This window comes from Vigna umbellata, chromosome 11, assembly GCF_029865625.1.
Source record: "Vigna umbellata cultivar VRB3 chromosome 11, Vumbellata_1.0, whole genome shotgun sequence".
NCBI lineage: Eukaryota > Viridiplantae > Streptophyta > Magnoliopsida > Fabales > Fabaceae > Vigna > Vigna umbellata.
This window is the reverse complement of record NC_142175.1, coordinates 10,074,071-10,188,648: the sequence shown is the minus strand read 5'-3', so window position 1 is coordinate 10,188,648 and position 114,578 is coordinate 10,074,071. Positions and strand designations below refer to the sequence as shown.

General features: G+C 35.4%; 1 protein-coding gene and 3 pseudogenes across 1 annotated transcript; 1 reads left to right on the top strand and 3 right to left on the bottom strand.

Annotated features, from left to right (window-relative positions):
* Window positions 1–23,582: 23,582 nt before the first annotated feature.
* On the bottom strand, window positions 23,583–24,899 carry LOC148190951 (uncharacterized; annotated as a pseudogene).
* An 87-nt stretch (window positions 24,900–24,986) lies between these two features.
* Window positions 24,987–86,195, bottom strand: LOC148190948 (uncharacterized; annotated as a pseudogene).
* Window positions 74,073–75,038, top strand: LOC148190950 (uncharacterized). The gene is made up of 2 exons (XM_088102411.1): window positions 74,073–74,520; window positions 74,749–75,038. The coding sequence occupies exons 1-2, from the start codon at window positions 74,115–74,117 to the stop codon at window positions 74,823–74,825; spliced, it is 483 nt and encodes a 160-aa protein (XP_087958537.1). The 5' UTR covers window positions 74,073–74,114; the 3' UTR covers window positions 74,826–75,038.
* Window positions 79,359–82,483, bottom strand: LOC148190949 (uncharacterized; annotated as a pseudogene).
* Window positions 86,196–114,578: the final 28,383 nt, after the last annotated feature.

Here is a 114,578-nt window from a genome sequence, read left to right as displayed (position 1 = left end):
TCATGTTAACTTATTTTAACTAAACTTCTTATTTATTAAAACTATTATTTCACAGGTCATAAGATTATTCATATAAAACTAATCTTATATTTGATGTATGTAATATTGAAGATTCCATGTATAGGAGAAATAAAACTAAATTATAATATATAAATAAATAAATAAATAAAAACTTTACTTTACAATAATAGACATATATGAATAGATCCGATACCTTGCTTTGAGAAGTAGTGAGAGCATTTTGTCCATACCACCCAGTTCATGAAAAAGTTAAGGCAAACACATAATATAAAAGAAAAACACAGCCTTTAAGCCTCCAATGCCACACACATTTTGACGTATAAAGCCAAAACCTAAAGAAAAATGATTCTGCAGCAACAGTTTCAGAAGCAACGAGCAATGGATGAAGTGGCAAAGATTCGGAAGAGGTTTGGCGATGAACAAAGCACTCTCTTGGACCAATTTGAGAGGCTCTCATTCGAGTCTCACCTGACCAAGGCCATGCTGCATAGGAGCCTATCAGAGCCAGGCTTTCCAAGGTCTGTTTCACAGCCAAGGCACGTTAGTGTGACCCCCACAATACCTCTCCTGAATCATGGGAAACAAAGACGTTGTCGAGGCTCAGGGCTGCATAGGGCTCTGAAGAAATTTCTGAGACCCATCTTTGGCAGAAAGAACAGTGGCGGTGGAGAAAGGAAACATGTTCCTGATCCTCGGAATCCACTCTCCTGGAAGGCTTTTAGCAGATCACTAAGGTTCTAACTAAGTTCTTTCGGCTTTTCTTACATTCTTCTATTTTTTTTTTCTCTTTCCTTTATGATTAAACATAGTCTCGTAAGTTGTATCTGACTTTGCTATACAAGTATCGCATGATTGTAATCACCAGAGACATGTTTTGTCTTGAAAATGATTAAGCACAATCTTAAAGGTTTGTTTTATCTTTTAATTGAGACAAAATTTGTAAAACTAGGGTAGTTTGACCCGTAACTTACAAAAATGAGATAGAATGATTTTTCTTTTACTTATTTAGGGTAAATTGACGTTTTTTTTTCGTAAAATTGGGAAAATTCGTGACAACTTATTTGTAAAAGTGTTGAATTAAAGCTGTGAAGATTTATGACGGTTTTCAATTTTCATTTAGGATAAATAGTCATGAGTTAATGAATTATGGCGTTTTCTTTGTAAAATTGTGAAAAACTGAAATTGTAAGAACTCGTGACAATTTTCTTTTGTAAAACTGTTGAACCAAAGTCGTCGACTTATGACAATTTTTAATTTCCATTGAACAAAATCGTCAGGATTTATGAATACTTCATTTGTAGTTGTCGACTTATGACGACTTTTAATTCTCATTGAACTAAAATTGTAAGGATTCATAACAACTTCATTTGTAATCGTTAACTTACGACGATTTTCAATTTTTATTGAACTAAAATCTTCAGAATTCATGACAACTTCATTCGTATTATAATAGTTTAATAAAAATACAATACAATCAAAGTCTTCATGATTCACAACGACTTTAATTTAATATAAATGATTCTTGACGACTTAAGTTCAACACATTTACAAATAAATAACCATAGTTTCTGAAAACTTTATTTTTTTTCATAATTTTATAAAATTGTCGACTCATCATGATTTCTATTTAAGAGTGGTTGAGACTCTTAATGACTTATCCTATCAGTAAAAAAAAGTCAAACTATCTATTTTTTAAAATTATGGATCAAATTGCTATAGTTTTGAAAATTTAAAAATAAGATTTATTTTTATAATTTAAAAATAAGATTTATTTTTATCTCAGAATTGAGTCTTCATTTAGAATATTATTATTATTACTATTATTATTATTAAATAGATTAAAAAGATAAAACTTCCATTTTCAATGGTCTTTTACTTTGTAATGGCTTAGAATTTTTATGACTGTGATAGGTTTTTTTGGCAGTTCTTCAATTCTACCTTCTTTCATTAATGCTATTTTCAAACACTGGGTTTGTTCATTTCCTTACGCTACGTACCAAAATCAAATATACATTGATTTTTGTTTTTCATTTCCTTCAACACGTTAACTAGCTAAAAGCCTTAAAGGGGCCTACGGGCATTTATTGGTAGAAATTGCATTAAGCTCGCAATATATTCTAATGATATCCATTAATTAAAGAAACACTTTAAATATGTTTTTTAATTTTATTTTTTATAAGAATTTGTTTTACCATACATCAGTGTTGATTATATATAGTTTTTTTTCTTCTTCTGAAGGTGCATTTTGTGATAAATTTTTTGAAAGAAAAATCACAATCTTACGAAGATAAAATTCAAAATTTTAATACATAGATTGAAATTTAAATAGAAATTAATTGATTAAAAAACGGTTTAATGTCTCAATAGGTCCCTAATTTTGTTCAGAATTTGAAATAGGTCCTTTATTTTTTGACGTGTCAATTGGGTCCTTATTTTTGTTAATTTAATGCAAATAAATCCTTTCCGTCAATTTCATCAAACGACGTTAATGAATGTGTGACGTGGCCTGAGGACAGTATTGACACGTGTAAGGCCACGTCACACATTCATTAATGACGATTGATGAAATTGACGGAAAAGATTTATTTGCATCAAATTAACAAAAATAAGGACCCAATTGAGACGCCAAAAAATAAAGGAACCTATTTCAAATTCTGAACAAAAATAGGGACCTATTGAGACATTAAACCTTAAAAAACACTGTAAGTGATCTTTAAATATAGATTGAGAAATAAATATAAATTGTTTTTAAGATAAGTTTAATATTTTTCTCCGATAGATTTTAATTAATACCATTAGAATTTAATTTAGAGTAAAAAAATTATATTTTTGTGTGTTTATACATGGTTCACCAATATCTCTGTTTTTTACTTAGCTTAGCCGGAAACTTGCCGCCTGCGTTGAAGAAACTGATCCCCAAATCAATATAATTTTTTCTAATATTTAACTGTTGCATAATATTATTTGTTTATCAAAAGCTTTTAACTATTTCTATTTATAATTTTATTAATATTACGTAACATTCCAAAAATATTCCAGAAATACAGTATAAAATCATACTATAAAATATTCACAATTAACAATATTACAGTTTAGTTCTGAAAGAGAATAAGTACGTTTATAACCGAACGATCTTACAACAATACTTCAGAATTTTAAGCTTTACAAAATCTACCGTCTAGACCGAACGGTTTCCAAAACTATGCTTATACCGAACGATTATATAAAAAGAAAGTCTTTAATTGTCGAACGGTCTTAAGGTTCAGCCTTAACCTCCACTTCTTCGAAGGCTTCTTCCAGCAAGCACTCTTCCTTTCTGCTCACATCCACAGGATGATCATTGCAACAAGAATAACGACCGAACGGACAATACAAACAAGACAAGAAATAGGGTAAGCTTATGTAATTTAATTAATTCAGTGAAACATATATTTCGCATAATTCTAACTGTTATGTAGTAAGGATATTTATGTAATAACATAAATATCTTAGATATTTTAGACAGTTAAAATATCAGTCAAAGCCACTAACCACACTTTTAGGTAAGGTGGTTATTTTTATTCTTTATAAATACAGTGACAGGACCCAAGTCCAGGTACGTTCTCTTTATGTTCTAGAGATCCTGAATAATATTTCAGAGCAGTATCCAATTACTCTCTTCTGAGCTTCAGCTCCATAATTCACATCTGACTTGAGCGTCGGAGTATCTTTGCAGGTACCTCCCCCTCCTTTGGCGAGTATGAAGGACAACAATTGAAGAAGTACAAGCATCCCAGACAGACAAGAGCAACAGAGACACACAGGAAGAAACACACAGGAAAATGTATACTGAAACATTTTGGCGCCCACCGTGGGGCCGAGTGCCAACCCAAAGAAGCCACAAGAGGAGCCTCGGCCTCAATGAATCAAACTGCAGCATCGCCACAAGGAATCTCCTCCGCGAGCCGTTAACGCCACCGTGAACACCTCTGCGAAGATCAAAGCCACAAATCTGTACCTGAACCACTGAAACGCAATAATTCAAGACACAAAGATCAAACCCAACCTCTAAAAACTCGATTCGCATATCCTAGTTCAATCTTCGAACAACGCCGTCGTGAAATCGTGCCTTCTTCATGGCAATCTGCACCCAAATTGTGATTAGGAACAACCATTTTCTCAATCCAACAGAACTCCAAATCGTGCAGCCATGGAACCCTCAGACGCGAGTTCTTCATCACGCATCTTCACAGCACATCACCATCGTCAATCTTCCTACACATGCAGTCCAAAACGCGCAATCAACATCAACCCCAATCCGAGAACTTCACAATCTCTACTCGCAAAAACAAAACAAGATCGAAATCACAATTCCAATCAATTCCAGTCAATGAAAAACCGCAAACCGAAAGCCCTAAAATTCCCAAATCGCGGCCCAAAGATCACGCCCACTTCTTACAGGGCTGGAGCCACCAAAACAGGGCCACAGCCATTCGTCAAGGTCGTCACCGGCCCCGGAATCAGGCTCCCCTTTTTTCTTCTCGTTGCGCGCGAGGGGGATAGTCTTCTCCTCCATGACGCTCTCCCTCAACCAACCCCAATTCGTAAGAACAGGAACAATCTTCTGCAGTTGGTAAAGAAGACCACCACTACCGTCACTCACGCTCTGATCACAAGGTCATGGTTCATCCCCAAAATCGAAGAACAGAAACCCTAATTTCCCAATTTCCACAAACCGCAATCCCCAAAATCGAAGAACAGAAACCCTAAATTCCCAGTTCAGAGACAAGCCCTTTCGGTGCCTCCAAAAACGCCGCATTGTCAGACCCATTATCCACGTCTTCCGCAACATTCGCGCCACCACGTGTCATACGGTTCTGCCTCCACGTCATCCAACCCAATTCCTATTCCCCAAACTTTAAACGCCAGCCGTCCATTCAAAATCTGTACGAGCGTGCCACTTGTCTCGCGTTCGGCAAGGACGTGCGTCCTGAAACGTCCCGCCATGGCCTCGTGTACGTTCGGCCTCACAGCTACGAGGACGCTCAAACATTCGACCACATGTACCACACGAACGTTCAAGGAATCAGACGTTCGGTTTCAAAAGCGTTCGCCATATAGTTTAACCAGCCCGCCTAGCGTACGCCAATAACGTTCGTCCTGGAGCGTCCCCAAGCTTAGCCAACCGTACGCCAATTACGTTCGTCCTAGAACGTCCCCAATTACGTTCGTCCTGGAACGTACGCCAACTACGTTCGTCCTGAAACGTCTTGTACTCAGCCTACGTCACTGACGTTCGTCCACGCACTCATTTTGGAACGCTCGACAACGCCATTGGACAAGCGTTCCAAAATGGGACGAACGTTCAAACCATCCCCAACGACGTTCGTCCACTCCGCTCTCAATAATCAGCAACGTTCGTCCCTCACGACGTTCGTCCTTGAACGTTCCTCTCGACGTTCGCCCTTGAACGTTCCTCTCGACGTTCGCCCTTGAACGTCCCTCACGACGTTCGTCCTTGAACGTGGCTCACGACGTTCGTCCTTGAACGTTCCTCTCGACGTTCGCCCTTGAACGTTCCTCTCGACGTTCGCCCTTGAACGTCCCTCACGACGTTCGTCCTTGAACGTTCCTCACGACGTTCGTCCTTGAACGTTCCTCTCGACGTTCGCCCTTGAACGTTCCTCTCGACGTTCGCCCTTGAACGTTGCTCACGACGTTCGTCCTTGAACGTTGCTCACGACGTTCGTCCTTGAACATTCCTCACGCCGTTCGTCCTTGAACGTCCCTCATGACGTTCGTCCTTGAACGTCCCTAATGACGTTCGTCCTCGAACGTCCCTCATGACGTTCTTCCTTGGAACGTTCGTCCTTTCTGATCCCAAGCGCTCGACCACACGCATAACTTTCGCTTAGTAACGTTCGCTCAATAACGTTCGACCTAGAATTTTCGGACATCATTCACGTTCGGTTCCAAGCGTTCGGCCCAAGCCGTTCGTCACTTCGTTCGGCCACGTTCTTATTCGGCCTCTTTAATTAACGGTCATCCTCGCGCATCCCGCAAACAGCCTTACGTGCGTCAATAACGTTCGTCCTGGAACGTCCCAAGTTCAGCTTCGCGTACGTCAACGACGTTCGTTTTTGAGGCGTCCCAAGCTCAAACGTCCCTTAATAAGTCCGACACATGCATGGACTCAACGTCCCTCCAAGGTCGACCATCAAGAATAAGCCGCCATCAAGGTCGTCCACCTTTGTCGACAGACAAGTCCGAGTGTCGATCATGACCGATCGACACGACCTTCCTTATTGTCGTTCGACAATTCCCAGGTCGACCATCACAGGCGCGCCACCTTCCCTATTGTCGTTCGACAATTTTCAAGGTCGTCCATCTAAGTCGACCATAACCGATCGACAAAAACTTCCTCCAACAATCGACAGTCTCCAAGGTCGTCCGCCTAGGTCGACCATGACCGATCAGCAGGATCTTCCTCATTGTCGTTCGACAATGTCCAGCTCGACCATCAAGAATGAGCCACCACCAAGGTCGTCCTCCTTGGTCGACGACAAGAACGAGTGGCCTCAACGTTCATCCCTGGCGATCAACCATTCCGCCTCACTCATCTTCGGCCACCCTTCTCCATTACCTTCGTCCACTGGATCCCCAAGGTTCGACAATCCTTGGCCTCGACCATTCAGCCACCCGCCTTAGTAACGTTCGTCCAATCGAATCCGCAAGCGTTCGCTCATTCGACTACATCTGATGCTCGCACATTGGTCCTCAGTGACGTTCGGCGTGTTGGTTTCAACCGCTCGGCTTAGGCCGTTCGTCACTTCATTCGGCCATGCTCTTGTTCGGCCTCTTTGCGTTCGGTCACTCGATCTCTCTAACGTTTGTCCCCGCCTGTGGATTCGTACGCCAATGACGTTCGTCCTGGAACGTCCCTAACTCAGCCTCGCGTACGCAATGACGTTCGTCCTCGCTCGACCTCACGTGCTACTCGACCGCTCGACAACTCACGTGTACGAGCGTCCAATCATTCAGCCGTTCGTCCTCGACCTTTGGATACGAACGCTCCACAATCACTGTGAACGAGCGTTCAAGCAATCGCCTTCAACCGCTCGTCCTCACGTTCAGTCTCTACCGCTCGACCATTCTTCAATACGAGCACTGCCGCATTCGGCCTCGTTAGCGTTCGGCATCTTGGCTGCAACCGTTCGGCCAATCACTTCATTAGCGTTCGCCAATTTCCGCAGGAAGCATTCGGTCACTTCATCTCTTTGACGCTCGGCCTCAAGCGTCCAGCCACCAGGTTTGCAACTTGACCAAACGGTCTCACCTATATGCTTAATATTATTTCTTACAATGCAGATAAACATATCTTGTACATAAAAGCGGACACTTGAAAGCCGATCATCCTGAAGCACTTCTAAACCCAGCAGATGTTCGCCCTAGAACACCCAGGTGCATCGAACAACACATGCATAAAGGGATACACTCCCGCTGGCCGATGTTCGCCCTAGAACACCCAGGTGCATCGAACAACACATGCATAAAGGGATACACTCCCGCTGGCCGATGTTCGCCCTAGAACACCCAGGTGCATCGAACAACACATGCATACAGGGATACACTCCCGCTGGCCGATGTTCGCCCTAGAACACCCAGGTGCATCGAACAACACATGCATACAGGGATACACTCCCGCTGGCCGATGTTCGCCCTAGAACACCCAGGTGCATCGAACAACGCGTGCATAAAGGGATACACTCCCGCTGGTCGATGTTCGCCCTAGAACACCCAGGTGCATCGCCCAAGAACATCTACTTTCAAAGAATCTGTCGTTCAACATCAATTGTCAGCGAGCGTCCACTCGGTCAGTCGTTCGGCCTCAACGCTCGACATTCGATTATCAACGAACGTCCACTCAGTCAGTCGTTCGGCTTCAACGCTCGACATTCAATTGCCAGCGAGCGTCCACTCAGTCAGTCGTTCGGCCTCAACGATCAACATTCAATTGTCAAAGAGCGTCCTCATGATCGGCCTCACATGCCACTCGGCCTCTACCGCTCGGTCATACGTATCCTCACGTTCGGCCTCACTTGCTCCAGCTTTTTGCCGTTTGGCTTCGCCTCCTTTTGGTCCATCAAATTCAACCACTCGGTCACGTTCAATCCACACATGAGCAATGACCAGGAACACGCTCTCTAATTACAGCAAAGACAGCCTCCCTCAAACTCATAAGTCCTATAGTTACCACGCCAACGGTTAACTCGGACTTGGGGGGCATGTTATGTAGTAAGGATATTTATGTAATAACATAAATATCTTTGATATTTTAGACAGTTAAAATATCAGTCAAAGCCACTAACCACACTTTTAGGTAAGGTGGTTATTTTTATTCTTTATAAATACAGTGACAGGACCCAAGTCCAGGTACGTTCTCTTTATGTTCTAGAGATCCTGAATAATATTTCAGAGCAGTATCCAATTACTCTCTTCTGAGCTTCAGCTCCATAATTCACATCTGACTTGAGCGTCGGAGTATCTTTGCAGGTACCTCCCCCTCCTTTGGCGAGTATGAAGGACAACAATTGAAGAAGTACAAGCATCCCAGACAGACAAGAGCAACAGAGACACACAGGAAGAAACACACAGGAAAATGTATACTGAAACACTAACATAATTCAATAGTCAATCATGCAACAACCAATCATGCAACAACCAATCATGCATTTCCAACCATAACCATACATCAATGCATGCACTGACCGACCACTTTACTCTGATTGTCCAGACTGTATGAATTTTGTGTAGCTACGACGTTTTTGCACCCGGGTGATGTAATAGCTGGGATGCCCTCAACAGTTGCCACCCGAGGTTAGTCCGTTCCATCCAAGTTCACCTTATGGACTAGGACCTCCTACCATTCTCACACATGACTTACTCCTCTCTACTTGAGAATGAGTAATAGACAGAACTCCTAATAATGTATCGAATACTAAAGAATACATATAATTTAAACTTAACCGAAAATCATAATGACTTGTGATGGAACCTGAGAACTTAAACCGAACCCTACAAGCTTTAACCGAATACTATTGACTTGGACCGAACACTCTTAGTTCAAATATAGTACACAATGGAGTATACTAACAATACCGAGCGCTTGGTTCAAGATCGAGCACTATTGAACTTATATCAAAATGAAGGAATATATGTATATATATATAATTACACAACACTTATTTTCAATGAAGAATAAAGATAACATCTATGACTTTAAGTATTATAGAATACATTAACTAAATTGATTAGGAAGCATAAAGAGGAAACTATACTTAGACCGAACGCTTACTTACAAGTATACTAAGAGAAAACTGATCGGTCATTAACTGAAATTTTCCACAGAAGAAGAATCCAGTCCAGACCGAATACCCAAGGATAAATCGAACGGTCAATAATGACTCTCGGTGACAACACAAAATTATGCAGAATATTGCAGACTTAAAATCAAAACCCTATATCTATCCAGTTTCTCATCATTTATAACTCATACACTCATACAACCAAACATGCAGTAACAAAAATATTTCATATTCATCCAACGATCAACAAACATGCAACCATTCAAAACAAGAATCATAATCAAATTATATAAGCTTCCCTTACCTCGAAACCCAAAAAACTGCTATGCTTCTACAATATTGCTTACACCGTCAGAACCTTTATACCCTCCTACAAACCTCTGATCGGTAAAGAGGAACCCATCATAGAATCAAAGAAAAAACTAGATTCAGAGGAGAGTTTGATGAATACATGCAAGCTGAACAGTACTTGCATGTAACAGAAAAATATATAAATCCTAAAAGGACAAAGGGTTTAACTTACTAATTCCCAAACAACCAATTGATCGGTTCAAAGGAGAGAGTTTGGCACCAAGATTATTTAGGTGCTGCCTTAATGATGATCGAAGAAAAGGAAAGGTAAGAATTTGTAGATAGAAGAAGAAAATTGTAGAGAGAAGAAGGAGAAAATGAAAACTCAGAAGGTTGAAGATGAAGGGTGCATGCAGAAAAAGTGGCACGAAGTTTGAAATTTTGCTTTAAATACTACTGTCACTAAACCGATCAACCACTCAGCGCTACACACCTGTCTTCCACTTTCTGAATTTCAGAAACCCTTGCACCTACACCTGTCTTCCACTACATGAAATTTTAAGGATCGTGACATATTATATATTTATAATTATAAATTTATATATTTTTATTTAATTTCAATATTTTTTGTAATGTTTATTTATTTATTTGTTGTAATTAATTAATATTTATTTTTTAAAATAATTGTATTTGGAATAAAGCCTTATTTTTGTAAAATACTTATATTTATGATTAAAAAATTTTAAAAAAGACTTTTATTCAATTTTTTAAATTTACCTTAGCATATTTATTGGTCTGCAAAGTGGTAGTTATGTGGATCTGGCAAAACTTATTAATATGTAACTCTAATACAAGTTAGTCAATTCTAACTCGTTTTTATGGGTCAAAATTAGATGAAATAATCTACATTATTGTTGTTTTTTTGTATCCAGTTAATTGAGCAGCTTTGCGAGGGTAAAAAAAGTAAGTGGGGAGATTGAGCAGCAACTTCGCTGAAAGGAGAAGATTGGGCACGAAAGACAACTTATATTTATGCATTTACTGTTTACCCTTGTCTTATATATTTACACAATATATATAATATAATAATATCATATAATAATAATTAAAAATAAAAATAAAAATATATAAATTAAGTATTAATAAAAATATATTAAAAAATAATTATAATAAAATATATTATTAGTTATATTAATAATAAAAAATTAAATAATAATAATAATAATAATAACTTTATTACAGGCAAATTTTATCATTTTACAATTTAGTTATTAAAAATAATTTTTTATTTACGTTAATCAAATCACTCACAAATTTTTCAAGTTTGTCTATCATTTTTTCTACATTTCTCGTAATTGTTTTAAGGTTGAATAACCTCTTTGGTCTTCACTTTCGTTGTCTAATCTCAATTTTGTCCCCATTTTTAAAAGTGTTTGGAATATGTCCATAATTAGATAAATTTGCGTCTAATTTGTCCTTTCCGTTAAGTATCACCAAACAGAGTTAATGCATTAATGATGTAGCACTAGTTATGTGCAACGTGTCACTATATTGATTTTGTGAATGATGACGTGTAAGTGAGTAACAAAGAATATGAACCCTATATTAAGTTAGGGTTTTATAATTTGGGAGAAATCTGATTTTGGGCATAGATAAAACCAATTAGGGTCTTCTTCTTTCTATTGCGAACACGGTACAATGGGTGTTCTTCTTGAAATTTGTCTTGTTCTCTTTCTTTTGTTGTTCTTTAGCATTTGGATGTTAGTGTTGTTTGTTGGCAGTAGGGTGGTAGTTCGTGTTTCGCGAGTTGGTGTTCCCTCGTTTGTAGTTGGTTGGCGAAGTGGTTTGTGGTTCGTGGTTGTCTCGTTTTGGGGTTCCTTCTTGTGTCAATGTCTTTGAATCAAGGATGTTCGTCTTGCTCATAGGGGAGCTCTCATGGTGGTACATCTAGAGGATTCGTTGGAAGCCAAATATGTCATTGTGGGGAGGTTGCTGTGTTGAGAGTGGATAAAATAGTTAAGAATGAGGGGAAGCAATTCTGGGGCTGCCCTAATTACAAGGATTGTTGTTTAATTTTTGTGATAAATTGTTCTAGTGATTAATGAAATGCTAATGAAGTGAATACTTTGAACAACGGACAAGAAATGAAGAACTTAAATGATGCAATTTCTTTAAATGCTGTATTGAAGATAATGTAGATGATGGTGGCAGTACTATTGCTAGGCAAAGGAGGAAGATTAATAGCTTGGAGAAATCTGTGATGGGTTTTCAGAGAAGGGAGAAGATGTTGATTTGGATGCTATGTTTTATGGGGTTGATTAACATCATCCTTCTTTGTATTTTGTTTAAAAGTCCATGATGTGTTGTAGTAGTCAATTGTTGTGAAGAGAACTTTGCCCTTATTGTAATATGATGTTTTGAAATCAATGAGAAATCTGAATTTGTGCATCTGAATTTATTGTTTGAATATACATTTTGTTTGATACAAGATAAGCTAATTGAACTTTAGATTGAAATGACAGTAAAATGAGAAAGTGGTGTGTCATCCTCATTGAACGTCCACTAAATTTATGGCTTGTGAATGTGCTCTGGACCAAAGCACACTAGTACAATATTTGCTTTTAAACTCGCACAATATGCCTCATTTTACACCAAACCGATGCCTATAACAAAGCCGTGGCAAATCAGTAATTAAGGCGACCTTATAGGCCTCGATTGCACGTAGAACCGAAGCATAACAGAGCTACCACCTTGGCTGCATGCAGAACCGGTGTCTCAAAACCCCCTACCCGCCAGACTTTTGGGCTGACAACTTTATGAAAAGGTAATACTACCTCAGTTTCATGAAGAATCGAGGGATAAAGCCTCTGCCACACCTGCATCACTGAATCCACCAGACTTTTGGACTGACAAAAGGGGATACTACCTCGGTTTCCCACAGAACCGAGGCAAAAAGCCTCTACCACCTCTGCACCGTATGACTTTTTGAAGATTTTTTTAAGCTTCTATTCGTTTTTTCCAAGAGCTACGACCTCGATTTCTTTGGGCCCGGTGTCAAAAGCGTGTTCAGCTTCGGTTGTGTTTCTAACCGAGGCATATATGGTGCTATTGCTTCGGGTGTTTTAGACAATCGAGGTAGAATCGTTTATTAAGTTCAAACAATTTCAGCTCATTTCATTTCTTCTCACGATGTTGCTTCTGCTTCTTCTTCTTTCTCTTCGCATGATATAACCTTCTTCTTCGTTGCTTCTTCATTGCTTCTTCGTGCTGTTGGTTCATCTTTGTCGCCACCACTGTTGTTCTCCCCAAGAGCTGCCTCCATCATCGTCGCCGCCGCGAGCCGCCTTCGTCGTGGCTGATTTGTTCAGTTTTTGGTGTTGTCGTTGCTGTCGTTGCCATTCTCACCTTCGTAGCTGTCGTTCTCACCTTCGTAGTCGTTGTTGCCGTTGCCCCCACTGTCATCGTCGTTGGTCCTGCCCATCACGGTAAATTTTTTAAACCCTCTTTATCTTGTCTTTGATATTTGAGTTGGTATATTGGTTGAAACTATTGTAGTGTCTCTGCTCTCTGCGTTTTGCTTCATATTTTATTTTGTGTGTGATTGTAAAGTCTTGAAGCTGGGTTCCTATTTCTGAACTCAAGTAGGTGACCGTGGCGTATCTCTACTCTCTGCGTTTGAGTTTTATTTAAATTCTTAAGTGATATAAAGGTTAAAAAATAAATTTTGATATAATGATAAAATAAAAATTTAGAAATTAAATTGAGTATTAGAAGGAAGGTTGTCAACGTGGCGAGAGTAGAAAGGTGGAGAGGGGCGGTGCATGGCTGTAGCTTCGTGACGACATTAAAACAAGTGTTGAAAGGAAGAGGATTGCAAAATGAAAAGCAATGATTAGACCAGAGATCAATGACAACTATTCAAGCAATGGCTAAACTTCTTTATGTTCTTATCCTTATAAATAATTTTTATTGACTATAAACAAGTTGACGTAGTCCAATGAAATATATAATCTAAAAGCATGTTCTTATTGCACAGTTTTACAAGGAAAATTAATCCACTAACAGTAGTAGAATCATATACATATTACAGTCATTATATGTAAACAATAAGGACCAGAAACAGATGTTTTTTCTAATAGCATCCGAGAAAGAGATGTATACTTGAATGCTTAATGATCAATTTGCAGAACACTACTCTCTCACCTAACATCTTAGATTTAGAAAGTTTGGTAACCTTGTGAAAATTTATCCAATATATAAATTTAAAAATTGATAATCATTCATGTTGTCTTTTACCAAATTTAAAACATTATAAGTGAACTTAGATCTTACTTTCTTTATTAATGTAAGACCTGTTACTTTAGATTTAAATCCTACGCAAAATACTAAAACATAAAAAATACAAAGATAGAGATAATACTAAGAGTTCTTTTCATAGATCCTACTATCGATTTAGGAGTAATATATACAACACCCATGGCGGACTCAATGATTCAAAACACAGTGCTTAGAATTTTTCAAAAAAACACCACTTAAAAAATTTACTAAACCAGTCAACTTTTCTTTCACATATTTATCCTTGTCAAAAATTAAAAATAAAAATATCAAATATATGACTATATTACAAAAACGCAATAGATTGATATATTTATTGGGACAATTTATGTAAAGGAAATTTATTTTATTTTATAGTTTCTGAAAAATTATGTTGGAAGTCCCACATCGACTAGAGAAAAGGCCAATTTATAGTTTATAAGTGGGTGCAAACCTCACCCTACAAGTTGGTTTTGTGGGGTTGAGTTAGGCTTAAAGGCTTAAAGTTTGATTAGAAATTGTTTGTTTGAATATATTGCATGTTGTATATGTAGTTATTTGTTTGCTTGAATATATATTGTTGTTGACAATTAGCCTTAATTTCCCGTTTGAGATTCAATAAAAATATTATTTACTATCTCCAGATTTTTTGAACAAACGTAATTTTTACAAATGAAAATAAATGAAATGGTAATAATAATTTACAAGTATTGAATCTTCAATTGTCCAGTTGGACAATTTAAGAAGAGTAATAACTTTTTCATAGTTTATTATAACATATCAATTTTAATATACATGTCTTAAATTTCATGAAAATGTGCCGTTGTGTTTTGTATTGATCTTCGGGTGCATATTTGATTGTGATTTATAATCATTTTCATTTCGTGTAACCTAAAGACCAATGCGAAATACTGGAAAAATTTCGTGAAATTTAAGATATGTTGTTTAAAATTGATATGTTTAATAAACTAAAAAAAGTGAATCTTCTTAAATGGGATATGGTCACACCTTGAATACAAACACGATCAAAGTGATCATTCAAGGTTATTGAAATTGTGTAAACAATTTCAATAAACATGCGTACGGATCGAGGGTGTATTAATTTACTACGTATCAGCACTGAGTACGAGAGAGGGGTAGAAGAATTTATAGAGTTTGCGCAACGTAATGCGAGTACAAGTGGTGATGATGAAGTCAAGTTCAAATGTCCCTATGTAAACTGTTTGGATGGGAGGAAGTTGAACACAACTGATATTAGGGAACATCTTATATGTGATGGTTTCATACGAAGTTATACAACATGGATATGGCACGACAAATTAACAGACTTTCCAACTGCTTCTCGAACTGAAAATGTATATGATTCCACCATGGATATGGAAGATCGACCAGAAGAAGACAACTTAGAGCATGTGTATGATGTCCACTGATGCAGAGACTCCTTTGTATGCCGGTTCAACTAAGTTCACACGGTTGTCAACGATGCTAAGGCTCATGAATTTAAAGGCGACCAATGGATGGAGTGATAAGAGTTTTACAGAATTGTTGTCGTTATTGAATGAAATGCTGTGAGATGGAAATACGTTACGCACTCGTAATTATGATGCAAAAAAAAATTCTTTGTCCGATGAGTATGGAGTATAAATGGATACATGCATGTCTGAATGATTGCATATTATATAGGAATGAGAATGAAGTTTTGATAAAGTGTCCAAAATGTGGGTTATCACGATACAAGTCAAAAAACAACGGTGAAGATAGTGGTCACACAGAAAAGAATGGTTCTGCTTTGAAAGTAGTTTGGTACCTTCCACTCGTGGCGAAACTTAAGCGTTTGTTCGCAAATCCCAAAGACTCTAAAAGTCTAAGATGGCATGCAGATGAGAGAACAACTGATGGACTGCTTCGTCATCCAGCTGATTCAAAGCAATGGAAAAATATTGATCAAGAATTCCCCCAATTTGGTAAAGAATGTAGAAATCTTAGGTTTGGCTTAGCTACTGATGGAATGAACCCATTTGGTAATTTAAGTACATGATGTTGTCAATGTTGATATCTGGTCCAAAGCAGCCTGGAAATGACATTGATGTTTATCTCACGCCACTAGTTGAAGACTTGAAGCTGTTGTGGGTTGATGGGGTTGAAATATTTGATGTCTTTGCTTCAGAAACTTTCATGATGCATGCCATGTTATTTTGCACCATTAATGACTTCCCAGCTTACGGTAATTTGTCGGGGTACAGTGTGAAGGGTCATAAAGCATGTCCTATATGTGAAGAAAACACTACAGCTCATCAATTAATCATTCATAATTTTTTTATGACAATTGTTTCATTTTGTCACAGGAAAAAAAGGTCAAAAGCATAGAGAATAAGTGCTCAAAATAAAAATCCACATCTACTGTCTCGTGGTGGATATAGGAAGCTCGAGGAAAAAATAATGAAGCAGAAGTCAAATAGTAGACTTCCACTTTTTGAGGGTGGTGACCCTCCTCCTCCTCCACCACCATCTCGGCACGAGAAGTGGAAGTTAACCCGTATAAGAACATCGGGCTCCTACACTTCCGACTTTGCCAGAGAGATATATGAAAGAATTGTAAGATGTCATTTCTCATATTTTTACAACATTTTTATTATATATATTACATAGATCTTTCAAATGATTTTGAAGTTTTGTTATGTGACAGGACTCCTTGGTTGAGCAGAGCTCCCAAGGTCAATTCAAAGAAGAAGGTCGTCAGGATATTCTTGCCACAACTATTGGACGACCTGAGCACCTAGGACGGGTGCGTGGTGCTGGGACTGGCATAGGCATACGACAATTCTTTGGGTCTTCCTCGCGTCCATATTCATACGAAAAGATGGAGGAGGACATAAGAAAAGAGACGATGCAAGAGATCACAAAGAAGGTTCGGGCAAAGTTGTATGGTGAAGTTGCTTAAATGGTTACGCGTAAGTTCCAGCAGTGTTATGAGGATTATGGCAATCGTCCTCCGCTATCTCTTGTAGCAGAACATGTTGTGCCCCCTACAGGTAAACTTAATGATTTTTGTTTATTAATTTACTTTTTGTATAACCTAACATTTAATTTGACAGGTAGAAGCGATAAAGGAAATTGCTCAGCTGCCGGTGCCCTAGGTGACGACATGGATGACACTCGTCCATGTCAATTATATATTCTCTCTGATACCGGGACCATGCTAGTGGCTCATGGTGCAGTTTATGAGACAACCAATGTAGTGCATGGTGTACAACTTGCAGAAGATGAGGTCAAGATCATGGTGCATGAAGTTGTCATACCAGATGTCGTTCTTCTTGTGCCTATAGATGAGTTCTTCACTGTGGAAGAGGCATTTAAGTCCTTTGTCGCCGGGCCTAGACATTTGGTTGGTGATGTATCTGATCCCCCGGTAAACACTCATACTATATACTTCTCAATTTTAATATTTACTTTTAATTGACGTTATAACATAAATTTGATGATATCCAAATATATATGGGTTCATTGACCCCTCTATGACTCATGAAAGAAATAAATTTGATGATATCCAAATATACATCACCACCTGCTTTGGAACGGGGAAGGAGATATATTTTCTCCCTTATATACTTGGGTAAGTGAAGTTTGTTAACTTTAAAGTTTCATTTATTAATTTTGGTATATGACAATTAAGTTATTACCAATTTTATGTGTCATTGGCAACTACTTGTGATCTCCATACCGGAGAACACTGTTGTCTGGTTTTGTTCATTGCACAAGTCTCCTCCCAACCCTCTTAGACATGTAGTAGATTGGTAAGAACCTCAATGTTTTAACTTTCTTTGTTATATAAATGTATGCTAAAGCAATTTTGTTTAATAGTTCCCTTGAAGTACATATGATGTTATCTGGGAGATCTACTACTACAGCTAAAAAGCTTGCATGGGTTGCCCTTAAGGTTTGGTATTTTAGTCCATAATTTGTTACATTTGATTTCATTCAAATGATGTTACTTAACATTTTATAATTATGATGATATATTATAGTGTAATAGACAAGCGGGGTCATATGAATGTGGTTACTACGTCATGTTTTGGATGATGACCATTATTCGTGCACATTACACCAATGGATGGCAAACGGTAATATTTAGGTTTGAATTTTATTTTCTCTATAGTTTTGATTTCATATACACTAATTGAAATAATTGTGTTTTATGTAGAGATTCAATAGGACTGCTCCAATTCCAGAGAAGTCGCTTCAACTCGTGAGGAAAACACTGGCTAAATATGTAATTCAATTATATAATAGTATGTAGAAGATATTAGGATATAGTAAGTTTTAAGTTTATGTTTCTAAGTTGTTTTATGCTTTTCTATATTATTATTAGTTTAGCTTTGTACATTGCATTAATTTAAGCTTCAAACTTGATTTATGATTACATTGGATTGATTTATGCTTCTAAGAAGTTGATTTATGATTCCATTGAATGTATTTATGTTTTAACATAATTTTCATTAAAAATATATGTTTCTGGATTATTTTGGACTGTTCTAGCTATAAATATATATATGCAGGTCTGTTTCTGTAGTTGGAAATATAGCAAAGGTCATAACCTAGGTAGAAAAGCCCCTTGTGGCTTCGGTTGAGGTCATAACCGAGGTAGAAAAGCCCCTTGTGGCCTCGGTTAACCTCACACCCGATGTAGAAAGGCTGTCGGATGAAAAAAAAAAAAAAATGGACTATACTACCTCGGTTAAGGTTACAACTGAGGAAGTAGAGGGGGACATACTGCCTTGGTTCCTGAACCGAGGCATAAAGTCCTACGAAAAAAAAAAAAATCAAAACATGTGCTGCTTTAGTTAAGGATGAACCGAGGTAGTATCTTACCCTTTTATGCCTCGGTTCGCACCCGAGGCCAAAAGTAGTAGACTTTTTGCCTCGCCTAGATATGTCTCGGTTCGAGAACCGCTACCTATGGGCAAATATAACTGTTGTCGTTTTCCCTGACTCCACTAGTGGCAACACCAAATCAAAAACTTTATTGTAATCACATAATCTTTAGGTAAGTTACATTTAGTCCTCACTGACAAAGATCAAGGTAAGTTACATTTAGTCCTCACTGTCAAAGATGAGTACCTGTAACATGAGTATACATCTCAACAAAGAATCATATCCTTATAATCACAACATATATGTGATTGTTGAAGAAAGCTCTTGACCACCAAGATCATCAATAAACAATTCTAAAAACCACTGCCAACTATCCTTATTCTCCACCTCAGCAGCCCTAATTAACAACTCACCTTCATATTTTCCTTTTAAGAAACAACCATCTAAACCTATAATAGGCCTACAAGACACGAAGTTGTCCTTACAGGCCTTCAAACACACATTCATGCTCTTGAAAATTCGATTGTCCTCATTAGGTTCAACCTTAAGTTTGAGATTTGGAACAGGATTAGACCGAAGCAACTCATTTGCATAGTCATAGAGTCTTCTATATTTTTCTTTAAAATCACCTTCTATTTGTTTAAAAGCCATTGCTTTTGCCCTACACGTTGTAGACCGAGAAACACCAATGTTCCACTTCTTAGAAACTTTGTTTTGGAGGTTATATAGATTAATATTGGGATTCTCTTTTATACTCTTCTCTAACCTCCTACTCAACCATTTTGAAGTCATTAAACGAATGTTAAATTCCCTACTACATGTGTGCTTGTCTATAATCTTCCTTAGCTACCATGTATTTTCATATGCCTTATATGCATAGTATGCATACCATGGACATTTTCCTTTTGCACCAGAACATCTGACACACACCCTGACTAGTACAAAAATAACGTATAACGTCGATTATTTTTGGGTTTTAACGATGATTTCTTAACCGACGTCATAGCGGGTGATGTAAATTTTACATCGAATATCACTAGGTGACGTTAATAGGACAATTTCATGTCGAGTAGGTCGAGTAAGGACGTAAACCTAACGTCAATTTTTTTACATCGACGTGAGGTTACATCCGGTAATAAAGAAAATGAGGTCCATTAATTGAATAAATATTTATATTTATAGGAAGATTTGTCGTCTTATCTATGTGGGAAGGACGTAAAGTTAACGTCATTTGGGGAATAACTGACGTAATGTTCTCGTCGCAGTTGAAAGGGGACGTCAACTTTTGAGTAATATTGGAATAAATATTTTATATTTAATGGAATATTGGATGTCAAGTATAAGGGGAAGGACGTAACGTTATCGTCCAACTTGTCGATATTGGATGTTACTGTGGATGTTTGAACGTCGAACGGTATATGGTTGACGTTACATTTAATGTTTTTTTTTATATTTGATTCGGTTTAGCTCATGCAACCAAACCTGAAATACAGAAACCAGTTTTCCAATTCATATATATATATATATATATATATATATATATATATATATATTCACAGAATTAATTAATTTGAACAATGTTATCATAAATTCCAATTAAATATTAAAAATAAAAGAAGCTAATGCTATCATCAAAACTTAAAAGAATCCATTTTTCCATTCATCTATTCACAATATTCATCTATTCACAGTATTCATGTATTGACAGTATTCATGTATTCACAATAATCTATTAACAGTTTAAAAGGTGCACAAGTAAGCAAATGCTACTATCATGAAAGGAAAAACCTAAGGCTATAGCTATTTAAAATGTTTATTCAAATATGCTGTCCAATGCTCTCTTATCGTCGTTATTGTTGAATTGGAGAATGGAGAGGTAGTGTTGAACCGCTGCATAATCAAGGAAACTTTACTATTATATTCATTTCAATGTCAAAAGTTTATTGATATTTGTAAGATTTTCAAATGTAAATTTGTACCTCAGTCCATTCCCCTCTGATTTCTGCTCGGATTATTGTCTTCATCCATGACATGATGTAGTAGCCACATGCTCAGGAATCATTCTGCTTATTACATTAAACATGTGAAAGAACTTAGTCAAATGTAATGGTTTAAATTTGACTACGAAAATTAAAGGTTAAAGATCAACGAATTCCAACCTTAGGTTAAAGATCCTCTGGTGCTAGTCACAACTCTAATGTGTGGCGCGATATATATTTGATAAAAGTTGACAATATTGGGAAACACATACGCATCAATGTATGGCGCGATATATATCTCTCTGTTGGACTCAGTCATCCATGTTTGAATATATGATTTTCTGGAATCTAATGTGTTTCTAGATGGTTGAATGGTCCGAGGTTCAAGAAAGCCATAAACTGACGCTCGACCTGTTTCAACTACGACGGTGTCCATGTACGTATAAGAATAAAGTTAAGTATATTTATTAAAAATTAATAATACTAATATACAAATTGGAAAATAACAAATAAAAAACTTACATGCACCATAGATGAATGCATGAAATGTTGAGCATTTTTTCTCCACCAATGATCTCTTATGCATCATCGAAATTAATATACAATGGAACATGGCACTCAAGGCCAAATGTTCTTAACTCTCACAACATCTCTACCGGTCCTTTTCTCAGCTTATTTAATCTGGAGGTCAATATGGATATAGCATCATGGTCTTCTGATTCCTCATGAGCCTTGTTTAAGAGTTGAGCAATTGGTTGTTTCTTAGGACGGTAGGCTTGTAACTCACATGTACAAAAGTTAGGAATCGTTTAATTACAACTTGAACATTTAAGATAATAAAAAAAGAATATAATACCGTTGGTGGGCCAAAATATGGCATGATCATAGCCTTAGGCCAAGCTATAAATGTGCCTAAGGCCTCCCCCACGAATTGGATTTCAGATGTAGGCACTGACACTCGAGCCTGAGGGTCTCTTATATCATCAATCATTACCCGCGCGTGAGTGGGCAATAAAGGAGCACCATGAATGGCCTGGCCTCCTGCAATATGTCGTTCCACAGCCACTACGCGCGGAGGATCCTCATCAACCAAAAACTCATACTGAATATTGTAATCAGTACGATCTGCAGTAGAGCATGAGCCTTTGGTGCTCACATGAGGTGCAGTAGGATCATCTGTAGGCGCCCCCTCCTGCTATGACTATTGTTCTTGCTCTTGTTGTTGTTGTTGTTGTTGTTGCTATTGTTGTTGTTGTTGCTGTTGTTGATGTTGTTGGGTGATCATCGCAAGTTTTTCTTCGAGCATTCTGAAACGTTCACCCATGCTTTCCTCTAATTCGACTTGCACCTATTGCCTGATGCTACTAACCATTTCCTGAGTCACGGCTTCTGTGCTTCTTGGTTTAGGGCCAAAGTAGTCCCTCAATCCAATAGCTCCTCTAACAGCACGCACACGACCTGGACGGTCTAGCCGACTTGTGGCTGCTACTAGGAGGTCCTCCCTACCTTGTGCCACAAATGTGCCTTGACTCTGTTGTTCAACCAAGTCATCCTGCATACACATTAAAAAGTTTGTTACATAATTATTTTATGAACTATGGTAATTAATGCTGCATAATTCAAGTTTGGTGTAAAAACAGGTTACCGTTTTTTCTGTTATTGTACTGTGTGCATGTATATAAACCTTACGTCTCTGTGAATAAAGTTAATGATGCTATCTTTCTTCATTTTCAGTCTTTGTTATTATGCTAAGAATAAACTCTTCCTTAAATTCATTGCTTCCAGGTTCAATAGCAATCAGTTAAAAGTTTCCACTTACTATTCTCTAGGATATCTCCTAAGCAGACTGCGATGTAAACTGGCCATTGGACTTTGTCCGTGTACCCTTCCACAATTCATGTCTCGCTGGTGGAGGTACTAGATCAGGTGACTCAAGACCTAACTCCTCAGCGTGACGTTTTCTTATCTTTTTCTCTAATAACGCATAACCACCATGTGACAGTACGTGTGGTGTATCATTAAGCTTCTGCCTCTGCTGGGCGGCTATCCTTTTCACCTATGAAAAAATGAAAATCATTAAGCATAAATCATAAATTAACATTTTGTGTGACTAGAGAAAAATATTAAAAAACATACCTGCCACTCAGGAGTAAGTCTAGATTCTTTAAACTGCACGCACTCCTGCTCAGTTATTTTATATTTTGTACAGGGAGTGTTGTTCTGTTTGGAGCCAAAGACGTATTGATGTGTCATACTCGTCTTGAAGTCCCTCAACCGGACTGCAATGTGGGATAAAATCTTCTTCCTTATCCTCTCATCATTAGAGATATCCCAATTTTCCTGTTAAGAACAAACTTAATGTTAAAGAATGATCAACAAAAATAAGTCAATGATGGAAGTAAAACATCTTAAACATACCAAAATATCATGCCATAGTAGATTTTTGTCAACCTCTGGGACATCATCCCAACAGGTAGCGACAATAGGGACATGTGCTTTTGCCATCATGCCTAAGTAACTTTTGAACAATGTTGCATGTGCCCCAATAGGCACAAATGTTCGGGGATCAAACTCCACCGTCACTGGTTTCTCATTAACCCGACAGGATGTGACATCAGGAATCTGAGTCACAAATCTACCCCCTCCTCTCGTCGGACCTGATCCAGAGCTCGTCATACCTGTTTACAAAGTGGTAGTACATTATAGTTAGAACAGACAAAACAAATAAATTGTACAAGTAATTAAAACAATGTTAAGACACCTATTTATCCCATATGCCTTCCTTGTGATCACATCGAGTTGTATGTATTTCATCGGGTACATCATCAACCTTATTTTCAATGGTTCTTGATGAGAAGGAGCTTGTCTCAAGTATATCTAGAGAGTCTTCATCATGAGTTGTGTGCATGACTCTGCCTTCTAATACCACTGACCATTTATGATTCACTAGGTCAGTGACATAGAATATTTGTCTTTCTTGACTAGCCATAATAAATGGTTCATCCGTGTAACTCATTTTGTTAAGATCCACCAAAGTGAATCCGAGGTCTTTTGTCACTACACCAGAATTATTGTCAACACATTTACACTTGAAAATTGGATCTCTAAAAGTGACATAATCGATTTCTCAAATTTCTTGAATTTTTCCAAAATAATTGATTGGTGTTGTAATTGGATTCTTATCCTTGGAACTGGAAAAGTGTAAGGCCTCAGCTTGTAGGGTAACTCCATTGTTTTGAACTCCACTTTTATCGTCTTCCTCCTTTGAATAGAACAAGTAATTGTTTATGTAATAGCCGCCGAAAGCGATCACATCAGTGTTAGGTCCACGAGCTAGTCTCAATAGATTTTCAGAAACATTCGGAGTCGCATAAATCTTTTTCTTAAACCAAGCTAAAAAGAATTTGTTATGTTTATTAAGTGTCCACTTTTCACTCATACGTGGATGTGCTGACTTAATTTCATCAATGTGTTGTGAAATGTAAGGAATAGCATCCTCTGTGTTGTTTAAAATGTACAAATGTTCTTGATTAACTTCTCTTCCACTAACACTTTCAATCCTTACTCCTCGAACTCCCTTTCCTTCATGTCTACTCTCATGTATTTTCTTTGGAAGTCCTATTGGGTCACAACTTGGCATATAACTTGAGCATAATTCATTGGCTTCCTCTGCAATGTAGCGCTCTATAATCGAAGCTTCCGGTCTCAATTGATTCTTAACATATCCCTTTAAGATCTTCATGTATCTTTCAACCAGGTACATCCACCTCAAGAAAACCGGCCCACGTATTCGAATCTCTCTCACTAGATGGACAATCAAATGAACCATGATATCAAAAAATGAGGGTGGGAAATACATTTCCAATTGGCACAATAGTCTGATGGCCTTATTTTGCAAATCATCTAACTGTAGAGGATCAACAACTTTCTTGCATATGGCATTAAAAAACAAACTGAAACGTGTTAGAATACCTCTAACAGAGGCAGGTAATATGGCTCGAATAGCTACTGGTAAAAGTTGTCGCATTAAGACATGACAATCGTGAGACTTTAAACCAACCAACTTCAAATCTTTCATAGAAACAAGGCTACTAATATTCGACGAATAACCTTGTGGAACATTCACACTATGTAAACATTGACAAAAAATTGTTTTTCTTTTTTTTGAAAGAGTGTGATAAGCTGGAGGAAGATAGGTGCGTCGTCCTGTGGGTTGCGGATGTAACTCAGAACGGATTCCCATGTCAACCAGGTCTTGTCATGCTTTCACTCCATCTCTTGCATTTGCTTTAACGTTTAGTAAAGTCCCAACAACACTATCACATACATTTTTTTCAACATGCATCACGTCTATGCAGTGTCGCACATCAAGTTTACACCAATATGGAAGATTAAATAATATTGATCGCTTTTTCCAAATGTTTTTGTCAACGATGTTTTTTTTATGTTTTCCGAAGACAACATCAATGTTCCGCACTTGGGCGTATACTTCTTCCCCATTACGTGGTGTGCACACTACATCATCCTCAAGACTTCCATTAAACGCTTTTTTCAATCTACAATAAGGGTGATTTTGAGGAAGGAATCTTCGGTGTCTTGTGTACACAGTTTTCTGCCCATGCTTTAGTTGAAGATAGCTAGTATTTTCTTCACAAATCGGACATGCAAATGACCTTTAACATTGTAACCACTCAAGTTCTCATATGCTGGGAAATCATTTATGGTGCAAAACAACATTGCACGCAGACGAAAGTTTTCTTCTGCATATGAATCGAAGACCTGGACGCTCTCTTCCCACAACATTTTTATATCGTCAATTAATGGTTTTAGATAAACATCAATGTCATTTCCAGGTTGTCTAGGACCCGATATGATCATAGACAACATCATGTATTTTCTCTTCATGCACAACATAGGAGATAGATTGTAAATCATCAAAATAACTGGCCATGAACTATGTTTTCTACTTAAGTTTCCATAAGGATTCATACCATCTGTAGCAAGTGCAAGTCTTAAGTTTCTTGGCTCTGCACTAAATTCGGGAAATGTGCCGTCAATGTTCTTCCATTGTGGGGAATCAACTGGGTGTCGAAGAAGATTATCACATTTTCTTCCATCAACGTGCCACATAAGATTAAGACAGAAAGGGTTTGGTCGAATATTAAGGCAACTTAAGTTTGACGGCGGAGACCTTGACCCAAAATGAATGTTCAGAGAGTAAGACTTAAGGTCCAGACAAACTAACATAAGTTGAAGGTTGAAACGGGGTCGGCCTGAGCCAAAGGTATGGATGGACTGACCCGAGCCAAAGGAGGATATAGGACTATCTCCTGAATAATAATTAGTATAGGAAATAAAATAAATTGTATTTTTCTTTTTAAAGATTAACATCTTTGTGGCGAATCTTTCTCTTAGGGTTTTTTAGGTGCCTTAAACATTTATACCTATATTTATACATAGGGACACCAAATACATATGTAGACATTTTGGAAGTCATAAATATGCATTTGCAACGTTGAGGGAGGATTCGTTTGGTTCTTGGTCTTCAACTCTTATTCTTATCAAAGATTAACATCTTTGTGATAATTATTTCTTTTACGGTTTATTAGGTTTCCTTAAACATTTATACCTATATATATTGTGATGTTTCCATGTTGGTCTTACGAATCTCGAGAAAAAATATAAAAAAGTCGAGACGGACGGGTCAGGAAATGAAAGAGATGGATTTGTATATTTGAAACGGACCGATCACGACTACCACATAAGCGTTTTTGAAAGACTCAAATTTAAAAAGTCGACGACAATCAAAGATCAAACGAAATTAGAAGAACTTTTATTGGTCACATTGAAATAAATTATTTCGAATAATTTAATAATTATAAATAATTATTAGTATAAATGATTATGATATCAAAAAATATTATGATTAACATTATTAGAAAAACAAATTTGACCCCTCTGATACATTATTTCTTCGTTTTTTAGTATTTTAACAAACATGTGATCAATATCAAGCCACATTGTCATTAATATGACCGTAAATAATAATTATAAAAACTCATTTGCATTTCTTAATTTATAACGCTTTCAATCGATTCTTTATTACGTAGAATCAATTATATTAACTTAGCAATTTTGAGAGTGGAATTATATGAATATAGAGGGGCACATCAAACTTTTTAAGTTCGAGCCCTCCAAATATCCCCTTCTTCGCGGGTGATTCAAAAGTATACAATTTCTGGGGAGCGTGACATCAATTTGTTTTTAAATTAATGCAACGAAATTCATTCATTTTTTGCTGATTGATGTGTGAACATCAAATTCGGTGGGGCCTCGACGTTCATACAAGAAAGTGCAGTGTGACAGTTACTAATCATAATTACACGATGTACGTCCGTTCATCTATAAATATAGCTTGCATTTCACATAATTCCTGCCTCCTCTTTCGGTATTAAACATATTAGGATTCATGTTTTTTTATCTCCTTGGCGTTTTCCTTTCCTTAGAGTTCAAAACATGTGTGTTCTTTAAATTTCAATTTTCTCAGTTGAATTTCAAAGAGGCTCATTCATGTCTTACGAAAAGGAAATCGCTTAGGAAAAAGAAATATGGTTCACAATATGTTTAATGTTGAAACAATTTTGAGATCTAAAATAATTGTATAAAAATGTTGTTCATCTTCATCGTTTAAAATTGTATGATTCTTTTTTAAATTGTCCATAAGTTGCACTCCTCTTTTAGATTTCAGAGCTATCTTTTTTCTAACGAAGGAGACAACTTAAGGACAATTTAAATTTTGAATCTATTTACACAGTTGACGTTGAATGTTGAGTACCACTGATGCAAAGACGTGAAGTTTATTCATTGTTAACATCCATTAAATGCGATAAACGTGAAGGGAATTGCAGTATAATGGGAGCATTATGGTGACCACTTAACTTCACATTAATAGAATGTCTTATAAGATAGGACTTCGACGTTTTTCCTGAAGATTCTTTTTTCTTTAAAATCAGACATGGAATTTTTTCTTTTTACTTCTTCCATAATTTATTCAAATAAGTAGTGTACTGAAATTTGCACTTTTAACCAGTCATCACTTTTTTATCAATATCAAAACAACATAATCTTCTTTCTCAACTAGATTGAGGGTTAGTCCACATACATCACAATCAACATTCACAATTCAAAGATCGTTTACTAAATTAAAATATTCATTTCATTTCAATCTAAAATCGAAAGAAATACAGAAACCATAGTTGGCTTACTATCCTTGATTACAAAATTAAAAACAAAAAACATAGAAAAGTAGGCTCTAAATTAATTATTAAGAAGATTCCATTGAATCTTCATCATCATAATCTTCAGTATGATCTTGATCAAGAGTAGGTGGACGTCCAACAGTTTCCTCATCAAAGAAGAACCATCCATTCATAGTCTTTTTCAGCCCAATAGATGACAGACTTGGTATACCAATTTCTTCTGACCTTTTGCAAACAATTTTTTTTCTCCAGACACATCTACTCCTTAGACTTCCAGCACCTTGCTGATAAATACTCCATATGGCAATTTGCGTGCATAATCATCTCTTGCAGCGATCATGTGGTGTTTGAGTATCACAACCTAGTTGGTTGGGATTCTAGTCTTGATAGCATTCAACATAAATACATCTTCTGTTGACATTCTGTCCTCGTTCAATCTTCCAGGTAGCAGTACCCAAGTCAGGACATAAGCAGTCATTTTCTCCTCCTTGTTTAAGCCATCATGTAGGTATTGTTTATCCACCCTGTACCTTCCTAGGTATCTTTATATGGCTCTCTTTATTAAAAATCTGTTTGACTTAGAATCACGGACATGAGAATCCAAACCTTCAGCTTTCAGTCCACCAATATGTGACCAAACATTATCGTCAGTAGTAATGTTAACACCCTTGACCCTTGAGTGAATGACCCCATTTACAACCCTCAGGTTTATGTAGAAAACCTTTACCAAATCTGGATAGCAATGTCCTTTCATCTTCACAAAATCAGTAAGACCTTGATACGCAATCCATTCTTGAGAAAGGAACCCTTCGTTCTTGAACAATTGCAGGTCCAGATACTTGTGAGGAACTAAATTTTTTATATGTGACGAGTATAAACACTTTGCCCGCATGTCTCGATCACTTATCCATCTAGATGGGCTTGCGTTTCTTGTAACCCGGGCAACCTTCTCTTTTCCTCTTGATGATGACAATGGAGAAGTCATTTCTAAATAGAATTCCAGGAATGTCTTTCACAATGTCGACTTCTTAATTTGATAAGTGTGAGCAGACGTCGAATTATAGAGGGCAACAACTTCATAATTGTCAGCCAGAAGACAAAGAGCTAGGAAAAGACGTCACGATTATGGATATTCGACATTTTCTTTTTCATCCTCCCCCTCCTACTTTTCTTTTTCCTTTATAGAAAACCGCTCATGAACTCCCATTACCATTATATTTCAATATAATATTTACATTTTAAGATAACCTCCCCCATTAGAATTGCAACGTTACCGATATTCGAGGTTTTTTTAATCAGCCTCCAACCCTTTTGTTGGTGAAATTTAAAGAGAATAAAATTGTATTTGTTTAAACGAATCCAACGAAATTTATTCATTTTTTACTGAATGATGTGTGAACGTCAAATTCGGTGGGGCTTCGACGTTCATATGAGAAAGTGTAGTGTAGCAGTTACTAATCATAATTACACGATGTACGTCGTCTGTTCATCTATAAATATAGCTTGCATTTCACATAATCCTTGCCTCCTGTTTCAGTATTCAACATATTAGGATTCATGTATTTTTCCCTTTGCATTTTCTTTTCCTTAGATATCTAAGCATTTTTGTTCTTTACATTGCAATTTGATAACTTGAACTTGAAAGTGGTTCATTCATCGTCATTTCATATGAAGGAGCCCTTTCAAGTTACAAAATGTTTTTGTAGTACATAAATGGTTAACATTTTTACTGAAAGGGAAGTTCTTAGGAAAAAGAAATATGGTTCACAATATGTTTGATGCTGAAACAATTTTGATATCTAAAATAATTAGAAAAAAATGTTGTTCAACTTCATCATTTAAAATTGTATGATTCTTTTTTAAATTTCCATCAGTTACATTCCTCTGTTAGATTTCAGAGCTATCTTTTTTCTAAGAGAGGATTCAACTTATGGAAAATTTTAATTAGGAATCAATTTACACAGTTGACGTCGAATGTTGAGTACCCAAGATGCAAAGACTTGGAGTTTATTCATTGTTCACATCCTGTTTCCGTATTTGACATATTAGGATTCATGTTTTTTATCTCCTGTTCATTTTCTTTTCCTTAGATATCTAAACATGTTTGTTCTTTAAATTACAATTTGCTCGGTTGAATGTCAAAGTGCCTCATTCATATCTCAGTTCATATGAAGGTGGCCTTTGATATTCAAGTGAACAAAATGCTTTTTACAGTAAAGAAATGATTAAGTTATCTTACTGAAAGGAAAGTGCTTGGGAAAAAGAAATATGGTTCACAACATGTTTAATGCTGAAACAGTTTTATGATCTAAAATAATTATATAAAGAAGATGTTCAACTTCAACATTGAACTATGTATGAATCATTTTTTAAATTGTCTTGGAGTTGTCTTCTACCATTAGATTTCAGAGCTATTTGATTTCTTATGGTGGAAACAACTCCAAGACAAATTAAATTTATAAATTTGACATCGAATGGCATGTCTACGTTTAGTCAGCAAGGAGTTCAGAAGAATCTAAAGAGATTTTTTACTTATTCAGTTAATGATGATTAAAGGTCAAATTCGGAGGGGCTTCGACGTTCAGAAAGTTAATGTCAAATATTTGTGCTCGAGGACATCCTATATCATTATTCATCATAGAAATATCTACGTTTAGTACGCAAGGAGTTCTTAAGAATCCAAAGAGATTTTTTACTATTTTAGTTAATGATGTTTGAACGTATTGTGGTCGAGGACATCCAATATCATTATTCATCATACTAATGTCTATATTTGCCAGCAAGAGGTCTTAAGAATCCAAAGAGAATTTTTATTTTTTAAGTGATGTTGGAATGTCGAATTGTGTAGGGTTTCGATGTAAAGGATATTAATCATGTGTAATGCTTTTAAAATGATTTAATTTAGTTACGCGATTCATCTAATTTTTAGTATTTTTTTTCTTTTTAATTTTTAATCATTCAATGGCACATCCTACTCTAGAGCAGTGGGACATTAATGGTGTGCATCTTCCAACCATATTTTTAACGTCTTTTGTTGGGGGCTGGACATCAATTGGTTCTTATGGTGGAAAGAAATGAAATATAAATTAAATTTATACGATTGACATCCAGTATAGACTGCAAAGGATGCAAAGTCTGGAGATTGAGTCAAATATTTGTGATCAATGACGTCCTATATCATTATTTATCATAGAATGTCTTCGATAAGTTAGTAATGAGATAATATCAAATCCAAAGAGATTTCTTACTCTTTTAGTGAATCATGTTTGAACATCGTTTTGTGCGAGGCTTCGACGTTCAGGATATTGATGTCAATTATTTCTACTCGAGGACGTCCTATATCATTATTCATCAGAGTAATGTCTACGTTTAGTATTCAAGGAGTCTTAAGAATCCAAAGAGATCTTTTACTTTTTTAGTGATGTCTGAACGTCAAATTGTGCGGGCTTTGACGTGTAGGGTATTAATCATGTGTAATGCTTTTAAAATGATGTAATTTTGCTACCCGACTCACCTAATTTTTAGTATTTTTTTCTTTTTAATTTTTAATCATTCAGTGGCACGTTCGACTCTGTGGAGCAGTGGGACATTAATGGTGGTCATTTTTCAACGATATTTTTAATGTCTTTTGTTGGGGGCGGGACGTCAATATGTTCTTATGGTGGAAACAACTGAAATATATATTAAATTTATACGATTGACGTCTAGTATAGACTGCAAAGGATGCAAAAGTCTAGAGATTGAGTCAAATATTTGTGATCAATGTCGTCCTATATCATTATTTATCATAGAATGTCTTCGATAAGTTAGTAAGAAGATAATATTGAATCCAAAGATATTTTTTACTTTTTTGGTGAATGATGTTTGAACGTCCCATAATGCGGGGCTTGGACGTGCATACGATGTGGCAGTTTCTAGTCATAATTACACGATGTACTGTTTTTATAATGATTTAATATTCGTTAGCAGATCATCTAATTTTTAATATTTTTCTCTTTTTAACTTTTAATCATTCAATAGCATGTCTGACTCTGTGGTGGAGTAGTGGGATCATGTTTCCAACGATGTTTTTCACGTCCGACTCCTTGATGTCGTCATTTCATCTATAAATATAACTTAAATTTCTTGTAATCCCTGTCATCCTGTTTTTATGTTGAACATATTAGGATTCATGGTTTTTATATCCTTTGCGTTTTCTTTTCCTTAGATTTCGAAGCATTTTTGTTCCTCAAATTGCAATCTGCTCACTTGAATTTCATAGTGCCGCATTCAGGTCTCAGTTCATATGAAGGTGACCTTTGAAATTCAAGTCAACAAAATGCTTTTTATAGTACAAAAATGATTAAGTTATCTTACTGAAAGGGAAACGCTTAGGAAAAAGAATAATGGTTCACAATATGTTTAATGCTGAAACAATTTTACGATCTAAAATAATTATATAAAGAAGATGTTCAACTTCATCATTCAACAATGTATGAATCGTTTTTTAAATTGTCTTGGAGTTGTCACTTAATCTAAAATGAAGATCAAAGATGATGGAAGACATTACAACCAAAACTAGGAAGTTAAAAAAAATCAAGGGAAAAAGATAACTTGAATTTGGTTGCGGAAGTAATTTAGGATAGGTTTTGAAAGGGTCTACTTCAAATTCATAAGTGTTAACTTTTTTTGTGTTTACCCCATGCCTTCATGGTTAACAAAGAAATGTGTTCGTTCAATGAAGGAAAAGAACTGAAAAAGTTGAAAAAAGTTAACAGGAATTTGATTACCGAAGTTATGTAGGATAGGTTTTCAAAGGGTCTACTTGAAATTCATAAGTGTTAACATTTTCCACTATTTTATCCCTTTGCCTTCATGGTTAACAAAGAAATGTCTTCGTTTAGTGAAGGAAAAGAACTAAAACAGTTGAAGAAAGTTAACATGAATTTGATTACCGAAGTTATGTAGGATAGGTTTTCAAATGGTCTACTTATTTGTAGACATGAAGGGCATTGGAGTGGTTGGGACCATTAATTGTGTGAACAGAGTGTTACGTAAAAATTCAGCTAGTATATATGACGTTTTAATCTTCATCCAAAAGCCAAAATTTGCTCCATTTTTTATTACTTTTTCTTTTTGCTTTTAAATTCTCACTTTAACGTCCAAGCTTTGTAGATCTTCGATGTTGTTTTCGTCAGAAGCACAGAGATTTTTTTACTTTTTCACTGAATTTATTTACGACAATGCCACCGATTATTGTTTACGTTGCCTGTTATTTTATTTGACGTTGAACGTATGACATTGCACACCCTTATATACACTGAATTTGAAAATCTTATGTACACTGTGTTGTTTCTATATTAGTAAACCCTAATACCAAGGAAAATTTTCTGTATCCAAATTCAAATGGCTTCTTCATCACATCCTTCAACAGACAGAGGAAAGGCTGTTGTATGCCATCAAGAATGATGTTCCTACCAATTAGGTGGAAGTAATAAAAGATCATATGATTGATGCAGGAACCAAACATGCACGACATCTACCATAAGTTGTGTTTATCAACAAAATCCTGACCCTTCAAGGTGTGGATGTTAGTGGTGAAAAGAAATGCTCTTATAACTGCTCAAATATGATAAATCGAAACACCTTGAATTCCATTGGCCTTGTGAAGACCACAAAGGGATGGTGCTTCAAGGATGAAGAGAATATGGTTCAAAGTTCTGGAAGCACGTCTGCACTAAATGAAGACTACACCAACTTCATCCCTGAAACCAATTTTGAAGGATTTGTTGTTGAAAAACTCAAGAGACTCGAACAGAAGATAGACGCTCTGCATGAGAAAAATAATAAAAATGATTCTCCAACTGAAGATTCAAGTGAAGAGTCTAGTGAAGAGGATTCAATGGAAATATTCTGAATGAGAATAAAAGCTTAGAATTTTTGTATGGAGTCAATTTTGTGTTGCTGTTTTGCTTCTAATATGATTGTAATCACTATGAATATGAATGAAATTGTACTACTTGAAACGAAATCCAAATCTGTTAACTTATTTCTTATGTTTTCTATAGCTCTTTCATGCGTCACCCTAACTTTTGTGACCTTGAAAGAGCTATGAGGAAACATAAAAAATATGATATCAGAGTGACACGTTACGTAACATTAACCTTTTCCTATTTTTATGTTTTAAAACGTCGACGTTTTTAAGAATTGACATAAAAAAACTTCAAGGATTTAAAAAAATACAATAATAACATTAAACAAAGAAAAATATGAAAATATAACCAAGAAAAGTATATATTAAAATTTCAAACAGAGTTCAAACATACAAAAATATACTAAAATATATTAAAATATTACATTAATTTCAGAAAAATAAACTAAAATGGACTCTTGTTCCTAATCTGAGTTAGACGATCACGTAAACATCTTCCAGGTAGTATTACCCAAGTAAGTACAAAAGCACACATTTTTTCTTCCATTTTCAAACCATCAAGTAGATACGGCTTGTATACCTTTAGCCTTGTTGGACTTCTCAGATATTCCTTATAAATTTTCTTCTTGTTGGTCCATTGGTTGAGTTCAGAATTTATTTCATGAGACATGAAGCCTTCTGCTTCGAGACCAGTAAAAGATAGTCATATCTCGTCATCAATTTTAATATCAACACCTTTCACCCGAGAGCATATAACACAATCGACAACCTTCAGATTGTGGTAGAAGACCTGTACCAGGTCAGGATAGCAATCACTGGTCATTTCTACAAATTTTAGAAGACCAACATCTACAAGCCATTCTTGAAAGATAAACCCCTCCCTTCTGAATAATTCCACATCCAAGAACTTGTGAGGGACCACCTTGAAGAGTTTTCTATAACATCCAAATTTGTATCGTTCTTCGTCATCACTGATCCACCCATTTGGACTAGCATTTCTTAGAAGGTGTGTAGCCTTCTTTCCACGCCGTGAAGATGAAGAAGCCATCCAAGAACAAGATTTAGACATTTATAGGAAGGGTTTAAGAATTTCGTTTCTGGCAATGATACATGATAGATTTAATCAAACTATATGACAGTTTATTTGCCTGCAGAAGTATTCATTTTTAAACCTTGAAGTTTATTAACTTTTAATTTCCCTGTTAAAGTATGTTGTCCAATTCGATTTCTATTCGACGTCCTACATCTTTTACTTGAACAAGAAACTATATTAAAATATTGTCAACCGCATAATAAAACATTGTGCCCCTTAGAAATTCGTTGCCCATCAAGACAATCCTTATATTGTCAGAGTTCAACTTTAACTGCATAATAAAACATCGAACCCTTTTAACATTCGGCGTTGATGAAATTATTTTAATGGGATATATAAAATTGATAATTTTAGTTGGGCCTAAATCTGATAAGAAGTCATGCACAACTTTATAAATACTAGATTTCAAAACGCACTCAGTGTTTTCTAAACTGAATAGTTACAAACCCTAGAAATGTGAAAGACGTTCCAGAATCTGATCATAAATGGCTTCTTCATCATCAAGACAAAAATGGAAGGTTGCCCGGATTGTAAGGAATGCTAATCCTATAGGTTGGATTATTGATGAAGACATTCGACGGAAGCTTTTTTGTCTAAGGAAGATTAAAACCGTGGTTTCTCATAGATATCTGAAACTGGTGACCATGTTCTACTCCAACCTAAAGATGAGTGATGAAACATTTTGTAACAAAGTGAAGGGGGTTGATATGAAGCTAATCAAAGAGGTTTGGGTTGGGATTGTCGTTTATCAACCGATCAGCAAAGAAGGCTTTCTCTTTCAGATTTGGATTGGTCATCATGGACTTATTGGATTCATAAGAGAAAAAAGGATGATCATCAGCAAGTCTATCCCATATCTTATTCTTAGAGTGCAAACAAAATAGATTCAACAAAAACTGAAGAAGATGAGTGGGCTAGATGGTTATGCGGTGAAAATAGATATTATGTCAGAATCACTCAAAAAGATTCTTGGGGCTCAAGTAAATTGAAAGCTGACTACAACAGAAGAATATGGATTTTCGTTATTTGATTTTAATTTTGTAATCAGTGGCTTCTTAAGCCATCTTTTATTTTTTTTGGTTGTAATCATCTTTTGTATGTCAGAATCGTTAAAAAGATTCTTGAGGCTCAAGTAAATTGAAAGTTGACACAGTCATTGTGATAGGTTGTCGTTGAAGCTATCAAATTAATACTACTTTTCAAAGCAACTTCAGTATTGCCAAGTAGTATTCAAGAAAGTAGACAGGGTTGAAGTAACCCTGCGTCGTCTCCCAACGAACACGGAATTGCTTTTGAATATCTGTGACTCTTACGAATGCTATGCAATGCTTATGAATAAAAGTAATGATTGAAGAGTGTTTGAAGAATAAATAAGAAACTTAAAAACAGTTACGATAAAATAGGCTAATTCCACTGCTTTTCCAAGATAGATTCATCATCGGTTATTCACGGATAATTGTTCAATTGATTATTGTTTAAGTTTCAAATTAATTAAAGTACATTCTTAATTAATTCGAGGGTGATCATGAATTTAACCAAAGTAAATTCTCAATCAAATGCAAAACCTTTCTAGATTATTCACAATAAATTCAACCAAAGTACATTCTCAATCAAATTCTATTGTGTTTAATCATGTCTATTCTTAAATCTCCTAACCAAATTAAAAGCTAATCAATCAAAGTAAATTCTCAATTGATTATAGTTGAAATTTTTACTAATCAATCAAAGTACATTCTCAATTGATAGTAAAAACCATTTAATCATATGAAAGTTCCTAAATTAAATCAAAGTAAATTCTCAATTAAACCTAGAAACCCTAGAACTCATATAATCAATATGCATGTAGATTCAAACACATTATGAAAGACATAGAGAAAGAACAACTTGAATCAATAATCAAAAGAAACAATCGTATTACATCAATCTAACCTCAGAATCCATAATGAAATTACATCATAATAGCCCTAGATGCTTAGCTATCCATGAATGGAGTTGAATACAAGATGAAAGAAAAGTGAGAGGAGTATGAGAGAATGAATCCAATGAAGTCCCTCCTGGGTATCTTAATATAGGGCTTGCTTGGGCTTGGACTCTGAATATTCAGTTGATAGAATCTTTTATCTTATATCTTCCAAATAACTAAAAGATTTAGATAATTATAACATTATTTGGAAGATATTTTCTGTTGATATTCCCAAATTAAATTAATTCAACAACTGAATATTATCTTTTAGCTTTTCTAAATTTCCAAAATTGCACAAATACCCTGAAATTTCCTCTATCTGCATTTTAGCCCCAACTGAATTTCCCAAAATTGCAACTGAACCCCTTAGTTGACCAGAATCAATTCTGTTTGACCAGTTTTTTGCAGTCAATGGGAGATTGACACGTGTCAGCCTCTTTCCCACCCAAAATTAGGGTTTCAGATTGGGGGAAAGGGAGCTCATGTGCCTCTTCCTGCATTTCCGCTTCCGCCGCTGTGGTTTTTCTGAGTTTGCTGTTTGCAAGTGCGTGTCGGTGGTGGGGAGGACTGGTTTCGCGGTTGATGGCGAGGAAGATGAAGATCATGGCGGCCTGATGAAGAACTCGCGATGAAGGAGAGGGAGTGTGTGGCAACTTCACGGCGGAATGGAGATGGAGGTGTTGAACGTTGATGGAGACGCGATTGGATTCCGAGAATGGAGAAGATGAAGATGGTCAAGATGCGAAACTGTGGTGGTGATGTGGAGATGCGAGGAGCTTTGCATGATGAAGATGGTGGCGGAGTGGTGACCGGTGACGCGGCATCCATGGCAGAATCGCGATTGGGTTCCGAGAATGGAGAAGATGAACGGAGGTTGCGGATGATGCGGTGCAGAGCTTGCGTCAATGGAGGAGATGTGCGACATGGTGAAGCGATGGTCGCAGTGGAGGTTGACGACAAGGTTGGAGATGGTAGCGGCGCGGATGGAGAGGCGGCTCGCAGTTTCACAGTGATATCGCGGCGTCTTGGTTGAGGCACCATGGTGGTCCGTTGATGCGCCGGCGAGAAAGGAAGGAGATGATGTTCTGGTCGTGGCGGCGACTTGCAGCATTGGCGGGAGCGGCGGAAGCGGAACGGTAGTGGCGGCTAGGGTTAGGGTTTCAGTGGGTGGAAGATGATGCTCATGTGTTAAGGCTGACATGGCGTGTTCTGAGTGGTTCACTAGTGAGTGCAAGGATTAGTGATGTGGCATCATCTGAGTGGTTCAATATGTTAGTGGTGGACTGCCACGTGGCATGACCTGGTGAAGTTTGGCTTAGGAGGGGTATGGGTAGGGAAATTTAGGAGGTGTATTTAGAATAGGGTTACTGTTTGGCTTAGTATTGGGCCTGTTTAAGAGAAGAGGGGTGTATGTAGGGAAATTGGGAGGTGCAAGGGTAAAAGTTGCCTGTTTGGCCCATCTGTACATTATTTTCCAAATAAAATCTGATTTTTGGCCTTGAATTGCCATTTGGACCAATAGAACTTATAATTTTAGCTGCACAAATAAACGTAAGAACATCCAAGAATATTTTATGCTCTAAAACTCACTTTTTATGTCTCTCTAATTTCCAAATCCAACAATTCCAATCATCACAAATTCACTTAAAATCAATCATTTAAGCACAATTATTCTATCAAAAATTTGAATTTTAAAGAATAAATGTGGCCATAAATATGCACTCATCACATTGGCAAAAGACTCTTAGGATTGAAAAATCACCGACAAAATGGAAAGGAAGGTGATGTGAACAACCATAAAGTGATCAACAATAATTCTGCAACAGAAGAATATGGATTTTCATTGTTTGATTTTAATTTTGTAAGCCATCTTTTGTTTTGCTGGTTGTAATAAATCATCTTTTAAATATTATTAAAATTCTCTTTTGGCAATATACCCTTGCACTCTTTTTGTTTTTTTATTCTTTTATAACACCAATAGTACGTCAATTAGTAAAGCTACTCGACGTAATATTAATAGAAAAGTTAAGAAACGAAGAAGTTAACGTCATTCTTCAGATTTGACGTATTATTGTCAAGCACATTACTCCCTTTTCATTTCTTTTTCCTTTAAACCAACAATAAACATTCGATTTCTCGGGCATGTGACGTATTATTCGTTAACCAAAACCCAAAGGTCTCTCCCTTTTTTATTTATCCTTTTTAAATTCAAATAGAATGAATGTCCAACTTTATATGGGAAAACTCAGTTTGTTGGGCTTGATAAATGTTGTGTTAGAAACAAAGAGATCCATGTCCTATACTGACACCACAAGATGTCCAAGTGTATACGGAAAAAGAGTGTTGGTAGGGCATAATAAGTGCTACGTTAAAACGAAGAGATAAACGTCAAATATTGACACCACTTGACGTCCACGTTATTTGGGAAACATTGGGACGCCATTTTTCCTTCAGTATTCGACGTAAAATTATTTGAAGGATTTCTAAAAGAAATCCATTATTATGTAGGTTATAAATGGAAATGAATAAAGGAAAAACATAATAAGACTAAACATAAAAAAAATGAAAATCAAACCACGAAAAATCTGCAGGATTGTTAAAATGTAGAAGGATTTTTGTGAATGGAGGTTGTAGCATTTTAAAAGGGTGCAAAATCCAAATCTTTCAACCTTTTTCTTTGTTAAAATGTAGAAGGATTTTTTTTTAATACTGTCTGTTTTAAATTCATAAGTGTTAACATTTTCCTCTGGTTTGCTACCATGCCTTTATCGTTAACAAAGAAATTTCTTCGTTTAGTACAGGAATTGACAACAAACCAATGGAAAAAGTTAACATGAATTCGTTTATGGAAGTTCTGTAGTTTAGTGAAGGAGGAGTAGCGTTTTGAAAGGATACGAAATCTAAATCTATCAACCTTTTCCTTTGGTTTTCTATACTCCTTTAAGCTTTTTTGTGTCCTTGAAGGTGATAACAGAAAAACAAAGAAAAAAATTAACAAATGGAGTTCATAGCAGAAATTTTATAAATGGATGTGTACAGGTTATCTAAGGCTCCAAGACTGTATTTATAGAAAAAAAAGAATGACTATTGGGAAAGGCCTGATGTGGGGTGACCTTCGGCTTCAATAATAATTATTGTTGGGAAAGGCCTGATATGGGCCTGATATGGGCTTCAATAATAATTATTGTTGGGAAAGGCCTGATATGGGCTTCAATAATAAAAGACAGTCTACTTAAATGATATATGGAAAATTGCAGTTTGCTCCTAGAAACGAAGAGGTTGACGTCAATTTATTTAGACTTCCAAAGTGTCTTTTTGGTTTAATTCTTTTTTCTTTTAATCCAATAATAAACGTCTGATTCCTGGGGCATCTGACGTATTATTTGTTATCCGAAGGCTAAAGGTCGCTCTTATTTTTCTTTTTCCTTTTTAAATTCCCACAGAACGTCTAACTATAAGGGCTTCGACGTTGACCGCGTGACGTTATACGTTGTTTTTGTACTAGTGCCATCTTTTGTCATTTTTATAAACTTTTAATTTCCTTCCATTCTCTACTCCATACGTTCTTATAGCTTCTGTAAAATCTTTTTTCTTAGGGAAATACGTATCCACTTCCCATTTATATTGTTCCATACTTTTGGGCATTGAAAAAGTCCCGAAATCCCCGTACCCATTTCTATCATCATTTGTGTTGTCACTTTCAACAATAATGTTCAAACTCTTAGATTGCCAATCACTTTTGGATAAACCCCTAGGTCCACAAATTTGTACTTGGTTAGTAGGTTCAAATATATCACATTTCACTTCATCTTCATTGTCATTCAAGACATCCTCCTCGAACCTATTCCAACTTGTAACATCATACTCATCAGCTTCTACATTAGCCTGACCCTGTCCCTCAACATCATTACCCTCTACCTCAGCCACTCCCTCTACCTGAACTTGTACATCACCTTCTACATCACCCTCTACATTAGCTTCTACATCACCCTCTACATCAGCCACTACCTCAACTTCAACTTCTACCTCACCTTCTACCACCTTATCTACATCAGCCACTGCCTTAACTTGAACTTTTACCTCATCTTCTACCACCTTACCTACATCAGCCACTGCCTCAACTTGAACTTCAACTTCTATCTCAGCTTCTACTTCTACTTCAGCCTCTACCTCGGGCTCTACATGACACACTCCCTCAACCTCTACTTCACCCATTGCCTGAACCTCTGCTTCACCCACTTCCTGAACCTCAGCTTCACCACCTTTTTCTCAGCTTCCTTTTCAGCTCTCTCTCTCTCTCTCTCAACTTCTACTTCACCACTAGGTCTCTCAATTTCTGGTGGAGAAGAGTATTCCAACTCTACAAGATACTGAGGCTCAGAGACCATGTGTATAACATAAACGTGAGCTTGACCATTCAACATAACAATATTGACTGCATGTGCATATTATAAATTGTTTATCATAAATCATTTCACACTTAGTAGTATTATACTCATAATTAGATAGTTAAATTCATCAAAATCAAAACGGATTCAAAAAATACCTATAAAAATGAGTTCATTGTGTCATCTTTAAATAAAATATGAGTAAAGAATATTTTTCTCAGTACTCTAAAATTTTATTTATTAAATAAAATTATTTTTTAAATGTCTAAAATCTTATAATCATTTTGTAAATATGATTGTATAGGAAATTTTAAGTGTAAGCCATTGATTAAAAAGAAGTAAATCAAATTTGTTAATTTTCTAGATGTAAGTTTCACAAATTGAAACATGTTTAGTTTGAGAAAGAATTTAGTTTGAGAAAGAATAACTTATAATTAAACCAACATACTAGAATTAAAAAATTATATATCATAATAAAGATAATTGAACTACAAATTTACTTTAGATTATTATAAATTATAGGGTATGTTTAAATGAGTTTCTCGACTAAAAGAAAGAAAAATAAGTAAACAAATGATTTTTTTATAAGTTAAAATTAGTTATATATAAGTTAATATGTAAAATTTCTCTTATATAATTTTTCTAATTTTTTGAATTTGTATATACATTAATTTTAACTTAAAGGTCCTAGCTAGCCAAATTATTCCTCCAAATATAATTTTCATATTATTATTTGTATATAATTCTTAACTATAAAACATGTAATCTATATAACAAAATTTATCCAATTAAATTATAAATTTGGTTTATAATAAAACCATTTCATAAGTTTAATCATTTATTCTCAACAATATAAAAATTGTTAAAAAAAATATGACGGTTTTTTATAATTAGGTCGATAATAGGTAGGAACTCATTATAAATAATATAAATATAAGATTTAAGTAAAGTAGTTAACTATATTAATTGTTACATTTAATATTTTTGAACTTCAACACCTAGAGACAAAGAAGTATCTTTTATAAGTATCATTCGAGTTGTTCAAAACTATTAAAATATTCTTCACATTTAACAAGTAGGAGTTAGGACGATTAAAATATTCTTCACATTCACTAGTGACCTAGGCCAAGAAAACAAAGAGTTAAGAGTGTCCGATTGATTATGGAAAAACATGATGAAATCGAACGATTGTATATTTACATAGTGATGACAAGAAACATGAAGAAGTCTCGTAAGAGTAGCATATGGACCTATATATGCCTACATTTTGGTAAGGATGGGAGTGGTAATTGACGCAAGTAACCAAGCTATGATAAACTGATAATGGCAAGAATTTGGTGCTGCCATAAAGGATAGTTTTCATTATCAAGTTTCAGAGATGTTGATGTTTGGAAAGTATAGAGAACAAAGGTTTACACTAGTACATTTAAAGGAAATGGCACCGGTTAAATTCGCTAATAGGCACCGGTTTTTGAACCGAGGCATATTCAGACGAGGTAAAAAGTGACCAACTTTATGCCTCGGTTGTGGACGAGACAAAAAACGGTACGTTTCGGTCTCGGTTATCAGAACCGAGATTGTTCTTCTCCTTCTACTGCCTCGGTTGGAGGCTAAACCGAGGCAGTAGGGTCTTTTTTTTTTATTTTTTTTTTGGTTATGCATTATCAGTAGGGTTTTTGAACAAGCAGAGAACTCAGATTAAGCAAAACCCTCACCCCTTTTTTGTAGATCTGAACACATTAACTTGCTTTGAAAATGATAACAAATTAACACAAGAATTTAATTTTGGTGCCTCAAGCAAATTAACACAGAAAAGTTAACACAGACAACATCAGATCTGACCCTAATTTTACTCCAATCTCAGATTCAAAGAAGCAAGTAAAACAAAATCAGATTCAAAAAACCCTAATCTGACCCTAATTTTACCCAATCTGACCCTAATCTCAGATTCGCACCACCACCATCAACATCAGAAAAACCCTAATCTGACCACCACCACCACTATCACTGCCGCCACCATTGACGCACCACCACCGCTTGCTCTTCCCTCCAGAGGCGACGCACTCGCAGGAGATTTTGGAGACCGAGAGAGCGACGGAGCGAGCCAGCGAGAGAGTGACGGAGCGAGCCAGCGAGAGAGTGACGGAGCGAGCCAGCGAGAGAGTGACGGAGCGAGAGCGAGGGAGGCGCGAGAGCGAGGGAGGCGCGAGAGCGAGGGAGGCGCGAGAGCGAGGGAGGCGCGAGAGCGAGGGAGGCGCGAGAGCGACAGAGGCGCGAGAGCGACGGAGGAGAGGTGAGGGGAGGGAGGCGCGAGAGCGACGGAGGCGAGGTGAGGGGAGGGAGGCGCGAGAGGGAGGGAGGCGAGGTGAGGGGAGGGAGGCGCGAGAGCGAGAGGGAGGCGAGGTGAGGGAGGCGTGAGAGCGAGAGGGAGGCGAGGTGAGGGGAGGGAGGCGCGAGAGCGAGGGAGGCGAGAGTGAGGGTAGGTTTTCGTTCACTGGGGAAAATATTTGGGGAAATAAGAGGGTTATATGCCTCGGTCCTTCTGGCCCGAGGCAGTAGAGGCTGATACGCCTCGGTCCCTTCTACCAACCGATGCAGTATACCCCTTTTTGGTACCGGTTTTTTTTAACCGTGTCAGAAACCACTAATTTGGCACCGGTTGCTTTCACAACCGAAGTAGTAACCCTTTTTGGCACCGGTCAAATCTGAACCGAGGCCTATAAGGTCTCGTTAATTACAAAACTGCCACCGTGTCTGAATAGACAGCGGTTTGGTGTAAACCGAGGTCTATTGTGCGAGTTTAAAAGCTCATTTTGTACTAGTGTGAGGATGGTGGGGAAGAAAGAATAGGGTTTGAAGATATAAAGGGAGATGAAGCCATGAAAGGCTCTTGATACCATGTAAGATAGAAGAGGAAAACTGATATGAGAGGAGATCCATCTGCAGAAACACATGTAGGACTGCGATGTTGACAGCTAAACACATATGTGACCATGATGTATGTTAAATATGATTACACAGTTTATAAATGGTTCATCAATATTAATTTAAAATAAGTGTCACGGTTTCAGCTCAAATTTCATGATATGTTCTGTATATACTACGCACTTGCCACTGAGTTGGTATGAAAAAGACAAGTAATTTACTTTATTTTGAAGGCTTCATCAAATTTGGCTTTCATGTATATATTACTAGAAACGTCACCTTTGTCATATTTCACGGTACGGAGGTGAATATTTAAGGATGTAAATGTTCTGCTCGATTGAATTTTTCTTTAGTTAAAAGTCAATCAAAATAAATATAGAATCGTTCCATTTTAATTCAATATAAAATAAAAATTAAATCCAACCAATATTTTAATAATTACTGACCTATTTATAATTTTTTTTCATATATAATTAAAAAATGTGTTGTACTAATAATTATAAATATGTTATATTTATAAGTACAAGATATATAAATCTTAATATGAAAATATGCTGAAAATACAAATATATTTATATTGTTGTTATGCTTGTTTATGTAGTATTTTAGTTATGATTCGATTGTAAATGGATGGATATTTTTGAAAGATAGTTGGACGTGGGATTTGTAACATCCCAAAAATATAGTATAAAACTATATAAAGGAGTCATCATTTAATAATATAATAAAATAGTTACTGGATTATTACAAAATAACCATAAAATTTAAAACTTTACAAAAGTCCTACAGTATTCCAAAATTATATACCTAACCGAATAGTCATTATAAAGCTAGAAATATAACCAAACGGTTCATACAGAACTATTTCCAGTTCTAATACCGAACGGTCCTAAACTAAGCAGCAAGGTCCTCGCCATCCAATGCCTGCTCCAACGAACACCCGTCTCCCTCTGCTCACACCCATGATAACAGTTGAAAAACTGTTATTTTCATGCTTAAAATTGACACAAAAAACAACCTTTACACTTAGAAACTAGCTTGAAATCATGCTTTTATCCATATTTTCAGAAATAAGAGAGCTGGACAGGTTTATGCTTGATTTCAGTGTTTTTGTGCAGGTTTTAAGGTGAATTTAGTGAAAGAAGTGAAGAAGGAGAGAGATGGAATCAGAAAAGTCAACCAGAAACCAGAAAAGTCAACCAGAAAAGTCAACCAGTCAACCAAAAAGTCAACCAGTCAACCAGAAAAGTCAACTAGTCAACCAAAAAGTCAACTAGTCAACCAGAATACGAAAAAAAGTCAACCAGACGAGTTTTGGGCCAGTTTTATGCGATTTTATGATCTGTTTGGGCCTGGACCCGTTTTCTATTATTTTTATGTCCTATTTAAAGACCTAGATGTCTTAGGGTTGGTATCTTTGGCAGAAACAAAGCAAACACTCTCTCTTCCACCCCTTTGAAGGAGGATCTTGGATGCTCAGGCTACCTCTTCACCTTTCTAGGGTTTTATCTTTCATTCTTTCATTATTGTTCATCTAGGTTCACCATGAATATGGTGAACTAAACCTTGTATGTTTGTTGGGGAATCAATGTAATCTTTTGAAGCTCTCATATATGGAATTTGTGCTTGCATCTTAATCTAACATTTATGCTTTCCTTCATCATTAGTTAGAGTTTTTCCTCTTTGCCTAATGCTTGCTTTGTTTAACTCATTCAATGCGTGATTATTGATTTTGTCGATACGGGAACGTACGGGGAAGTCTAGATCCGGGGAATTACTCCCAATATTATATTGGTTGTCGTTAAGCTCCTGTGCTAAGAGAACTAATTATTAGGAATGCTAGGAATCGTATGAACTCGTAATTAGGGATAGGCCTTCTTGACAAGGTAATTTAGAGAGTGGCATTAACAATGATGATTTGAATGTTGAATTCCTAAAATATATGAGTGGATAAGATGAAATTGACCCCCAACAACATATTCATATATATATTTCATTGAAAGTGCTTGTCTTTTGCTTTTGCCATTGATCAAAATCTCATGCATACATGTTTATTTTCTGTTTTGCATATTAAACTTCAAATATTTCGTTCTTAAGTCTTAGCTAATCAACGAACCACACAACTAAACTAGGCCGTGAGTCCTTTGGGAGAACGATACTTGGTCTTACCGAGTTTATTACTTGAAACAATTCGGTCATACTTGTCGATTGTTCAACAAGTTTGTGACATCATATTTTGGTGATTATAAATTTGTCCATCAAGTTTTTGGCGCCGTTGCCGGGGACTCGTGGTTTAACTGGTTAATTTGTGTGATTATTGATTATCTTTGACTTTAATTTTGAATTTCTGTTTTTATTTTCTGTTTTTATTTTTTCGGTTTTTATTTGATTTGGTTTTATTTTATTTGATTTTATTTGATTTTATTTTATTTGATTTGATTTGATTTGATTTGATTTTATTTTATTTTATTTTATCTTATTTGATTTTATTTTATTTGATTAGATTAGATTTTATTTGATTTGATTAGATTAGATTAGATTTTATTTTATTTTATTTTATTTGATTAGATTAGATTTTATTTTATTTTATTTTATATTATTTTATCTTATCCTCTGAATCTTTTATCTTCTGAATCTATATCTTCTCCTATATCTTTTTGTGCTAACAAATCTTTTCTAGGGTTTTGTTTTCTTGTGCATGCAGGAAGCAATTAGAACAAGGAGCAAGAAAACAACAGAACCTCTGCTTGAAGGTCTAGACGAGAGTAGACGGAGGAGAAGAATCCGAACATCTAGAGAACTTTTCCCTTCTCCAGAAACTCTCTTACAATCATCACCACAAGGTTTTGTTCATAGCACAGAAAATATGGAGAACAACAATGTTAGAAGAACTCTTGCTGACTACACCAATATAGTTGGACCTCAGCACTTTAACAATATAGCTAGACCTAGAGTCAATGCAGCTAATATGGAGGTCAAACCAGCACTGATTCAACTGGTGAAAAGCAACCAATTTAATGGGTTATCTCATGAAAGCCCATATGAGCACCTCACTACCTTCAATGAGATTTGCAACACAGTCAAAATTAATGGGGTGCCAGACGAAGCTATCAAACTTAGCTTGTTTCCTTTCTCATTGGGAGGCAATGCTAAGCTTTGGTTGAATTCTTTCCTAGAAGAAAGTTTCACAGAGTGGGAAGCAGTGGTCACAAAATTTTTAAACAAGTACTTCCCACAATCTAAGGTGACAAAAGGCAAGCAAGAGATTTCTTCATTTAAGCAGGGTATGGAAGAATCACTGGGGCATGCATGGGACAGATACAAAAGCTTGCTAAGAAAAACAGCCACGCATGGCTTTGAAGATCAGGAAGTAGTCTTAACTTTCCTTGGAGGGCTTGGTTCACAAACCAAGATGATGCTGGACGCCTCAGCAGGAGGCAATATTAAATGAAAACTCCAGAGGAAGCAACAGAGATTATAGAAAACATGGCTACTAGTGATAATGAGCTACACAATGAGAGAGGAGCTCCTATGCAAAAAGGAGTCCTTCAATTACAGACACATGATGCCCTGCTAGCTCAAAACAAAATTCTAACTCAACAGTTGGAGACTCTGACTAAAACTCTTGCACAATTACCCAAAGAGTTGAAAACTGTTGCACATGTACAAACCCAGTTGTGCGAATTGTGTGGAGGCTACCATATCAATGGTCAATGTGCCTTTCCAGTTGAAGCCGTAGAGGATGTAAACTACATGACCAATCAGTATCGTCAAGGGAGCTACAATCAGGGGTGGAAACCACACCCAAGTATTGGTCAAGGGCAAACTGGGCAAGCTGGTCAATATAATAAGCAGCAGCAACCCACCTTATGGCAACAATTATCTATGCTTAATGAAAGGTCCATGAGGATGGAGGAAACTCTCAACAATTTCATACAGAAAACTGAGTCTACCCAAAAGAGCACTGAAGCTGCTATCAAAAATTTAGAGATTCAGATGGGAAAGATCACCAAACAGGTGGAAGAAAGGCCAAATAGAAATTTTGGGGCTAATACTGAGGTTAACCCCAGAGAAGAATGCAAGGTGGTAGAGAGTGTTGATGATGAGAAAGTTGAGTTAGATACAGAAGAGAGAAGAGAAATAGAGAGCAAAAGCACTTTTCCTTTTCCAATCCATCAAGGGAAACAACTAGACTTCACAGAATTATTCAAAATGGTGGATAATGATGCACCTTGGGAACAGATTCTACAACAGATTACGGTTTACACTAAATCTAATGAAGAAATCTCTACAAAGAAAAGACGTAGAGATGATGAGGCAAAGGAGTATATAACTGTTAAAAAAGAGTCATTCCCTCCTAAAGCAGCAGATCCAGGCAGTTTTTCTATCCCTTGTACCATAGGGAAGAAAAAGGTGAAGAAAGCTCTTCTTGATTTAGGTTCAAGTGTTAACTTGATACCTTACTCTTTACTGGAGCAAATCGGCAATGTTAATGTGAAACCTGTAAAGGTTAATATAGTAATGGCCGATGGATCTTCAAAGGAGCCATGTGGGATTGCAGAGGACCTTATAGTTTGTGTTGGCAAACTTCAGTTCTTGGCAGACTTTGTGGTGATAAAGATGGAGACAGAGAAGATACCTATCATACTTGGAAGACCGTTTATGAAAACGGCCAGAGCTATCATTGATGTAAATGAAGGTATAGTGGTGCTCCAGGACAGGGAGGAGAGAGTGGTTATAGATGTCTTTAAAGATGAGACGCAAACACAGGAGGAAGAAGCTAGTTATAAAGCTGCATTTCAAGATGCACCCATGACTAGCCGTAAAGATGAAAATCTCAAGGTTGCAGGTAACCATTGATTGTTGTTTCAGGTACACAAGGAAGAAAAGATTGGAAGAGGAGGAGAAATTCCTGGTGACTGGGAGAAAAGAAGACTCCAACTTGGCACACCTGTAAGAATCAAGAACAAGTTGTGGGTTGTGAAGGGCTTTAAAGAGAAGGAGATGATAGAGATAGAATCTCCACGTCTTAGAAGAATCAAAACAGTTCACAGGAAACAGCTGAGGAGTTGGTGGGATGACAACATCAACTATAAAGAAGGAACTTGAGCTTACTGGGTCAAGCTAGTGACGTTAAAAGAGCGCTTGCTGGGAGGCAACCTAGTGATTTAAAAACTTTTGATTTTGATTTTGGTTTTGTAACTTTTAATTTGTGGACATTATTTTGCAAATATTTTGTTGGAGATAGCATCTACTGAAGGATGCTAGGTGGTAAAGTATCTACTGAAGGATACTAAGTTTGTAACACCTACTGATGGGTGTTGGTAAGAAAATTTTGCACCTACTGATGGGTGTTGGTGGATTTTGGGTCAGGCTCGTGACGTTAAACAAGCGCTACCTGGGAGGCAACCCAGTTGATTGAATGTTTCTGTTTGTTTCATTTTAGTTGCATAATAGGGTTTGCATAAGTATTCTAAACATTGAATTGTAGGGAACCAGTGAGGGGCATGTTTAGGAGGCACTTAGGTTAAGAAAAGAAGGAGAAGAGCACTTCACGAAAGTGCCGCTGAGCGGTAAAACAACCGCTGAGCGGTACTATCGCAGATTGGCTTTGGTTGCCCCTTAGCGGGACCCGAGCCCATTAGGGTATTTTTATACCCTAAGCTGCGTTTTGGTTTCTCTTTTCAGACTCTTCTCTGCACACACACACTCCTACATACCTTTTCAATGGTTCTCTACAACTTTTCCCTCATCCCTTTTTAGAAAATCTCCCTTCCACTCACTTGCTCACTAGTTTTCCATCTAAGTTTGGGGTTGGGAGAAAGCATCATTGAAGGGGCTGATTTCTTCATTGTGGTTTACTAATGCTTAACAATGTATCTTTTGGTTTTGTGAATTATGTTTGATGCAGGGATGGCCTCCTCATCGGGCAAAAAGAATCAAGACTAGAAGATCCAAGAAGAGGAAGATATAGAGGACAACTCAGATTGATGAGGAGCTGAGATAGCATTTACGGATGAATGCTATCATATGCTTATGTTTTTGTTGGTTTAAGTTTTCTAAACTTATTTATTTTTTGTTTTAGATTAGGGTTTGATGTACTATATTGGAAACATGGTTTGTTATGATGGTTTGCTATTAACTGTGATTGTGTGATAAGTAATGCTTGATGATGATTAGTGATTGATTGATGTTGAGATAGATGTGCACATAAAATGCTTATACAAGTGATTCACAAGCTTTGTGAACAAATGCAGGATATCATGATTGTGATTGTGAAATTAAGCAGGATGTGTATGTCAAATGTGAATGAGCTTATATGTGAGGTTTTGAGCTCCAGAGTTTTTGGTATGATTGAATGCTATTACTTTGAAAGCATGAATGACTTTGCCCAGGTTTTCTATGATTGAATCAATTGCTTGTTTTGCATCATGTGATCAAGGCCGTTTGTTGGAACCCTTTTTATTGTCCAAATTCATACAGTTGGCCCACTAAAAGAGAACACTTTGTGTTCTATCCTTTGAACCCTTAGCCTTGAACATACACTGAAACCCTTGATTGAAAATTTTTACCTTGAGTTAAGTAGAAGATCTTGTGTGGTATTGTTAAATGTTCAAGTTTGGGGTTGTTGGGAAAACATGAAAAAGGAAAAGCATTGAGCTAAGAGCTAAAAAGTAAGAATATGCAAAGAAAAAAAAAAGAAAAGAAAAAGAAGCAAAGCTCAATGCAGATGCAAAGGCAAGTTGGGAAGAATAAGAAAAATTGTGTTGTTATGATTCTCTTAACTCAAGGATTTTGTGATCCAGAAAAACCAATTTTCTTGTTAGCCCAACCATATTATAAGCCATTGAAAAGTCCTTGTGATGATGCATGCGTGTGAATGTTTTTTATTGTGGTAAAATGAAAGGCAAAGTTGATTCATGTAACATTGTGATAGTGGACTGAATGAGTGAAACACTTTACCTCTTATACACTTGTGTGTTGAGTGAAACACTTTACCTAGTGAGGAAATATTCCATAAGCACGTGAACATCCATGCTTAATTGATTGATTATTCATGAAAAATAGCATTTGTTGGAATTTAAATGACTTTGTGAACACTAAAGCATGTGCACATCTTGATTGAACTCTTGGTCATAAGTTTGAGTGAAGTTGTTACTTATCTTGAAAAAGAGGATTTTTGAATGAGTGAACCATCATATCAATTGGTTGAAGATTAAGTTACATCTTGTTTGCTTGAGGACAAGCAAAGTTCTAAGTTTGGGGTTGTGATAACAGTTGAAAAACTGTTATTTTCATGCTTAAAATTGACACAAAAAGCAACCTTTACACTTAGAAACTAGCTTGAAATCATGCTTTTATCCATATTTTCAGAAATAAGAGAGCTGGACAGGTTTATGCTTGATTTCAGTGTTTTTGTGTAGGTTTTAAGGTGAATTTAGTGAAAGAAGTGAAGAAGGAGAGAGATGGAATCAGAAAAGTCAACCAGAAACCAGAAAAGTCAACCCAAAAAGTCAACCAGTCAACCAGAAAAGTCAACCGGTCAACCAAAAAGTCAACTAGTCAACCAGAATACGAAAAAAAGTCAACCAGACGAGTTTTGGGCCAGTTTTATGCGATTTTATGATCTGTTTGGGCCTGGACCCGTTTTCTATTATTTTTATGTCTTATTTAAAGACCTAGATGTCTTAGGGTTGGTATCTTTGGCAGAAACAAAGCAAACACTCTCTCTTCCACCCCTTTGAAGGAGGATCTTGGATGCTCAGGCTACCTCTTCACCTTTCTAGGGTTTTATCTTTCATTCTTTCATTATTGTTCATCTAGGTTCACCATGAATATGGTGAACTAAACCTTGTATGTTTGTTGGGGAATCAATGTAATCTTTTGAAGCTCTCATATATGGAATTTGTGCTTGCATCTTAATCTAAGATTTATGCTTTCCTTCATCATTAGTTAGGGTTTTTCCTCTTTGCCTAATGCTTGCTTTGTTTAACTCATTCAATGCATGATTATTGATTTTGTCGTTAAGCTCCTGTGCTAAGAGAACTAATTATTAGGAATGCTAGGAATCGTATGAACTCATAATTAGGGATAGGCCTTCTTGACAAGGTAATTTAGAGAGTGGCATTAACAATGATGATTTGAATGTTGAATTCCTAAAATATGAGTGGATAAGATGAAATTGACCCCCAACAACATATTCATATATATATTTCATTGAAAGTGCTTGTCTTTTGCTTTTGCCATTGATCAAAATCTCATGCATACATGTTTATTTTCTGTTTTGCATATTAAACTTCAAATATTTCGTTCTTAAGTCTTAGCTAATCAACGAACCACACAACTAAACTAGGCCGTGAGTCCTTTGGGAGAACGATACTTGGTCTTACCGAGTTTATTACTTGAAACGATTCGGTCATACTTGTCGATTGTTCAACAAGTTTGTGACATCATATTTTGGTGATTATAAATTTGTCCATCAACCCACAAGGTGATCATTGCAAAGAAAAATTTTCAAACGGAAAGGATAACAAAAGAAGGGTAAGCTAGTGAAATTTAATCAATCATACAAATAAAACAAATACATAAACATATAAACATTAACCACTCAAAGTTATGAAAATCATCAACAACACAAACATGCAATGACCGAACGCTTGACTTTGACCATCCAGATTGTATAAAATGTCGAGTTCTAAGGATTTGTGCACTGGTGTGATGAAGTAACTGGAAACTCCATCATCCATCACACCCGGTTAGTCCTACAAATGCCCTCTTGCCATACAGGCACTTCGGACTCAGACCTCCTGCTATTCTCACCACATGACTCATCCCACTCTACTTGAGCATGGATGATCATTAGAATGTCAAGATAAATCCCAGCAAAACTCCGGTCATTTATACAATAAGACACAACAACAGTCACCACCATGTAACCTCTCCTTGAAGATAATGGTATTACCTCTATCAATCATACTTTAATATCAACACTATTTCTCATACATAATACGTTTAAACAACTAAAATAAACACTCAGAGTACAGCATAATCACAATATTTTTAAAACCGAACGCTTCCTAGTAAGGTCAATCGAACGGTAAAACCACCACTACCCATGAACAATTCCAAAACGCTAAAGATCAACTTAGCCTATGATCAAGATCGAACGGAAAACACTCATAACATGCAAACATGACCGAACAGTCATTAGTAGGTAAGTCCCTAAAAGGCCGAACACAGGTAAGACCGAACGTCAAGACAAGACCGAACCCTATTGATAAACCGAATACTACGAAGACGAACGTTATGACAAGACCGAATACTACTAAAACTAAACGTTAATACAACACTAAGCACTACTCAGACCGAACACTAATACATAGAACAACTAATAACGAACACTACTACCTAGTACAACAAAGAACGATCGCTAACACCTAGTACGACTAAGAACTAACGCTAATACCAAACTTAATATTTTCAAGGCCAAAAACGAATACTATTAAAATCGATCGTCAGTACTAAACCGAGCACCACTAAAACAGAATACTACTACAAAACTGAATACCGCTAAGACCGATTACTTGACTTGACCGAGCGTTCAACAATGAGCGCTCACTTTTTGCATAATTCTGCAGAACTTCTGTAGAATGGAATACACCCTAGAATTTCCCAAAATTAAATATTTTTCCCAACCCATAATTCACTCCAAGATTTGTATCATCTACAACTCAACAATCACAACCATTAACATATAAAACAAACAATGTCGATCACCCAAACATTCAATTTCACCCACATGCAAAACCATCAAACAACTTTTTCATACATCCCCAACCAAACAATTAAATTAACTAGCTTCTCTTACCTTCGGAAATTTGAACAACTTAACCCCAAAATTCCCAACTTGATGCTTTCACCGAAAGAAACTCTATGAACACCTATAGATCACCATTTGGTGAGAAAAGACCAAACATAGAATCAACCATTTCGATCAGTCTAATTCAAAGTTGGAAGGTTTCTTTGATGATCATTCAGGTGGCATGCTCTTCGAGTCGGTGCTTGATTATTTGACCTAGTGCATGATTGACCAGTTTATTTTGTGGTCAACTAAGCTCGCTGGTTTTCTCTCTTAGATGGTAGTTGATTCTTCTATCTCAATCACACATCATGTGAGTGGTTTGATAATTCGTCTGAGTTCGTGTTTTGCAATCGGTTTGAGGGTTGACCATCCGAGTTATAGTTGATCGTCTAACTTGTGGTTGACCAAACAATCATACGATACAAGAAGTATCTTTTTTTTATCAAAGTAGAGTTCATGTTAATACATTTTTTTTCTTAAATTGATGTTAGCATAAATAACAATATTCTTGTTGATAATAAAAATTAAGTTTAATAATAAGTTTCAACACATATATACTGATGTACTCAATGAGAGACACTAGTAAAAAACAAAGATATTATCGCGCCCGTTATGCCTCGGTTCACTAGAAACCGAACCATAGAATTGTGCGGTGACATTTTTGCAATTTTCGCGACAATATAGGCCTCAGTTGCTCTCGAACTGAAGCAATATAGAGTATATGGCCTCAGTTGGCTGTAGAACAGAGGCCAAAAACCCCTACAAGAACCTGACATTCCAGTTAGCAGTCTGATCAAATCCCTGTGCAAGCCCTTTGGCTTCAGTTGTCTACAAAACCAAGGCAAAAAAACCCTACAAGAACCTGACATTCAACATTTGTAGTCTGATCTCATAAAGGTGGCAGTCAGACTGTCAGGGATTAGGCCTCAATTCTTAGGGGAACCGAAGCCATAGACCCTGATTTGAACAAATTTAAATATTTAGATTTGGTCTCGGTTTGGCGGTGAACCGAGGCAAAAAAGGGGAAAATTTTTCAAAATTTCCATTTCAGATTAATTTTGAATTTTGTTTACGAGTATAGGCCTCAGTTGTTTGAACAACCGATGCCATATCCCCTTTATTGCCTCGATTTTAATAGGAACCGACGTAATAACCTTTCATAGGTTAAAAAAAGAAATCACTAAAGGAACAATGTCGTCTTCTTCGTCTAGAGACAGCAGCATTCTCTCTCATTCACGTACACAAAGCCATTATCGTTTTCTTCCATTTTCACCCATTTTTCACCGTTTAAGTTTGGTTTTGCTTGTTGTCGTGGCCATCGTCAAGATTTAGGAAGCTTTTTAACCGACCAAAATTGTTCCGAACGTCTTTTTGATTTGGTTTTTTCGATTCTACTCCTCCTTAGAGGTATATTTTCGATGTTTTTTTTTTTTGCGTTTTGATGTTTGATTTTGTTTCTAAAACTAATATTTTTTTTCTATATTTGTGTAGCTTTGAATTTTGCCCAGTTGAATTTCCTATTGTTTTGATCGCAGGTTTTCCTTTGTTATTGGCTTTCCACACTATCAGGTTCTTATATTAATGTTTAAATTTTACTTATTAATAGGATCATATAATTTTGTATAATTGTATGATTGAATATGTGATTGGATGATCATATAATATGTGTATAATTTTGTTCGATTGAAAAATTTGTATGATATTAATGTTTAAAGTTTACTTTTTAATAGGATTATATGATTATGTTAAATATGTGATTATTTCAATGCTTATTAATTGTATGATTGTATAATTGAATTGAATTAACCTTAATTTGTCGTTAAATGATCAATACAATTTTTTTTGTATTGTAATTTTGTAGATTATTTTAGAATATTTACGTATCGATCCTGTGGATCGATATTGGATTAATTTACCAAGCATAGTCCTGAGTACGAGAGAGGGGTAGAAGAATTTATACAATTTGCACAATGTAATAAGGGTAGAAGTGATGATGAAGTGAAGTTTAGATGTCCTTATGTGAAATGTTTGAATGATAGAAAGTTGAACACAACCCAAATTATGGAAGATCTTATCTGTGATGGTTTCCTACGATGCTATACAACATGGATATGACACGACGAAGAAATACACTTTTCGACTGTCTCCTAAACTGAAATTGTTATTGATTCCACCATGGAAGAAAATCGATCAGATGAAGACAAATTAGTGGACATGATTCGCGATGTTGGCGCAAAATTTTTTGCCAAAGCTCATGTGTATGAGACGATGTCGGCTGATGCGGAAACTCCTTTGTATGTCAGTTCAACTAAGTTCACAAGATTGTCAGTGATGTTAAGACTCGAGAATTTTAAGGTGATCAATGGATGGACTGATAAGAATTTCACAGAATTGTTGACGTTGTTGAATGAAATGCTACCAAATGAAAATACACTACCCACTCGTAATTATGCTGGGAAGAAAATTCTTTGTTCGATGGGTATGGAATATAAAAGGATACATGCTTGTCCCAATGACTGCACTTTATTTAGGAAAAAGTATAATTTTTGAAAAAATGTCCAAAATGTGGGTTATCACGATACAAGTCAAAAAACAATATTGAAGATAATGGTTAGATAGAAAAAAACGGATCTCCTTTGAAGGTAGTTTAGTACCTTCCAGTTGTGCTTAAACTTAAGCATTTGTTTGCGAATCCAAAAGATGTTAAAAACCTTAGATAGCATGCAGATGAGAGAAAAATTGATGAGTTGATTTGTCATCCAGCTGATTCAAAGCAATGGAAAAATATTCATAAACAATTCCCCTAATTTGGTCAAGAATGTAGAAATCTTAGGCTTGGTTTTGCCATTGATGGAATGAACCCATTTAGTTATTTAAGTACCAATCACAGGTTCTGACTAGTTATTTTGATAATTTACAACTTATCTCATGCAATGAAGAGGAAGTACATGATGTTGTCTATGATGATATATGGTCCAAAGCAGCCTTGAAATGACATACATGTTTATCTAAGCCCACTAGTTAAAGACTTGAAGTTTTTGTGGGTTGATGGGGTTGAAATATTTGATGCCTTCGCTTCTGAAACTTTTGTGATGCATGCAATGTTATTTTTCACCATTAATGACTTCCCAGGTTGTGGTAATTTGTCAGGATACAGTGTCAAGAGTCATAAAGCATGTCCTATATGTGAAGAAAACACTATAACTCAACAATTGAAACACAGAAGGAAGACGATATATCTGCATCATCGGAGATTTTTAAAATGTAATCATCCATATCGAAGGTTAAAACAAGCATTCAATGGATATCAAGAGAGGAACGAAGCACCAAATCCACTTACTGGCCTTCAAGTTCTTGAAAAGGTTAATAAAATACATCATGTATTTGGGAAAACTTCCAAGAAGTCATCTGTAACAACCCCTTGGAAGAAGAAATCAATATTCTTTGATCTTCCATACTGATCAATGTTAGATGTTAGACATTGCATAAATGTGATGCATGTAGAGAAGAATGTGTGTGATAGCTTGATTGGTACACTACTCAACATTCAGGAAAAGATAAAAGATGGAGTGAATGTTCGTTTGTATTTGGTTGACATGAAGATTCGAGAAGAGTTGGCACCTAGGGAGATTGGTAAAGGTACTTATTTGCCCCCTACATGTTACACAATATCCAGACAAAAGAAGATAAGTTTTTGCCTTTGTTTAAAGAGTATCAAGGTACCACAAGGATACTCTTCAAATATGAAGAGTTTAGTGTTGATGCAAGACTTAAAGCTTGTTGGCATGAAGTCTCACGATTGTCACGTCTTAATGCAACAATTGTTATCAGTGGTTATTCGTGAAATTTTGCCCAAAAATGTTAGGCAGACCATAAACAGGTTGTGTTCCTTTTTCTCGTCAATTTGTAGTAAAGTCATTGATCCTACAAAGTTAGATGAACTTCAAGGCGAGATTGTTATCATCTTATGTCAACTAGAGATGTTTTTCCCTCCATTTTTTTTTGACATCATGGTGCATTTATTTGTTCATTTGGTTAGAGAAATCATGTTTTGCGGACCGGTATACTTAAGATGGATGTATTCTATTGAGCATTATTTGAAGATTTTGAAAGGGTATGTTAAAAATCCATATCGTCCCGAAGGTTCAATGATTGAAAGGTATATTAATGAAGAAAGTATCGAGTTTTGTTCAGATTACATGACTTCAACAAATCCAATAGGAGTTCCTCACTGATCGAGGCCATGCCCGATTCAAATTTAATGCTCAATTAAGTGTAGTATAATACTAAGAAGTGACTCCTAGGTCGTCTCTCAAGGACCAAATGTGGTTCAAGAATTAGGTCAAACACTTGGTGGGGGGTTTTGTGGTATGAAATGAACTAAATTAAAACTGGAATGCAACACATAATTAAAACAGTTGGTCACTAGCTCAATTACATGCTTCCAATCATAGATTAATAACAATTACACACTACTCTAATCCAAATCCAACACAAATTACCCAACTCAACGAAGGCTAATCCGGTCTTCAAAATTGCAAACTAAGCGAATGCAATGCACAAATTCAATCAATTCTGCACCATACAGCCCAATCAACTAAGCGAAGATTAAACACCAATTAGGAAACTAAGCGTATACCCAATCGCAAGCATCAAACAGATTGAATATTGAGCCAAATTAGAGTAGCAGCATGACAATTAAAGTGCAAAAATCTCATGAATAAACTACTCTAACATCTAATCCAACATGAATTAACCAACTAAGCGATGACCAATCATGCTATCATAATTGCGAACTAAGCGAACACAACACACCTATTCCATCCATTATGTTCCATACTGATTTATCAATTAAGCGAAGATTCAATCACCAATTGGGCAACTAAGCGTATACCCATTGCAAGAACACAACCATATTTAATAGAATGTCAAGCCAGAGCAGCAGAAACACAAGTACAGTCTAGAAATCTCATGGAAACGATGCAATTTTGCTAATGACTAACCAAGCACACTTAAGCTAACATTAAAATGAAATTAACACAACCAATAAGAATTGAAAACATTTAAGTGAATGTGAAAAACATAGAAGTCGAACGGTTCCTAACTAAAGTTGAACGATCCTAAGAGTGAAGAGTGTTAGGAACCGAACGGTACAAAATAGTGAGGCCGAATGGTATTACACTAAAAATAGAAACGAATGCATAGATAAGAAAGTCGAATGGTATTATACAAACAAAATGGAAACGAATGCATACAGAAGAAAGCCAAATGGTATTAAAGCAACAAAATGGAAACGAGTACAAACAATAAAGTCGAACGGTATTAAAGCAAGAAAATGGAAATGAGTTAAAACACAAGAAATTTGAATGGTACTAACAGTGAAGGCTGTTAGAAGCCGAACGGTATTAGAAATCAGAAGAACAAACAAGGACAAGTCGAACAGTCTCTAACAATGAAGCATGTTAGAGATCGAACGATATTATTAGTAAAACCGAACGGTATTACAGTAAATGCAGCAACAGGAAAACATGCAGAATTAAAATGCGAACAAAATCAAACTCATTGAACTAGAACACAAGCACAATAGCAAACATAACAATTCAGAAACGAAAATGGATTGAGAACATTAAACTGAAACGTAAATGGAGGTGCTGGAACGAAAATGGAATGCGAAAATGGAGAAAGAAACTGAACTAGAATCTTAAATAGAAGCAAGAAACTAAATTGAAATTCATTAAAAGAAAATAGAAAATGAAAGCAAACCTAAAACTCCTGAAAGGGGAAGGAGAAGAAAAAAAAATGCCCAATGCCTTAAAACCTAGAAGAAGAACGTGAATGAAGGGAGAAGAAGAATTTCCTAAATCTGATTTGGGGTTTTATAAACCCAAATTATGAAAAAGCCCTTCTTACATGGGCTTCTACAAAATATGACCTAAAATTGAGCCCAAAGTCATAAAGTTTGACCCGATTACATTATAAACGAATTCAAAATGAAATTAAACTATAAAATTGATGTGGCCACCCTCTTGAAGTCCCAAAATATGTTTCCAAAATTGTCCTGTAAATAATAATTGGAATAATTAAGCCCAAATAATTCAAATTAATTAAAATAAGAATTAATAGTCTAATTAGGCCCAAATATTGAAAATGAGACAATAATTGAGAATTAAGCACAATTCACTAACACAATTCTGTGCGAAAAACTAAGTGAATAGTATAAAGTAGTGATTCATCACCCGCACATCGTGCTTTAATAAATGTTTTAGAAGTAAAAGCATCTGAGGTTTGAATGTGGTGACGAAAGATCACAAAGAAATGTTGCAAGAACATCTTTATATATTGAACAACACAGATGAGGTGATCCCTTTTTTGCAAGCACACAAAGTCATTGTGAAGAATAAAAATCCAAGACAATCAGAGAAATGGCAGTTGATGAGCATAATACAACATTTATGTTTTGGTTCAAATCTAAAGTTGACAAAGAGCCACATTCTTCTGAGACTTTATTGTGGCTTGAAAATGGTTTAAAGTTTGATGTCGTATGTTGTACAGGTTATGAAATCAATAATTGCACATTCTATACGAAGACTTTGGATGATAAAAGCATAGTACAAAATAGTGGAGTCAGTTTAGAAGCTAAGTCGCTCCGATTTTCCACATCAAAAGATCAAAATCCTCTACTTGGATCAATGAGATATTATGGTATAATAGAAGAAATATGGGAGATTGATTACACTAAGTTTTATGTTCCATTGTTCAAATGTAAGTGGTTTGACAATAAGAGTGGTGTGAAAATAGATGAATCAAGTATGACACTAGTTGATTTTTGAAAGGTGAGCTATCGAGACAAACCAGTTATCATGATACATCAAGCATCTCGTGTTTTTTATGTCAAGGAAATAGTGGTGATAGGACACATGTGGATGTTAATGTTATCAATGGAGTGGCATCTGGCCCAAATGCAGATGTCTTCAGATCATACCTTGGAGTATTGGTGCGTGATAGGTTAATATTCTTACTCCATCTTTTGACCATGTGTTTGAGGTTAATCGAAACATTATATGGAATGATCTACTAGTAAGTTAATAAATATAATTTGATTTACAATTTTTTAATATTAATAATTTTGTACTGATATAACTTTATTATGTTTATTGCAGATAACATTTGACATTCCAAATGTCGCAACACTTATAAATAAATGTTTATCATCTATTGCTGAAAATTTTCGAAATTTTAAGACTAAGTTGACCTCGAGATATGTATTTGGAGATAAAAAATGAGTCTCCGTCTGCAAAATATAAGACCATTGATGAGGAGACTTGGCGCCTCTTTGTAGATAGTCAGACATTAGAGGCATGACAGGTTAGTATAGTTGATATTATTTAATTCCTCATTAATAAATTTATATCAAATGAATTAATTCATTATATGTGACAGGAAACAAGAACCAAAGCACAAGGAATAAGTGCTAAAAATAAAAAAAAAACCCACCTATTATCTCGTGGTGGGTATAGGAAGCTTGAGGAAAAAATCCTTAAGCAAAAGGTAGAAGGTAGACCCTCATCTCAAGGTAGTAGGCCTTGGCCTCCTTCTCCACCTTCTCAGCATGAGAAGTGGAAGTTTGCTCGTTTAATATCATCGGCACTCTTCTGAGACTACACGAGAAATATATGAAAGAATTGTAAGTTATCACTATTCCTAAAATAATAATAGTTTCATTATACATACTACATTGAACTTTTTAAAGAATAATGGCGTTTTGTTATGTTATAGGACTCCTTGGTTGAGCAGAGCTCCCAAGGTCAATTCACTCTAGAGGGTCGCCAGGATATTCTTACCACTGCAATTGGACGACCTGAGCACCCTGGACGAGTGCGTGTTGTTGGTACTAGAGTAAGGATTAGAGATTATTTTGGGAGTTCTTCGCGTCAGACTTCATATGCATACAACGAAGAACATGCACAAAGGTTGAAACAAGAGATCTCAAAAAAGTTCAGGGCGGAGCTTAGGGATGAGCTTAGGGCAGAATTGTATGATGAAGTCACTACAGAAGTGATTGACAAAGTTATGCACCGGTTCCAACAATAGTTTGAGAGTTATGGGATGTGCCCGCAGCCATCTCCTATTCAGAAACATATTGTGCCTCTCACAAGTAAAATTAATAAAAAAAATTGTTGAATAATTTATTATTTGTATAATCTAAAATTTACTCTGGCACAAAGAAACGGGAAAGCAAGTTGTTTAGCACCAGCCGCTAGTCCATGTCTGCTATATGTTTTAGATTGTACTGGGACGATGTTGGTAGCTCGTGGAACAGTGTTTCAGGCAGCGACTATTGTTCATGGTATGGAGCTATCAGAGGATGAGGTCAAGGTCTCAATAGACGACATTATATCATACCAGATGCCTTAGTTCCTCTGTCCATAGATGAGATTTTCACTATGGCACAAGCATTCTAGTCTTTTATCGCTTGACCTAAACACTTGGTTGGTTCTGTTTCTGACCCCCCCGGTATGGACTCCTAATTTACATTTCTTAATTTTAAAGTTTACATGTTATTAATGTCGAAACTTATCCTATTTTTCCATGTAATAATAGACGCATGGATAGAAGAAGATTCCTTTATCTGAGGACGATCCTCTTGGTGCAATGCAGCAACTTTGTGACATCATTGGAAATGAGCCTATGAAGGTTGAATAAGATCCTAATGTATTTGGGAGAGGCTCTCAGGTCCCAATATACCTGCATAGTAAAGATGTCAAGGAGCTTGCGTCAGGAAGAGAAAAGTTGAATATTACATTAATTCAGCTATGGATGATGTAAGTTTATGAGCAATTATTTATATAAAATTGATTTATATATCAAGTATACTTATATCAAATATAATTTTTGATTTTAGGTATATATTTGGTGTCAATAACAACATGGGGTACAATGATGTCTATGGGTTCATTGATCCCCAATCCACTCACGAAGCAAATAAATTTGATGACATCCAAACATACCTCACCAATAGATTTGGAAGTGAGAAGGAGATATTCTTTATCCCTTATATATCTGGGTAAGTGAAGTTTGTTAACTTTAAAGTATCATATGTGATTTTAATATATAACAATTAAATTATTATCAATTTCAAGAGTCATTGGCAACTACTTATTGTTTCCATACTGGAGAGCTATGCTCTATGGTTTTGCTCATTGCCAAGTGTACCAAATCGTATCAAGTAATATAAAATGGTAAGACCAAGTATCGTTCTTATAGTTGTTTTATTTTCATGATTTTCACTAACTTTTTACAACTGTGATGATATATTGTAGTGTCACAGACAAAGTGGGTCATATGAGTGCGGATACTACGTAATGTATTGGATGATACACATTATTCGTGCTCATATTAGAAGTGGCTGGAAAACAGTAAAATTTAAATTTAATGAATTTTGAATTTACCCATCATTTGGAATTCATATACACTAATTAATATCATGTGTCTTGTGCATAGATTCAAGACTCCTACTCCACTTCCTAAGAAGCCACTTATATTCCTAAGGAAGGCACATGCAAAACATTTAATTAGATTATACAATAGTTCATAGTTATTAGGATTTAAAATACATTAGCACATTTTGATTTATAGTTATTAGACTTTGTACATTATCCTTTAAACATTATGTGTTCTAAATAGTGATTTTGTGTTGATTTTGTGTTATATATATTGTGTTTTATATGCAGGTGTGTTTTTGTGATAGTGGATATCACATAAACAAACAACTATTAAAAAAAATTCCAGGAGAATAGGCCTCGGTTGTGGCCAAAACCAAGGTAGAAAGCTTGTTTATGGCCTTGGTTCAACCACAACTGGTGCCATAGGCCCACGTTATTATCACGGTTGAACCAAGGTAATAACCCCCCCCCCTCCCTTTTTTTTTTCTTCCTTACTGCATCGGGTGCGGCATAACTGAAGCAGTATCCTTTGGGATATTACCTCAGTTAGAACCGAGGCCAAAAATTCCCCACCTTCTTACTTTCCCTGTATAGGCTTCGGTTCAAAACCGAAGCATATTGTCAAAAATAACCGTTGTCGTTTTCCTTTGTTGCATTAGTGAGAGTGGTGAACAAAATTATAACAACCAATAATGGATTAACCGTTTTTCCTACTTGTAATGTCTCTCATAACATATGTATTGTTCCACAATTTATCATACTTGTTGTTGAATATAGTGAAAATTATGCATGAGATTAATCTCCCCTTGTGTTGAATATACACATAGGGTCATTTATTTATAATAAAAGAAATATGGGCTAAGCCCAAAATACAAATAAGAAATAATAACAAACTAACTAAAGATAAAAGATAAATATTAAAAGAATATTTTCCTCAATTGATCTCATTCACTGACTTGGAATAAATATAATAATCTTTGAAACTAATTAGGTAACAAATAATATAAGACATATATCTAGAAAACTAATTATAGACTAAATATATGCTTACCTAAAATACAATCACAAAATATATTTACATATATCTTAACACACTCCCGCAGTCAAAGCAAGAGGATGAAGAACACTGAGACTGTCCCTAAAATCATCGAACAACACATGCGAAAGTCCCTTAATAAACATGTTCGTGATCTAATATCGTGAAGGCACATGAAGAACTCGAACCTGACCACGTGCAACCTTTTCCTGTACAAAATGTATGTCCATCTCAGTATGTTTGATACGTTGATGTTGCACCGGGTTGCACTAGGTTGCTCGACAAATAGATAACACTAATATTGTCACAATACACAATAGTAGCCTTGGTAACTGAACAATGCAATTCCAACAGGACTTAGAGACCACATTAGCAACACCCTTATACTCATCATCTACACTAGACCGAGAAAGTGTAGATTGACACTTGGAGGACAATGACACCAAGTTGTCACCCAAAAACACATAGTAACCCGAGGACGAGGTGATGGAGACCGAGTAGCTGAAGTGGCTAAGCCATATTCATCATCATATTTCTTGTTTCGCTTAAAAATGCCCATTTGGTTTCTTGGGACCATACGAGCGGTTGGATGGGAATATAAGGGAAGGTATTGTTTGGTCCACTAGTATGTAGATAGGAGAAGAGGATAGGCTAAGGGAAGGAGAGGCAAGTGCGTTTGAAAGGAAGTGTGGGTTGGCAGTGTCTAGGCTCATGGTATATGGGCTAGTAGTGAGGTGGGTTTGAAGGGAAAGTCTCTCAGTGTGCTTCCTCCATCACCCCTCTAGCTTCCTTCTAGGGATGGTAAGCCTTCTGAGTTAGAGCCACGGCAAAATAACACCTCACCCACTCAAAACCTCCATTAACCTTATCTTCCACTACTACTCTACTTCCAGTCTTTCAAGCTCACAATGTCATGGCTTCTTTCATTCTAGATCAAGTCATCATTAATGCTTGCGGGAATAAGGATGTTATTAGCTCAATTTACAATTTTGTTAGGTTTTGGAAAAAATCTAGTGATCCCTAAGTGTGAAACAAGATATCTTGTGGGGACTTATATCTACGAATGAAATATGACCCATTAGTTATCTAAAACCGTAGGTCCTAATGCAGGTTCGCTTGTTGAGTGATAAAGAGATTGACGCTTAATAAGAAAACCTAGGATTTATCACCTAAGAGATTAGGGTTTGAGTGCTTTAGAGGGTTGACATTGGTATTTGATATGGATGAGATGATTTCGTGTGTTTAAGAGAGTAAAGCGAGTGAAATATATCCCTAGCATTGTCATTCCATACCATTTCTATCCTTTTTCCACTCTTAAGTGCATCCAATTACCAAAGTTCATCCTTCTTTGTAAATCTTTATTTACTTGCATATAGTTGTAAATTCATGAACTATTTGTTAGTTTAGACGAGTTACTAATTGTACACTTAACCAGTATTACACAACTCTCTTAGGAAAACAATATATGGTCTACCATGGTTTTATTACTTGAATAATTTGGTACGCTTGCCGAAATCCTTTAACATACAGAAACTCATTCAACTTTTGTTTCGTGGATACTATAGGTACATCTTTGATCCAAGACGAAATAAAGAAACAAAATTGTGCTTTCTTAAATATGACTTTCTTTAGACCTTGTATTTTGGACCAAGGACTTACCCATCTAGGGAGATTAGTAAACGTATGCAGTTTTGAAGATTTCACAACATCCAACTCAAAGGTCCAAAAAATCCATGCTTATAGTCAAATGAAATCTCTTTGAGTCTACTTTCCAACAAAAAACAATCAACTCATTTGAACTTTTGTGGAGGAAGTTATGACTCAAACTGTCAGCAAAGGTCAAAGTTGTCAAGATGTTATCAATTAGGCTATAGTTTTGGGTGTTAGAGCACTTTTGCACCAAATTTGGGCAAGCTTTGAGCCTTAGGAGCGTCTTTTGGCCTTAGAAGGAAGAAAATAAATCTCCCTTGGATGTTCTTCAAAGTGGGAGGCTTCCATGCATCCCCTTGGACAGTCTTCAAAGTGGGAGGCTTCCATGCATGCCCCTTGGACAGTTTATTCACTCCCTTTGGACAAAGAAAGCTTCTAAGACCTTAAATAGTTCAAATAACCTTTTTTCAAGTGCATGTACTATTTTCTTTTCTAGAGAGTTCTCCTCCTCATATAAAAGGAGAGCTCCTCTCATTCTAAATCATCTTGGAATTGAGTATAGTGAAACTTTGCCAAATTAGTGTCTCACTTTCTCTAAGATCAAGTAGTTTGTCTTTTTCTAAGACTCTTCCTAGTTATCTCTTGCAAGGTTGGATGAACCTCCTTCAAGAATATCGCCAAGCCACTCTTCATCAACATTTCCTTGATTAATTCAAGTCTTCTCTAGTACTCCTCATCAAGCTTCTCGAAGAGGGTGTCATCATGGCTCGTCTCGACCTTCGACTAAAACCAACTCATCTCGACCATTGACATGAATGGACTTTCCATGGGCCACCCGTCTTGACTCCTCGACCTTCGACTCAGGCTAATCGATCTCAACCTTTGGTTCGAGAGTGTTCATCTCAATTTTTCATCTGAAACAACTGATCTCGATCTTTGATCTAAATCGACCTATCTTAACTTTCAGTCTAATTCAATATATAATCTAAACAAATATTATTTTTAAAAATTAATTAAAATCTTATAATAAGTTTTAATCTACCTTAATCTTAATCTTAATCTTAATTTTAATCTTTATAATAGATTCAAATCTACCTTAATCTTAATCTTATTTTTAATCTTAATCCACTTAAGAAAGAACTTTATTCATATATTCATATATGAATTAGAACTTATCCATAGGCATCGGATGAAGTTGAGAGTTATCTTCCTTACATCCATAAACCTCACATCACAAAGCCAAATCTTTGTCCTCTCGGTTCTTATATACGGAAACCTATCACTCTTTCCAGATTTGAAATATTGTCAACGTGTTCGCCATAAGTCAATAGAAGAAAACGTATGTAATGACGTTGTTTGTCCTACATTCATTGATATTCAAATAAACGTATTTATTCATTTATGTATTTGATACTTCACGTTTTCAATTTTTGAAGACGATTGGAAGTTTTTGAAATTGGTTTGAAAATGTGAAAATAGTTAATTAAAGTTTTGAGATTTCGGAATTGAAATTAAGATAACCAAATTTAAAATGGTTAAAATGATAACTTCTTCTAAAGCACCTGTCGTTCAACGACGGAAATATGAGAAACAAGGATTTAGAGAAAAAAAAAAGAACGAACATAAAAAAATGCAATAATAAAAAAATGCCAAATATTTGTTTTTAATTTTTCATGTAGATGGTGAAAAAAATAATAAAAATCAATATAATTAAGACATAATCATCATATATAAATATTTTACTAATCTAAATATAATCAATTACATCTTTGAATATAATTTATTATATTTAAATAAATATAATAAAATATTAAATTTAAAATTATAATATAATAAATAATTAAAATAGGCAATATTATAAAGTAAATAAAATAATTTGGGTTTTAATATTTTATAAGATATTTCTGTAAAAAATTAATTAAAATAAATTAAATAATTAATTAAATTGAAAATATTAAAAGAATAGACAAAATAAAACTCATTAATTTAAATTCAAATAATTTATTTTAATGTACTGTTATTGTGAAATATACTTTTTTAGTCATTACAATTTTGGAATAATTTTAGATTTTAATTTAAATTTGATTTTAACTTTAATAATATTTTTTATTATTTTAATATAAATCATCTTAAAAAATAATTTTTTAAATTATTTTTAAAATATATTAATATACAACTAAATTCCTCTTTTTTACGAAGAGGATGAATTTCTATTTTTTATCGAACAATCATAAAAAAAAGTCAAAAACTCTAATGTTGAAGATCTAAAATCGAAAGTAGTTGTGTTTGTTAACAACAACCGAATATACGTAGTTAATCAATACAATAATTAACTTTTAATTTAGTTAGGAAATTTAAAAATAGACATGATTAAACACAATATAATTTGATTGAGAATGTTTTTTAGTTAAATTTATTCTGAATAATTTAGAAATGTTTTGTATTTGATTGAGAATCTACTTTGGTTGATTATATGATCGCCCAAGTTAATTAAGAATGTAATTTAATTAATTTGAAACCAGAACAATAATAAATTGAACAATGATATGTGGATAACTGATGATGAATCTATCTTGGAAAAGTAGTGGAATTAGCCTATATTTGTTTCAAAGTTTATCATTTGTTTTTCACTTAAACTTATGATATTCTTCAACATCAAATTCATTAGGATATATTTTCATTATTATTTTTAAGCATTACATAACATTCACTAACATTTTCAGAGTCTTCATAAGAGTCAAATATTGAAAAACAATTATGTATTCGTTAAGAAACGACTTAGGGTTACTTTAACCCTATATACTTTCTTAACTACTAACTTGGAAATATTGAAGTTTTCTTAAAAAGTAGTATTAATTTGATAGCTTCAACGATAGGGTATCACGTATGTGTCGTCCTTCCTTCATGCGATAGTACATATTGCTTTCGTCTATGTAAATTCCTCCCTCGCCTTCGAAGTTAGTATTGATGTTGGCTGCTTGAAGAGGTGTATTAATGAAATCAAACTCCATGTGTGATGATGGAAATTTAGCAGGACCAACACTTCCATCAAAACCTTCTTCTGCAAAGCTAAAACCTCAGCTTCGAGTTCTTCAATTAGCATTTCTTATTTCTCTAAACCACGTAACTTCTTTACGTCTACTAGTATGTGTTCCATTTTGGTCGGTTAAATAATCTCCACTTGTACCCGATGTTGTTTTAACAATGGCATTAGAAAGTTCTTATGTTGAAACACCAACATCATAAGCCACCAGAAAATTACAAAAATTTTCATTGTACAAAACCATTCATTTGAATACAACATTTGATGAAATAGACTATAAAGGGTAAAGGGTACATCAAAAATGGTGAAGGAGAATGGAAAAGGGGTAACGGAAAAAGAGAAATAGGAAAGAAGAAATAGAAAATGTGAAGAGTAAAGGGAATACCTTGTCACCTGAGTTTTTCATTACTTCACCGAAGTCTCGAATTACCTTGCCAAAGAAGATAACCGGGAGATAGAAAGGAGAAAAACCACACATACGGAAGAGAGAGGACGTAGAATGGAGAGTGGAGAGAGAATGAACATCATTTTCACCATTAAAATGGTAAGGGTATTTTGAAAATTAAAATTGAATAATTCTACACACATATACTATAACATCCCAAATTCTCACACTTGAAAATTCATAATTTATGTATTGTATCATTACATTTAAGGTAACATCCCATGATCTCTCACTTGATAATTCATAGTTGATATATATCTATATGTTTTAAACTCATATGTGAACTACAAATTCATAAGTATAGATCGAATTCTTCTACTTTATTCTTTTATCTCTTTCTTCATTGGCGTTGAGTCAGACGACATTCCTTCATCTACTCCCGTATAACGAATTATACGATCATCGCACATACCCAAACACAAACACAAACAAGTAGGGTGAGCTAACATGCAACCAATCATTTATAAAACATGCATATTTACTTTGATGCACTCAACAAACCTCATATAATAATTATGTCAGACACACTCATACCATCATACAACAATCGCATCATAGATACTCATCCATTACTTTGATACACTCAATAGACACTCCTTCCACAATATCCAATAGAAACTCATTCCACAATACCCAATAGACACTTATCCCGACGATATATTGATGAGCGATCAACGGGAGGTTCCGCACTTGTGATGCCTTCTTAGTCCTCAACACTATGTCCAAAACCGGCACATAGACCAGGACCTCCTGCCCCTCTCACCACATAATTCATCCTTCTCTACTTGAGACTGGATGATTATTAGAGTATCAGGATAACCTCCAACTTCATGACCCTCAACATCAACATATACACACATACCATGGCATTACAAAATCTCTCCGCGAGACTTATACCATGTTCACATTCCTCAACTCATATTATACCCATTACGAAATCTCCCCATAATTCTTATATCATGTTCAGATGCATAAATTTAAATCCAATCATCACAGAAATCATACAAAATGAATATATCACAAAATAAATTAACAATACTAAAATATCACCATAAATGGTCACCGGAGAAGAATCAAATGTTTGACGAATCAAACTCACCATAAACGTCAGTACATATGACTAGTCACAAGTTACTGGATTGGACCAGGGCTGCTCTATGATCAGGGATGTACCAACTCCGGTTTTTAAGATTCCTCTATCCTACCATCACAATTAAAATTCATAATTCCATATCTACCACAATAACATGAATCCATCAGACATTTTCATTCCAATGAGATATATTGCATAATAATTTAACAGTACTCAATCTGTACAACAAGATTTAAGTTAAAAACATATCGAGTAGACTTCCAGGAAAGAGAGGTGTGTCACAATGGACAACTTATGTACCAAGTCTTTCCTTAGCCAAAGTGTTCCTCAACTAGTTTTTAACAAATTTCTTATTTACAGATTCAAAACAACAACATATAATATTAACACCGAAATTCAATATAGATAGATATACAGTAAGCATTAACAGTATTCACACAAAATTTCAAGACATGAATAATAATAAAACAATACTAAATCATAATATAAAAGCTTAAAAAGGTTAGCTCCCCTACCTCTATTCCAGACTTCTCTTGCTCCGAATTTGTTTTCCCCGAAAACCCTCTAGAGGCTCTACTCTTCTTGCAACTAAAAATTTCTTCCTAACTCTTTCTTCTCTATTTCTCAAGTTTTCTCACTTGATTCCTCTCTTTGTGCAAAATAGTCTCCCCCTCATGGTTATTTATAGTCCAAAAATTTTACTATTCATCAATTTTTTTTAATATTATTTATTATTTTAATATTATTTTATTATATTAATTTCTTAATCACCACTTACATAATGGATTCATAATGGATTCCTCAATAATGCCTTCAAATCTGAATGTTTTCTCCATTATCAATATTTTAAATTTTATTTTACTTTTTCATTTTTTTTTTTTACAAAAAGGTAGAAAAGAGTTTGAACCCATCACCAAAATTTTCTACCAATTAAGTTACCAAAATTTCTTATTTAACTTTCCACATTTTATATTATAAATTTATTATATTTTTCATTCACAAAGAAATATATTTTTACTAGTAACAAAATTGTAAATATTTTTCATGGGTCTTATATATACCAAATCAACTTTTACGAAAATAAAATTATTTCTAACGGCTCAATAAATTTTGACGCGGCACCGTGGTCAAAATGTTGATATAAATACGTTATTAACCTATGGGGTCCTTCAATAGAAGAAAAAGTATGTAAAGACGTTATTTATCAAACTTTCTCCAACGATCTAGCTCTTACATATTCAGTATATTCAAATAAAAGTATTTTACTCACACTCATTTAACAATACTCTTCTCTTTTTCTTTTACATTTTTATCATACTAAATTAAAGATGTCAAGTGCCCAAATATATTTATTTATTTATTTATTTATATATTTAATACTTTACGTTTTCAATTTTTGAAGACGATTGGAAGTTTTTGAAACTGGTTTGAAAATGTGAAAATGTGAAAATAGTTCATTAAAGTTTGAGATTTCACAATTGGAATTAAGATAACCAAATTTAAAATGGTTAAAATGATAACATATTAAGCCCCTGTCCTTTTCGACCGAAATATGAGAAACGCGGATTTAGAGAAAAAAATAAACGAAAATAAAAAAATCGAAATATTTCTTTTTTTAATTTTCATGTAGATGGTGAACAAAATAATAAAAATCAATATAATTAAGACATAATCATTATATATAAATAATTTACTAATCTAAATATAATCAATTACATCTTTGAATACAATTTATTATATTTAAATAAATATGATAAAATATTAACTTTAAAATTATAATATAATAAATAATTAAAATAAATAATATTATAAAGTAAATAAAATAATTTGGGTTTTAATATTTTATAAGATATTTCTGTAAAAAATTAATTAAAATAAATTAAATAATTAATTAAATTGAAAATATTAAAAGAATAGACAAAATAAAACTAATTAATTTAAATTCAAATAATTTATTTTAATGTATTTTTATTGTGAAATATACTTTTTTAGTCATCAGAATTTTGGAATAATTGTACATTCTAATTTAAATTTGATTTTAACTTTAATAGTACTTTTTATTATTTTAATTTAAATCATCTTAAAAAATGATATTTTAAATTATTTTTAAAATATATTAATATACAACTAAATTCCTCTTTTTTATGAAGAGGTGAATTTGTTTATCGAAAGGATCATAAAAAAAGGGTCCAAAGGTTTTATAAAAATAATGTTGAAGATCTAAAATCGAAAATAGTTGTATTTATTAACAACAACCGAATGGATGTAGTTAATCAACATACATTGATCCAAAATCTAGTTCAATTATAACACCTATGATTATATAAGAAATGTATTAAATTGATTTAAATGCAACTTTGAATATAAAATTCAAAGATATCAAATAAGAAAGGATATTTTGAATCATCCAACTTGAAATATGCCATCAATCAACATTTACTAAATTGGAAATTCAACTCAAATGTACTACAAATTTAACTCTCACCTTTCCTTTATTTTCCACATGGTTGCACTTTGCAGAATCTATCCACCTAGTTTGGATATTAGAATATATAGTATTTTCAGAGACGGCTTAAATGCAGGTTTTAGGATTCTAGGTACAGTTTTATAGGAAATTTTACTAGGCATAGTTGTGGTATAAACAAAGTTATTCTACAGAGTAATTGGGATATATTAAAAATAAAGAGAAATTAGTAAGAGTTTTTAAGAAAGAAAAATTAGCAAGTAATAAATAATTCGTGAAAGGTGTTTTCACATATTGAAGATACATCATTGATGTATTTTGTTTTTCATTATTATAATAGCGGAAGTTTTAATAACTCTATGGCCCTATGATATTTTTCTTTCTCAAATAAAGAAGGTATTATCATGCTAAACATTTTTGGTGCTATTATTTTATATTTTTGCTTAGTTCCTAATTTAAATTTACAACGAGGAAACTATGATGAAATTTCCAACAGCAGAGTCAATCATTTAAAAAGAAAAAGGGCTTTATAAAAAGTAATAAAAATATAGAAAAAAGTTACTTAAAGAAAAGACTAAGTATTTTCGTGTAGAAATTTTAAGAATGAAACATGCAACTAGTGACTCTTGTAAGACGCGTTTGCTTGAGAATGCCTGGTTGGTTCATGTATATATATGTAGTTTGTGTTGGTTGTTGTTGATTCCTGCTAAGCGTGAATATGGACGGCACAATAGTAGCGCAAGGTGTGGCAATTGTGTTGGTTGCGTTGCTAAAAGCCATAGCAGAAGCAATGAAGAATAATCCCTCCATGTTCAAGAAGAAGAAAGCCTTCGACTTGGCCAACCTGGAGGTCACCCTAAAGTCGATAGAACCTAACATCAGAAAGATGGAACGTCTCAACAACGAGATGGGACGCCCAAAGGACGAGCTAGAACCACTCAAAAAGAAAATGGAAGAGGGAATCAAGCTTCTGAAGCGGTGCTCCAATGTCCGCTGGAATTCCAAGTCTTACATGGCTCAACTTCAGGCATTTGATGAATCCTTTCGTAAGCTTCTCCACACCATTATGGAAGTTCAGAAGGCAACAGATCAAAAGGAGATGCTCCACTTGCAGCATCAAAAAGGTTCTTCTACTTCCTAATCAATTACTGTATGCTGTTGTTTTCATCATTCTTATTAATCAATTACTGTGTTCTTATAGTTCTCGATTATTCTCAAATTGAACATGTATTTGTAATCAATTTTTTTCATCAACTATATTTCAATCAGGTTCACTCATATCAACTATACGAGAAATCAAAGACCAACTATATATATGTATATTACTTTCATTGCGTTGTTGTTTGATGTAGGTTTCCGAAGGTGGCTCATGCGTTTTGGCAGCAAAATGAGGGAACGTATATCAATGCTTGGAAAAGGGAGACACTGATAGGATCTGATGTAAGAGGATAGAAGGGCGGGAAGATGAGAGAGCAGTTAGAAAAGACGGGATGAGAGAGTTTATATAAATAGAGTTCTATTCATTGTTAGAAGCCGACTATAACCATGTACTTGAACTTTGCTGAGAGGGATTAGGTTCCCGTTTCTATATTTCGTTACACGTTAAACTAAATACATTTCCAAAGAAATTCATTGGTTGTGAGTTTGAGTATTGTGAGTAAATTAAGTTTTCTAAATGGGAAACCTAACGGATACACATTTGGAAAGTTGTTTATTCTAAATTCACTACGTAGATTTTTTAGTGTTAATTTTTATTGGACATAAATTGTTTGCATTCTGTGTATTGTGTATTGAATTCGAGGTTAATTTATCTATAAAACTAAATTTCTAACATAATTGAATGATCACAGTCAAACTATTTATTAATATTTAATATTTAGTTTCATTTTTGAAATATATAATCTTTCATTATAAAGAAATATACACCTTTCATTATAAAGAAATATATTAGAGATTTTTCGTCAATTAAGAATAAGATGAATTTATCATAAATAGATACAAATATTAAAATTAAACTGAATTTAAAATTTATTTCTAAAATCTAAGATTGGAGATTTCTGATTTTCAATGTTTTATTTTGTACGTTGCACTCCAACTTTGATCATAAATTCTTGGTTTTAAATATTCTTATTTTTGTGAAATTTATATAAACGAAATATCGTTCTCCACATATCTTGGTCGTGGTCCTTGGCAGGTTGACTTGACTATAACAATAAGAGAGAGAGAGAGAGAGAGGCTGCATTACGTTCATTCCAGTGTGAAACACTTGAAAACTGAGTAGTGAAGTGTTTCATTATTGTGAGAGAAGACTTAGTAAATTTGGCACTACCAGTTCTTGAACCTTCTGCTTCCAAGATCAACATCTTTGAGGGTTTGATTCCAAGATTTACCGATTACATTACATTATAGGGTTGTTGTTTTCTCTCTGGAATGTGCTTTTCTTGGTCACATATATTCTTACGTAAATTTGGTTTTTATTTTCAATTGGATTTAGAGATTCTAACAATTTAGGTATGCACTTTATTCACAAAAAAAAAAACAACAAGGACAATATTAGGTGTATGTTCAATTATTTTGCTTTCGTTATTAAAAAATTGAAACCGGTCAAAATTTTAAAAATTTGTATTATTATTTTAATTATTTTATCTGAAGGGGCTTTGGTTGTACAATAACTAAAATAAATACGTATGTTTGTTTCGATTTATATAAAGAACCGAAACTAAAAGATTAATAAAAATTTTAAAATTGTCACCCTTTTATTTTAATTATTTTAAATCTAAGCATTGAGATTTGGTTTTGGTTTCTCAATAATTAAAGTTATACACCTCTTTTGCTTTGTTTTTTCAAGAACTAAGACAAAAAGTTTGGGTAAAATTTCAAAATTATCTCTTTTTTTATTACTTATTTTATCTGAACAATGATGTTTGATTTCCATTATTAAAAATTTAAAGCCATATATCTTCCTTGCAACTCCCTTCGTCACTGAACGCCACCACAGTGTCATTCATTTTCGTTCGTCGTTGACTTTCTCCATTCTCCAATGGAATTCGCCGTCACTCCACGCCACCATAGTTCTAGAGAAAATCCACTCTCCGCTGTCTTCGTAGTGAGTGATTCTCTTCGTTTTCTTTTGTGCTTTTTTATTTATATGTTGTTCTTGTTTGGTTCGTTTTGTTCGTATCAATTTTTTATGGTTCATTCTCCAAGTAATTTAATTGTACCTAGGACAGTAGTGGAAACTTAGGAGGATAAGGCAAAAGCTAGAATTAGAAAAATCCTAGCGTGGATTAATTAATTATATCTTAACTTCTTTTACTTTTATTTACTATAGAAATAGCATTCAAATAAATTTAAAAAATAAATGTATACTTTTATTATAAATGAAAATTAATGTAAAGTAAAAATAATATTATTATTAGCATACAATTTTAATTTTTATGAATTATATAATTATTTGTGTTTAAGTGCTGTAACATTAACATTATGGTAGGATTATATAGTTCTCCAAGTCGTAGGTATTCTTGTTCTATTATTGCTCAGGTTTTCACGTTTTTATTATTATATTTAAATTTATTTTTAATATAAGTCTATACTTTTATAGTATTTTATTTATTTTTTATGTTGAATAAGTGATTAATTATACGCTTAAATATATTAATTTGTTTTGTTTAATTTGAGATTTTTGTTGCATTGAGTTAGTATTAGTTTTTTTTTTTGAAATTCAATACAAAAATTATTTACTATTTTTATACCTTTTGAAGTAATATTTTTAAAACATTAATAAAAAAGGATTAATTTAGATTTTAAAATATATAACTAATTATAAAGTTTAATTAATAAGATTATATAAAATAATAATAAATTAGTAGTTGTTTAGTATATATATATATATGAAAAATCATTAGATAAAATAGGATCCATTTAAATATAGATCTTTAAAATATATATATATATATATATATATATATATATATATATATATATATATATATATGTATGTATATATAACTGATAATATAGTTTAATTAACAGGATTATATATAATAATAATAAATTAGTATTTTTTTTTCGTTTATTAAATCAATACTTTCATCATCATTTTGTTATTATTATCATCAAATAAGTATCTTGGATTTTCATTAATTATGGAACGAAGTTACTTATATATAAATGGGATTGAGTAAAATGTAATCAGTTTGCTTAGCACACCTCATTTATATCTTCTGCGACTGTCATATAAATCTTGAAGTTTAGTACTACTATAGCCAATTATGAACTTTGGTGTCTTTAACATAATATACTTGTTTAGTTTGAATAATTAGATGACGACATATTGTTCATTAGTCTTCAATCTACACTTAGTATTAAAAAGAATAGATTCACATATATTTTTCTCATATCTCTTCTTTTTGTATTGGAGTTTTAAAATCAACTAAAAATAAAGTTTATATATATATATATATATATATATATATATATATATATATATATATATATATATATATATATCACTACACGTTGATTACTGAAGGAAGGATTATTACCGAAGGCCTCTGGGTCGTTGGTAAAGTTGATATACCGAAGGATTTAGCGACGGTCATGTAAGATGGTAATTACTGAAGGCTTTCGCCTTTCGGTATTTGGCAGCGAATTTACCGAAGGCTTTTGTCCGTCAGTATAGGCATTCACTTAATGAAATCAAAACTTGGGTTTTCCCTCTTCCATTTTCCCAAATACTCTCCTCGCGAAACCTTCCCAGCTTTCCACTCTCCCCCGTCCTAATCTAATCTCTGTATCCACTCTTCCCCACTTTCCATTGTTTCTCACTTTGTCGAGCTCCTCTTTCTCTATGATGGTGGTTTGGCAGCATGAGGAGGTGTTATCACTGCATCAAGGGTTGGTGTCGTGGCGTGGACAGAACTTCTAGCTGGCGAGGGAGGCTAATCTTGGGGCTGTGTGACGAAGTGACTTTCGCTGCGTGAGAAGGGCTTCGCGGGAGAGGGTATAGTACAAAACAGCGTATTACATTGGTTATTTTTGGCTTTTAACTACGAATTCGCTACCAACGTCATAGCGGGTGATATAAATTTTACGTCTAATATCACGAGGCGACGTTAATAGGACAATTTGACGTCGAGTCAATCGAGAATTGACGTAAATCTAATGTCAATTTTGTGCAACGATGTGAGGTTACGTCCGTTAAAGAGAATGACGTTCAATATTTGAATAAATATTTATTTATAGTAAGATTTTTCGTCTTATGTACGAGAGCAGTGACGTAAGTTAACGTCGTTACGGAAGATAACGGACGTAATGTTCACGTCGAAATTCAAAGAGGACGTCAATTTTTGAGTAATATTTGAATAAATATTTATATTTAAAAGAATATTTGATGTCAAGTATAAGGGGATGGACGTAAGGTTAACGTCGAACTTATCGATATTGGATGTTACTGTCAATGTTTGAATGTCGAATGGTGTTACTTCGACGTTACCTTCAGTGTTTTTTTTAGATTTGATTCGGTTTAGCTCATTCAACCAAACCTGAAATACAGAAACCAATTTTTCAATTCATATATATTCACAGAATTAATTAATTTAAACCATGTTATCATCAATTCATCAATTCCAATTAAATAGTAAAACTAAAAAACGCTAATGCTATCATCAAAACTTAAAAGAACCCAATTTTTCATTCATCTATTCATAGTATTCATCTATTCACAATAATCTATTAACAACTTAAAAGTTGCACAAGTAAGCAAATGCTACTATCATGAAAGGAAAAACCTAAAGCTATAGCTATTTAAAATGTTTATTCAAATATCGTGCCCAATCCTCTTTTATCGTCTTTATTACTGAAGTGGACAATGGAGAGGTAGTGTTGAACCGCTACATAATCAAGGAAACTTTAATATTATATTCATTTTAATGTCAAAAGTTTATTGATTTTTGTAAGATTTTCAAATGTAAATTTCTACCTCAGTCCATTCCCCTCTAATTTCTGCTCGGATGATTACCTTCATCCATGACATGATGTAGTAGCCACATGCCCAGGAATCATTCTGCTTATTACACTAAACATGTGAAAGAACTTAGTCAAATATAATGGTTTAAATTTGACTACGAAAATTAAAGGTTAAAGATCAACGAATTCCAACCTTAGGATACATAATTTCAAGTTGTTGTCCTCTGGTCCTAGTAACAACTCTAAACAAATTTGAAACATTAGAAACATAAGTTAATATATTAATATCATAATGATTTGATAAGAATGAATGTAATACTTAAGTTTATATCAAGGACTTCAACTCCGCTTTAATCTTCCTATGAGGAGAACAAAACCATACAACTTGTGCTTTTTTTGGAATGATCACCATGAGTTGCCAATGGCCTGTGTCATGTACCAACAACTAGTGAGTTAATTTATTGATTAAAATTTGATAAAAGCTGACAATATTGGGAAACACATACGCATCAATGTATGGCGCTGATGAGTTGATAATTTCTGCACTGCATTTAGTTTATTGTACTAGAGTTAATCAGGAAAGTGTGCTCAAATATCCAGTATTTTCCCATTTTTTTGTACTGTGTTTAATTTGACCAGAAATTCTTATTTTAATTAATTTGAATTATCTGAGTCTAATTATTTGCATTTTTAATTGTAGGGAAATTGTTGGACAAAAATTTAGAGATTAATTTCTTTTGGAGGTGCACACAACCGCTAATTTTACTGTCCATGTTAGGAGGTGTCACGTTTGTTTTAGTTTGCCACATCACATTGAGAAAAGGCATGGTAAGCTTTAGTAATAAAAACATATGCTCAGAACAAAGCCTTCCAGAAGAACTCTGGCTTACAGCACGTGGAAATTATGTGAATCATTTTTGTCAACATGAAACACCAATTGACATAGCTACATCCAAGCACAGGGGATTGATTGAAGAAAAATGAGGAAGCTAGATGCTAGGGGAGGAGACAAGCCGAGAGTCTACGGTCAGAAGGAGACAACACACAAGGATTGGGAGATCTCTCTTAACTTCTTCCTCTCGGCAATTTTAAGAGGATCTTTTTCTTCTTTTCCAGGGGAGATAGCAAGAGTATTACGGAGATGATGGCTTGATGAATGAGAAAGGGGGTGCTGGTGTGAGATGATAAGTCCATAGAGGGAGAGAAGAACGAACTGTTTTCACGGCTGAAGTGAAGTATACGTTTCTTTCTTTTCTTAAAATACAAGAACTGAGTTTGAGATGAAGAGAAGAAGCTGCTGTAATGATTAGAAGAGACGCATATGTGATGAGCTTTTGAGAGAGTGAGCATGGTGAATTGCTTGGAGAAAACTCTTGAAGAAGTAGATGAATATGGAGGTGTGATTCTCGGTCAAAAGAGCTAGAATTGTGTGATTCCTACTTGCAATTTGGAGAAGTGCAACCATGGTCCATCAACACATGAATTCTCGGCAAAAGTGGTCCATATAGTAGTATAGTTTATGAAATTTTTTAATGCTTTCAATGACTTTGGTTTGTTTGCACGGTGGTATGCTTTAAATTTCAGAACTTGTAGTTTAATTTTGCTTAAAGAAAGTTGGACGGCCCTACTAGAAGAATTGCATGTTTTCACCTTCCAATCAATATTGCTTGTCTTTCTTTTATATAATGTTCATGGGTCCAGCAACATCAATATTGCGAATTGTTTTTGCTATTTCAAATAGCTGTAATTTCATTTTAATGTACCAAATTTTATTTTTACTATCTCAATTCTGCTTTACTGTTGTAAATTTTATTTAACGCAATTTTAGTTTTCCGTATCAACAAAACTTATAAACCCCCCACTACGTGTTGACAAGAGACTGAACCACATTTGGTCCCTGAGAGACGACCTAGGAGTCACCTCCTAGCACTGTACTGCATTCTTAATTGCACATCAAATTTGATCGGCCGCGACAGTCGTATCAGGCGCGATATATATCTCTCTGTTAGACTCAGTCATCCATGTTTGAATATATGATTTTCTGAAATCTAATGTGTTTCCAAATGGTTGAATAGTCTCAGGTTCAAGAAAGCCATAAACTAACGCCTAACCTGATTCAACTACGATGGTGTCCATGTACCTGTAAGAATAAAGTTAAGTATATTTATTAAAAAGTAATAATAATAATATACAAATTGGAAAATAACAAATAAAAAACTTACATGCACCATAATTTTATGCATGAAATGTTGAGCATTTTTTCTCCACCAATGATCTCATATGCATCATCGAAATTAATATACAATGGAACATGGCCCTCGAGGCCAAATGTTCTTAACTCCACAACATCTCTACCGGTCCTTTTCTCAACTTATTTAATCTCGAGATCAATATGGATATAACATCATGGTCTTCTGCTTCCTCACGAGCCTCATTCACAGGTTGAACAATTGGTTGTTTCTCAGGATGGTAGACTTGCAACTCACATTTACCAAAGTTAGGAATCATTTAATTATAACTTGAAGATTTAAGATAATAAAAAGAAGAATATAATATCGCTGGTGGGCCAAAATATGGCATGATCATAGACTTAGGCCAAGCTATAAATGTGCCTAAGGCCTCCCCCACAAATTGGATTTCAGATGTAGGCACTGGCACTCGAGCCTAGGGGTCTCTTGGATCATCAATCATTACCCGCGCGTGAGTGGGCAATAAAGGAGCACCATGAATGGTCTAACCTCCTGCAATCTGTCATCGCACGACCACTACACGCGGATGATCCTCATCAACCAAAAGCTCATACTGAATATTGTAATCAATATGATCTGCAGTAGAGCATGAGCCTTTGGTGCTCACACGAGGTGCAGTAGGATCATCTGTAGGGGTGTCCTCCTGTTGTGACTGTTTTTGTTGCTCTTGTTTTTCTTGTTGTTGTTGTTGTTGGGTGATCATCGCAAGTTTTTCTTCGAGCATTCTTAAGCGTTCACCCATGCTCTCCTCTAATTTGACTTGCACCTGTTGCCTAATGCTACTAACGATTTCCTGAGTCACGACTTCTGTGCTTCTTGGTTTAGGGCCAAAGTAGTCCCTCAATCCAATAGCTCCTCCAACAGCACACATACGACCTGGACAGTCTAGCCGACTTGTGGCTGCTGCTAGGAGGTCCTCCCTACCTTGTGCCACAAATGTGCCTTGACTCTATTGGTCAACCAAGTCATCCTGCATCTCATAATGAAGTTAGACACATTAAAAAATTTGTTACATAATTTTTTTATGAACTATGGTAATCAATTAAAAGTTTCCACTTATACTTCTCTAGGATATCTCCTGAGCAGACTGGGACATAAACTGGCCATTGGACATTGTCCGTGCAGCCTTCCACAATTCATGTCTGGCTGGTGGAGGTGCTAGATCAGGTGACTCAAGACCTAACTCCTCAACGCGACGTTTTCTCATCTTTTTCTCTAATAACGCATAACCACCACGTGACAGTACGTGTGGTGTATCATTAAGCTTCTGCCTCTGCTGGGCGACTATCCTTTTCACGTATGAAAAAATGAAAATCATTAAGCATAAATCACAAATTAACATCTTGTGTGACCAGAGAAAAATATTAAAAAACATATATGCCATTCAGAAGTAAGTCTAGATTCTTTAAATTGCACCCACTCCTCCTCAGTTATTTTATATTTTGTACAAGGAGTGTCGTTCTATTTAGAGCCAAAGACGTATTGACGTGTTATTCTCGTCTTGAAGTCCCTCCACCAAACTGCAATGTGGGATAAAATCTTCTTCCTTATCCTCTCATCATTAAGGATATTCTAGTTTTCCTGATAAAAAAAAATTAATGTTAATGCATGATCAACAAAAATAAGTCAATGATAGAAGTAAAACATCTTAAACATATACCAAAATATCCTACCATAGTATATTTTTCAACCTGTGGGACATCATCCTAACAGGTAGCGATAATAGGGACATGTGCTTTTGCCATCACGCCCAAGTAACTTTTGAACGATGCTACATGTGCCCTAATAGGCACAAATGTTCGGGGATCAAACTCCACTGTCACTGGTTTCTCATTAACCTGATGGGATGTGACATCAGGCATCTGAGTCACAGATCTACCCCCTCCTCTTGTCGGACTTGATCCAGAGCTCGTCATACCTGTTTACAAAGTGTTAGTACATCATAGTTAGAACAAACAAAATAAATAAATTGTACATGTAATTAAAACAATGTTAACACACCTATTTATCCCATATGCCTTCGTTGTGATCACATCGAGTTGCATGTATTTCATCGGGTACATCATCAACCTTATTTTCAGTGGTTCTTGATGAGAAGGAGCTTTTCTCAAGTATATCTAGAGAGTCTTCATCATCAATTGTGTGCATGGCTCTGCCTTCCAATACCACTGACCATTTATGATTCACTGGGTCAGTGACAAAATAATTGTCTTGCTTGAGTAGCCATAATAAATGGTTCATCCATGTAACTCATTTTGTTAAGATCCACCAAAGTGAATTGGAGGTCTTCTGTCACCACACCAGAATTACTGTCAACCCATTTACACTTGAAAACTAGAATTCTAAAAGTGACAATCAATTTCCCAAATTTCTTGTATTATTCCAAAATAATTGATTGATGTTGTAATTGGAACTGGAAAAGTGTACAACCTCAACTTGTAGGGTAACTCCACTATTTTGAACTCTACTTTTGTCGTCTTCCTCCTTTGAATAGAACAAGTAATTGTTTATGTAATAGCCGCCGAAAGTAATCACATCAGTGTTAGGTCCACGAGCTAGTCTCAATAGATTTTCAGAAACATTTGGAGCACATAAATCTTTTTCTTAAACAAGCTAAAAAGGATTTGTTATGTTCATTAAGTGTCCACTTTTCACTCATACGTGGATGTGCTGACTTAATTTCATCAATGTGTTGTGAAATGTAAGGAATAACATCCTTTATGTTGTTTAAAATGTACAAATGTGCTTGATTAACTTCTTTTCCACTAACACTTTCAATCCTTACTCCTCAAACTCCCTTTCCTTCACGTATGTTTTCATATCTTTTCTTTGGAAGTCCTATTGGGTCACAACTTAGCATATAACTTGAGCAGAATTCAATGGCTTCCTCTGCAATGTAGCGCTCTATAGTCGAAGCTTCCGACCTCAATTGATTCTTAACATATCCCTTTAAGATTTTCATGTATCTTTCAACCGGGTACATCCACCTCAAGAAAACCGGCCCACATATTCGAATCTCTCTCACTAGATGGACAATCAAAGGAACCATGATATCAAAAAATGAGGGTGGGAAATACATTTCCAATTGGCACAATAGTCTGATGGCCTCATTTTGCAAATCATCTAATTGTAGAGGATCAACAACTTTCTTGCAAATGGAATTGAAAAACAAACTCAAATGTGTGCGAATACCTCTAACAAAGGCAGGTAATATGGCTCAAATAGCTACTGGTAAAAGTTGTTGCATTAAGACATGACAATCGTGAGACTTTAAACCAACCAACTTCAAATCTTTCATAAAAACAAGGCTACTAGACGAATAACCTTGTGGAACCTTCACACTATGTAAACATTGATAAAAAATTTGGTTTTCTTTTTTTGAAAGAGTGTGACAAGTTGGAGGAAGATAGGTGCGTCTTCCTATGGATTGCGAATGTAACTCAGAACGGATTCCCATGTCAACCAAGTCTTGTTGTGCTTTCACTCCATCTTTTGTCTTTCCTTTAACGTTTAGCAAAGTTCCAACAACACTATCACATACATTTTTTTCAACATGCGTCATGTCTATGCAATGTCGCACATCAAGTTTACACCAATATGGAAGATTAAAGAATATTGATCGCATTTTCCAAATGTTTTTCTCCACGGTCTTCTTCTTATGTTTTCCGAAGACAACATCAATGTTCCTCACCTGTTCGTATACTTCTTCCCCATTACGTGGTCGGCACACTACATCATCCTCAAGACTTCCATTAAACACTTTTTTCAATCTATGGTAAGGGTGATTTCGAGGAAGGAATCTTCGGTGTCTTGTGTACACAATTTCTACCCATGCTTCAGTTGAAGATAACTAGTATTTTTTTCACAAATCGGACATGCAAAATGACCTTTAACACTTTAACCACTCAAGTTCCCATATGCTGGGAAATCATTTATGGTGTAAAACAACATTGCACACAAACGAAAGTTTTCTTCTGAATATGATTCTTCGCATCTTCTTTAACAGAAAACAATCGTTTCAACCTAGGTACTATAGGTAAATACCACATGACCTTAGCTGGTGGACCTTCATTGTGTTCATCGTTATTTCCATCAAATTTCTTCTTAAATTGTGACGAACCACACGTCGGACACACCTTCATTGAAGCATGTTGATCTCTATACAATACCTAGTTATTGGGACATGCATGTATCTTTTGGTTTTCCACACCCATTGGACATAGAATTTTCTTCGCATCATAATTACGGATAGGTAACGTGTTATTTTCTGGTAGCATCTCCTTCAGCAACTCCAACAATTTCGTGAAACTTTTAACAGTCCATCCGTTTCTTGCTTTCAAACAAAATAATTTCAAAGTAGCCGATAACCTTGTAAAATTGATGCATCCTGGATACAACTCTTGCTCCGTATTGTTCTTAAGACTATCGTATAAATGAGCTCTTCCAAAATTTTCTTCGCCAACGTCACGTAACATTTCGTCTAAATGATCACTCATCCATTCGTCGACGTAATCCGAACCTCTTAAAGTTGTTGGCTTATATAATACTTCCCCATGCCAAGCCCAAACTGTATAACTTTTCATTATTCCATAGATGAATAGATGATCACGGATGTTGTCCAAGTCTTCATATACTTGATTGAGACAACAAACAGAAGGGCAAAAATATGCCTCGTTCACTGGTTTTGCGCGTTCTTTAACATATTGTATGAACTCAAAAACTCCTCGCTCATACTCTAATGAATCCAGCTTCGATCCATACTACTATACTAAACTAAAAGAATCCACGAAAAAAAAAACTTACGTAGAGAAACAAAAATAAATATTTATTATACGTTGAACGAAAAAAATAAACTATCATAGTATACATACAAAAACACAAATATATATCATTATACATATATCATACGTCCAGAATCGACAAACACGAACACGTATATCATACGTAAGAGATATTGAAGGAAAAAAAACCAAACTTGAAATGGTGTCACTAGAGAAGATGACGAAGTTCGCTGACAACGAACGACCACATATATCATACGTTGAAGGAAAAAAAAACTATCATAGTATCGTTATACATATAGATATCATACGTCCAGAATCGACAAATACAACACAAACATGAGCACATACATCATACGTAAGAGTATTTTAAGAAAAAAAAACATACTTCAAATGGTGTCACTAGAGAAGATGATGAAGTTCGCTGACCCAGTACGAAAAACATCCAAAATATAAACGAAAAACAATCGGTCAACCTTAGAAATGAGAACCAAATGACGTTACAAAGACAGAAACGAATTAAAAATAACCTTCTTTCTTTATCGCAGTCATCCACCAAGAAGAAAGTTCAAGCAGAAATGGAACCGCGAACAAACAGCGAAACTATGTTTTGTTTTTACATTCAATAAAAAACTTTCACATCGCATACAACAAAAATTTGATGTTATGTTTAAAAACAACGTCGAAGTCCCAAACCATTCAACGTTTTCTCTTAAAACAATACGCCTTTTTTATTAATTTTTTCTTATAAATTGCAAAGGTTACGTCGAATTTGAAGGGGCTTAGACGTAGTATTGGAAGCCAAAAGTTTCTACCTTTTTATTTCTTTTTAGTTTTTTCTTTTAAACACGAGAGCATTATTAGAACGTCGAGTTCTGTTGGAATTCTACGTTTTTTTCTTCCGCCAAAAAGTACCATACTTTCGGATCTTTTTTCTTTTCTGCCCTGCTATAGAACGTCGTAGGCTGCTGGGCTGGGACGTGAAGGGAATTGATGTACTTGGGAGCATTAATTGTAATAGAACGTCGTATTCAATGGGGCTTCGACGTTTTTTCCTTCCGACAATAGCAAAATGTGGCGCTCTTATGATTATTTTTTCTTTACAATCAGATATGAAATTTTTTCTTTTTAGTTCTTCCTTAATCGATTCAAGTTAGCAGTGTAATGAGATTTGCAATTTGGAGGGTTGTCACATAATTCAAGACTCTCCACAAAAAAAGTATGGAGAAGAAATAGGAGAGTGACATCCAGAAAAACAATTGACAGTCAAAAAAGAGCTTCAAAAAGTATTGGGCTGGAAAGAAGCATCAGGTACGCTTATGGGTGTGTTTTAGGAAGCACATGATTGATTGATTGGAAAAGGATGTGCACACAGCAAGCGGATGCACACTTTGATGGAGAGTTCCAAAGCCAGCACGTTCAGAGAAAAGGGCGGTGCAACAAGAATTAATTGAGGAGCATTCATCAAAGAGGGCTGGTTCATTAGGGGGCTCCAGCCGCCACTTGGGAAAAAGCACACGATGCTTTCATAAGTGGAAGAAGTCTAGCACGTGGTGGCAGCATAATCTCGTCCAACAATTTGGTGAGCACAAGGCTTGTGTCCATCAGCATCACGACCCAAAACAACAAACAACACACGATCCGAAGGCTTCACGCTGGCAAAGAGGCCTTCATTCCTTCATCCAGCCTTCACTGGACACGCTGGCAGTATGGAGGTGCAACAACAACTTGGTTCGGTCCAGCACCATGCGTCCAAGAAGTGGCAAAAAGAAGAAACGGTCCAGCAATATTCCAGCAGCGGGTTACGTCCAGGAGATGGAAAAGGGAGCCCACGGATGAGGGGATTTTGAGCAGTCCAGCAAGCTAAAGATAGCAACACTCGTCTAGCGGCCTTCACGGTCCAGCAACTCCCATCCAGCAAGCTTGGAGAGATTAGGAATTGGAGAAGCCACGTTGGCAGCAAGTGGTGTCTCGGCTGGAGCTGAATGTATGCTTGGACAGGTGCACACGTGGCCCAGCAGCAGAAGAGAGGTGCATAAGGGAGGGTTGCATGCGTCCAGCAATTGGCAGCACACGGCCCATAAGAAGCGTTCCAGCAGCACACGTGGAATTGGAGGGTTTTCATCTTGGAGGGAATGAAATCACTAGGGGGGGAAGTGTCTCGGCCTGGACGAGAGAAGGCTCCAGTTGCCACCTATGAAGCAATTTTTTTACTTTAAAAAAATGTAGCGCATTGAGAGCTTAGAGCACCCGCCACCTAAGGAAGTAACTTCATTTTTTAGTTTTGATTCACGGGTAGCAGCAGGCACATGTGACGTCTTAGGAAGCAGATCTTTTTTTTTATTTTTATTTCCAGAACACGGTGCATTCATTTAGAGCTTTGGAGTGTTCACACCCATCTGACGGCTATAAGCAGAGAGGAGAAAATGTTGATTTGTTTTGGAGGTGCAGCACGCGTGATTTATTTAGGAAGGGAGCTCTCGGTTTATTTTATTTTCAGTAGTAGTGTTTTCAATTCCTTTTGTTTCTTAGAATAGGAACGGTGCTTGAAAGAAAGATGGTGTAGCAACTCACCTCCATTCTTCTCGGTTTGTTTTTCTTTAGAAGCGTGGTATTTTAATTTAAGAAATGCATTCGTATTTTTTACTTCTTCACGCACTTACTTTTAAGTGTTCTTTACGCATTCATTTCAATTGGCCTCCATTCTCGATTTGCATTCAATTGTTTAGCTCCATGTTGCACTTTTAATTTGGTTAAAGCACTTTTCATTCTAATGTTCTCTATTTTTCTTGGTTGTGATATTTTAGTTACAATGTTAAGTGACCAACTGTTTTAATCCTCTATTCACATCCGTGTTTATGTTCGTATTTTAATTTAGTTCACTTGCATTCACAAAATCTTCACAACCCCCCCCCCCCCACAAAGTGTTCGACCTATTACCTGAACCAAATTTGGTCCTTGAGAGACGACCTAAAAGTCACTTCCTAGCATTATACTGCATTCTTTAATGCACATCAAATTTGATGGGTCGCGATAGCCGCATCAGTTAGTCCACATAACAATGCAATCAACATTCACAATTCACATATGTTTACTAAAAGAAATCTTCATTTCATTTCAAAATAAAACCAAAGCAGTACATAAAACCAAAGGTGACTTAATGCCATGATTACAAAATATAAAAAAAATCCACATAGAAAAGTAGTCCCTATTCTTATGAAGAAGATCTCATTCAATCTTCATCAATTGACTCATCATCAAAATCTCCAGTTTCAAAGCCAATGCCATTCTTGTTTCCCTTCTTCTCCCATCTGAAAAGAGTATCTTCAACTCTCTCATCCCTTTTAGACTTCTTCCTAAATTGATCAACAACATATTTCTCAAAATCAGTTTGTGGAATGAAGGCAGTATGATCTACAGCAGGAGTAGGTGTACTTCTAACAGTTAGCTCATCTCTGAAGAACCATCCATTCACAGTCCTTTCCAGCCCAATAGAAAACAAACTTAGTATACCAATTTCTTGTGACTTGTTGCACACAAGTCTGACCTCTTGAGATACATATACTCCTTAGAGTATCAACACCTGGTTGATAAATACTCCATAAGGCAATTTGTGTGCTTATTTATCTCCTGCAATGATCATGTGGTCTTTTAGTACCGCAACCCAGTTGGTTGGGATTCTAGTCTTGATAGCATTCAATAGAAATACATCTTTTGTTGACATTCTATCCTCGACAAATCTTCCAGGCAGCAGTAGCCAAGTCAGGACATAAGCAATTAGTTTCTCGTCCTTGTTTAAGCCATCATGTAGGTACTGCTTATCCACCGTGTACCTTCGTGGATATCTTAAGAAGATTATATATATATAGCTCTCTTTGTTAGCCATCTATTTGACTCAGAATCACGGATATGAGAATCCAAACCTTCAGCTTTCAGTCCAACAATATGTGACCAAACATTATCGTTAATAGTAATGTTAACACCTTTGACCCTTGAGTGAATGACCCCATTTACAACCCTCAGGTTTGTGTAGAAAACCTCTACGAAATCTGGATAGCAATCTCCTTTCATATGGACAAAATCAGTAAGCCCTTGATATGCAATCCATTCTTGAAAAAGGAACCCTTCTTTCTTGAACAATTGCAGGTCCAAATACTTGTGAGGAACTACATATTTTATAACTCTCCAGAATAAAAGCTTTCCTAGGATATCTTCTTGTAACTTGGGCAACCTTCTTTTTTCTTTTAGATGATGATGATGAAGAAGCCATGTCTGAATAGAATTCTTGGAACGTCTTTCACAATCTAGTAGTTTTTAACTTCTCAACTTCGAAGCGTAAAATATACAATGGTTACGTCGAATTTTACTAGGCTTTGACGTACTAATTGTTAGCCAGAAGACAAAGAGTTTGACAAAAGACAAAGGATACGTCGTTTTCAAAACCTCTCATAACCTCCCAATACCATTATATTTTAATATCAGATTTACATTTTAAGATAACCTCCCGTTAGAAATGCAACGTTACGGATATTCGAGGTTTTCTTCTTTAGCCTCCCGCCCTTTTCTGTGCTTTTTCCTTTATAAACCTCCCATAACCCACTATTACCTTTATATTTAAGATAAGATTTACAATTTTTTTATTTTTATATTATATAAATTTGTTTAAATTTATTTTGTAATATTTACATATTATAAAATATAAGAACGATTTGTCGGTGAAATTTAAAGAGAATAAAATTTTGTTTCTTTAAAATATATTTTTATTTCATATGGAAAATAATAATAATAATATTTTATGAGAATTGTGTTTTAGTTATAGATCACAATAATTAAAATCATAATAAATATTTTTATATTATTAAAAGTAATTTGAAATGAATGTTTTAGGCTAAAGAAAGGTATGATTGTACTAAAAGACTTTGATTGATTTTTAAATTATAATACTTTAAGTTTGAGAAAAAATTAAGTTGACTGATAAACTAAAGGTTAAGATAGAATATCATGGACAAAAATTGAGATAGCTCAGTTAGAAAAAAAATATTTAGACAAGTTAACAACAGAGATGCATCACACCAAGTCAAAGATCGAGAAGAGATAGCGTGTATGGAGAATAGTCAGACAGATCTAGACCAAAAATAAAGATATAATGGGTTGGGTCGAAGATTAAGGCAGGTTAATTTTGATGGTGGAGACTGGTTGACCCAAAATGAATGTTTGGAGATTAAGACTTAAGGTCCAGACAAACTAACATAAGTTGAAGGTCGAAACGGGTCGGCCTGAGCCAGAGGTAGGGATGGGCTGACCCAAGCCAAAGGTAGGATAGAGGACTATCTCCTGAATAATAATTAGTATAGGAAATAAAATAAATTGTATTTTTCTTATCAAAGATTAACATCTTTGTGGCAAATATTTCTTTCAGGGTTTCTTAGGTGCCTTAAACATTTATACCTATATATAGTATTAGTATAAATGATTATGATATCACAAAATATTGATTACCATTATTAGAAAAACAAATTTGTCCCCTCTCAAGCATTATTTCTTCGCTTTTTAGTATTTTAACAAACGTGTGATCAATATCCAGCCACATTTTCATTAATATATGACCATAAATAATCATTAAAAACTCATTTGCATTTCTTAATTTATAATGCTTTGAATCGATTATTTATTACCTAGAATCGATTATATTAAGTTAGAAAAATTGAGAGTGGAATTATATGAATATAGAGTGGCACATCAAACTTTTTAACTTCAAGCCCTCCAAATCTCCCCTTCTTCGTGGGTGATTGAAAAGTAGACAATTTCTGGAGAGCGGGACATCATTTTGTTTTTAAATCAATCAAACGAAATTTATTGAATGATGTTTGAACGTTGAATTCGGCGGGGCTTCGACGTTCATACAACAATTATTAAGCATAATTACACGTCATTAGTTCATCTATAAATATAGCTTGCATTTCACATAATCCCTGCCTCCTGTTTCCGTATTGAATATATTAGGATTCATGCTTTTTATCTCCTTTGCATTTTATTTTCCTTGGATATCTAAGCATTTTTGTTCTTCATATTGCAATTTGATAACTTGAACTTGAAAGTGGTTCATTCATCGTCATTTCATATGAAGGAGCCCTTTCAAGTTCAAGTTAACAAAATGTTTTTGTAGTACAGAAATGGTTAACATATCTTACTAAAAGGGAAGTGCTTAGGAAAAAGAAATATGGTTCACAATATGTTTAATGCTGAAACAATTTTAAGATCTAAAATAATTATATAAAAATTTTGTTCAACTTCATCATTTAAAATTGTATGATTCTTTTTTAAATTGTCCATAAGTTGCACTCCTTTGTTAGATTTCAGAGCTATCTATTTTTAAGAGAGGATGCAACTTAAGGACAATTTAAATTTGGAATAAATTTACACAGTTGACGTCGAATGTTGAGTACTCTTGATGCAAAGACCTGGAGTTTATTCATTGTTCACATCCATTTTATGTGATAAACGATGTCCTATACCCCCTTAAAACGTAACATCTAAAATGAATTCAAAGATATTTATTACTTTTTCACTGAATGATGTTTTAACGTCGAATGCGGCTAGGAATTGACGTACATTTGGATCAAAATGTACCATACATTTGGATATATTTTGTTTTTCCCCTCTCATAGAACGTCGAAGGCAGCTGGGCAGTGATGTGAAGGGAATTGAAGTATGATGGGAGCATTAGTGGGGAGCTTTTAACTTCAAATTAATGACGTGAAGGGTTAGTCCACATACATCACAATCAACATTCACAATTCACAGATCGTTTACTAAATTAAAATATTCATTTCATTTCAATCTAAAACCGAAAGAAATACAGAAACCATAGATGGCTTATGATGAGAGGGTCGCACCTCCCAACAAAAGTTGTGCATAAAAGAATGCAGTATAGACTAGGAAGTGACTCCTAGGTCGTCTCTCAAGGACCAAATTGGGTTCAGTCTCAGATCACACACGGAAAAAAGGGGGGGTTGTGAAAAGTTGTTGTGATAAGAAATGAACTAAATTAAATTGAAAATAAACAGAGTAGAAGAAACACAAAGACAGTCCAAAAAAAAATCTCAAGGAAACAATGTAATATCGCTAATGACCAACCCAACAAACCTAAGTTAACATTACAACTAATATATCACAACCAAACAAAATAGAAAACAATAAAGTGGATGAAAATAGTAACCCTCACCTCTCCATCAATTAGACTATAGGCCAATCGGTGTAGACCAGCAAACTAATTAAATCTAGGCTTGGAAAATAGGTGAGTTAATAATAAAATAAAAAAAAAATAGAAAACCAAGTGGCATTGAAGTGTGCACGAGTCCCCGCTAAGACAAATGAAGCAACGAAACATCTGGTGAGTAAAGGCACCATCGAAACGTGATAAAAGAGTTAGCCTATGTAGACCGTTCGTCCTATATAAAACAATTTCATAAACTGCAGATTGAAATCAGGGTTGGAAGCAAGCATGTGCAGCAAGAACAAATTTCAATTCCCATTAGCTTAAATCAATTAAAATGCAATACATAGAAATAAGAGAATGCATAATCCACAAGCCCTTAAATGCAATAGACGCATCATATAGCAATGCACGCGTCAGGAACCCTGCAGCTGAATTAAAGAAGCAATGGAGATAAGCAACAAAAGGCACCGTGCAACTCAATAAAAAAACAAAAACACCGTTCAGCTCCTGGAATCAAATAACTTTTTCTTGAAAAAAAAAAAGAGTAAAAACACCGTGTGCTCCACTTTTCCTTCAACCTAATCTACTTCTTCATTCTTAATCTCTGTGCACCTCCTTGGACGTGAATGAGTCTCTCCCCCAAAACCAAAAAAACCGAGACCATGTGTTTTTCAAGCCAAAACCTAAAGAAAACCAAAACCCCCAAAAAGTGGTGGCTGGATGCCCCCCCAAAAACCTGCACCTCCTCCTCCTCCCTTCTTCTCGGCTTTAGCTTCCTAGTTCTTACATTTTTCCTTTGTTCAAAAACCGAGAGAAAAACAAAGAAGTTCCGTGGTCCCAAAACCAAGTGGCCTAGAGAAACGAGTGGAGAATGGCCAGTGGCACCGCAACTCTTCCTTCAGCTCTCAAATTAAGGGTGAATGACCCACAATCTAACAGCGCTCCGTCACCCTCTTTCTTGGACCCGAAACTCCAGGTGTGTGCTTTCTAATTTGCTGGCTGCACCTCCAAACTGCTTTTCTCTGCTGGACCGTGGATGGAAGCCAAACCCGTGTGCATATCAAATTTCCAATCACCGTTCACCTTCATTTTGCTTGCTGTGTTGGACCGAGATGCTCTGGACGTGTGGATTGCAGCCCCTTTCTCTCCAAGACGTGGCCTCAAATCTCCAAGCTGCTGGACATTAGCTGGGTTTCTTGCTGGACGTGTGTTGCTTTTTGCCACTTCTTGGACGTGTGGATTTTGTGTTGCACCTCCTACTGCTGATTGTCAGACGCGTGCTCTCAATGCAACCCAAATGAATTGGATTTTTCTCCCAGCACCCCCCACTCTTCAATCGCTCATGTGCTCCTCCAAATGAAGAAGTTAATCCCCTCATTCCGCTGTTGGACGAAGGTTGTAGTTCGAGCGTGACTCAGCCCACATTGCGTGCATCCAAGCCCATGACGTGCTTACTTATTGCTGCGGTGTGCACCCAAAATTCAATCCGTGCACCTCCCTTGTGTACCTTTTTTTTTCGTGGAGAGTCTTTAATTATGTGGCAGCCTTCCAAATATCCCAAATTGTATTTCCAAAATTTTCCTACAATCCAAAATGAAAATAATAAGCTCAAATAATCCAAATTAATTAAAATAACAATTTCTGGTCAATTTAAGCACAATTAGCAAAAATAGGAAAATACTGGACATTCAAGCACAATTCCCTGATTAATTCTAGCACAATAAACTAGGTGAAGTGAATAAAATATCGACTCATCAAAATAGACCACACTTAGTCTTTTGCACTCCTGGGCAAAATTAAGACGCAAATCAAGGAATAGTTCAGAGGACATCAGGGAAATGACACAAACTCAGCACACCGAAAACAAAAACTTGCAAGGAAACAAACAGAATTTACACGGTCCTCAAGGAATCTAGACAAAGAAAAGATGTAGACAATATCCAACACCGAATCAAGGAATCCAGATACTTATGAAATCGTCCAAGCAATTCAAAACATGGTAAAATAATTAATCAGCTCAAGAGGTGAATCAAAAGTAACAAAACCTCACAGATGCACTATCAGTGTTTCTCTCAAGTGTATAAGGTAAAGAATTTCAACTCAATGCACTCAAGAAAGCAAACAACAACAGACTTGGCAAGACTCTAATATCAACACTCAAAACATATGCATGTTCAAATCAAAAGGTCTTTTGTGGGTGAAACAGGGCCAAGGACAAGGGAGGATAGATATGGATGAGAAGCTACAAACCAAAAGAAATAGAGGAGCAATGGGGAACAAGTGTAGACACAGTCAAACACACCCAAACCTCTAATTCAATCCTCTTCTTGACTCCATTATTCACAATTATTCACAATTTTTTTTTTCATTTTTTTACTATTTTTCTACTCTCTTTTTTTTCCATCCTGTCTCTTTTCTTTTCTCTCTTCAGCACATAATTTCAAGAGACAAGATACACAACATATTTACAAAAACAAAACAAGAAGAGGAACTAACTAGCCAACTCATCAGAATCCCCAAGGAGACCACACTTGTTCCCAAAACACTTCCAAAGCTCCAAAATTCCCTAAGGTTAAGGTAATCATGGTTTTTCCTTAGGGCTAGTGTATGAGCTTCAAAACAAAGAAATGAGGAAAGTATAGGCTCAACAAGGGTTTTCAAAGAATCAGAACAAGGTAAGCTTATTTGGCTAGAGAGGCTCAAAAACAAAACTGCCTTTATCACTTCCAAACATGCATATCAATCAAGAATTATCAACAAGAGTCAAGCCAAGGCATATGCGCAAGCAATCAAGAGACATATCACACACAAGAAAGAACATAAAGTGGCTCAAATCTCACACAGGATAATTGTCACAATCAATTCAACCTCTCAAACATCATAATCATCTTCCCCAGCAAAGAAAAGCAAGGGATTTCAAACCAATAAGTATCAATCAAGTGAAGTGAAAGACGAGTCTACAACTTTAACACAGTCCAGAAATGAAGAGAATCATGCAAAATTGTATACAAGATAAAACAAAACTACCTAGAAAAGAAAAAATTTAACACGAAAAACAAAAACTAACAAAGAAAAATAAAAATATCCCCCAATAGACCACACTTAAACTACACAGTGTCCTCAATGTGTCACAAACAATAAGATCAGAAATCAGAACAGTGAACAAATCATGGACAAGTGCAATAAAAGTACGGAAAGGGGGAGAAGAGAGAAAGAAAACTCCCCTGGTCATGGTGGCAGTTGTGACACCCGGGCACTGACGAGGGCGGGGAGTGACGCCGGTGCAGGGAGCATGGTGCAGGGGGCACAGACAATGAGCTGCTCCTGGCAAGGCTTCCGGTGGAAGGGGTACATGAATGAATCGAACATACACCGGAATGAGAGGGATCTGGAGACTGTGTAGGTATGGGACTATACGGTTGAAGGATAGCTTAAAGGAATTGATTTGACTACTCATATCACCAAAATGCATTTACTTTTCGGTAGCCTGACTCATAAGAACTCCATGGTTAAGCGTGCTTAGCCTGGAGTAATTCTGGGATGGGTGACCTTCTGGGAAGTTTTCCCAGAAAGTGTGCGAGTGAGGACAAAGCACACTGGAAAGCCTGGTGGTGGTCTGTGGGGGCAGTCAACGGTCCCTGTGAGTTGCCGGGACGTTACAGCAGTTGCCAATTTTGGACTGCCAATTTTGGACTATCAGGGAGATGTCTTCCACCACAGGATCCAGCCAGGTTCAGCAGGTGCCCGTTGATCTTCAAACTATTGTGTATGTAAGCACCCTTGTCTTCCACTGGGGGTGCATGTTGGTCAAATTCATATGTACCTCCTGCAGCATGGTTAGTACATTGTGGCTCTACAGAAATTTCATGCAGGGGTATAACACCCAATCCCAGTGTAACCTGCTCCTCAAAATACTCATCACTCTCCTCAGGTGCAAGAGTGGGACCATCTGAAGGTGGGAAAGTATGTGGCGCAGTAGTAAGCTCAAGAAAATGTAATCAAGAGGGACATCTGGAGGCTTCATTGAAGAGCAGATGATGTGGAGCTCCTCCAAATGTCTGTGTGGGCATTCTCCTGCAAAACCATGAAACTTAGGCAGCAAATGTATCAGTCCAGAGGTGAGATCGCAATGAAGATCATCCTCCTTAAGTGAAACCGGCTCACAAAGAGCACTCTCAGAAATTAGAGGATGAGTCATATTGTTCTCAACATAGAAATCAGCAGAATATGAATTACAATCAGAGTAACATGCAGAAGGAGAATCATAATCAGAGGCACTAGCAAAACAAGCAGTATTCACGAAATCAGAATAGGTAGACATGGAAAAAGAAAAATACTACAAATTACGAAAAAAATAAAACACAACACATTTATACATGCAACACGCACACACAAAACAGAACATCACATCACATCACAACACAAGACAAAACACAACACACACAAACACAACAAAAACCTAAGACCGAACCATTGGTCCTCGGCAGCGGCGCCATTTTGATGAGAGGGTCGCACCTCCCAACAAAAGTTGTGCATAAAAGAATGCAGTATAGACTAGGAAGTGACTCCTAGGTCGTCTCTCAAGGACCAAATTGGGTTCAGTCTCAGATCACACACGGAAAAAAGGGGGGTTGTGAAAAGTTGTTGTGATAAGAAATGAACTAAATTAAATTGAAAATAAACAGAGTAGAAGAAACACAAAGACAGTCCAAAAAAAAATCTCAAGGAAACAATGTAATATCGCTAATGACCAACCCAACAAACCTAAGTTAACATTACAACTAATATATCACAACCAAACAGAATAGAAAACAATAAAGTGGATGAAAATAGTAACCCTCACTGCTCCATCAATTAGACTATAGGCCAATCGGTGTAGACCAGCAAACTAATTAAATCTAGGCTTGGAAAATAGGTGAGTTAATAATAAAATAAAATAAAAATTAGAAAACCAAGTGGCATTGAAGTGTACACGAGTCCCCGCTAAGACAAATGAAGCAACGAAACATCTGGTGAGTAAAGGCACCATCGAAACGTGATAAAAGAGTTAGCCTATGTAGACCGTTCGTCCTATATAAAACAATTTCATAAACTGCAGATTGAAATCAGCGTTGGAAGCAAGCATGTGCAGCAAGAACAAATTTCAATTCCCATTAGCTTAAATCAATTAAAATGCAATACATAGAAATAAGAGAATGCATAATCCACAAGCCCTTAAATGCAATAGACGCATCATATAGCAATGCACGCGTCAGGAACCCTACAGCTGAATTAAAGAAGCAATGGAGATAAGCAACAAAAGGTACCGTGCAACTCAATAAAAAAACAAAAACACCGTTCAGCTCCTGGAATCAAATAACTTTTTCTTGAAAAAAAAAAGAGTAAAAACACCGTGTGCTCCACTTTTCCTTCAACCTAATCTACTTCTTCATTCTTAATCTCTGTGCACCTCCTTGGACGTGAATGAGTCTCTCCCCCAAACCCAAAAAAACCGAGACCATGTGTTTTTCAAGCCAAAACCTAAAGAAAACCAAAACCCCCAAAAAGTGGTGGCTGGATGCCCCCCCAAAAACCTGCACCTCCTCCTCCTCCCTTCTTCTCGGCTTTAGCTTCCTAGTTCTTACATTTTTCCTTTGTTCAAAAACCGAGAGAAAAACAAAGAAGTTCCGTGGTCCCAAAACCAAGTGGCCTAGAGAAACGAGTGGAGAATGGCCAGTGGCACCGCAACTCTTCCTTCAGCTCTCAAATTAAGGGTGAATGACCCACAATCTAACAGCGCTCCGTCACCCTCTTTCTTGGACCCGAAACTCCAGGTGTGTGCTTTCTAATTTGCTGGCTGCACCTCCAAACTGCTTTTCTCTGCTGGACCGTGGATGGAAGCCAAACCCGTGTGCATATCAAATTTCCAATCACCGTTCACCTTCATTTTGCTTGCTGTGTTGGACCGAGATGCTCTGGACGTGTGGATTGCAGCCCCTTTCTCTCCAAGACGTGGCCTCAAATCTCCAAGCTGCTGGACATTAGCTGGGTTTCTTGCTGGACGTGTGTTGCTTTTTGCCACTTCTTGGACGTGTGGATTTTGTGTTGCACCTCCTACTGCTGATTGTCAGACGCGTGCTCTCAATGCAACCCAAATGAATTGGATTTTTCTCCCAGCACCCCCCACTCTTCAATCGCTCATGTGCTCCTCCAAATGAAGAAGTTAATCCCCTCATTCCGCTGTTGGACGAAGGTTGTAGTTCGAGCGTGACTCAGCCCACATTGCGTGCATCCAAGCCCATGACGTGCTTACTTATTGCTGCGGTGTGCACCCAAAATTCAATCCGTGCACCTCCCTTGTGTACCTTTTTTTTTCGTGGAGAGTCTTTAATTATGTGGCAGCCTTCCAAATATCCCAAATTGTATTTCCAAAATTTTCCTACAATCCGAAATGAAAATAATAAGCTCAAATAATCCAAATTAATTAAAATAACAATTTCTGGTCAATTTAAGCACAATTAGCAAAAATAGGAAAATACTGGACATTCAAGCACAATTCCCTGATTAATTCTAGCACAATAAACTAGGTGAAGTGAATAAAATATCGACTCATCAGCTTACCAGCATGATTACAAAATAAAAAACAAAAAACATATAAAAGTAGGGTCTAAAATAATTATCAAGAAGATTTCATTGAATCTTCATCATCAGAATCTTCAGTATGATCTTGATCAAGAGTAGGTGGACTTCCAACAGTTTGCTCGTCAATGAAGAACCATCTATTCTCAGTTTTTTTCAACCCCATAGATGACAGACTTGGTATACCAATTTCTCCTGACCTTTTGCACACAATTCTTTCTTCTTCAGATACATTTACTCCTTGGAGTTCCAACACCTTGCTGATAAATACTCCATATGGCAATTTGCGTGCATAATCATCTCCTGCAGCGATCATGTGGTATTGTAGTACTGCAACCCAGTTGGATTATAAATAAAAAAACAGTTAATATAAAAAGATAAAAAATATAAAAGATACTAAATTATATTAGATTTTTAAATTAAATTAAATAGTTGTTAAATTATAAATAAAAAAATAGTTTTAAAATTTTGTTAAATGGATACAATGTTAAAGATGTGTATGATTACTTTAATATAAAAAGATAAAAAGTTAAAAAAAATATTTAGTAAAATTAAAAATAAAATTAAAAAGATAAGATGAAATGTTGAAGGTATAGAATAAAACATCTAAAATAAAATTTTAAAAAAAATTAAAAATATATGATAAATATTAAAAAGGTTAAAATTGTAATTTTTGGAGATACACGACGTATGGGAAGTGTAGGTGAAACACCTCCCCTTGATTCTCTTTTCACTCTTAATTGGCTTTAGGGTTTAAAGCCATCTTCACCATCTCACAATACGGGCCACTCTCACGAAAACAAGCCCAAACCCCATTATCTTCTCGCACCTTATTTTTCTGTTTTCTTTTCCCTTTTTATTTATTTCTTTTTTTCCTCATCTATAATTTATAAACTTGATTCATACTGTTAGTTTAGTTCTTAGTATATTAATCCTTGACAGGCATCTCAAAATATAGAAATATGTGTGTTATGTTTTATTTTATTTTTATGATTATAAGGTGAAATTTTAATAGTAATTGTTATATATATGTTTTGATAATTATATTAAAATTACTTTATACATATTATGTTAGCTATCTTAAAATTATTTTAAACCACTTTAGATGCTTTTAATTTGGTTATCTTTATTTTAACATTTTAAATCACTTTAAATGTTTTTCTAATTTGGTCAATCTTAAAATTATTCTATGTACTTTTAATAGTTTTATGTTTTTTTACTTTAATATTTTTAACCACTTTAGATGCATATCTAATCTGGTTATCTTTATTTTAATATTTCATATAACTTTAGATGCACTTCTAATTTATTTATCTTAAAATTATTTTCCTTATATTTTTAAGAGACATTTCTTTTACTATTAATATTTTATCACTTTAGATGCACTTCTAATTTGATTATTTTTATTTTAATATTTTAACCAATTTAGAAGCACTTCTAATTTAGTTATTTTTATTTTAATATTTATAACCACTTTGGATGTATTTCTAATTTGATTATTTTAGAATTATTTAGAACATTTTTTGTTTTGTGTTACAAAATATTATTTTTAAATTAAAAGAAAAAAACTATTTTTTTTATAACTATCCACACTTGTTTTCTAACAAGAACTATGTAACTCTAATTCTCTGTTAAAAGATATGTAGGAAGAGAGCATATCTTTTTTAAGTTAAATAAATATAAAAGTAATGTTATATTTATTTAGTGAATCAGTTAGTGAGTATAAGTTCTCACTACTGTAGTTCCCTTTCCAAAACTTCAATATGTTTTCTGCCCTTTAATTCTCATATATATATATATATATATATATATATATATATATATATATATATATATATATATATATATATATATATATATATATATAATCAAAGCAAATCCAGACAATCCACATAGTCAATTCAGTTAATATTTATAAATTCAGATAATATCCAACAAGTGTCTAATAACTAAAAAGCAAATCGACACAATCAATTCAGATAATATTCATAAATGTTCTCCTTTCTAAACCCAATTAAAGATAGTGTGTGTAACCTTGCAATTCCTTAGTTATGGTGTTCACAATGCAAATATTACAAGAATGTATGGACATGCTTTATAAGAGACCAGCAACCATGACAAAAATGTTTTCATCCGTCAACCAAAGGAACCAATTCTCACTAGAAAAAGTGTTTAACTCTAGCACATTAGTGTATAGGGGTGTGTGTTATTCTCTCTTCTACCACTCATTACACACAATTTAACTTTACTTTTCATTTCAAGAGCCAAGAGTTATCAAAACATGCAAACATCAACAAGGACTTTATTTGGTGAATTGTGAATAGGCTAGAAAGGGAAATTGTGTATCTAGATAATAACATGAACAAGCAAAGAGAGTAATCCTAACAACTTCATAATCTAAGCATTCTCTACTCTCTTTTATTTGAAAACCATAACACTACCAAACACCACCTTGCAACCACATTATTCATTTTTTTCTTCTTTTTCTCTTTCTCTTTTTCTTTTTTTTTAAAAGGTGACATATTTCCAAGAATGTGCCACATCAACCACAACCACTTCTAATATGGTCCTCATGATTCCTCTATTCGATGACGTCCCCCACACGTGAATCATACTAATGACCATGATATGTTTTCTCTCTTCACTTAAAGTGAGGTGGTCAATCATTCCCACAAGGCTCAAGGGTTCAAAGATGAAGATAATGTGTTTTTAATGCTCAAGGGTTGCATAAAGGTTTTAGGCTAGAAAAACAAGTTGGCTTTTGAGTCAAATAATGATGAAAGGAAGGAAAGGAAATTGGCCTTGTTATATGTAAACATGTAAATGAAGAATAATGTTTCACCCATTTGTATACTATTTTCCAAACAAAATTTGATTTTGGGCCTATTTTTCAATTTGGGCCACTTCCACTTATTTCCATACTTTAGATCAATTAAACTCTAATTTCAGCTGCTTGAACAAACATTATAATATCCAAGAATAATTTATGCGCTAAAAATCACTTTTTACGTCTTTTTAATTCCCAAACCCAATAAATCTAATCGTCACAAATTCACTTTAAAGCAACCATTTAAGTAGAATAATCTCACTAAAATTTTGAAATTAAATGTAAAACGTGGACATAAATATGCATTCATCAAACAACTAACAATGAAAATCAAGTAAAGTTAATTATAACACAAAAGTGATATCATTCAATAGATGTAAACTTTCAGGGAAAAAATCTCACCCGGTTATGTTTTTAGTTTCCAAAAAGTTGTCATACACTTTGCCTTAATCATTAATTGTAGTAAAAACAATAACAACATTCTCAACATATAAACATGAGTACAACCACAAGCATAAGTATTCACAAGGTCTCAACACACTCGCACATTCTGATGGCAAATCCCCTAGCCACGGTCAAGCACTTTCAAGATATTGGAAGTCGTCCATGGAGATGACATCAACTTTACCTTATGGGCCACCTTTGGAGTCATCATGGAGCATGGATTGAAGACTAGTGTAGGATATCTAGGCCATTGTATTCGGCCATGTAGTGTAGGTTATTTTAAGGCTTGTATTAAAGGATAACTAGCATAGGATTTTCCTTAAGTTAGACATTCAAACCAAGTGGAAAGTGTGTGTCATGTTTCATGCTTTCATTGGAGAGGATTTACTTTTTAAAAGGTAGCCACATGGCACTGTAGGAGTGGAGAGTTTTTTCCTTCAGTAGTGGTCACATCACACTCTAGGAATGGAGAGGATTGTGCTTTGTGATTAGCCACATGTCCTCCCATCATTGGAGAGGATTTGTGGACACTTGTCTACTCCTTAGAAAGCCTCACTTTTGGCCAATAAGAGCAAAGGTGGGAGATCATGCTTTTAAGGTTAGAAGGAGATACATTGGCCTATAAATAGAGGTGTCTCCACCCTTGTATTTCATCTTGGAATTAAGTAATTTTATCCTGCCAAAATATGGCCATATTCTTCCTTGATCAAGACTAAAACAACTTTAGAGGCCCTTCTAGTCACAGTGCTCATTGAGTTGGCCTAACCTCTCTTTGAGTCACTGATGAGAGGGTCGCACCTCCCACAAAAATTGTGCATAAAAGAATGCAGTATAGACTAGGAAGTGACTCCTAGGTCGTCTCACAAGGACCAATATTGTGGTTCAAGTCTTAGGTCTAACAGGTAGTGTGGGAGGGGGGAGGTTTGTGACTGTAATTGAACTTAAATTAAAATGGAAATTAAACACAACTAAATATGATTGACGGTATTCCAGTGCATGAAAACATTAAATTGAACATTGCAACAGATAAATATCCAAACACAATTCACCACCAAAAAGAAGAAAATCAATTCAATCTATAATGTAAACCATTCTTAGGCAAAAGAAATAAAAGAAAATAAATTTTTCTCTACCATTGACCGTGACCCATGTGCATCTACCAAAAGGGTTTGAAATTGCAAATGCTTCTAAAATTCCCACATATTATGACAACGTGTTCTTCCAAAGTGCAACCGTGACACCAATTCCATTTTTTCCAATAAAAAATGAAAACCGAGATGCGCTGGAATCCATCTCCCGTGACAAGGTGGCAACTCTCTTTTGCCCAGGCCGAGACACGCACTTACTACTTCTTAAATGAATTGCTTCTCATTTCATAAATAAAAAAAAAAAACAAATCCCTTTTCTTCCAGCAGCCGTGGCACTCCAAGCTTCCAACACTTAACCTCTTTGCTTCCAATTCCTTCTCCGCATGAAACTAAATTAAACACTCTATTCTAATGCAAAATCAATGTCACATCATCACGTGGCTAGTTCTTCCAGCTGCCATTCCCGTGCATACATTCTCTCCCTCTCGACTACTATTCTTTTTCCAAATAAAAATCCCACACTTCTGCACCGTTTTCATTCAATGCTTAACTCATAAAAAATAAATAAAACTTCTAGCCTTGACCGTGACAAGGGAATAAATTCCCATGATGTGACCGTGTGCTCTCTGCTTCCAATTACCGTGCACACACCTTTCTTCTCCAATGCAAAAGAGTTAATTTTCTTCTTGAAAAATAAAGATCACCGTGAGCACCTCCTAGACGTGGCTTCTCCCCTTTGCTGGATGTGACAACATCTACTCCAACCTAATCTACTCCATTCTTAAATAAATAAAGGAAATGAGTGCTACATATTCGGATGCCAACTCTCTTGGCACGCCCCATCATCCTAAACTCTCACCTAATCATCCACTTCTCATTCTATGAAAGGAAAAAATAAACCAAGAACACTCCTTCCAGCAGCCGTGACACCCAGTGCCTTTTTTTCTATCAATCCACGCCCATGTGCATAAAGGTAAGCGTAACAGCCTTCCACCGTCTCAGAATTCAACGCTGGAATCAAAATGAAATAAAGAACCAATGCCAATGTGACCGTGACAGCTTTGGAATCAAGAAGACAAAATAGTGCTCAATCCATTTCTAGAGAAGATAGCGTGAATACACTCCCAGTCCTTACATTCCCAAAAACGTTCAAAACCAAAGCCCCAAAAAAAACCGAGACCGAGAGTGAGTGAGTAATGTGTGGCGGCTGGCTCTTTCCTTTAAGGCCGTGTGTCCTCTTTTTTTAGGGTAGGGTCCACACAATAAAACCCTAGGATGCCAAGTCACTAACTTCTAATTTTGGGTCTAATCTAATTTACCAAAAATTGACCCAAAATATAAGAGTTGATTCAAAAATTCTAAACTACTGAATTACAATTTAATTAATTCAAAAATATCTGTGTGGAGAGTCTTGAATTTATTTGGGATTCTTCCTGATGTCCCAAAATGTATTTCCGAAATTTTCCTGCACTTCAAAAATGCACTTAATCAGCTCAGAAAACCCAAATTAGCACAATTACAAATTTCCGACCAAATTAAGCAGAATTCGGAAAACGGGGAAATAACAAACAATTAAACACAATTCCCTGGTTTATTTAAGTGCAATAAACTAAATATAATTCAAGAAATAACGACTCATCAAAATAGACCACACTTAGTCTTTTGCACTCCTGGGCAAAACCAAGACGAAAACCAGGGAACTACTCAAACATCATGGAGCTGACACAGACTCGACAGACAGACAACAAAGACTCAACAAGGACAGAAACAGAATTACATAGCTCTCCAGGAATCTGGACCAAGAAAAGAAGTAGACAATATCCCACACAGAATCAATCAGAGAAAGCAGATACTCATGAAATCATCCAAGCAATTCAAGACATGGCAAAATGATCAATCAGCTCAAGAGGTGAATCAAAAGTAACAAAACCTCACAGATGCACTATCAGTGTTTCTCCCAAGTGTTTAAGGTAAATCAATGTCACTCAATGCACTCAAGAAAGCAAACACAACTAGACTTGGCAAGCCTCTAATATCAACACTCAAGCACATACGCATGTTCAAATCAAAAGGTCCTTTCATGGTTGTAATAGGGCCAAGGACAAGGGAGGATAAAATATGGATAAAAAGCTACAAACCAAAAGAAATAGAGGAGCAATGGGGAACAAGTGTAAACACAGTCAACTCACACCCAAAACCTCTAATTCAATCCTCTTCTTGACTCCATTATTCACAAATTTTTTTTTCATTTTTTTTTTCATTTTTTTTTTCTCTATATTTTTTTTTCTCATCCTGTCTCTTTTCTTTTCTCTCTGTTTAGGACACAACTATAAGAGACAAGATACACAACATATTTACAAAAATAAAACAAGAAGAGGAACCAACCAGCCAATTCATCAGAAACCCTAAGGAGACCACACTTGTTCCCAAAACACTTCCAAAGCTCCAAAATTCCCTAGGGTTAAGGTAATCATTGTTTTTCACTGAGGGCTAGTGTATGAGCTTCAAAACAAGGAAATGGGGGAAAGTATAGGCTCAAAATGGGTTATCAAAGAATTAAAACAAGGTAAGCTTATTTGGCTAGAGAGGCTCAAGAACAAAATTGCCTTTATCACTTCCAAACATGCATATCAATCAAGAACTATCAACAAGAGTCAAGCCAAGGCATATGCGCAAGCAATAAAGAGACATATCACACACAAGAAAGAACATAAAGTGGCTCAAATCTCACACAGTGTAATTCTGTCACAATCAATTCAACTCTCAAACATCATGATCATCTTCCAAGCAAAGAAAAGCAAGGAATCCAACATCTCAGAGTATCAATGAAGTGAAGGAAAACTGACAACCTAACCACAATCCAGAATTCACGAAAAGCATGCAAAACTATACACAAGACACAGCAAAAACTACCTAGAAAAGAAAAAAATTTAACACGGAAAACAAAAATTAACAAAGAAAAATCAGAATCTCCCCCATAGACCACACTTAAACTACACAGTGTCCTCAATGTGTCATAAGCATAAGATCAGAAATCAAAACAGTCAACAGATCATGGACAAGTGCAATAAAAGTAGGGAAAGGGGGAGAAGAGAGAAAGAAAACTCCCCTGGTCATGGTGGCAATTGCCAATTTTGGACTATCAGGGAGATGTCTTCCACCACAGGATTCAGCAAACAAGTTTTGAGGAGGAACAACTTCATCAGTACTGCCATATCATCCACAACGAGATGTTTCTTCTTTCTTTTCCCAGCAAACTGTTCCATCAGTAGCTTTCCTTCCACTGGCAGTTGTTCAGTGTGTGACACCGGAACGGAGATCTCTGGCTCAGTCAAAGAAGTAGCAGTACACTCTCCTTCATTAATCATGATTTCCTTAATGTCAGCACCTGTATTCTCATTTAATCCTACAGCATGGTCATCAAACTCACAATTAATAGCATCTGTTATACGCTTAGAATCTGTCTGTAACACATAATCAATTTCAATACAAATCGGGCAAGAACCAGCTTCCCAATCACATTCAAAGTTCTCAGAGAACTGTGTCAGACCAACGTTCAGTCCTAACTCTATAGAGTTATCAGATTGCACAGTTTCTACCTCAAAATCAATATTGATATATGCATCATCAACAGAATCAAAGGTCAGTTCAAGGCTATTATCATTCAAAATTTCATCACGGTAATCATGTCCATTCAAAACAACCTTTAGACCAATGGGTTCAATGGCTGATACTAAATCAAAAATTTTAGAATGGTCAATCAAATTTGTATCAGTATCAGTCATGAATCCTATAGAATCAGTGTGCATCAAATCAGACGCATTTGAATGTATAAGCAAATCAGGTAAACTGTTTGGAATCTCAAGTTCAGAATAAACCTGTTTTTGCTCATTGAAAATTTTCTTACCAATCTCCAAGTCATCAGCTGCATCCTCAAGGCTATCATTTAAATCAAGATCAGTGCAAGGATAGTGAACATCAGGTATGTCAATGTGCTCTACAAGGAATAATGAATCCACAACATGAGTGTGCACATGTGTATCAATATCAGAATCCAGAACAGGCTTAAATGGTTCAAGTTTTACCAATTCAAAAACATTAAAATTTACTTGAACCTCAGATACATGAGTAGGGATTTCAAGTTTACAATAAACCTGCTCAGGTTTTTCCTTTACTACCTCACTTGGATTTTGACCCGCCAGCTTGCAGAGCAACTTCTTTGCCTCTGTTGGAGTTCTGTCCATCAAAGATCCACCAGCAGCTACATCCACTAATATCCTTTCATTGTCCAGGAGCCCTTCATAAAAGTAAATCAAGAGCAAATGCTCTGAAATTTGGTGGTTTGGACAGGCTGTGCAGAGCCTGTTAAACCTCTCCCAATAATCTGCCAGGCTTTCTTCTTGAAATTGCTCAATGGTAGTGATCTCCCTCCTAATGCTGATTACCTTTGCTGCTGGAAAGAACTTGTTGAGGAATCTCTGTTGTGTTTCCTGCCAACTATCAAAAGGATTCTGGTATAGGAACCAGTCTCTTGCTGCACCTTGAAGGGACATTGGAAACACTTTCATCAACACTGTCTCCTTTGAAACACCAGGAGGCCTCATCGACAAACACACCAAACAAAACTCCTTGAGGTGCCTGTATGGATCTTCATGTGCCAACCCATGGAATTTGGGAAGACTCTTGATCAGATCATATATCCAGTCTTGAGAATCTGTCATCTCCTCTATTGTAGTGCAAAACCTGTCTCAGACCTGGACTTCCACTTCAAACAAAGATTAAGCCAAACATATAGAAACATAACATGGGGGAAAACCATTATTTACATAATTTGAAACTTCCAGAAACAACAACTAAATGCACAAAATACAAAAAAATGATAAAAATCTAAAAACACAAAAATCGATAAAAGAAGTAAACCCAAACAAGACTAACTAAACATCCTAAAACACATCACACAACACAACACTAACACAACAAAAGACCTAAGACTAAACCATTGGTCCCCGACAGCGGCGCCATTTTGATGAGAGTGTCGCACCTCCCACAAAAATTGTGCATAAAAGAATGCAGTATAGACTAGGAAGTGACTCCTAGGTCGTCTCACAAGGACCAATATTGTGGTTCAAGTCTTAGGTCTAACAGGTAGTGTGGGAGGGGGGGAGGTTTGTGACTGTAATTGAACTTAAATTAAAATGGAAATTAAACACAACTAAATATGATTGACGGTATTCCAGTGCATGAAAACATTAAATTGAACATTGCAACAGATAAATATCCAAACACAATTCACCACCAAAAAGAAGAAAATCAATTCAATCTATAATGTAAACCATTCTTAGGCAAAAGAAATAAAAGAAAATAAATTTTTCTCTACCATTGACCGTGACCCATGTGCATCTACCAAAAGGGTTTGAAATTGCAAATGCTTCTAAAATTCCCTCATACTATGACAACGTGTTCTTCCAAAGTGCAACTGTGACAACACTTCCATTTTTTCCAATAAAAAATGAAAACCGAGATGCGCTGGAATCCATCTCCCGTGACAAGGTGGCAACTCTCTTTTGCCCAGGCCGAGACACGCACTTACTACTTCTTAAATGAATTGCTTCTCATTTCATAAATCAAAAAAAACAAATCCCTTTTCTTCCAGCAGCCGTGGCACTCCAAGCTTCCAACACTTAACCTCTTTGCTTCCAATTCCTTCTTCGCATGAAACTAAATTAAACACTCTATTCTAATGCAAAATCAATGTCACATCATCACGTGGCTAGTTCTTCCAGCTGCCATTCCCGTGCATACATTCTCTCCCTCTCGACTACTATTCTTTTTCCAAATAAAAATCCCACACTTCTGCACCGTTTTCATTCAATGCTTAACTCATAAAAAATAAATAAAACTTCTAGCCTTGACCGTGACAAGGGAATAAATTCCCATGATGTGACCGTGTGCTCTCTGCTTCCAATTACCGTGCACACACCTTTCTTCTCCAATGCAAAAGAGTTAATTTTCTTCTTCCAAAATAAAGATCACCGTGAGCACCTCCTAGACGTGGCTTCTCCCCTTTGCTGGACGTGACAACATCTACTCCAACCTAATCTACTCCATTCTTAAATAAATAAAGGAAATGAGTGCTACATATTCGGATGCCAACTCTCTTGGCACGTCCCATCATCCTAAACTCTCACCTAATCAACCACTTCTCATTCTATGAAAGGAAAAAAAAAAGCTAGCACACTCCTTCCAGCAGCCGTGACACCCAGTGCCTTTTTTTCTATCAATCCACGCCCATGTGCATAAAGGTAAGCGTAACAGCCTTCCACCGTCTCAGAATTCAACGCTGGAATCAAAATGAAATAAAGAACCAATGCCAATGTGACCGTGACAGCTTTGGAATCAAGAAGACAAAATAGTGCTCAATCCATTTCTAGAGAAGACAGCGTGAATACACTCCCAGTCCTTACATTCCCAAAAACGTTCAAAACCAAAGCCCCAAAAAAAACCGAGACCGAGAGTGAGTGAGTAATGTGTGGCGGCTGGCTCTTTCCTTTAAGGCCGTGTGTCCTCTTTTTTTAGGGTAGGGTCCACACAATAAAACCCTAGGATGCCAAGTCACTAACTTCTAATTTTGGGTCTAATCTAATTTACCAAAAATTGACCTAAAATATAAGAGTTGATTCAAAAATTCTAAACTACTGAATTACAATTTAATTAATTCAAAAATATCTGTGTGGAGAGTCTTGAATTTATTTGGCATTCTTCATGATGTCCCAAAATGTATTTCCGAAATTTTCCTGCACTTCAAAAATGCACTTAATCAGCTTAGAAAACCCAAATTAGCACAATTACAAATTTCCGACCAAATTAAGCAGAATTCAGAAAACGGGGAAATAACAAACAATTAAACACAATTCCCTGGTTTATTTAAGTGCAATAAACTAAATATAATTCAAGAAATAACGACTCATCAGTCACCAAACACTACACCTCCACACCATAAAGAGACTTTGAACTTCTACCCCATCCATACCTTAACTCATCATCCTTGGACCATTTACCCCCACATTTCTACATCATTCATCCAAGGAAACACCCCTACATGCACATCTCCTAGCTTTGGTCCAACCTAGCCAAGGAGGTTGCCATCATTTGGTAACAAGAGCTTTGGTTCTTCAAGAGCTAAGTCTTTTGGTCCTTATCTATCCTTTATTATTTCGTGTTGTTGATGTTATTCCTTACTTGTCTTGTGTTTTTTTGTATCTATAATTTGTTTTAGCAGTAAATTGTGACGATGTTCAAACTAAAACTGCATCTTGCCCAGTTATCAAAAAAATACGTAAAATACTCATATGACAGCCCTTTGAGTCCAGTTGAAAAAAAAAATCATTTCATTTGGAGTTCTATAGAGAAAGTTATGAGTAAAACACTCAGCAAAGGTCAAAGCTACCAAAATATTGTCATTAGCTTTTTTCAAGTTATGTTTTGGTAGTTTTGGCTATTGTTTTATGCCTTTTATTTTTAGTCATTCATTACTATTTTTTTTGGTCAATATATGTTTGTTTAATTCATTTTAAATTTCAAATCTTTCCATGTTGTCTAGAGTCATGTTTAGTCCTTTTGATGTCTCTATTTCCTAGTTGAAACTTTGAAAATCATCAAAAGTATATGTTGACATCATGTCCAAAAACTTATTTGTATTTGTGCCTTTGAGTGCTTTTATTTTATATATTTGAGTTCATACTTGTTAGATCATGAACAAGTTCATGGAGTTAGGTTTCCATTATGTCACTTTTTGTGTTTCATGCTATACTTGATTCTAGTAGGTTGTCTTTATTTTGGAGCTATAAACTTGTATGATCATCAAACTTGATGAAACATTCTAGATTTAAGGTCTAATTTGGTATGTCTTTGTGCTAAAAATTTCAAAAAAAAAATGAGACAAAAGGTACAAAAGAAAAGTAGACAAAAAGTACAAAAAGCAAAAGCAAAAAGTAAAAATAAAAGCACATGCATGTACCATATGTAACCAACTTTTGAGTAAGCACTTTGATGTTGATTTGGGAGATGAAACTCACATCCCTAGCTACTGTTCCAGCAGCCATGATGACCTAAAAAGGTTGCCTTAGTGCATTGTTTTTTCTAGCTTGCAAAAGGACAAAAGCACGTGTATTTCTAGTAATTTTGGTTTTTTGTGATCTATTCTTGTGCTTTTCTTTAGGTAACTCTTTTTTTTTGTTCTAACATTTATTTCTTACCCTTTAATTGCTTGTTTGTATTCTAAACATTCATGGTTTTGTCAAAGTAAAAATCTTTTTGAAGAGCCTTTGTTCATTTTAGACATTTTCTTATTTTTCCTTAGACTCCTTTTGGCTTTAGTGGTTTTAACTTGTGGTGTAGGTCTTTGAATGTTTAAAAACGTAAGCATCATTAGGATGAAAGCCCAAAACAATGGGGGACATCCAAAGGTGAAGAAGGACTTGAAGGGAAGCTTGAAGTCTTGGTCTAAAACAAAAAAGAATAGAGTATACACTTGGTGAGAAAGAGAGATTTGTGTGTATTTTTTTTTAATTGTAAAATTGTAGTTGTTTTCCTTTCTGGACTTGTAATATTTGGCCTTGTTAGGATGTGACCTAACAAGAACATTGGACTTTGATTAATATTTTGTGTTGTAGTTGGTAAGTGTGAGGGAACAAAAGTTCCTTCTAACTTCACCATTAGGCCACATATATTAACTTTAATTAATTTCTTTAATTATGATAGTCTAGTGCGTGTCAACTTTTATTTCAAGTTTAAATCCCTTTGAGAAGTTTAGTACAAGAGAACTTGAGGTAAGCTTTGGCTAGGAAAGACTTGGTTTCTAAGAAATCCATAGTGATTCACCTCTCTTTCTTGGAAGTGAACTTAAGCTTCTCTTGTGTCCTTAAGTCTCTTAAGGAATTTTATTTGAAATATTAAGTTTATTTGCTTAAGCCATTTTGAAAATCTTAAAAATGTCTAGGATTATCTGTGAAAATAATTTTTCAAAATTCTTTAAAACAAATGAGTTCTTATAGTAGTTTACACTTAAGTCATGGTGAGGATGAGCTACATTATAAAGTTAAGAGTCACCTTCCATTCTTTGGTGAGAATATTAGTAAATTATCATACCTAGCATGGAAGAAAAGAATAGAAGAACTTCATCCATTCCTAGTTAGGCAAGGTAAATATTATATACTTAGTTTATGAATCTCGAGGCTTGTAGGACATGCAAGTGAATGGTGGAATCAAAGACAATCTAAGGTTGAGAAAGGTAGAAAATCTCCAATTAAAGATTGATGTGACTTGAGAGAATGCATGCGAAGAAAATTTGTTCCTTCTTCCCTTGTAATAAACCAAGATCAAATATGTGAGATGAGAGAGATAGAAAAGAAAGAAAGACTTGAAAGAAAACAATATCTTGCTACCTTAGAAGAAGAGCTTAGAATCCTTATTGAAAAACAAGAAAAATTCCAAAAGAATTTAAGGAAGATTAAGAGAAGAAGAGAGGAAGACAAAACAAGGAAGAAAGAACAAAGAGAAAATGAGCAGCATGAGAAAATAGAGAAAGAACAAAGATACAATGAGAAGCATGAGAAAAGAGAGAAAGAACAAAGAGAGAAAGAAGAGCAAGTAAGAAGAGAGAAAAAGGAGGAGGAAAGAAGAAGAGAGTATGAAGAGAAAAAGATAAAAGAAAGGAAGGAGAAAGAAAAGAGTGCAAAAGAAGAGATTGAGATAACAGAAGAAGAGAAAGAGTTATTAAAGCCCCCTACCACTCCCACAATTAAGGTTGAGACTAAGATGATGAAGGGAATTTTCCAATCCTTGACCTCTTCTCAATACATCCAACCATCTTTCAAAACTTCACTTTTACTTTTGAAAAAATTTTAACTTATTTTTCACCTCCTACTATTTTTAACTCCTCAAATTTTTCCAAGTCAAACTTTTAGTTGATGTTACCTTCTAGGATACAA

Bases quoted from the DNA above. Each gene is read 5' to 3' on its own strand.
- LOC148190950 (XM_088102411.1), top strand. From the start codon at position 74,115: ATGGACGGCACAATAGTAGCGCAAGGTGTGGCAATTGTGTTGGTTGCG. The intron at 74,521-74,748 runs GTTCTTCTACTT...TGTTTGATGTAG, and splicing joins CCACTTGCAGCATCAAAAAG to GTTTCCGAAGGTGGCTCATG.